Source organism: Dreissena polymorpha, chromosome 16 (genome assembly GCF_020536995.1).
Source record: "Dreissena polymorpha isolate Duluth1 chromosome 16, UMN_Dpol_1.0, whole genome shotgun sequence".
NCBI lineage: Eukaryota > Metazoa > Mollusca > Bivalvia > Myida > Dreissenidae > Dreissena > Dreissena polymorpha.
The window spans coordinates 14632717-14776895 of NC_068370.1; the positions used below are offsets into that span (position 1 = coordinate 14632717).

General features: G+C 35.7%; 3 protein-coding genes across 7 annotated transcripts in view; 1 reads left to right on the forward strand and 2 right to left on the reverse strand.

Annotated features, from left to right (window-relative positions):
• The first annotated feature begins 35571 nt into the window (after positions 1–35571).
• LOC127862246 (potassium voltage-gated channel protein Shab-like) lies at positions 35572–111554 on the forward strand. Of its 5 annotated transcripts, none has more exons than XM_052401291.1 (6): positions 35572–35763; positions 39713–40025; positions 87822–88647; positions 96299–97426; positions 99073–99838; positions 104391–111554. In XM_052401291.1, exons 2-6 carry the CDS (start codon positions 39958–39960, stop codon positions 105275–105277), a joined length of 3675 nt encoding a protein of 1224 aa, XP_052257251.1. In that variant the 5' UTR covers positions 35572–35763; positions 39713–39957; the 3' UTR covers positions 105278–111554. The 5 variants fall into 5 exon arrangements, with proteins under 5 accessions (XP_052257251.1, XP_052257250.1, XP_052257253.1 ...); XM_052401292.1 differs by lacking the exons at positions 35572–35763; positions 39713–40025 and adding exons at positions 62131–62298; positions 62770–63085; XM_052401290.1 differs by lacking the exons at positions 35572–35763; positions 39713–40025 and adding an exon at positions 47697–48064.
• A 5686-nt stretch (positions 111555–117240) lies between these two features.
• LOC127862211 (ubiquitin-conjugating enzyme E2 W-like) lies at positions 117241–132620 on the reverse strand. Its single transcript, XM_052401221.1, has 6 exons — positions 132599–132620; positions 130818–130909; positions 130142–130244; positions 126919–127074; positions 122821–122896; positions 117241–121212 (listed from the first exon to the last, which is right to left on the reverse strand). The coding sequence occupies exons 1-6, from the start codon at positions 132611–132613 to the stop codon at positions 121199–121201; spliced, it is 456 nt and encodes a 151-aa protein (XP_052257181.1). The 5' UTR covers positions 132614–132620; the 3' UTR covers positions 117241–121198.
• Positions 132621–142674: 10054 nt separating this feature from the next.
• The window catches only part of LOC127862481 (uncharacterized), a 25589-nt gene continuing 24084 nt past the window's right edge, over positions 142675–144179 (reverse strand). The window contains exon 23 of the mRNA XM_052401633.1: positions 142675–144179. This exon is cut by the window's right edge and continues 3435 nt beyond it. The gene's annotated coding sequence lies outside the window, so the exon portion shown is untranslated.

The following is a 144179-nucleotide window of genomic DNA, read 5'->3' on the forward strand; positions in this document are numbered from 1 at the left end:
AGTTTTAAGAATGTACTAAGTGCGCTTCGTGCTGTATTTAACGCACTATAACTTAGACCTTGTTTGAATAAAGATGTCAGAAAATTAATAACATGCTTTAGATTGGGTATAGGATTTAATCCATTCCTTAATATATCCGTCATATTGTCTCTTTTTAGTGTCTCTCCACGATCCGAGGATAATGTCTCTAGCTTGTTTTGAAATTCCTTTGTTTTTGAGCGATTTCCTGATAAGCGAAAAAGTCCTAGTCTCATTTTGGGAAGTGGATACGTTTTGTTTGGTTTGTGTGGAAGTGTCAGAATAGATTTCGGAAGTGAAAGTAGATGGCATGATCCGCTGATCAACTGTAATAGACTGGGCCACCATGGCTGTGATGGCCAAATTGGGCCCACTAGAACGGCTTCTGTCCTGTCTTCCACCACTTTCTGTAGCACCTTTGATATTAAACTGAAAGGAGGGAACATATAAAACACACATGATTTCCATTCGAAAGTAAACGCCTCTATTTGATGTGCTTTATGCTCTGGAAACCTTGAAACGTAAAGATCCAATTTGTTGTTGAGCTTAGAAGCAAACAGATCCACCTGCATGTTATTGTGAATATTCATGATTTTCTTGAATACATCATCATTCAATGACCATTCAGTATCATCATTAATTGTTCTAGATATCTCATCAGCTTGATGATTTTCCGTTCCAGGCACGTGTGCCACTGACAATGCAATTTCTTTTCTAAGCACCACAGCCATAACTTTCTTGCTAAGTTATGTAGTTCATCAGTTCGACCACCAAAACTTTTTAAGTATGCTACACTATTCGTGTTGTCCATGTAGAGTTTGAGATGTTTGTTCGTTTCATTTTTACAGAACGCCATTACCGTAAGTTGGCATGCCTTTAATTTTAAAATATTTATGTGCATACTTTGTTCCCCTGCGGACCATATGCCCCCTGTTTTTTGGCCGTTTGTTTTGTTATATCCACCCCAGCCTGTTTTTGAAGCGTCACTGTATATGATAATATCTGGTGGACCATGATAAATCTTTTTGTATGAGGATTCAATATTGTTCATCCACCATTGTAACGAAGGGTGTATTGATTTGGGAATGTTCATATAACTGTTGAAATTGCCATTGTGCTTCGAAAGCGCGTGTTCTTTTATTTTTTCGAATGGTCTGATAAATAGTGTTGCATATTCAAACCCCGGAGTGGCCGCCACTAATTTACCGATAAGCTTGGCAAACTCCCTTATTGTTGTCCTCTTTTTTGTTACCATGGCTTGACACATGTGTCGAAATTCTTCCTTACGGGGCGAGCGCTTTCGGTGTTCGAGCCGAGCAACATAAACTTCTCTGTATTCAACGCTAACCTAGTATTCTCTATGTGTGTTCGGTGATGTTGCGTGCGTAACCAACATAAACTGTTATGTCTGCATTTTATAACACCACTTTCGATTAAAGACCTTTGTAATTAAGTGTATTTCTTGATAGACAGCATTACGTGCGGGTTACATAAAATAGATTGAGGTATGTAAACGAGCGTGCTTATTAAATGTGTAGCTTTATTTATTGGATAAGGACTCATTTGAAATGTTTCAATCGTGTTTAGCGAATTCACATAACTTGAATTTACTTTAGTGTTTTGCTTTATTTTTCTTGCTTAGTTGACTTAATTTAGAATGCACAATCCAACAAATCATTGTTCTTATTTTCTGCAAACTATTAATCATGGGACAATATCACGAGAAAGACAATTATTTCAGTCCACGCGTTATATAACTTGCATTATAGAATTGTTTTATGATGAAGTTAATCTTTTTAGAGAAACAGATGTGACTTTTTTTAGTCTAGGTGACGGTGTATTTGTAATAGATCACACGTATTGCTATGTTCACCACAATAGCAAGAAGTTGTGATTGCTCATTTTTTTAAGAAATTAAAATTATCAAAATATGTGTTATTTTAAGAGAGCTTAACAAATAATTAAGGTCAACGAATCAAAGTCCCATATGTCTAACAGCAGTAGTAAACGAGAGCAACAGAGACACGAGAAACATTAAACCGAGTTATGCCTAGTGGACTCTCCCATCCTTCTAAATTGGATCGATTTATTTCCAAAATTAGGGATGTCGAGTATATTTTTTTTTCTATATTTAGAATATTTCTTACAGAAATTCCTTTAAGCAAACAGCGCAGACCCTGATGAGACTCCGCATCATGCGGCGTCTCCTCTGGGTCTACGTTGTTTGCCAAGGCCTTTTTTCTAGACGCTAGGCATTAATGGGTCAATGATTGCTAGTGTGCTGACACTTTATTTCGTATTGCTTCATATCGCCTAACCTCGCGAATTATAATATAAATATATAATAGAAACCATAATTTGCGAAATCTTTGTACCACACTTTTTGATTAGATGACATTTAGCATTTAGACAGTTTGTTTAGAACATTAAATGTCAGCAACATCACCATCTTCATAATCATCATAATCATAATCATCATCATCATCATAATAATCATCATCATCATAATCGTCGTCGTCGTCGTCGTCATCATCATCATCATCATCATCATCATCATCATCATCATCATCATCATCATCATCACCACAATCATCAGCATCATCATCACCACCACCATAACCACAATCATTAAAATAAATGAAATATAAATGGTATTGTTGACGACATTCCAGATACTTTATCGTAAGCATGTGTTTTTTTTGTTGTGTTGTCGAATATATGTTTTATAGGCCATTCGTGTTCGCCCTATATAAAAGAATTTTTTATTATGATGTGAGATTCCGTGCCGTAATCAGTTATGTAATGTTATAATTAATAATAATAATGGCTTCCCTGGCAAATTTTCCTTATAGAAAACCAACAGCTCTCTTCCAAAATCAACACGACATCGCATGCGTGAAGATCGATACGGCCGATATATGCAAATACTGCTCAAGCAATATATCAAGCATTAATGAAAGAGTACTATGAACCTGGTCACATTGAATGATGACGGCATGGTGTTCTGTATCTCGGTCTGTTAATAACTATACGACGACGTTAACAGGGATCATGTCTAATAAACTGAAAAGTGTAATGGGAGCTTCCAACCTTTTTAAAAATATTATGCACGGATATTTACCTTCATATTTTATTTTCTTTATTGATAAAGTATTCAAAATATTATATCGATAAATAAACGCATTGGCTAAAAAAACAATGGGTTTGTTTGCATGTTATGGTCAATGGTCTAAATGTTAATCATGACAACATAAAGAACATGTTTTATTGTTGGTCAAGTATGATAAAGAAAACTAGATCACCTGGTCAATTTTTCAACTATTGGTATCTGAAAACTAAGGTGATGACTTCCAGGCCATTACGGCCCTCTTGTATGTTAAGTTGTTATTGCATTTAGTGACCTGAATCGTACAGGCAAATGACCAAGTGCTTTAAAAGACAACGGTATACTAGATTTGTTATCCTCATCATTCATCCGGAATATTAGTATTCATGTATGTAAAAGTTATTTACATATGCGTAAAAGAGTACAGTTAATTTCATGAAACACTTAACATATGTCTGTTTCAACAACTTTACACATTTTGCAATCGTAGTGTAAAAAATGACAATATGTCCTTTGGTTGACTTAGTCTTTTTGAACATTGGTCTTAATGTTTATCTTAAAACTTTTAGACCATGTTTAAATATTTGCCATGTTAAATTAAAAAAATAGATCACCATGTCAACTCTTAAACAGTTGGTGTTTATCAAACAAGGCGATCGCTTACCTGGCCCTCTTGTATGTTTAGTGTTTTTTGTATTTAGTGTCCAGATTTGTACAGCTTAATGATGAAGTGCTAAGAAGAATATGGGTGACGAAATTTTCAGCACAATTGATTCGGTGTATTATTATTTCTGTATTTAGAAGTTATTAACATATTCATATTCGATTACAATCAATTGCATGACAAACTTGAAATAAGATTGTACCTTAACGTGATACATTAGAAGTCTAAGAAAATGGCAATATGTTCTTTTTCTACATTTTGAATAAGATAAGCCTTTACATATAAATGCAGACCGGTGTTTATCCTACAGCTTAATGATTTTATAGAACAAATACGACTCATAAAGAAAAGATCAGGTTTTCTCCACAGTTTTTTTTAGATCAGGTTTCATCCACACTTATTTTTAGAACATTACGTAAGGACTAGTTTTGTTTGGCCTTTCACCCCTGATTGCGTCATTTAGGTCATTGGGTACGCAGTCGTTTAACGAGTTAACGAGTGTGTGTGTGTTTACGATGGATTACTATAATATTATGAATGTGAAAAACACAGTGTTTGGATATAAAACTGGAATGAAACTGGTGAGACTGCATTTTCGATTTAGTTAAAATGTCGAATGTACTCGAATAACGCGATGTTTTGTTGAATAATTGATGGATTAAATTTAAGAAAAATGTCAGTGAATTGTTCTTTAATTTTTCGAAGGAAATCGATGTCGAATTAAAATGGTAATTTCTTTGATGGTTTAGTCGTTCCTTTGTCAGTCGATCAAAGAATGTCTATCCACAAAGAATTGCCTGCTTACATCCAGTGCTTTAAAATGGAAAAGAGGGATTGCGATGAAGAAATTTGTCTAGAATTTTAACTTGTCATGGAAGCAAATTAAAAATTACGAAAATAAACATGGACGTGGTTATTATACAACTTCGGTGAGTAGAACACTAATTTTATGTAAGTAAGTATAAAGTGTGTAAAAAGAAATATTGATTTGATTTTATTTGTTTAAAGACTAAAATTGACAATATCGGCGGAAATGAATGCTGAATCATGCTTCACGTAGCCACGGTATGTGTCTACACATTTTGTGAATTTCAAAATGGCGGAGCCATGTTTGTTTTTTTTGTTTTTTTTACAGTGGTGAAACAAGAATTGTAGTTTGAACACAACCGTCTGTGTTCTACTTGAGTGTGTTACATTTGGAACGCTGATTAAATTTGAATCGAGGCGTATAGCGATATTTTGTCTCGTTACTTTTCTTTTGCGTGGAATTCTTAATGACTATTTCGATTTCCGTAAACAGGTAAGATCACAATAAATATTACTACGCAATGTAAGATTCAGTTGATTTCATGTGTTTTTGCTTTTATTTTAGGAATAAATTAAATAAAACAATATTGTAGGATAAATAGAATACTATATTAGTGTGATTGTGTACTTAAATTTATCCCACTCGGCAAGCCTCGCCATGTAAACCTTTCTTTACTCGTGGGATAAATTTTAGTACACCATCACACTAACATAGTATTCTCTATAATCTTAAGTGTGTTCACAGTATGTGTCGAAAAATGCGAAATAAGCCAGATATTTAATTCTGCAATCGAAAATTTCTGTACAGTCGAATTCACCAGCATGTATATCATTCGTGTACGATATGAATCTAAATTTAGGTTTAGTGCAAATTCGTTCATACGACATAAAGACACAATTATGTTTTACGGACCATTTTTATTTCCTGCAAAGATATATATTCATACAAACACTAACTCCGATCCTAATAAAAAGACGAATGCTTCGGTTATTGTAGGAAAATATTAACGAACTATCTTCGTCACAATCGTCTCGGGGCGCTAATTTGTCTTTGGTGCATTTTATGAAATTCGTCTTCAATGCATAATTTTTCTTGCATATTTCGTGTTATTTTAACTTATTTTTATCAATATATTACAATATCACACAAAGAAAAATCGTATAATCTCGCTTTAAGCAATGCTATTTTTTACAGCGTTAGAAATACAGTTCTAATGACAACTATTTGGCTTTCACAATTTTAGTGTACGAGAGTGTCACACTCTTTGTGGCAACATATATCAGCTCTTAACAAACTGAATTTACCCATTTATGCCTAGTGGACTCTCCCATTCGTCTAAATTGGATCAATGTATTTCCACAATTAGGGATGTCTAGTATATTTATTTCAATTTTTAGAATGTTTCTTATAGAAATTTCTTTAAGCAAACAGCGTAGACCCTGAAGATGCGGCGTCTGATCTGGGTCTACGCTGTTTGCCAATGCTTTTTTGTAGAAACATGTCGGGTTGTGTGTGTTTGACGATGTTGCGTGCATAACCGCTATGAAACATTGATTCTAAATTTTATTACACCACTTTCGATTAAAGATGTGTACCATAATGTTGGTTTCTTGATGAATATCTTTAAACATTGATCTTCAACAAATAGCGTGCACCGTGTATACGTTTGTGCTTGTTACATGTATAAACTATACAGATAAAGTCAGTATTACTGAATTAGTTGTTAAGGTAGCGGAATGTAAATAATGTGGGTTTTTTCTTAATTAATTTGCTCTTTTGCTTTATAACAGTTTCTGTTTTCAGATTACTTTACATCAGTATTCTTAGTTTGTCTAACAATCTTGCATTTCTTTGCAAAGTGGTTGTTTTTCGGAAAGTTTAATATTTCAATGAGCACGTCATTCAACTATCATAATAGTATGCAAAAAGCTGAATTGATAACAATCAATTCAATTAAGATGCGATGCGATGTGCTTGCGTATTTACCTCATTATGTTTGATGGTAGCTGTTTCCGCGACATTGTTACCCAAGAGCAACTATCAATATATAGAAAATTCACACGCAAGATCACATATCCTTATTGTAACAAGATAAGTATTGATGCAAAGCATCGAAGGGCGTCGGGAATTTCTGATTAAAAAGGCACTCGATGAAGATACATGGAACGATTTAGAAAATAGAAAAAGATACTGGTATAACCATTATCTCTGATTTTGTGGTTATAACCCCCAAATAACCATTGTCTATGATGTTGTTTTATAACCCCCAAATAACCATTATCTATGAATTTGTACCGACAATATTTCATAGTCCATTTTATTGACATTGGTTTCCTTTTTTCAAAGACCTATAAAATACACAGATTGGAAACTTCGCGCCTTATCGGGCTATCTCTCGGCGGGGTCACGTGGTCGAGAAACTGATAAGAACACTTATGATCAGCAGACGATTTATTCCATAAATCAATCGGAGGAGTCCGAAGATAGCCGATGTATCACGATTGCGATAAGATAGCGACGTGTCCAGTAGCAACGGCTACGATTATCGAGCAAAATTAAGCTAAAATGTTACGGCGGCTGTAACTTGGTCCGATTTTTATAAAATAAAGTTTCATAGAAACATGAGTAATTATGCTTTTACAAAATCTCGATTTTATTAACCTAAAATAAGAATAATGCCGCGATCGTTGAAGTAATAGCGCTATAAGAATTTCCAAATCGCGGCGAGAATGCCGTTGAATAATTTATTTGAAAGGCTTTTGCTGATAAAATTTTCTTGTATACATTTTTAATTCAAACATTTAAAACCTTATAAAATAATATTATTTCAAAACGGATAGATATATGTGGACACATAAATCTAGGTCTCTGATAAAAACAACATTACAGTATAATAAATGCTATGATCGTTCGATCCAAAAACGGTTTCAGTTAGTCTTATTTCAATATTGATTCTGTGGATTTTTTCAATTTTTTAATTCCATATTGTTTATTTATTCGTGAGTTATAGGTTATTAAAGTTGTGTTTGTAGCCAAGTGTTTTTTTTATTGGTAATTAATAAAAGCTCTAAGTGTCATCGACTAGGATTTCGCGAAAAGAAAAAGACAAACATTTCACGCGCGTGTTAATTGTCGGATCAATTAGCGAACTGAAGAAGATGTTATGTTTGTATGAAAAAATGACAAATGTTTTCACAATGAACCAAAGCACGTTTGACGACAGGTGTGTACAATAGGGTATAAGAGCTAAAATTAGTACCAACTTTGTACAAGGCCAAAATTCTTTAAAATGAACATTTTCCTCCAGTTTGTTAAATTCAAACCTAGATAAACATATCACCAAGCATAAAAAATCTGACTTTATCTATTTGGGATGAAAAATGAAAAAGTTTATAAAAAAGAACAAAAACACGTTTGACAGCAATCGTGAACAACAGAGGAAAAGAGCTTAAAATTGTTCCAACATTGTATACGGCAAAATCCTTTAAATTGAACATTTTCTTCTACGTTTTTGTAATTTATACTTAGATTAACATCTCTCCTAGCATGAAAATCATACTTCAACGATTTGGGATGAGAAATAGAAAAGTTTTTCAAAAAGAAACAAACCACTTTGGCGACGGGTGTGAAAATGATTTAATGAAATAGCAGTATAAAATTGTACAAAGGCAAAATCCTTTAAAATGCCTTATTTTCGTCTACTTTTTATAAATCATACCTAGATTAACATATAACCTAGCATAACCATCTTACTTAATCAATCTGTGATGAGAAATGAAGAAGTTTAAAAAAAATCGTTTGGGCCTTTCAATTTTTCAAAAATTATCTAAAATGAACAAATCCATTGTTCTCTTTCAAATTCCGATAAATTAATAATACATAAGAACAATAACTACCAAAACCTGAAGCATTATCAACAAAGAAAATAAAAACTTATTTTTATTTACACAAACAAATATTGAATATGTCTGTTTGCGGCGACCGACTTTGCTTATAATTGATTGCTTTAAAACAAAATGGCCGACAGTAGCTGGAACAGAGAAGAATCTACTGGTACACCGGCATCTCCAAAATCAATGTCACGTAACTCGCGTCCGCCGTTAGATATTATCGCATATCGCTATAGCGAAGTAGACAGTGTCCAATCTGTGTATTCTATAGGTCTTTGCTTTTTTATACTGGCATCCGTGTGCAGTTTTCATTAATGGAACAGAACTGTGTAGGTTTTAAAAAATCTGCTTCATGTTGTAAGCGTAATTTCATATTTTTCTCAACTTCAAGGGGAGATGATTCTGAACTTTACGATAGGGGTTGAGTACTCATTGATATGAAAACACTGTAAAAGTTTTAATGTGTTTACGAACCCCCCAGCCTCTCACACATATATTTCATGGGCATAATAAAAACAAAAAATGGTTACAATGAAAAAACAGCATAGTTAGTTAAACTAAAATGTCTACATCGAAACAACAAGTTAACATAGAACATAAATAAAATAATTTGATTCTTCTGGGGCTCGAACCTTGGGCCTCTCACATGTGAAGCGAGCGTGTAACCACTACACTACGGAACCGCTAGAAAAATCACCTTCTAACTAAGATATTAATAAGCAATTAATAGTCGGTTTAAATGTAAACCCGGAAGTTTAAATGCTGGATAGCGAGCGGGGTTAAAGGCCCATACCAAAGGGTCCAAACCACTGGCAAGATAGGGTCAGGCCTGCGGCCCTTTATATGTGGTTCTTAAACAAAAAAAACCTGTAGGAGGACTTGGGTGCTGTGATGGTGCTCCTCATTGATAAGCGGCTGCTTCCTTTATCAAGGCTCATTATTACAATTAATAATACGTGTCGCGCTTCGCGCTCTATAGCGCCATTATTAGTAACTAGGTGGTTGCAAGGATAGTGGAACAAAGAAGTTTTGTTTTTATACAAAACCAAAAAGTTCCACCGGTTCGCGTATTTTCCCAGTCCCTGTGATCTTTTATTATTGCCAAATCCCAGTGTTATTAATTAAAACAATTAGCTTTGCATTATTGACAATGAATGTAGTAAATGTAATAGGCACAAATGTAGTACTTATTTACACTAATTTACACAAAACATCACCACTATGCAAGATATTCTGACAACAAAAATATATACATTGATATATAACATCGCATAACACCGTAAAATAACTTCTTCTCCCATAAGCGAAAAAAAAAGTATTACATACTAGTCGCCGCACTTAAGTGCGACGCCAAGTATAGTTATAAGACAGGTATAAGCAATCATTTCATTGCTTCAATGAGGCTGTCATAGTTTTGGCCTTATCGCCATAATTTGTTTTCCGAAAGATAGCTAGGAGCCAATAAAAGAGTCGGACAACGTTTATGAAAATTATCGGTTAGTAACAAAGTGTGTTATTAGGATGTTTACGAGGACTTGAGTATATGTCGATAATGTTATATTCAACAACTTCTAAAAACCATAGCCTTTCGAACGGAAAAAGAAACAATAACAACAAGAGATAATATCAAACACGCAGTTTGTAAAGGCTATGCATACATATTTATTAAATCAATTAAGAGTATTCTTGATTTTGATGAAACAGGCAAACATAAAGTTCATCATATTATTTCAGTTGAGATTAGTTTGCAAATAAAAGTTTATCTCAGCTTCCTTTAATAAAGTTTAAGAAAAAATACAATTGTTATTTCATTGCTTATCAAACATAATGAATTGGCCAAGATCGTCGTGGAGTGACACAGAACATTCCGAATTCGTCAAAGTCACAAACATGAAGCATCCAATAGCCTAGTAGATGGCAAGTGATAAAGTTCACAGTAACTAATATTGGTTTTCTTGTAATTAAATAATAAGTGTCATTGAAAGAATTGTATTGTGGCCTTTGACTAGTGGATACGTAACCGAATAATTGTATACTACACACATGTTATACAGTATATATACAGTAGGCGACATGTATGGATTGACAATCTTAGAGAGTGTTTCGCGCCATAAACCATGATAGACAACCACGTAATTTTTTGACATAAAACTTCACAACCTTGTGTCGATTGTTATGACTTAAAGACCACGACAGACAACCAAATTAAGTTATATGCCAGTTTGAATAACTGATAATAGCTGATATGTTATACAATTTCGTTGTTTTGTTTTGTTTTCAGTTTGCTGTAAATGCTCGTGCGAGTGTTGTGATGGCATGTCTATCTTGTAACGTGTAATGCAGTAACGATTCTTTAATACACCGAAGTATTTTTTAATTATCTACATACGAAACATAATGAGTGAAAGAAATAGTTTACAAAAATGAATCATGAAACGATGGTTAAGCAACAAATCAGTTTATATCCTCATGAGGAAAACAATCAAAGATAAAGAACATTTTACAATGTTCTGCAATTAATTTAATTCGCAGAATGATGTATTAAGAGTGTGCACTTATGTGAATGGAAATATAAAAGGAAGCGAAAACACGAATACGTTTAACAATTTCTAGCATGAACAACGGCCAGTTCGTGTCAGTTTGAGTGAATTTATGTCAGATTTATTGTCAGTGCAGTGCTTTCAGACTCATCTTTCTAAAACCAGTTTGTCTGGTCATATTCATTTACTTGGAGCATACTGTTTATTCTCTGTGACCATGGAAAATGCTTAGGACTATTAAACTTATTTAAGTATAACCGTCCGAATCCGAAATAATCTGTATATCGAAAACAAGCGATATTTAGATATTAAGTATACATATTATTATCACTTTGAAAAAAAAAATTGCTTTCTGACTGTTTACAATGACAATGCAAAATAAAACTAAAGACATTAATTGCTAGTAAAGGTTTAGCAAACATACATACTCTCATGAAACTTTTCCGTGTCTCTGGTATTATTTAATGATGTATAACCGTTTCAAAATCGCTTTCCTTCCTTTTGCAAATGTTACCTGTCATTCCGTAATGAACGTTTAGAATATGTTGTCCTAAAATATATTTTCAATGTATTATTGGTACTGAATGAACCTGGTTACATAAAGACTATCATGCATACATTTAAGTGATGGTGCAACTCAAGGGTCACTGTAAATAGCTATAAATAGGATGTTTATTATTGGTAACAAGGCAAACAAAATAGGGGTAAGCGGTGATCTAAGCACGGGAAGTCTAGGGTACATTTTATCGATTTAACATATTTTTCGTAAATATTGAAGGGTTTTTATAATACAATAAGTTTTGATATGGCTATCTATCTATCTATCTATCTATCTATCTATCTATATATATATATATATATATATATATATATATATATATATATATATATATATATATATATATATATAACTCAAAATTTGCTAAGGATCACTTTTTAAAGTATGTGTAATTTGAAGTTCGCCCCTAGTTAGATTCAGCCAGCGTCACGCATCAAATAAATAAATACATAAAAATAAAGTCAAAAACACACATTCCAATATCAAAATCTGCAAAATAATAATTTATATTAAATTAATTAAATTCAAGGTAATGTGAAAATAAAAAGTGATCCTTAGCAAATTTTGAGTAGTATATATATATCAACATAGACTTGCAAACATTCAAATGACATATGGAAGCTCCATTGGGCGTGGATGTTTATGTCTATATATGCAAAATAAATTATAATAACTTTTGTATGTGTAATATTGTTCACCTTAGACCTTGGTTTACACGTAGATCTTAATACTTAAATTGAAACATTTGTAAAAATGGTCACCACAACTGAATAATTTAGAGGATATTGCATGCCAAATACACATCCGTCGCAAGTCAAAGTTTTACGTCCATTACACATGCAAAAGGAGTTAACAGCGGGAATTGCGCTGTTAAGGTAAGGTTTATCACATACAATAGCAATAAAGCGCGTGTGAAAAGAACACAAACAAACGAACGGACGGAAGGACGGACGGAGAAGTGCAATCATAAGTACATCACACTCCATTGGGGCATGAACACGATAACGACACTGTATTTAAAATGAAATTCTTTTTCAGAATTTCTGATTGGTTCTAATTTTTCCAAAATAATGGTTTTTTGTTAGTAACCGGTCTTTATATAGAGATAATACGACTTCGCACGGCTTAAAACTGCCTCACATAAGCATTGCCTAGGCAATACATACTTACTGACAATAAAGAAAACGAGGAGGTTTGTGCAAGCATGCAATGCCGACTGTTAGCATCTGAAGCACGCAACGTACAATCAGAAAACAAAGGATTTCTACAAGTGTTTAATTACAATTTTATTGTAACGTATAATGTAAAATGGTCTTTTTGTAGTCTAAACAGTTCGCAAAAGAGCTGAATGCGTAACCTTCTGGGATACTTTAATTGCAATGGATCGTGTATTTGCCATTAGGACAATACTCATTTTCGTCGTAGCGATGTTGTGCGATGTTATGCGATGTTATGCGCAGGGTGGAAGCCTTTTTAGTTCAATATATATTCGAAATGATATGTATGTTAAAACTGAAATACAAACATTTTACGTTCTGTGTAAATAGAGAGAATCAATATAAATACGGGTATTGTTATCAATTGTAAAATCTTTAAAACCGATTTGATTAATGTCGGTCTACCTTGATTTTGGAAAAAAAAACGTGTATTTATTTTCAACACATATAATATCTAACATTGTATTTGATAAGTCATGTGTGTTTACCTTCACATTTGTTAAATGTTGCACATTTAAAGAAATGTGTAACCATACATCGGCGCTAAATAGAACACAATTATAGTATCCATTTATTGTTCAGGAATGTTACTGGTATTGTTGGAGGTGTGAGGCAATTATGGTTTCAGTACGGAATGCAATAAAATGACAAGCACTTTAATAACTGGTTCATCATTTGATAACAGTACACAGAGAAAACTTGAAAGGGCATGGTCAGTCCTAAAGTGAAAGCATCCTCATCAAAATAAATAATGCCTGTTATCACCTAGATCTATCGTTTAGCAGATTGGTATAGTTATTTTAAGAAAGTAACGAATGGTTTCGCACGATAAATTCTAGGGCACGTTCATTTATTTTCAGGGGTGGATGGCAGTTGGAACCCGACTGGCTTTCAATGCGTATGTCCAATATTGAGTATACTTCAATTTATATTTTATTCTAGAAGAAATAAAAACAAACAGCATCGCATATTATCAATTAAGCATAAACAAATCCGAAACTATACATAGATTTCCTTGTATTAATTAAGTAAACAGCATTTTACTTAAACTAACTTTAAATGAAGCACAACGCTTTTTTATTTCAGAATATTATTATTTGTTTTGGGTAATATTTTTACATTTTAATAAGTTTTTATAGCGTAACATTAATGAAGAAGTTTCGCTCTGAATATCTGGCATTTACATTGTCTGAGAATAACCCGCTTAAATTGTAAATCGACAGCGTGTTGTTTGCCGACCTATATACTTGTCCTTTTCCGTATAAATGTGGTTTTTGTTAAATTAGCGTATGCTTAATTAAGTAAAGCTCGCCGATTCCCTACCATTTTCCTGAACTGAAATGTATTCACAAAGTGTATTACGCACACTTGCTCTCAACCAACAAATGTATATTTTAGCGTTATAAATACTATTGCTATTAAATGTTTTCATAGTTTAAAATACGAGACATGTAATTGTATTTGACCTTTTATCCAATATTCATACTACGTCAGATGCTGTAACGGAAATCGCTCTATTAGACCTATAGATAGTTCACATGTGACATATACAACTTTTTATAAATAACTTATTTTGAATGGGAGAAAACCAGGTACAGGATCAGCGGACAATTAATTGCATAAATCGATTCTTTTTATCATTTAATGACATTTTCGACTCCTTCCAATATGACCGCGCCAATGGGCAATGATATTCAAATCGACACATGACAGAGATGATGTATAATTTCTTAGGAAACTTGATACATTAAGTGGCAAAAATGTAACTTGCGCAAAGCATAGAACGTTTAACATAATGCAGCGGCGTTTGATAGCGAAACAGTGTTATGTTGAGCTTTTTTCGAACTCATTGAACTTGTGAAAGTGAAATTATCAGTGGACATTGAAAATGAAAATATGTTATAGTTTGTCATCATGCCGAATTATCATCGGCGTAATTTCAGTACAACATCGCATTATGCATAATAGTGTTACCAGGATGCAGGGTCACTTGACTTTGTGGGGTTCCCCCTTTTAATTCCAATGGATGTATACACGACGGTTAGTGGTGCTTCATTTCAAATAGCTTTTTAAAATTATTTTTCTTAAGAATTTCAACTTGTGCACAAAAGACAGATTTTTAGCTGCTTAGGGCAATGTGCAATACATCAATCTTACTTTATTTAATAAGCTTGTGTTCTTGTTAAAAAAATTCGGTATCTGCTGAATTCATTGTACACGGTTATGCGTCACGCAACGTGAAATTTTGTCAACGATTTCAAACGTATTCAAGAATTTGTATAATTTGTATGCATTTAATATATGTTATTAAGACGTTTTGATATCTAATTAAACCATTTGCTGGTCCGAACCTTTTTTCACAATCCAATGTAACGGTGTCTATAAATTGTTGTTTCTCACTGAATAAGGTCTTTAAGTTGCCCTGAGTATTAGCCACATATCAGATATTATTGGGAAGAAGACCCGAAGCTCACCAGTCTTGCATAATGTAGTATACCTGTAAAAAGTGAACAAGCAACCAACATTTAGTCATCCCCGCTCGTATATTAAGAGTAATACACGCTTATTAGTTGAATGTGTTTAGATTTGCAAATGTTTATTCCTCGGGCAATATTTTATCATATAATGCAGAAATACTAACACTGTGATTAATACATTTCATTATAAAGCAGCAAAATGGGAACAATCGTTTAAATTAATGAATAAAAGAAGCATAATATAGCATACAATAAATATTTTTAATGATTTCAAAGTCAGTAATAGACATTCATAATAATCATCACAGTCATTTATTTCAATAAAACTATTTCCATATAATTATTTCCTATTATCTCTGATAATTTTAGCCAGAATTACAATCGGCAATGATTGCATATTGCATACATACTCTATTGTGTTCGGTCGATTATCTTTTTACACCGCGAAATGATATGAACCCAGTTCCAATTTCGGGTCGGATAATGTTTTCGGTATACCGTTAACTCATATAAGAGTGGAGTATAGTGTGATAAAATTATATTGGAAAGTAAATCGTTTTGATAACAGTTTAACCCATTTATGCCTAGCATCATGCGGCGTCTCATCAGGGTCTGCGCTGTTTGCTTAAAGGAATTTCTGTTAGAAATATTATAAAAATTGAAATAAATATAATATGTACATAATAAAAATAGCTAATGTAAATAAAATGAAAGCTATCCATAAATGTCGGTGTTAATTGCTACTCACAGCAAATGTTATTTTGCTAATATGCCTCCCGACAATATACAGTATAAAATCTGTGTTGTATTGCATTGCTCTGTGTATGTTAATTGTTTATTATGTATAGTGTACATATTATTCAAATATCGCAACTGTGGACTTTTCTCTCTCTCTCTCGAAAAATAAACTTAGGTTACACCTGACTACGACTACTAGTGATTGACATTAAATTAAATCTACTTATAAAGCCCAATACCTAAAAAAGACTTCCCATTTTCTGTTTTCATCATTGTCTGTCGGATTCGTCATCTCGATATATAACTATTGTATATATACATGTAAAGACATGTCCACTCCCCCCCCCCTCCCAACGAACTAGTTAAAATTGATTGTGTTTGAACACTCCATTTAATAGTTTCCCTTTGTATTGTGTATTATAGTATTGTATTATATGTTTACATTATGCATGCTATAGCTGATCAACTTGAACCGGATAATATTGTTAAAACCTGTTTTTGTCATGTTGCCCTTATTGTATACCTTGTATACTTGGGTGAAAATAAAGAGTTGTTCTGTTCTGTTCAATAGACATCCCTAATTTTGGAAATAAATTGATCCAATTTAGAAGGGTGAGAGAGTCCACAAGGCATTAATGGGTTAAAATGCAAACATGCTAATTTCATCGAAATGTTATAATAGATGTTTGCACTAGTACAACGCGCATCGTGTGCGGCCTCATAACAAGAGACAGATCACGCGTTTGGTGTCTCAAGCTAAGACGGCTCTTCATAGGCGCGATATATATCTTGCAGAGGATTCTGGGGATTGTCGATGTATCACGAATGTCCGACTAAGTGGGGTTTTCCCAGTCGTCCCATATAAATGTATCGAAGGGTTATTTTCTGTAGATATTTATGCTTATGAAATTATGAAATGTTTTCAATTATCAATTGTTTATCGTAAATCAATTGTGATGTGTATATTTAATAAAGTAATTTTAATCCCGTCATCTAAACCTTCTTGGAATAGTTAAGTTCTGCCGTGTTTCAGGTGATTAAATAATATATTTGCACACATACAAAGACATTTTCATAAAACGTATTAGCATGAGGTTGGATATAAGTATTTAAAGTGGCATTCGCAAAACTGTACGAGTATAATAAATTCTCAGCAATTATTGTATTGATTGCGATTGTCATATACTGGTAATTTATCGCTTCGCCGAACAAATATATATGTCTAAATAATGACTTTGGAGTTTTTTCTAAAGTAGTGTTTTTTTAACATGGCAGGGTAGTACTACATATTGCAGATGATTGGTTTAGTGCAAAAACGCTTAATATAAATGCAAATGCACACACCCTACCAACTCCACATTTCAATTATTTATATCGTGGTGCTTGGAATGTGTGGCACTTACCACGGGAATGCATTGCCACGAATCTGTTTGCATTAATGACGAACTTGAACTGTGTTACAAAAACATATAATACAGAGATTAATCAAATTAATATAATACTCAAAACAGCACTTAAAAATTGAGTTTGTCACAATATTAGCTGTTATAACAACGATGAATTATTAAAAACGAGGGTTTAGAACACATAATCAGCAAATTATATAGGCACTACACATAAAAATCTCATAGACGTGAAAGATATCTGTTAACCAAATTTTCCTACCACGACAATTCTTCGTGTATACTTATTTATCTATTTATTATTTACCATTGTAAGAGGAAGAGTTAGCTTAATCAAGCAATGATTTTGTCTTGCGAAAGTGAAATATTATGTGCGACGCGTCATACGTCGGTTTCCATCTCTTACAAATCGATTTGATATTTTCTGCGGGTTTTGAAAAATACATACATAGGGGCTCCTTTGAACTGAATCGTGTTTGTTAGCTGCGATCATGCAATGAAATATTGTGGCATCCGAATTTCATTAAAATCCTCAGGAGGTGTTAACAAAAATTAAGAGCTGGTTGCCTTGATAGCTCAACTCAAAATTAATCAGATGTATACACACCATTGGTATTATAATTTCTTACAGTAAAGTTTAGAGATGACAACTATGTCAAAGGCATAGAAATCAAGCAATGAATTTAATGATTGCATATATTGTAATCGGAACACCTTATTTAAAGACTTAATTTAGTACTTTTGGTGATATATAGTAAATTTGTAACATTGTTTAACAGGTTTTTGTGCATTGGCATGAGAAAATCCTTAATTCATTTACTCATTCTGCAAGAACAGTTTTTATAAATTATAAAACGTGCATAGAATGTTTAAAGTAAATTATGCGGATTTCATATTAAACGATGGGTAACGCGTTATTTAAAAATAGCTGAATGTATGGTACATATAACCTTGATCATATCAATATTTCATTCACAGCATACCTGTGTATATTGTCGCTAGTTAAGTAGCGAATGTGCAAGAGATGGTGATTTTTGTTGTATTCACTTTATTAAAGATCATACTTTAGAGTATACATGTACCAGTGATCATTGCTTTACACACGTGAAAACGAAATATTCAAGCATGACATGTTTCTTTCGCAGTATAAAAATAAATAAAAGTTTGTGAAACAAAATGAACCATCGTCAAATTTTCATGTGAATAAGAAAACAAAAAAATAAATATGTTCTGACTTGAAAGAGAATAGAAAATATTGAAAGAATTCGTTCAATTTAAAGAGAGCATAGAACAGTCTTTTTTCGACGTATCTTGATACCAGCCCCTTACAAACACGAGAATACATATCGTTTTACAAAAGTATTTCGTGTATTATCAAAACATATTATCTGATCTGCGTAGGAAGCAGCAAACCGTACTAAAGGGTACACAGTTTTTATAAGACATACAATGTTTACATGTATATGATCATTAAACCAAGTGATACTATGTAGCAGCAATAACGTCCAGACATATTATACAAGATATGCTAATATATCGTTTTTTGACATCGTTTTGTGGTTTTCTTTAGATTTAAAAATACGGGGTTAATATGTACTTTGTTTTGGTTGTTTGTGTTTTAAAAAAAAGAAAGAAAAGGGAAATACAACAGAATAGTTATGATTAAGGATGAGTTGCATAAAGAGGGTAGAAAGCATACTGGACTTGTTTATGAAAGTTTAATGTGTTTCCATTTTTGTTCAAATATATGAAGTGTATCATAGTTTAGGGCTATTTCTTTTTCAATTTGAATCTTCAGTTTTAAATAATTGATAAAACAGTTCATTGTAGGTATTTGTTTTCTGTATTTCATGCTGAATATAAAATATTTCATTAATATAATGATGTAATTCACAACGTTATTAACCTCTTGTATTTTGAAGGTATTTATCCCTAAACTGATGTCTACGAGAGATAGTCTAACATTTAATTGTTGTTTCTCTAGAAAGGTTGTCAGTTGATTCCATAGATATTGAATATGTTTACACTCCCAGAAAAGGTGTTCTATTGTTTCAATATGTTCACTACACTTATCGCATAGATTTGTGTTGGATAGGTTGTACTTGAAAAGATCTTTATTTGTAGCTATGATTCTCTGGATGTATTTATATTGAAAATTTTTTAGTGTGCAATTGATAGCTGATTTATATGGCATGACAAATATTTGTTTCCAATTAAATTATTTTTCTCCAAAAAGGTTTTGCCATTTAGTTTGAGCTTTAGAGATTTCGGTAGGGTTTTTAATCTGAAGTGTGTAAAATATTGTGTTCGTTTTGTTTTGTTTTGCAATTATGTTTTCTACGAATGCTTTTTTAGTACATGGTGTGTTATTTGTATTGGTGGCAACTTTATTATGTATTGGTATACTTTTGATCAATGTGTAGTAATAATTCATCTCGACGTATGTTATAGGCTCTTTGCAAGTGAATCCCAGTATCATTTCAGATTAAACCGATTGCATATAATCTTACACCTATGCAAATATTACATTTGTAGATTAACCTATATTTAATTTTTATTTAAGTTGTTATGTACAAATGATGCAACTAGACCTTCGATGTCCTGCGATTAAAACCAATTCGTGTTGTTGCAAATGTTACACAATTAAGACCATACACCACGTAGTGCTTACCTTACCGGTTTTAAGTACTATATGTATTGTTTTCATTCACTGAATGTTGTTGGGGGTTTTTCTTAAATAATTCAAATGGAATTGATTTAAACTTGTCCGTTCGTAAAGAAAATAAAAGGCACATAAAACAGAAGAACCATGGTGCATTACATTATTGAAGATATAAAACTGATCCACTAGAGCCACTAGCAGTCGTTGATATAATATGTAAATAGCTTACTTGTCGTCATGAATGTTCATTTAAATGATTATTGATAAACAGGATAGCCATTTTCTCAGCTTGAAGGTTTACTTTAAACATTTCTTGAAATTTATTTATTGCGTAATAACAATTACTATGGAAGAAAACGTCTGGCATTATAGTTCGTTATTCTTTTCTATTAATAATAAGGAAATATTTATAAAAAAATCGTTTGTTCATCGTTATTAATAACTACAGATTAACAATTTGTTTAAACAATATATAATGTATTTTAAATATGTAATCAAAGACGACGTGAATAAGTTTTGTATTATATTAATTGTTCAGAGATTCAGCTTGCGTGCATTTCCATGTTGCGTTCTCAGATACTACAAATTATTACGCCTTCGTTCAATAAGATCACCTTAAATGAGAGAATTCTGTAAATTGAGTAACATCAAAAAGATTGAAACATGATTGCGCCCATTTCATGTACACGACTTGGACAACGGAGTGGGAAATACATGGGTAACACTGTTTATCAAAATATATCAAAGTATTCTCATAATTACTACATGGCCATCCGTACTTAATCTTCAAATGAATGGAAACTTCATATACGCCACGTTATACTTGGTTCCATCAGATTAATCCAGAGATCATTTTTACGATGCATTGTTGTTGAGCGGAGTTCATTATTTCAATGGGCTGTCGATGCGGATACTGTTCTTGGAATGTGCGAATGATGCATGCATTACAACAGTTTATAACAACATTTGAGTATATATCATTTATTACCTGAGAGTGCAGAATCACCCTCTATAACGGCTACCGTATTTCTATATTGACATCATATACTTCATTTACGCGTTAAATAAAAGCGCATAAACTAGCTCCATGTTGTTATATAAATTCAATCTTAATATACCCAATTGATGACAATCAGATCTCACACACAGTTGTCAAAAGCATGTGCATGTTCAAAAAAGTCAAACGAAATACTGTATGAAACGTATGAAGTCCTTTCTAATAACCACACTCATCAGCAACAATTTGGATCAAATGTTTGAAGAAAACCAAATTGTCTCTACTAAATTAAGATCTTTAAAAATACAGTATTGCAAGCTTCATATATAAAAGCTTCTATACATCACACTATTTAGACTTCATATGACCAAATTAACTCCTTTGTAATGAGTGGGACTACATGTTGTCCGTCCACAAGTTGTGTTTTCAATAAACTGGCAGTAAACAGACAATTATATGTGAGGTAGGAAAAAACATTGTTTCTCTGAAGATATTTAATAAGACAATACTTTTAAAACTTTTGAAATAAACTAAAATAGAAACTGTATCAGTTATAATGAGAATAATTCAAGTCCACTTTTGATACGAAGCGCGTTTAGTTGAAAACTCTACGTAAATTCATTTGAGAGAAGTATTGTCCGGTATCAGCATGTAATACTACCTATTAACTACCTGCTTGAAGTGAAAACGTTACATTTAGCTTCGCAACAAAAACTATCATGGTTATCAACAGAGTGCCAGTTATTGTATGCAAAATCGTGTATTGACCTACTGTCTAACGAATAATCATGAATTTCGCTTTATTTCATGTTGCGTTCACTTACAAAGCCTACCATCTACTCTATGGCTAAGGCCAAAAGCTCCCAAGTTGACAACTAATACTGCTGGCGCCAAAACAAGAACAGTGAATCAACACAGAATAAAAATTATTCCTAATTTCCTGGCATTGTAAAAGAGATATTAACGGGCACTGTCCGAATGCCTTATCGTCAATCCATTAAATGTCATGAGCTTTATATGAATGGATATGACATATGCAGTGCCATTCAAACCGAACCAATTATCAGCATTGTATTGTAATGCAACACTTGATACTTGTAACCTCATATTCGACCAGATCATGTTTCAAGCTAAGAGACCGTACGTATGACGGTTTTTTTCTCTGTGGTAAAATTTTAGAAAAATGAAATCAACGAATCCTAACTTGCAGGCAATCGTTACCTTCTTCTCGTCTTAAGTACTTATAAAAAAAAGAAACGGCTGAATTCCTTCAACTTTTACTTGCATTTATTTCAGTAAATTTTGTATAACATATAATATATAATCAATTAAACCTAACTTAACTTGTTCCAATTTGTTATTGGATAAATGTATATATTGAAGTTTTTACTATTTTATTTAAAGCTTGAATTCGACTCAGAATTCTACATACGTGGGGATATTTATGTATATTTCGATGTTAAGTTATATTACATTACAATTTAATACATTAACATAAGATTAAAAGTGTATATATAGTAGCGAAATATCCATAAAAAGCAGCGTTGTACGCCGCATTAAAACGATTGAAGTTGTGTTTAATTAAGTATATGTGAATATGTTGCTACGTACACTTAATTTTGAGGCATTATTGTATGTTGTTCAACATACGTTTAGGAACGGAGAGTAAATAAGCTTGCGTAAATCTATACGCGTGGCATATTTGTGGCAAAATGGAAAAGTATACACTTAAGTACTGTTCTTTTTTAATATTGTATCTTTATTAATATTCTGGGGAAAGAGTTTAAAGAACAGGGAAAATAATCCTATTGGCCACAAAATAACTTACACTGCGAACCCAAACTATGTATGAACAACACTTAGCATGCAAGTTATCATTTACATGTTGTTTAGGTCAATATAGAATTAACGAATAGAGCGGAAACTTTGTGGAAACACCGTAACAACAATTATATCCATGTTAACATGTACATTAATATCAATGTATCACTTAATGCTACCATTGTTGACTTGGTGATATATACAATGCCTGTTGAACGGTCACATTACAGATACCAATATATGCGGTTACATATTGGCACTGTTCTCGTAACGTTTAATCATATCAGCATTATTTCCTAGGTAACCGCTCCGACTTGTATCAAATATCCATACCAGTATTTCCAGTAGAATTGATTTGCGGTTTCTACATGTTTTTCGAGTATATTTGATGTAAATATTTAGCGCACCACCTAGGTACTAGTTATTGATTGGATAGTTTTATCGGCATTGATACAAATCGGCATTTATCTGAATTCTTTAGATGTGTGACGATCTATTAATTTGCGTAAAAGCAATCATTAAAACGTTCATATTGCTGCTATAAGGATTGTACATCTTTAAATGGTATTACTGTTTTGATTAAACTGTTTCAAACTATGGAAACTATTTGGAAATTTAATTTGAATCTGTAATAACAGATGTCATACTGGCTACACTTCATTAATTATTTATACTCCTTTGAACATTACCAAAACATGTTTTTTTGTTTTATTTCAGGCATAACATTTCGAGAAACTCCAACCGTTTGATGATCGTTCTCATTTCAATTAGCAACATACTGGACTGCAGGAGATGGAAGTGGCGTCTAACAACTGAATAGCAATCACATCGACCTTTACGATTGCCAACTCATCTGGTGCAAAGAGATAGCATATAGTGATTAATGTTATATAAAATACGTAGAATAACACATTTGGTTTATATGCAGTTAGTAATGCGTTATTATAAGTAACATAAACAGAAAATAAATAATGTTACCGTTTGAAATCTTTAAACGCATACTTGCAAGAAGTGCAGAAATATTAAATATATGAATAAGTGGATCAGGACCATTTGAAGAGTCATAAAGTGTCTTGAACGTTAACGAGCTGTGAAAGTAGACAGACAAATACGAAATGGAGAATGGGTGTGAAAAGGGAGTCAATGAATGAATGGGACATAGCAGTATGCAACAGTGTACCGTATGTTTTCATATGTGCACAGATGCAAGGAATACATTCACTACGAATACATTAGGTTCAGTAGTCAATATGACGTGACCGACATAATGAAGTAACAATAACTCTGCTCGTATAATGAAGATTTATTTTAAGAATTTCAATTAAGTTGTTGTTAAGAAAAACGTCAAATTGTCGAAAGCAAAGTGTATTACCCTTCAAAAGTCAAAATCTGCAAGGTATTGGGACGTCTTTCTTAAAAAAAGATATACGAGTGAAATAATGTATAAGTGAATGCATTTGCAGACACATAGTGCGATGTTACAATTCAAGTTCAATCGAATTTGTAGCATGTTTCAATAATGTGTTTGTTATTATGAAACCTAGCTTGTTAGTAATTAATTCAAATTTGGTGAACTGTTTAGGATGCAGTAACACTCGAAGCACTATAAATACCACGCATTGTGATGGTGTGACATATAAGGATGAAACATCCAGATAAAGCACAAGCAATGCTGCTAGAAAACCTTAGGATTATCTCCGAACATCGTCAAAGGACCATGTTACTTGAGAGACAGAGGTAAAGCTTGCCAGATTTTGTTTTCATTTATAGTAAACCGTTAAGCGTATGTTTGAAAAATCAGCAACAAATACAAATTATTTGTCATATGGAATTGGTTATATGAGCAACGTTTTGAGAAAACTGGGCTTAATGCACAGGCTACCCAGGGACGACACTTTCGGCTTTTATTGTATTTTTAGTTACAATGAAGTATCTCCTTTCCGAAAATGAAATTAAGGCGGAAAGTGGCGTCCCTGATTAGCCAGTGCGGACTGCACAGGCTAATCTGGGATGACACTTTACGCAGATGCATTAAGCCCAGTTTTCTCAGAACGTGGCTCATATGATCTTATATTTGTTATCTTAAGATTTTTAGTTAAACACTATTTGCAATCAACATATAAATCAAATAACCGAGCGTCTCTATCGACATAAATAATTGTACTATAACTAATGAATGACTTTGACCGTGGAATATGAAATTGTAAAGATGAAACATGTGTGCACGTAAAGAGATTTATCGAACATACCAAGACCCCGCCGAACGTTCAACATGTGTGTATGATCACGAATTTCGTATGTATGCTTATCGCCGTTCATCTATTCAAACATAAATTAACACATCAAACATATTTTTATAAAACAAATATATATTTGATAGTGAAATTTTTTTTCACAAAAGTTAATTTTTCGTTATAATATGATTATTTATCATTCAAAATGATGTTTTCACTAATTAATATCATAGCCACACGCTAACCACCTGTGCATTACTATAATTGCACAGCCGTTGCATACAAGTACATCGAGCCATACAAAACTTGTACAAAATGAGCTAGTCTATCGTTACAGCGACACACAAGTTTTTCACGAAAGGATACAATATGGACATATTAATGCATATGTACACATGTGGTAATACATTTGGCCGTGCTCTGTGAAAAGGGGGTTTAATGCATGTGCGTTAAGGGTCGTTTAAGATTAGCCTGTGCAGTCCACACGGGCTAATCAGGGATGCCAATATCCGCCTTAACTAAATTTTTGCTGAGAGAAGACTTTCTTCAAACGAAAAATATCATAAGAGAAGAAAGTCTCGTCACTGATTAGCCTGTGTGGACTGCACACGCTTATCTGAGACGACACTTTACGCAAATTCATCAAACCCCCTTTGTACAGAGCGTGACTCAGATATTAATGGTAAATATTTTGCTGTTTTGCAGACGCGCCTCTAGGCCCGGTTTTGAAATGTCCAGCTCCAAATGCTCGTCTATGGACAATTCTAGTGGCCAAAAGTAAGTCTCATTAACTATGATTAGACATAAAAACGAGCTGCCTTACGAAAACAAAATTAATGAATGAAAAGTGACTTTGGTGGGTGTTGTAAGATGTACAAATCAATCAGTTAGATGTCTGTTTTGTTGTGATAAGTTCCCATAATTGTTGTCGCCAATCAATATTAAAAGAGGCAGCACAAAGCAGAAATAACTGCTTGGAGTGTCAACTGTGCAATACAGTTGGAAATAACAGTTTAATAAGTTTATGTGAACATGAACGCACAATATGCATAAAATGTATAACGGTTTTGTCGTGGAATTACTTATAGTAAGTGTATCCCTGTTATCGGCCCTCTTGATGAATATATAGAATTTTGGAAGTGAACAAATACAAACACATGTATGTGTTAGATATCAATCCATGGTTAAATGTGTATTCTTATACATAACAACGCAAACTTCATTAAAATCGGCAATATTTTGTCAAAATACTGGCTAGACCTAGCTCCCTAAAGTAATATGTATAATGTAAAATGGGTCATAGTATCGGCTCGTCTGATTGGTTGCTACGATTTGTTAATATGCGTATGTGCTTGTTCTAAAAAGAGTATCTTAAATGGAAAAACGATTCCCTTGCACATGTTGTGCTTAAAATATGTTTACTTTTTATTCAAAAATAAGCGGCATATAGAAAATTAAATAGAGCTACTATTAATCCATAAACATACTAACAAAATTGTGTGTTACGTAATTTAAAAATCATAGCATCACATTGAAATAAACATAACCTTCTTCCCAACGAACATCGGAAATCATGAGAATGATCGTCGTAATATGCATGGAAAGCCATCGAATAAATTACAATTGTAATAAAAAAATTACTTTCCAGCACTTCTTGAGGGTTTTTCGTTAAAGTCACGATACTATGAGGACGGCAAACACAATTAGAGTAAGGGATACTGATATTTTAAAGAAGAATTGTAAGGAATACAACGATGTTAAAACTAATTGATGAGTTTGCACATGGTACGCCCATCCAGTTTGAACAATATCTTGACCGTTAAATTTTTAATAATATTAAAAGGAAATGTCAAGCATTTGTTATTGACAGCTGAATACTATAACGGGTTTTTAAATAACACAGTAGTATGTACGACGTCTGTTCGCTGATCATAGTTGCTGTATATACGAATAGGAAATGTCAACGCTTTATGTGAAGTAGAATGAAGACGAAGAAGATGATATATGCTTGTCTGCACATGAGACGGATGAAAAACGATATTAGTGACGGGAAAGTGTTTTCATTTATGAAATGTCAGAATGCCGCTTGTTATATGGAATGACACTTTTGTGAATATAATTGCCCTGTTACTTGTGTACAAATCAAAGAAAGAACACGCATTAAACGTAAGCTAGACGAAAATACTAGAAATTACCATTCTCTTCATAAATAGACACGCAACTTAAGTAAATTAACTTTTTGTATTTAAAGTATATTACAATCATTTGAATCTCAGCGTATCGTAAATAGCGAAAGAAAATTTTACCAAATCTTTTCGACTTAAAGAGTAGAACACATTTACATGCTTTGTCAAAAGGGGTTTTTATGTATGTGCGTTAAGTGTCGTCCCAGATTAGCGTGTGCAGTCCGCACAGGCTAATCAGGGACGACATTTTCTGATTTTAAAATATATGTTTTACAAAGAAAGTCTTTTTAGCGAAAAAAAGCTTAAGCGGAAAGTGTCGTCACTAATTAGCCTGTGCTGTGATTGCACAGGCTAATCTTAGACGACACTTTACTCACATACATCAAACCCCATTTTTACAGGGCATGGCCCACTTAGATTGAGTTTATACTTGACTTAATTCACTTATTGTTACGTACTGGCTCATTCCTTCACTTTCATAATTTAAGGGACTCGCAGTGTTTTTTTATCATCATACTCAGCTAATTAAAAGAATGACACATCAATGATAAATGTGTTTTCTTATTAAGATATTCATCAACAATTGTAAATCAACTATATGAGTCGCGTTCTGAGAAAAACTGGACATAATGCGTGTGAGTAAAGTGTCGTCCCAGATTAATTTGTACAGTCGCACAGGCTAATCAGTGACGACACTTTCCGCTTAAACTTGATTTTTGATAAAGACGGACTTCCTTGAAACTAAAAATACCATAAAAACGGAAAGTGTTTCCTGGTTAGCCTGTGCGGACTGCACAGGCTAATCTGGGATGACACTTTACGCACATGCTTTAAGCCCAGTTTTCTCAGAACGCGGCTAATATATTTGAGTCCGAACATTGTGTGTGCATGTGTTTGTTATCATTGTAACGCTCTATTATGTCCAAAGGGAGGCTACTTGCATGGTGTTTTTGATCTTGCACCTTTTATTATTTCCCATTATCGACAACGTACTTGCTTCAGGGAAATAAAAGTCAATAAAAATCACTCAAAGTAGGATAAACTCTCAAAATCAACGAATGCTTCACAAAATATTCCGTAAAAAAAAGTTTACCCATAAATAATCAGTGTTCCTTATAGCAATAGCCAAAATGTCAACGTTAGATGTGGTATGGTAACAGAGATTTAACGAGTTAACAGCGTCGGAAGAACGACGTATCCATGCACACGTCTGGATTTAGAAGCTGCCCGATGCCAATGTCGCGTTTTGTTCGTAAATGTTCGAATATCGTAGCCGGAAATTCATATGGAATATATTATGACAAAAACACACCCAAAAACGAGCATTTTGTATCGCCTTAAATCTATGTTACCAAACCACACCTAGCGTCGAAATTGTGGTTTCTGCTAAAGCTATTTCTATTGGGAACATTTTTTATGTTTTAGCTTTTTATTTTAAATACTGCATGAAATATTCTTTGTGTTTGAGTGCTCATGCGCTTTTCATACATAACATACATATGGTAAGGAGTATGATCTTGTTCCAAATAGCTATTTTGTAAGCTCACAATTTTTCTCCTAATGTATTTTTTTTCAAAGGGAGAGTATTTTTTATACTGATGTTTACTAGGTCTATGCATCTGAGATTGTACTGTTTAAAAATTAAGTGATCATTGTTAGACATCTGTATGCATATATGTACAACTTAAGGCCGTTAAATTAAGTTAAAAACGTAAAACTTATATTAATAAATATAAATTCACTTATATTTGAAATATTGATAACATTTTTTTTTTTTGCTAAAGAAGTTATTGACATGCTGTAGTTTACAGTACATTGTAGAAGTTATTGACATGCTGTAGTTTACAGTACATGACATGCTGTAGTTTACAGTACATTGTACAATCATAAAGTTTTCAATATATAACTTGTCATCAAGCTATAAAGAGATCGACTCTGCTTTGAATATAACATTCGAATCAGAGAATATTTCTACAATGTTATTATTAAGAAATTTCAGATGTTGTTCTTAAGAAAGTACGAGGCAATGTTATAAATTTGTCTAGAGGACGTTTGGCTATTTTCTCATTTTGTCATTGACGTGTTTGAGATAAAATAATTCACGTGGTTGCAAATTTACAATGTTAACATATATTCGAGCATAATTGTATATTGTAAGGAAAGTGTTCATAACTCTTTCATTGAAATGTCTGATAATATTTGCGCTATACACTTCGATTTAGCAAACACATTAATCATATAACATTCATAAAAATGAGATTATTTTGCATGGTTAATGAATGATTTCTTTGATGTTCTGGAAATTTCATCTTGTTTTATTTCTGTATTCCCTGTGTTTATTTTGTTTTATTTTGTTTATGGAATCAATCTAACGTTACTCTCGTTGGGGAATATACCGAAGAAATGATTTCTTACAAACATGACATAGCTTTTAACAAGGTTGAAATATCAATACATCTCTACAAGCGGTCGATGGCAAATATTTGGCAGGGTTGTCTTCACAATCATAGACAAACATATGAGCCGCGCTCTGTGAAAAGCGGGTTTAGTGCGTGTGCGTAAAGTGTTGTACCATATTAGCCTGTGCAGTCCGCATTCCGCACAGGCTATTCAGGGACGATACTTTCGGCCTAAACTTAATCATTGCTGAGAAGGGACTTTCTTTAAACAAAAAAACACATAAAAGCGTTAAGCCGACCCTGATTAGCCTCTGCAGAAAATAAATAATTAATATATATGATTAACAGAATAAAATTATATTAAACTATTGTGAATAAAACTGGTGTCATCCTAGCTGGTAAATGTGTACGCTTAAATGATTATATTCAAGGTGTGGGATATGTCGACCTTATAGCTTGCCATGATATGCGATAGAAATTTAAAGCTGATTCAATTTATATAGAAGCTAAATACATTTCACCAACCACCAATAATCGCAAAATAACAAACATTAAAACAGGTAAAATATATAATTGGCATGTTTAAACCGTTTATTCGAGCATGAAATGAGCTTTATTTTATATTACGCTAACAGAAGATGTGTTTATTTTATATCAACATGCAACATACCACAGTTGCCTGTTACATAGTTTAACGCTCTTATGTACATCAATCCTCTTATAATCGGACTAAAGGTCGATGGCATTTATTTAATTAGTACATAAATGGCAAATTATATTAACAATGACCCTACACACGCTATACAAAACGCAACGGCTCGTTAATGAAAGTACGTTTTTATTTCGAAAATGTCGACAAGAACTATTGATTTAAAAGTATATACGAGTCGCGTTCTGAGAAAACTGGGCAAAATGCATGTGCGTAAAGTGTTGTCCCGGTTTAGCCTTTGCAGTCCGCAAAGGCTAATCAGGGACGTTTACCGTTTAAATGAAGTCTCTTCTGAGCAAAAAATCCAATTTAGGCGGAAAGAGTCGTCCCTGAATAGCCTGTGCGGACTGCACAGGCTAATCTGGGACGGCACTTTACGCACATGCATTATGCCCAGTTTTCTCAGAACACGACTCAATCATCACCATTCACACCGTTACGAAAGCATAGTCAATTTATTTGTGGATTTTGCTTCGAAGCAAATTCTCACGTAACCCATCTTTATGAAGGATACTTTGTCAGTTATATTCCTGTTAATTATTAAGACCAACAGATATATATCCTAGCCGCATTGACGTTCGTTGACACTAAGAAGTACTTTGCTCTTAGCGTTATTTCTACGTATTCTTCAAGCATGTCACATTTATTTCGATATAAAAAACTGGAACTAATATTACAACAAGAACGGAAGAACACTGGTAACGTTATTTAAATATAATACAGGTAATTGCGTTAATCATTAACCCATTAAGAAAACGCACTGCAGCTACAAATACAAAAAGGAATTTTATTGTTTTACTTAACCTCTAAAATTATGTTTGTGTAAAATTGCCCAATAACATGGAAGCTTGCGTTGCTCAGTTTAGACCCCATTTTGCGAGAGTAGTATACATGCAATTCGACTGGGCCAGTAAGCTTGAAGGATCTGTTGTAAATAGCACTATATCATCCGCAAAAAATAACATATGTAAAGAAAGTCTATCTATATATTGAGAGTGAGCTTCTTAAAAATCTTACCCATCAGTTGTATCATGTATAAACAGAATAAATAGAAAGAGGGTCCCTTGATTAACCCCTAATGAAATATCAAATAATTTGGAGAATGAATTGTGGGTTGTTGTTTTTTCAAATCTTTAATGCAGGATTCGACACTTTGATTGAGATTCTTAAGAATGTTTAGTATCTTACAACTTAGATCCGACAAGTACTTTTTCGTAATCTGTAAATGCGCAATAATAGAGATTTATATTATTTGCGAAGACGTTTTGGATTATTGAGTGTAGCATAAAAAGGCAATCAAACGTACCAGGGTTATCTCAGAATCCAAATTCATATTTATTAGGCATTTTTTTACGTTCACAACACTTATTAACTTATTACTTAGGCCTTTAATACCAAAGTATTTTTCCCAATCAAACAGGCTTTAATTAAATGAAACCATAGATTGTCAACTTCATCTTCCTGTGCCACCTCCGTGTCGCCATAAATACGAATACATACTGTTTTTAACAGCTAAGCTACCTATTCACGAAGTTCTTAACCCATTTATGCCTAGCGTCTAGAAAAATGCCTTGGCAAACAGCGTAGACCCAGACCTCATCAGGGTCTGCGCTGTTTGCTTTAAGGAATTTCTGTAAGAAATATTCTAAATACAGAAATAAATATACAAGACATCCCTAATTTTGCAAATAATTGATCCAATTTAGAAGGATGGGAAAGTCCAGTAGGCATAAATGGGTTAAAGTTCACCGATGGGACATCGCATCAGAAATAACCCGCGTTCTGCGTTAGGGCTATATCTCGTAATCAACTTTTTTTTCTTGCTGTTGTTATAAGTAACGACTATGTAAAAAAAATGCATATTTGAATGAAAACACGTTCCTTTAATGTGAGAAGCGGGCTATGCATGTAGTAGTTTTATTTGTGAGTAATTTCCGCTTCTCAACTCTTATGTATGACATTATTTGTTAATTAAACAGGCAGACATCATAATATTGACAGGAACGAAAGAATATGCCCCATGTGTAATTGTAAGGATATCGAAGATGAGTACCATTTCATTTTAATATGTCCGCAATACCTAGAAAAAAAGAATCAAATATAGTCCAGAGTTCCATTACAAGTATTGCCTTTAAAGTAAAATAAAATCAGAAACAAACACGGCGGCAACGTTAACGGAATATAAAAATAAATAAAAATGTTAATCTTATTAAAAAATAAATAAAAGTTTGAAGGTTACTTTAAGCATATGTTGGGGAAAATTGTTATAAAGCGTATACTCTCACCGCCATGTTTCTGGTGAAATATACTCAATATGCCGGAATGTTTTTTTTTCTAGAATTTCCTTTTGGATCATTTATATTCAAACATTTCAGACCCGTGAAAGCACTGTCCATAGACATTCCGATTTGTTTTGCTTTCTTGATATTTCTCGAAGTAAGAAATGAGTTAATCGATTGTTGTGTCTATTTGATCAAATGTTCGCAAGAAAGCATATATGTTCTTCTATCACGCAAGTATGAAACTAGATTATATTTATATTGGAGAACACGGTCTGTCAATACAGAACATGACTTGTAAGCTGTTTATCGACTTGAAGGTTTCTGATCAAACATAGGACAAATACATCCCTGAACTATTTCCATTTCATATTTCTCTCATTGTTGAAGTCTACATTAAACATACTTAAACAAAATAATGTAGAAATATTGGCTGACATACATTTTTCAAACAATCAATAAATGATAAAACCCCGCGGCAAATGAGGATATCTACCTGGGGTGGTATTCCAGAAACATCTTAAGTCATTTCTTAAATAATTTCACTTCAGTTCAAAATTACAATAATTTGTGTTTCTTGACTAAATAAGGAAACACATGTTTTTGGGTATTCTTAAAATAACATTGGCATGATGATGTTATTTAAATGTATATAGTGATGCCAATCTATTGCAATATGAAACGAAACACTTACGAAAATTCCCAATTTAAGGATAAGAATAAAATTTAACTTAAGATTCTTCTGGAATACGAACCCAGTAATTGAAAAAGTCGTCATTGTGTTGGGTATAAATTTTAGCCCCACGTTTGACATTAAACAAGACCCGTCGACTTATCTTGATGATCAATAGTATTAACGAATAACTCACATTTACTGCCGATGGCACCTCCCCTGTCTTTGTCGATCGGAATTACAATCACCTTTATTGCACATGCTCTCTTATAAGTCAATACTTATCGTTTAACCAAGCAATAACTCACGACTTTTAAAGCATTCGGTAGTGGACTCGTTTCAGAGAGCTTTTGATAAATTGGTAATTTAATTTTTCTGATTGTCTCATGTTTATTCAATGAGAAACTGGAATCGATATTATCTGAATAATGGCGTAGTTTCTTACAGGGTAGTACAATGGAGCAACGTGGTACTAACACTTCGCTCTATTCGCGCACGGCTATAATTGGGAACTTGTATAAGCGCATCGAAAATTATTTGACAAACAACTATTTAAACAAACCGTTTTGTTCGCCTACAAGGCACTCATTGTACACATTTAGGAATCGACGGTATGGTTATATTGACAAACTACTCCAAAGGTATGCACTCACTGGATCAAACTTAATTCAGTTCGAATCACGATAATAGAGTGTTTTTTTTACAAACCATTTAAGATTGTGTTTTGTCTATTACTTGGAGATACAGCAAACCAAGGCACTCATTGTTTCGATTCTGGGATCGACATTGCCACTCATATTATTGGCAGTTCGCAAGTTTTCATGAGACCACCGTGTTGCCATGGTAAATTGTGCCTGATTGGTATCAGTTAACAATATGATAACTATCGATCTTTACCAGTGCATACGTCATGTCCATTGCGAAAAACAACGCGACATTTTGAGTGCATATCATTGATAATGATAAAACTGACACATTACATTGTAACTTTGTGTGACACGATTTCCATTCAGTTAAATACGTTTCTACTCTGAATCGATGGCAAACGTTATCTTTGAACAATCACAGTTTTCAATCTATGTTCTTGCACGGCCTGTGCGATAATTGCAAGTGATGTGCAAGCTTTATTTAACCCATTTATGCCTAATGGACTCTCCCATCCTTCTAAATTGGATCAATTTATTTCTAAAATTAGGAATGTCAAGTTTATTTTTTAATATTTTTAGAATATTTCTTACAGAAATTCCTTTAAGCAAACAGCGCAGACTCTGATGAGACGCCGCATCATGCGGCGTCTCATCTGGGTCTACGCTGTTTGCCAAGGCCTTTTTTCTACGCTAGGCATAAATGGGTTAAATACGTTTCTACTCTGAAACAATTGCCAACGTTATCTTTGGAAAATCACAGTTTTCACTATATGAGTCGTGTTCTGAGAAAACTGGGCATAATGCATGTGCGTTAAGTGTCGTCCCAGATTAGCCTGTGCAGTCCGCACAGGCTAATCAGAGACGACACTTTCCGCCTTAATTTGATTTTTGCTAAGAAGAGACTTCATTTAAACGAAAAAGGTCATAAAAGCGGAAAGTGTCGTCCCAGAGTAGCCTGTGCGGACTGCACAGGCTAATCTGGGACGACACTTTACGCACATGCATTATGCCCAGTTTTCTCAAAACACGACTCATATGTTCTCACACGGCCTGGGCGATAATTGCAAGCTTTATTCACGATTGTTGTCGAACGCCTTGAAGTTTTCTAACCACATGATGTGCTATTTTACATTGGATCTGGGAGATTCCGCTTGTATATTAGTTCTGGTCATAGACAAGTGTTACTCCCTAATACATGTGCACACTGCGCTTCCTTTAAATGATGTGATTTGAAGTGTCTTTTAACATTTAAGAATGGGATTGTAAATTTTTATTTATTATGTGCGCATTTTCTAGGGAACTTACTTTTGTTCAATTCGTTTAAGTGACGAACATTTTCAAAACGTCACGTCCGCAAAAGTTACTGCCGGTAAACGTTCATGCTAACAGTAAATACTAAATAATGCATTTGAGTCGTTTCACATATTATTTATGGAGTGAGGACAGAGGGATAAATAACACTGCGAGTACACAGCGTTTTGTGATCGATAATCGATAGTGAATCTTTACACTGAGCTCCTGTATACATGAGTGTGTCACATGCTACAGACGCTTTAGAAAAAGCTTTGACACAGTGACGTTTTACCGATTTAAAAAAAAAATCAGTTAATACTGTGATAAATATTTAGATTTTGCATTTGGAAACTTAAGACACTTGTTAGAAATAATGTGTGGCGTGCGCCGTTGATTCTATGGCTTATAACGGATACTAGTTCTGCGAGTTTATTTCTTGGCAGGTTTGTGTGATTTGTTTAGGGACTAAACGTTATTTTACACATATGCGTATTGGTTGCGTGCATTTTTGTCGAATAATACAACATATTTCAGAGTTACAAAATGACTAAATATCAGGAGCCGTTTTGTTAACATAGAGTTGAATCCATTATGTTACAAGAGAAACTTTGCTATCAGTATGTTAACCATTCTCGTAATGTTATGATTATCGTTTTACAGATTACGTTTGATCTTATATGTTTTAAAGTCAGAAGTAAAATCGCTATTTGTTGCTGCTTATATAATTTTAACGGCTACAGCGGGACATATACAGTAAAGCGCATGTAAAGACACCATACGAGCCATCTTGATTATATGCAAACACTTAATACACACTACGCGTCATCAGTCTAGTTTAAAGCATCTTTACTTTATGAATACGTTTGTATGACTTAGATATGAAACAAATTAAATAAACATACAATTATTTGAACATTGTGCTCCCACTAACTACATCTTTAAATTGTAAATGCTTGTTCTGTTTTCAAAAACTATTAAAGTTAACTACATGACCGGAATACATGAGCAATCTCTCCTTTCCACTTTAATGTATTCTAAAGATCGGATTGGAAGACAATATTGAACTGTAAACGAGAGCTCCGTGCTTGCCTGAGAATAATTGACGAGTGTATATTACGGTACCCCGGTCTCTGAGTTTTATGTCTGCCACACATGCGCATTCTCCGTGGAAATATCTAAGGACACGCAACGGTTTACTTAACAAATTAAAGATCGCACAATTAGTAATTCCCTCTAGTCTTCCGACATTATGCAGTGAACTGTCTGAGAGTTAAAGAAGCTTGTAATTGTGGTTGTCCTTAGGGTATACATTCTCCTTCATAGAATAATACGTTACCGCATATGCACGCACGCTTGTGTTCACTGTATTGTTCAAATATTTGTTCACGAATAAACGAGCGTTAAAGTGTTTTATTAACTTTCTGAACATGTCAATAATCGTTTAAATCTTACGGAATCTGCGATGGTAATATTTTCCACTGAACATTCTCTAAGAACTTCATGAGCAGTTGGCAGAATTCACTGCTTTAACCTCCGTTTAAACGTAAAGTATATTATATCGTAACGTAAATGAAATCGTAACGTAAACGCTTTATCGCTGGCGTTTGGTACACGTTCATACTAAGGATACGCGTGTATCGATTTGCAAATGGCATCGACTGACTGTTTGGCTTCTATTAAGCCCTTCATTCGATCGATTTAGAGATTGATACCGCACTGGTCTGATGTCTTATTAGTTTTAACGTATTGATTCTGGCAAATTGAAAAGGGAACAGATCGTACTTTGGATAGAACGTCAGTAATTACAGAACTAGTACCAATTTATTATTGTATTGTATTTACATACATTTCCAGTTTGTGGTATGTTTTGCCATTGCAGTGGTTAATCTGACGTACAGAAATGTCGTTTGCATCTCTCACCATATATCTCTGTAGAGACACTCTTGACAATAACGGTTAAATCAAATGAACGTTTTTTTTAAATTAGGATGGCCATAAATAATCATAAAAGAATTGAAATCAAAATTTGATTTCTTGGCATATTTATTGTTTACATTCCCGTAGATGATCGATGAATTTCGCGACTTTACAAAAAAAAACGAAACGTGACACGAGAGGAGTTTAATGTTCGTTGTGGTTTTACTATTTTGCTTTTTACTACAACCATGTGCGATTGAACTGTTTTCTGCGCAAGCTGTGTGAAGGCAAGATAGTTAAATCAGATAAATGTCGCTGTTAAGTTTCTGAACCAGCTACTGAAATGAATATATGGTTGGAACTAAACTTCAAGATAGTATGTAAAAACGTTTTAACATTAAGCTCTATATATTATTTCCTCACGACATGTCAATGTCACTTAATGTCGTTTTTATTAGCACGATTGTACGTCAAATGTGAGGGAAATTTCTGGTTGTTGGCCGTGGTATTTGGCATGCCTTATCCAAAAAATTGTTCTTTACTCAGAAACTACAATTCTAAATTGCATATTGTTTTTAACCCATTTATGCCTACCGTCTAGAAAAAGGCCTTGGCAAACAGCGAAGACCAAGATGAGACGCCGCATTATGCCAGGGTCTGCGCTGTTTTTGATTAACGGAATTTCTGAAAGAAATATTCTAAATATAGAAATACATATACTAGACATCCCTAATTTTGGAAATGAATTAATCCAATTTAGAAGGATGGGAGTGTCCATTAATGTTCGACACGGTACTATATTATTCCAGACCTCTCTTAGGACTAGTTATATTTCTTGAAATCGTGCATTACTTGTTCACATAATATAATTTGATACAATTTTAATCGCGCTCAAAAAGTACTTTTTCCACAATATGTGATGATAGTGTTTATGATTATGCTCCGTCCTATAGAATGTGTATAACCTTATATATATTTATTAAAAAAAAGATAACATTTTAATTCCCAAAAGTATGCATCAATTTTCGATGGGAATTAACCACTTTACCGGTAAGACAAGTAATGTATTGTGTCGCGTTCTGAGAAGACTGGAATTAAGCATATGCGTAAAGTGTCGTCCCAGATTAACCTGTGCAGTCCGCACAGGCTAATCAGGGACGACACTTTCCGCTTAAACTTGATTTTCGGTAAGGAGGGACTTCCTTTAAACGAAAAATACCATAAAAGCGTAAAGTGTCGTCCCTGATTAGCCTGTGCAGACTGCACAGGCTAATCTGGGTTAACACTTTACGCACATGCATTAAGCCCAGTTTTCTCAGAACGCGACTCAATTGATTAGATGTTATTCGTATCTAGAATTCTCGAATTTTAACATGAACAGATTTTTCTTATAATACATTCAGTTTTCTAGGAACAGAAAGTTGTTCATTAGAACATGTGTCAATGTATATCAAAATTATTTATTATAAGGAATATTGCGTACACATACACATTAAACTGCGATATAATTTACCTCGCCTTGTTCAAGGCTGGATGAAACATGATCAGATTGCACTGCCATCTGCGTTATCAATGACTTACAACACATAGAGCCGGCTGAAACAAATGCTGTATCGATCTGCGCTTCATTCTGTTTAATTTATTTAGTTTTAAGGTCCGTTATCCGCATTTAAATAAAACTTTGTATTTCTATAAAGATAAGAGTATAATTACAAAATCAAAGTATTGAATTATTTGTTTGGTTTGAAGATATAATTTATATTAATATTAACCAATTGATTAAAAGGGTTCTTTTACTGTTCCGTGTATCAAATATTGTACAAAATTACAATTGAAAATATGCACTCAGTGCAGCAGTTTATTTATGAATTTAAGGTCGCCGTGGTGTAATGGATATGGTGTCCGCCTTGCGACCGGGAGGTCACGGGTTCGATCCCCACCGTGGGAGCGTTCTTTAGATCTCCCCCAAAGACACAAAGTACTGGTTCTAGGCCCAGGAAACGGACTCGAGAGCGTTTATATAAGCCTAAGGCTTTCGACGCAATCGAGCTAAAATAAATAGGTTTAAACTAAATACGACGTGACGCGTTTTCTATGTTTCTGAATTAATAATGCAAATAGACTGTTTTGAGAGTCTATCAAAATGTTGTCATATCCAATTTAATGGACCGACTCCGTTTTTTTTCTGTTACTGAATCGATTTCGCTTGTACACTTACGAGGCAAAGCGAATTTGACATTCGTGTCGTACGGAATAAACGTCAGACAAAAACTAACCAAATCAATTTCGTTGCGACTTCTTGGTAAACATTTTCATGATGCTGTTAATCGAACATAAAAGAAAATGACGCGGGATGATGGGTACTATACTCTCCTATTTGATCAATTCAAAACAGTTCCTCTTTTACAATATCAGACAATATGCACACAACCAATGTTATCATCACAATAAATATATATCATATTTTGAAAACAGTAGTTTACAAATCTATGGATATTATTAACCAAAATCTTTCATCGGACAAAACAACGCGATGAAAAGCAATCAAAAGAAAAAAAGACATGCGTGAATCATTTAATAAATCAAGACACTTTTGTTCTTCGTTTGGAATAGAGGATGTCATCATAGTGCAATCACTGCGAGTTCTGGACGGCGAAAACTAGCATATTATCATTCATTAACTACAATATATATTTCCCGAGTGTTTCCATGGTGCCCTCATGGTGCGCAAACGGATGAAACTCTGTCGGCGGGGCTCGTCGTCCTCAATGTCGTCGCTTGCAAGCAGGTATGTCCAATAGTCGTTAAATATTATTGAGTCTGGCTCTGGGAAACGGAGTATGTGTGTGAAGTGTTCTCACAGATTAGCCTGTGTAGTTCACACAGGCTAATCAGGGACGACACCCACGGCTGTTATGGTATTTTTTGTTCAAACGAAGTTTTTTTTGGCAAAAAATACAACAACAGTTTTCATACAGCTCGACTAAATTATGATACACTGAATGAGTTATTTTATTAAAATGAACAGTTTTCCCATGTGAAACATAAATTAAATACGCATAGTTTTTTTTTATACATTATTAGACATTATTGTACATGCAACTTGTAATGTTAACTTTGGTTTAAACGCGCTTGTGTTTCTTGTTATGTCTATATTTGCAGTTAAAAAAAGGTTGGAGGTTCTTCTGTCAGATTATAAAGCTCTTACGACAGTGGTGTTGGTAGTTGATTAAAAATCAGAAAGAGGATCGGAAGATTTATTCAGTTCAGTACCTTTAATTAGAACAATCATCATAGACTGATTGACAAATATAATGGTTGTATCGTGTACACATCATGTTCAATATTATTTATTTTATTTATATATTTATATAAAAGTATTAAATATTATCATGTGATATACGTCGGGTGTGTTTGAAATAGAATTTCTCCTGTGCATATCCCAACTAATATTGTGTATAGCTTATAAAAATAATGGATATTTGGTCTGCCGTATTCAGAATTGAAAGTCATTTAACCGCCCAGCAAATCTTCACCACAATCACATATACAACAAAATCGATGTCGTCTTTCAGAATTTCACATTTAAAAAGAGATTCAATTTTGGTAATCGTTGTCTAGACGAAGCCTCGAATATAACTTATTTAACTTAGGCTTCGAGCTATTTTAACAAACAATACACATTTTGAGAAATTCCCCGCCAGCAGTCCCGAATACTACTGCATTGACTAAATTAAAACGTATACGGATAAAGCATTGCGTTTTGTAACGATACTAGCCGAAAGCATTGAATATTTCTCATTTGTACTTACCGCGGCATGTTTTTATGCTCCCGGTAGGGTGACATATAGCAGTTGAACTGTCCGTCAGTCCGTCCGTCCGTTCGTCCGAAAACATTAACATTGTCCATAACTTTTGCAAGATTGAAGATAGCAACTTGATATTCGGCATGCATGTGTATCTCATGGAGCTACACATTTTGAGTGGTGAAAGGTCAAGGTTATCCTTCAAGGTCAAAGGTGAAATATATTGCTTTAAAGCGGCGCAGTAGGGGGCATTGTGTTTCTGACAAACACATCTCTTGTTTTCTTTGTTGTGTATTATAAATTACATGTTGTACTACCTACTGTCACATGTCATGATGTGCTAGCGTAACATAAGCCTGACAAGTTTTGGTATACAAATACAGTTTTGTTCGGGCAACAGATTGTCCATACTGACATTTAAGGAATATCTGTACCCGGGATAAGTTTTGGGGATACACATACCGAGGATAATTATTTCATACTTTCTCACCAATGAGCCGATTATTTCCGTATACAATTTACACATTCGTTCACATTGGAAATGTATCACATTAGGACACATACGATTCTTTTATGTGCCGGTTGAAACTGGTCGCAACTCGACTTTAAAGTTTTTCTGCAGTAGTCAAGTTGCTATTTTGCATGCGTTGCTTTATTTGTGTGTGTTGAGCGGGAAATAGCGCCAACTAGTGGTGCACACAAACCAACCAATACCACATGTACTCTTCTCAATTAATGTAAATTACTAATAATCTTCGTGGGGACTTTGATTCACTGAGTAATTATATCAGTCATAGTGGACTATTGCAATATAATTAACTAATAGAATATATTATGAAATAGCGTTATTGCCAAGTAATTCAATTATATCAATTGTGTCACACCCATAAGGCATCACTGTACTTTAAACGACAACGTTAGACCGGCGCATGCGCCAACACTAGATGTCATTCCCATTGCCTCTAATAAGACATGTTTTTATTATGTCATATGCATTAAGTACTTTATAGTTAAAAAAATAAATGAATGGGGTTTCTTTATACGTGTGTTCAATTTTCTAGTGAGAAATTTAATCATTCAGGTTTAATCATACTTTATCATGTACGTTTTTGTATTTACTGTATATACAGCAAATAAAATGGAAGCGCTTACCTCAATGTCTAAAAGCGTATAACTTTAAAACAATGGCAATGTGTGTATTCTAGTATTACGATTTTCATTTTCTTGAAAAGTTCTACTTCTTATTGAGGCCATGTATAGGGCTGTGAATAAAGCTTTTGTAAAGCATTTGAATTTGAAATACAATGTATATCATTTATTCAACATTATGCACATTGGAAATCACGTGATTAATTCAAGCCAAATATAATGGAGCTTGCGAAGAAAAAATATGTTGATAATTATATATGTTTGTACCAACGAGTTTAAACATTCGGGCCATGCAATGTGAAATAAAGGGGTTAAACTCATGTGCTTAAAGTGTCGTCCCAGATTAGCCTGTGTAGTACAAAGTGTCGTCCCAGATTAGCCTGTGTAGTACAAAAGGGCTCATCAGGAACGACTTCTCCGCTTTTATGATATTTTTGTTTAAAGAAAGTCTCTTCTTAGCAAAAAATGCAGTTCAGGCGGAAAGTGTCGTCCATGATTTGCCTGTGCGGACTGCACACAAAAAAGTGTGCAAACTTCAATCTTTCATTGCGACTGTCAAATACGGCTTGTATTCTATATAATTGTAGATGTAAGTTTACGGCAATCGTCAAGGTTAAATGCATGTACATTCATACATAAGTACATATTCATAGTGTTTGGATATATAATAAGTGCTAGTATTGTCATGCCAAAGTTATATTGTTTCTGTTCAGAAAGTGTTTTTTAAATATGAAACCAATGTACTGTAAACTACGAAATAAGTATACATGAAAAATGTTTGCTTCATGTTGCGCATGATTTCCCCTAAATGTATGCGTCCATTTTTATTATATGAAAAGAAGAACGCTCACTTAATTAATTGACAATCTAAAGAGAACTGCTGATGTCTTCTCCCATATTTATGTAGAGACAGTCGTTGATTAACGGAGGCTGATTATTTATGACAATCATAAAATGAACGAATCCCGGCACCGTGTATTGCCACTATTTTGTAACGCTTGATAGAAGCTAGAAATTAATAATTCCGTGATATATCTAAGACCACGTGTCAATATATTGAGTAAAACCATCTGATGGATTCAGATAAGAGGCTTTCGCGAAGATGTGATTGATGGAGTGTACTAAGTAGAGTTATTGAGTTGTTATCTATTACAGACATTTTTATTATTATACAGAACGGTTTGAATGGTCTTACATGTATATCGCCGACGGAATTGAATTTCATGAAACTGCTTGTGCTTTTAATATACACTTTTTTTTAAATATGCAGAAAAGTTTGGGGGTCCTGTTTGCAATTATCGCATAGTGGGTCGTATATGCCAGAAAATGGAAACTTTTTGAGTTTACAAGTAAATTGTATAGCCTTAAAACTGTCTTTATATAGCGGTTAGTCACACAGGTGGTTAGCGTGTACAATATCGATATATATATATATATATATATATATATATATATATATATATATATATATATATATATATATATATATATATATATATATATATATATAAATATACAAAAATATATATATATATATATATATATATATATATATATATATATATATATATGTATATATATATTTATATATGGAAATATATATTTAAATATACAAATAAATATGTATATATATATATATATATATATATATATATATATATATATATATATATATATATATAATGTGTGTGTGTTATTGTACCTCATCATTGTACATGCATAGATGAGCTGTGCGAAACCGCTCGTCATAATTTAATACAGTTTTTCTTTTGCCCATGCGACGTTTGTTTACTATTCAATATATTGATATCTTAGTTCGGATTCACTTTACATTTTTTACATGTATATATAAAAGTAATCGCTGTTCAAAGCGATGCACTCTTTTTTCGATTTATGTTGAGTTGAATACCTTGTTGTATATATTCGATAGTGACTTTTTTTCAGAGAAGTTGATTTTTCGTTATAGTTTGATTATTTTTCATTCCAAATGATGTCTTTACTAATTATTATCATAGCCACACGCTAACCACCTGTGATTCGTCAAGTACGGTTGATGCTTTACAGGCCGAATATTATATAATATATACTATGTAACATGATTTAAATTTCTGAAATGTATACGACTAATCGATAAATACAATATGTATTGATTCTTTAAAATGAGATGAAACCGTTGTCATTACTTTAAGTTACATGTTAATATGGCAAATACATTAATGTAATGGCAATCCTGTTGATATTATAATATACCTAACAGTGACACAGACTTGTCAGTGTATGAGATATTAAGACCCCTGGAATACCCCTGGAATATTCCTGGTATGTTATACAATTGACACATTATTGCGCGTTCGATGTTCAGCAATATCGTGTGGTGAATTTTAATATGTATTAGATCCACTCCATACAAACGCATCGATCTCCGCTTACATTAATTAATAAGCTTCAGAATTCACGGGATAATACAGTGACGTGAAATCGTCTTGAAAAACTGCGTAATCTTTATAAAATCAAGACTTCGTTACAAGGACGGAAAGCAATAATTAAGTGCCACTAAAAATCGATTGTTTGCCACAGTGGACAGATTTATCAGCTAACTATAGGATTTGTAATGTAGCAAGAACATTGTACATGCAACGTCGTTAGGTGTAACGGATGCGTGACCTAACGTCATTAAATGTAAAGACGTAATGATTCAGTTCGTGCGGAAATAAACAACGCATAGCAGGCCTTGTGTGATGTGAGAAAAAAAAACAATGTAGGGCCGCCGTGGATTGTTGCAATCAAATTACGGGAATGCCAAGTCCGCATGACTATCAAATATTTAGAGTATGGATTGCCTTTATGTATATTTTGGACAAACGGTAAAGCTTTATCAAGTCAAACGTATGCAACTCTGGTGGAGTGTTAAGACTTGTTTTAAAAAGGACTAAGTCAGTAACAAAGATGATGTGTAAGGCAATATGGAGTAAAAAAAAACACACTGAGCATAAATAGAGAACAATTCGTTTGTAGTTTAAAACGAATATGGTCAGTGTGTTTAAAAAAGGTTGATAGATGATAATGTTTGGAAAACCTAACAATTTAGAGAATCGCCGGAAAATACGTCTTTATGAAATAAATGCTTTATTTCGAAGTTTTTTGGTTTAGCATCGGGATAAATTAATAATTCCGGTTTAGTGTTTTTACCTTACGGAATATTGTTTTCTTATTTACCACGTGATTCAAGTATATATTATGATATTCTTTCGATGAAAAAGTAGAAAATACCATACATATTTGTGTTCGATGAATAAAATACACCATCCATTTTTTAAGATGTTTACACGTTGACGTGTTCGTTAAATGCCACAAATTACAAAACAGGAATCAATGATTTTCGGTTAAAAATCCTATCAACAAACTCTCCTTGAAAAGCAGACTTTGCAAAAACCAACTTAGATAGTGTTTTCCATGAAACCGTTTATTAAATCAAGAGTCAAGTCTAGAAATACCGAATTAACCGTAAACAGAACCTAACAATCACGTTTTCTTCATTGACATTTTAAGAGAACGATCGATATAAACTGCGGACTAACCTGCTTAGGTTGGTAAAATAACTGCGGAATAACCTGCTTAGGTTGGTAAAATTAGATGTCAGGATAATAAGGCATGCGTTAGAAAAGAATCTGGCTTATAAATGAGTCGTGTTCTGAGAAAACTGGGCATAATGCATGTGCGTAAAGTGTCGTCCCAGATTAGCCTGTGCAGTCCGCACAGGCTAATCAGGGACGACACTTTGCGCTTTTATGACATTTTTCGTTTAAATGAAGTCTCTTCTAAGCAAAAATCCAATTTAGGCGGAAAGTGTCGTCCCTTTGCACTTGCTAATCTGGGACGACACTTTACGCACAGGCATTATGCCCAGTTTTCTCAGAACGCGACACAAATGATTTCCGTAAAGGCAAAACATAGATGTTAGCAATGTGTTCTGAAACTATGTAATTGACGGCGGAATAATGTAAATATTGGAACAAGCGACACGTTGTTGAACCCAAAACATATAACGTCAATCTCTTGCCAAAGCTCATCAGAAAATATATCACTCGACATAGTTGTCATTGATTCTCTAAAGCTGGTTTAGCTAGCTTATTTTTCCGTGAATGGATTGTTTTGTGTAAGCCTGAGGTCTGACCTAGCTGACATGATTGGCCCGTATTCACAAAGATCACAAAGGCAAAAATAATGAATTTCTTAACCCACTAAAAATAATTATGTATATGCCTCTGTCTTGTTTATTCATTTTTGCATATGCAATTTAACCCATTTATGCCTAGTGGACTCTCCCATCCTTCTAGATTGGATCAATTTATATCCAAAACTCGGGATGTCAAGAATATTTATTTCTATATTTAGAATATTTCTTACATAAATTCCTTTAAGCAAACAGCGCAGACCCTGATGAGACACCGCATCATGCGGCGTCTCATCTGGGTCTACGCTGTTTGCCAAGGCATTTTTTCTAGACGCTAAGCATAAATGGGTTAAAATTAAAAAAAAAATATTGCATATTTTTTATACTTTTGCAAGCAGAAACCATCGCATAACAGAAAAGTGTATCTGCATTCTTATCTAAGCGTGACTTAACTTAAGAATTCCATTACGAGTTTTGTGAATACCAGACCAGATACTCAAATATATTAAGCCTGTTTCATGAGGATTGACTTGAAATCATTTTTGATATATCAAAAACGTGAATAATTCAATTTAAGATGAACATTAAATATTTACAAAGAAACCTAAAAACTATATCGTATGACCCTACTTATGAAACATCGTGTTAAACTTCAGTTAGATCTGATCTCAAACGGAACTTAGTGCACATAGTGGAAAAGTGCCTAATGTAATTGTTGTTGTTGTGTATTATGGTTGCCTTTATATACAGAACGTTTATCATATGTATACGGGCCATTTTAAAGACAGTATTTGCTTAACCGTTAAAAGATTGATTCATAATTACAAATAAGATATTGAGGTGCATTCGTTGAGAAATATGTATCGTTATTCATATTACTCTTTTGAGACAAGTCGCGCTCGAGATGTGTTCAAATCTTTTTACGGAAAAACAAAATAGTTGTCGCGCTTACGGTCTAAAAGCTTTTGCATAAATATTTAACGAATGTTTTGAGCGAATTTCTAATCAATGCGGAATCCGCTATTGTGTACAGGCGCATTATCTAGAGTGCACTATAAATACCATAATGTGGATCATGTTCAAAGATGCACCATGTATACTTGAATATGTGTTCCGACCGTATCTTCTAAAATAACTGTCTTCTGACATGTCATGTGAGCGCATCGACGTTCTACCATCAGACTGTTATTGGTAAAAAGTCTATCTTTATTGGAAAGTAATCAACGTGGAAAAATGTATACTGTTCACTCGGTTTATCACGAAATGGTAAGGGAAAAGGAATTGAAAATCAAAGTAGTGAACATTCTTATAGCTTTTAAAGGACATCTTCATTCGTTATTGATAATAGGTGAATTACTACTTGACATATCGCCGAGGGAATTGTATGTAGTACTATTGTTGTTTTTTTGGTTTATGAGATCAGAACTTTTAAGGAGACGATGGCGATGCTTTTCAATATCAATACATTTAAGTTGCTTATTCGTTCACGTGAAATGAATGTAAACCAGTAGCAAGTGTCTGGCTGATATCGATACACACTACGGCGTCAGATGGGGCTTCTATAATGGATAAACTCTTGCGAGCAACAATCTATAGAAAGGTACCAAACTCGACTTCAGAAGTGGAATTGTTGGAGTCGACGCATTCCGTGCCGACGATACAAATTGACGACTCTTCTTCTGAATCGACGCTTTTCTGGTATGTTAACTTTTTGCTCTTATGTTCTTTTAGACGCAAACGGTATTTAGTTTGGTAAAGGTAAAGTTTGAAGTGTCGTTTGAAGTCGAGCTATTTGATTTACTAAATGTTCTTCGCTAGATATGTTGAGTATATGTTTGAATACATATTTAGTTTAACTTGTTTTATGGAAATTGTCTATATCGATTTGCTCTCTTACTTTGTGAAAGGATATTGTCTTTATCGATTTGTTCTCTTACTTTGTAAAAAAATAAGTTTGAATGACCGTTTCTGTGCTTTCATCTCATATTAATAATATTCCAAGTGTAAACTCGTTGGAGATAACATGCAATCGTATCATTATATTGATCTGGTATTGTTCTGAATTATTTAGATTCATGTGTGTTTCAAGTCTAAGTGTTGTTACGAACTTATTTAGTGAAAGTTCGCTTTATTTCGTAAATGATTTGAATCGTCAAGTATATGCGTAAAAATTACAAAACTCTATATAAAGATAGTGATCCAATTACAGGGTTATAAAGCGATCCATTACCCTCTGCGTTATCTATAAATGGAGCACAAAACAAGAAAGAAAACCAACCGTAAAAGATTAATGTTCCGCGCTAGGAACATAAGAATCATTAAAGGACCGCGAATGAAAGAAAACTGTTTGTACAGTTTGAACCGCTAATGTTTACATTATTGAAAAGTTTGTCTATATACTTAATAGAATCGTTTTATTTCTGTTCAGTTCACTGCGTACTGTGATTGCTACTTTTTCTAACTAAAGGTCACAGATGTTGTTTTAAGTTTTTAAAATTACGAATGTTAAAATTTTACCGATACAAGCACTCTCTTTGTTACTTCAATTTATTTGGTTCTCGTCTATTGTCCGATTAATCGCAAGATTTAGTTAAAAGAATCCCTTCTGGTCTGTGTATATGCCAAATAAACATACTGTTTGTTCCACTATGATTTGAATACAGAATATAGTTTCAGATATTTAAAAATATGCTTGAAAAATTAAAAAAAGTATGTATGAAAAATTTGTCATTATGAACAATTTTCGAGTAGGTGAGCAAATGAACCAATTCGGACCTTTTTGCCTTCGTTAACATAAGAAATCAGATTTGTTACATGTTAATCATACTTTCGGAGTTTATGTTAGTGGTATTCGGATTGCGATAAGTTTAATAAGTTCATGCAACATCAAAATCTCACAACTGGTTGTATAGCAAATCATATTTGTTTGTGGCAAACGTGGGTATAAGTGCAAGTTAAGACGAAACCTTTATAGTTTACGGTGAATCTAAAGTATTTGCAAAGAATGGTGTGGTGACATGGTGTTAAACTGACCTTGATATCACAGGGCAATGACGCATGAAACATCGACTGTGTCTGTTATAACCTAATTAATGTTTCCAGCTCTAAAAACTTTATACATGTGTTATTAAGTTGCAAAGTTTAGTGCTTGATCTATTAAAAGGATTCAGTTGACTGACTTTTGTTTCATTCTTATCTTGATTCAGTGTGTATTTCTGGATAAAAGAAGTCATAACAAATAACATGGATTGGCTGATCATATAATTGGGACTATATCTTTGCAAACAATTGTTATAAATACAAGCAGCTTTAATGTCTTTGACTAAGCATATAGTTTGATTCGAAGATAGAAACGTCATTCTAACCGCATAGACACCTTATTCAAAAGTTTTCTACTTGTTAATTAGGTATGGTGTTTTGAAATTATTGTAACTTTATGCGACCAACTAATCACGCATGTGGGCGTGTGCAAAATGTCGCAATAACAATCAATGTCTATTTTTATTTGTTGCAATCAAATAACACACACCATAGTGGAAATAAAAATCCCCAGGGAATGATGTTATAAAATTTGCATGTGATATTCTTTTTTCGGATACGGAAATGTCCAATTACGGTGCCTCATCTACATTTGAGTTGTAGTTGAATAGTAATAGAAAAATAGGTTCTGGCACGAGTTGCCATAGCATACCATATTTGATTAAACTCGTCCAGGGTTAGTAAGCTCGCCATGGTATGAAATGACAACGAGTGTCAGATCTTTTTTTTTCACATGATTTAAAATGAGAAAATTAAATAAACATTTACGCAAACATAATGATTAAGCCCAAATGTTGTTTGTCTTTCGTGACGTCATTTGACGTTGCAAGGTCATTTCAGCAAAATAACAAAATGCGATTGGTCAATCGAACGAAAACTAAGCCAATGAAAACGCTTAAAAATATATTTCACATGTTTTATATAAAAATATTCGTAATGATTATATTACATGACAAACAGGTTATGGCACGTGATTAAAAGGTTTTCGTCACTTCTCATGCGTACCGTGTATATTTTCTAAATTCTAGCTGATACATGTTGATATATAAACTATGATAACAATATCCTATAGAACTTCATCTTCGTCGTCGTCCACGTCGTCGGAATTGATAAGGAAGTTATTATAACATTTAACTGTATAGATCATTTTCTTTTTTCCCTTGTATGTTCATATGCATGTTTCAAAATATATACTTGTGTTATGTAACTGAAGACCACATTGTAAAAAAGAAAATATTTCTTAATGTGAATTCTTCATGAGATAAAGTTATAATTATTATTATTATATTATTATTAACTGAAACGCTCTCTCCAATAAGGAAACTCTTTCATCCTGGTTATGCGAAAAGGTCAGAGGCTGTGTTCAAACATTTCGCTACTATGTACACGAAGGAATAAAAAAAGTTTGATTTTGTTTTCGGAAACAATTAACATATCACAAATAATTATGAATAAAAACAAATTATTAACATTCACGTAAAAAATAGCGAACGTAAGGTTGACGGTTATATTCCAAATGTGGGAGATTTATTTAGATATCTCCTCAATACACCTTGTACTGGTTGTAGAGAATTTTTTAAGATTTTGTGTGGACCGTGAGTTCTTTTTAACGATTGGATAATATTTTGTAACAAAGACATACTATTGCTTCAATGAGAATGTAGTAAGAAATTACCATACGAATTGTTAGCGAGTATTTGTGTTCCGCTCTTGTTAAATATCACTTATTGGCGACTCGATCCTAGTCTTGGTTTCTGTGTAATATCGTTTTGCAACTTTGTGTGAAATAAGTAGGGATGATTTAAGCACACCAACAACAGAAACAACAAAAGCTTATATTAGTGTTGCTACTTCTTCAACTACTACAGCATCGTCTGCTGCGATTGCTACTGCTAGAACTATAACTATTATTTCTATTACAATATAACTTCTAGAACGACTTCTGGTACAAGAACAACAACACCAAACACACTACTACTAATACAACTAATACTACTTGCTCTACTACTATTTCTTCCTCTTCCTATACTATAAGAACTACTACGGCAATTGGTACTGTTGCTTCTGCTACTGCTACTAGTACTACAACAGATTATACTACATGTACTACTACTACTACTACTACTACTACTACTACTACTACTACTACTACTACTACTACTACTACTACTACTACTGCTACAACTACTACTACTTCTACTATTTGTACTATTACTTCTACTACTACTACTACTACTACTGCTGCTACTACTACTACTATTACTACTACTACTACTACTATTACTTCTACTACTACTACTACTACTACTACTACTACTACTACTATAACTTCTGTTACTAATACTACTACGACTAGCATGTCTATCCGTTGTATCGGACCTCTTGATGAAAACATTGGAATTTTGGAAGTGAACGAATACAAAAACAAACATGTGTTATATGTCAATATACAGTTAAATGTGTATTCTTGGACATAAAAACGAAAACTACATTTAAATTGGTAATGTTTAAACAAAATACTTGCTTGACTTAGCTCCCTTTAGTAACCTGTTTCATTTACCGACCCTCTCATAGTATCGACCCTTCTAATAGGTTGTTAAGATTTTTTACAATGCGCACGTACTTGTTCTAAAATTAGTAACTTAATGGAAAAACGAAACATCTCGCTCATTTTGTTTTTAACATATTTTTACATTTTATTGAAAAATAAGCGCCAAATAACACATTTGATCAAGCTACTACTTATCTTTTAACAAAGTACTTACGTGTGTGTTACGCAACAGTTGTTAAAATGTTTAAGTTGTTTAAAATTACGAATGTTAAATTTGTACCGATACCCGTACCCTCTATGTTACTTCAATTTATTTGGTACTTGTCCCCTGTCCTATTTTAAAATCGCAAGATTTAGTTGAAGAATTCCTCCCTGGTCTGTGTATATGCCATATAAACATACTGTTTGTTCCACTTTGATTTGAATACACACTTTAGTTTCAGTTATTAAAAAAAAATGTTAACAAAACAATTATGTATGGAACGTATGTCGTTATGAACTATTATTGAGTTGGTGAGCAAATAAACACTTTCGGACCGCCGTGTCGCCTTCGTTAACATATGATATCCGATTTGTTATAATTATGTAAATCATTATTTCGGAGTTTATGTTAGTGGTATTCGGAATGCGATACGTTAAATAAGTACATGCAACATACAAATCTCACAACTTGTTGCATAGCAAATCATATTTGTTTGTGGCAAACGTGGGTGTTAGTGCTAGTAAAGACGAATCCTGTATAGTTCACTGTGAATCTAGATAGAGTATTTGCAAAGAATGGTGTGGTTGCATGATGTTAAACTGACCTTTATATCACAGGGTAATGACGCATGAAACATCGATTGTATCATTTAATATTTCCAGCTTTAAATAGCTTTATACATGTGTTATTCAGAGCAAAGTTTAGTGCTTGATATATCAACAGGATTCAATTGACTGACTTCTGTTTCATTCTTATCTTGATTCAGTTTGTATTTCTGGATAAAAGAAGTCATACAAAAGTAATTTGGAGTGGATGATCATGTTATAGTTGGTGCTATATCTATGAAAACACTTGTTATAAATACAAGCAGCTTAAATGTATTTGACTACGCACATAGTTTGATTCGAAGATAGAAACGTTATTCTCACCACGTACACAACTTATTCGAAAGTTTGCTGCTTGTTAAAGGGGCCTTTTCACAGATTTTGGCATTTTTTTAACTTATTCATTAAATGCTTTATATTGATAAATGTAAACATTGGATCGTAAAAGCTCCAGTAAAAAAATAAGAAAAAAAATAAAAAAAGGAAAAGAACATTGCTCGGAGCAGGTTTCGAACCAGTGACCCCTGGAGTCCTGCCAGAGTCCTGAAGTAAAAACGCTTTACCCTACTGAGCTATTCCGCCGAATACACATTCGTGACGTATTTTATACCTTATATAAGCAATCTTCGTAGTTTCACAAAATTTAACGACAAAAACAGAACTCTCCAAATTATTCAATCGTTTCGCGTTGCAACGCTTTATAATTTTTAGGTTTTAAAATCGTCAAAAGATGCATATAATGGCTATATTAGAGCATGGTTAATGTTCAGTATTACTGTTTCCTCACACATATCATAACTAAAACGAAAACTTACGAATCTGAAACAACTTTTTTCAATTTTGTCAATTTACCAAAGCGTGAAAAGATCCCTTTAATTATGTATGATGTTTTGAAATTATTGTAACTTTATGCTACCAACTAATCATTCATGTGGGCGTGTGCAAAATGCCGCAGTAACAATCAATGTCTATTTTTATTTGTTGCAATTAAGGCAGCGCACCCGTAATGGGCACTTATCCAAATATAATCTTATCTACTACTACTACTACTACTACTACTACTACTACTACTACTACTACTACTACTACTACTAATACTTTTACTACTACTACTACAACTACAACTACTACTACTGCTACTACTACTGCTGCTGCTACAACTACTGCTACTGCTACTTCTACTACTACTACCACTACTACTACTACTACTACTACTACTACTACTACTACTACTACTACTACTACTACTACTACTACTACTACTACTACTACTTCTACTTCTACTACTACTACTACTACTACTACTTCTACTACCACCACCACTACTATTACTACTACTACTACTGCAACTACAGCAACTAATAATAATACTGCTTCTTTTTCTGCTAATGCTACTCATACTGCTTCCACTACTTCTACTACTACTTCTTCTGCTGCCACTTCTACTTCTACAAGTACATACTACAACAAAGCATTTGCGGTAATGCTTACGTGGTTATCTAGATATAACCACTACCGATTAGGTTATTATTCTCATTCATGTATGTCATTGCATCCACATAAACATCTGAGAATTATCGCACATATTTTCATTATTTTCTCATTTAATATGCCATACACGTCATGTTATCTAGAGAATTCAGCGTAACATGTTGGAATAACTTTTAATTTCGTGGAAAGATATTATCTTATGCACATTTTACATCGGCAGATACACAATTGTATCATTAATAATTAAACGCAAAATACCACACCAATATTGTTTAGAAAGTCGAAAAATAGACTTAATCAAAGTATGTGTCCTATTATTACCAGCCATGATATGTCTGAATTCTCTGGTTAGTGAATTATTACCAGCCATGATATGTCTGAATTCTCTGGTTAGTGAATTATTACCAGCCATGATATGTCTGAATTCTCTGGTTAGTGAATTATTACCAGCCATGATGTCTGAATTCTCTGGTTAGTGAATTATTACCAGCCATGATATGTCTGAATTCTCTGGTTAGTGAATTATTACCAGCCATGATATGTCTGAATTCTCTGGTTAGTGAATTATTACCAGCCATGATATGTCTGAATTCTCTGGTTAGTGAATTATTACCAGCCATGATATGTCTGAATTCTCTGGTTAGTGAATTATTACCAGCCATGATGTGTCTGAATTCTCTGGTTAGTGAATTATTACCAGCCATGATGTGTCTGAATTCTCTGGTTAGTGAATTATTACCAGCCATGATGTGTCTGAATTCTCTCGTTAGTGAATTATTACCAGCCATGATGTGTCTGAATTCTCTGGTTAGTGAATTATTACCAGCCATGATGTGTCTGAATTCTCTCGTTAGTGAATTATTACCAGCCATGATGTGTCTGAATTCTCTGGTTAGTGAATTATTACCAGCCATGATGTGTCTGAATTCTCTCGTTAGTGAATTATTACCAGCCATGATGTGTCTGAATTCTCTGGTTAGTGAATTATTACCAGCCATGATGTGTCTGAATTCTCTCGTTAGTGAATTATTACCAGCCATGATGTGTCTGAATTCTCTGGTTAGTGAATTATTACCAGCCATGATGTGTCTGAATTCTCTGGTTAGTGTCCTATTATTACCAGCCATGATGTGTCTGAATTCTCTGGTTAGTGTCCTATTATTACCAGCCATGATGTGTCTGAATTCTCTGGTTAGTGTCCTATTATTACCAGCCATGATGTGTCTGAATTCTCTGGTTAGTGTCCTATTATTACCAGCCATGATGTGTCTGAATTCTCTGGTTAGTGTCCTATTATTACCAGCCATGATGTGTCTGAATTCTCTGGTTAGTGTCCTATTATTACCAGCCATGATGTGTCTGAATTCTCTGGTTAGTGTCCTATTATTACCAGCCATGATGTGTCTGAATTCTCTGGTTAGTGTCCTATTATTACCAGCCATGATGTGTCTGAATTCTCTGGTTAGTGTCCTATTATTACCAGCCATGATGTGTCTGAATTCTCTGGTTAGTGTCCTATTATTACCAGCCATGATGTGTCTGAATTCTCTGGTTAGTGTCCTATTATTACCAGCCATGATGTGTCTGAATTCTCTGGTTAGTGTCCTATTATTACCAGCCATGATGTGTCTGAATTCTCTGGTTAGTGTCCTATTATTACCAGCCATGATGTGTCTGAATTCTCTGGTTAGTGAATTATTTTATTGTCAAACACTCAGTACGTGATTAAGCTCGTGTGTGATTTGTTGATTGTCGTCTATGCAAGCATATGTAATTATATGGATCAGTGAATGTACAGTATTTATCTTGACCACGGCGGCTTTCGTGTGCAAACCAATTATCTTCGATAATTCGCATCGTTTGCTCGTATATTAAAGAGTAAAGAATGCCTTAACTTAGGTTAGGTACAGAACAGAACAGAACAGAATAGTTTATTTTTGACTTAAGCATGTGAAGCTCATCGTCATTAACATAAATATTGTAAAGAATAAATAATCTAAATAAACACGAAATAAACATAGTTCGTGAACATATTTCGTGAGAATGGTACATGGATGGGTTTTATACACAGTGGTCACACAATGTTATGCATATAGGTTTACAAATATAGGTATAATTACATAATTCTTACCTTATTTTTTTGTAAAAATGTATTTCTATTTAACACTACATATATATATGACATTTTCTCTTATTTTAAAGCATGTTAAACAATACATGGCTAGCTTTCTTAATACAGTTTTGTTTGAGCTATTAAGTATTTTAATAAACTTGAACATATTTGGCCGGAATCTATAATATTTCGGAATTAATGCATTCCTAACATCATTATAATAAGGACATTTAAGAACAAAGTGAAATTCATCCTCGATGTCATTAAGGTTACATAATATACATTTGCGTTGATCTCTGTCAATATTCTGGTGTCTGCCCGTTTCTATGGATAATTTGTGAGAGGACAAACGTAATTTTGCAATAATGTTCCTATGTTTTTTGTTGTCAACAATATCAAGATACGATGATCTTTCAAAAACCGGTTTGAGTTCCTTATATAGGATCATTGAGTTACACGACGTCACACCGACATCCCAGTTGGTAATATACTAGTCTCGTAATCTGTTTTTGAATAACGGGATAAAGTGATCATTGTTAACAGATTCGGGGAAAAGCCATACATCGGTGAAACCGGTTTTGTTAAGAATGTCCCGTATTTTCGATGACCAATTGTTAGCATTATTTTAACGTTCAATTTCTAATCTTTGTAAAACTACAACTTGTTTACGAATACAATTTTCCTGTTTCACAGTATGTAATTTCAAAAAATATTTAACCATCCTGACATATCTGTCGATATGCAAGGGAAATCGACCAACTTCGGCATATAGCGATAGTGAATTTGTTGACATTTTTACGTCCAATAGTCTTTTACAGAATTTACGGTGAACGCGTTCAATATTTTCCGCTTTGATCGATCCTCAAACTTTGCAGTTATGGTTTAAAATGGATGATACATATGCGTCAAATAAATTAAACATGATATTTATGGGTACGTTCATATCTTTCGTTAGGTTGAACAAAGAATGCATCGCTTTTAATGCTTTGCCATAAAGTGTATTTGTTGCGGGCACGAACGATCCGCCACTTGACATCACAATTCCAAGGTAATTAAAATTGTTCACAATTTCTAGTTCTTGACCTTTATAAGTCCATTTGAATGCTTTACTTATTGAACCCCCTTTTCGGAATACCATGACCTTTGTTTTTTCAATGTTAACTGTCAAATTCCATTTATCGCAGTAGGCTTCTAAATTGTATAATGACTCTTGAAAACCCTCTTGTGTTTCAGAAAATAAAACCGCGTCGTCTGCGAATAATAAGAGATAGATAGATATTTGTTCTAATGTCATGCCGGCGTTTATTCCATTCTGCAGACTTAATTCGATGTCATTAATAAAGAGTGAAAACAATATGGGCGAGGTTATCTCCCCCTGAAATAGACCAATGTTACTATTGAATATGTCTGACAGTGAACCCATGTGTTTAACCTGTAATTTGACTTCATTGTACATGGATCGAATAAGGGTCAAGAGTTTACCGTCGATGCCCATATTAATCATTTTACTCCATAATTGACCGCGATTGATGACGTCATATGATTTCCGGTAGTCAATATAGCAACAAAATAGTTTTTCTTTATTCTGCAACTGTCTTTCTATGAGCGCATTAAGAATAAATATTGCATCTATTGTGCTACAGTTTGGTTTAAAGCCGAATTGCGCATCCGTTAAAATGTCATTAGTTTCCGCCCATTGTTTAAGACGTTCATTAAGTATACTTGTAAACAGTTTGGCAAAACAACTAATTAACGTAAATACCCGATAGTTATTTGGGTCTGTAATGTCGCCACGTTTATGTATTGGTATGATAACTCCGGACGCCCAGCTGCGTGGAAAACACTTTTTATCCATTATGTAATTAAATAATATTTCAAGCGGCTTTGAAATCACATGTATTGTTTCAGTAAAATATTCATATATTATATTGTCCTGCGCATGCGCTTTATTGTGTTTCAATCGTTTTGTTGCCTTTATTATTTCTTCTATCGATATGGGGTTATCTAGTTCGGGGTACGACGGGTTTGTGTTTTGCCTATTGTCAAATTCATTTAAGAAAGTTTCGGCGTCAAAAGAATTTTGATTTACACTGCTTTCGTTGGCTAATTTACTGAAATAATCACTAAATTCGCTTAACGGTATCGTGTCTGAGATTTGTGATGAAGGTTTTCGCTTGAACAGTTTCCAAAATTCACGAGGTGATTTTCCGTCTCATATTATTCATTCGCTTGCTTTGGTCACTGTTATATTTTAATTTCGTTTTCCTACATGCATACTTGTAATAGTACCTTGTTAGGTAGTGTCCGTTAGTTTAGATGATACATTTATTGCATTGTTTGATAACAATAATTTAACAAGTGTTAACATTTTAATTATTATCGCACTCATAGAAATACTTTATAAATTGGCGACTGGTGTTTTACATATTAAACTTATTGAATTGTTACAACAAGGTCGATGTACACAAGGCCGTGCTCATTATTGACGATGGTCTTTAGCAAAACCATACTCTGTGTTGATAAAGTACACATCAAACTTTGATCGGCATACTCAAAATAATATTTGTATCACATGTGAATTAAACAGAGACCGTTGAGACTAAACCATACGTATGGCAGTTTTTTAGAATAACGATGGCCTCGATACGCAAAACCACGTATTTTATATACAGTGGTGACCGCTATACACCAAACCTCTCTCCATGGCTCTATTTCTTTGAACGGTGGCGATTTTCTTCGTACAGATGCTTGTTGACTAGTATACGATTCAGCATACGGACATGTGTGTTTACGGCGAATACTTTTTTTTGTATACCAGCTGAAAAACTGGGAGAAATGTGTTTATATGTTGTCAAGGCAACGGTTTCTTGAATAACAAACATCACCGAAATCCCAATATTTACTACGAGAAATTCACTTACATTGGCCATGATTATTTCTTGTTTTCAAAACTCAGGCAACAGCAGAATGGTCAGTTTTTCTAAGGATTTTTCCCGAATTTCCCGATTTATTTATATATTCATGCTATTTCCGATACAATCATAGACGTGCGAACAGCGCACAAAAGTGTATGTCTTAATTTTGTTAGGATAATTAAAAACTGCCCAAACTCGCGCTTATGCTATTTTTCTTTACCGTTTCAAAATCGGGTTCAGGGCGAAATGGAAACTACGAGCCATATTAACAATATTATTGTTTTATATACTTAAATGAACGATTTATTGGTGCGGCAAATCCGACGATCATCTTTCAATTTGTTTAAGAAATAATTCGTGTACGTTATAGTTTGTTGTCGAATAACCCACGGCCGGAAGTTTAGATGCGTAGGGATTAAATCACGAGTGCGAAGCACGAGTGATTTGAAACCACGCATCTAAACGACAACAAACTATAACGTACACGAATTATTTCGATTCTTACACGATATTCACGAAAGATTTATAGAATGTATCTTATTTTTCTTGCATACTTTTTTATGTGAAGCTCCGCCCATAAAAAATAGCTTTCGGCTGTTCTGTCGATCAGATCTCCGCCCTCAATAACAGCCAAACTGGATGGAAAAAACCCATTTCATTTCTCACGTTTGTTTAAATAAGAACAACAACAACTTGCGTAAACTAACATGTTTTCATTGTACACTTTAAATTAACGCAAGAGTGTTACATCTACAAGAAAATCCGCGATAAGAGCACATTGCTCCGATTCGAACTTCAGCCATTTTAGCAGGAGACGAACACCGTGGGAAATTGGGTCAATTTTACGCATTTCTGTTCATAGCATAGTATTTTGTCACGTGACTTTCATTCATAAAATACCGGATTATTACGCTGGTGAAAAATGTATCGGCATGTTTTGTCTTGCTACAGCGCGTGCTTTCAGTGTATAAGCTCCGCCCATAAGTTATTGCAGAATAACCCTCGCTTGATTTCCTTCTTTGTCTATAGAAAACAAGTCACGTGCCGTGTTAGAATATGAGTTAATTCATGTATAAAGCAGTGAATTCCAGAATTAGCATACTTTTGTTCATGATTATGAAATTATGTTTCATCATTCATTATTTGGCGCACTTTTATTGCGAGTCTCAAAACACTACATCTACGACGAGATGTTCCCTTATAAAGAATGGTTACTCCATACGTTGCGCAGTTGTGATTTCGTTATCACGTTTTGCCTTACAATAGCTTTACAAGACGTTTTTTTACCGATATATATCAATTAAAATCGGGGGAAAACTATCAAATGCAGTTTAAAATATTATTGTTTAAAGTTTAAACCATGACATGATAATTTCTATTTTATTTTAAAGATGATTGTATAACTATTCTTCATTAAGATACATACAGCATTATCCGAAAACTTTAAACTTGCGACTTACCGGTATACGATGTTTACAACGTTATATTCAACTTATTTTCGTAAGCTTGAACACAAATACTAATTTAGACAAAATGACTGTGTAATAATAGTTATTAGTTATTTTTATATTAAAGAATACTCGAAGTCGAATAAATTTTTCTCCGGACTGTAAATTCTCTTGAGAAAAACGACAAATTACTAATATATAATGATACACATTTAATAGTAATGTTCGTTAATGTATGCAACATGCGTATATAACATGTTTTGCACTTAAATGTTTTACTAGCTATTTCACAAACATAAATTTCAAAGAAAATTTTCAAAATAGAATGTCTAGCTGATTGCATGCTCATGAATAAAATAGGGTTTTGATTGTGATGGCGATTCTGACAACCAATTGTCTATGTTATTTATGGCCACATCGATTGTCTGCAAGGCAAGCATTGAAAAACTATCGTTATTTACGCCGTAACGAGCTAGACCTGCCTCTGCTGGTATTAGTCTTGTTAAGTGAAAATTGGGCAAAATGCATTTGCGTAAAGCGTCGTCCCAGATTAGCCTGTGCAGTCCGCACAGGCTATTCAGGGACGAAACTTTCCGCTTTTATGTAATTTTTCGTTTAAAGGAAGTCTCTCTCTTCTACACGAAAATCCAATTAATGCGGAAAGTGTCGTCCCTGATTAGCCTGTGCGGACTGCACAGGCTAATCTGGGACAACACTTTACGCACATGCATTAAGCCCAGTTTTCTCAGAACGCGACTTATATAATCTTAAGTTTGAAAATTGATATTCGCATGTATTGTATTATTTTTTATGGTTAAAATTTAATGACAAGGTATAAGGTAAGATTATCAAGAGCAAAAATATGAAATTTGTTTGGAACGGAAGATTGCCTGTGCAATTGTGCAGTAACTCTGGAATTAAATGCATGAAGAAATTTAACGTTGTGGGGCAAATTTGTTTTAAATATGTGTACAACCGAGGCAAAAACGTACATCCTTTACTAGCGCAAAGTTGTAATAGATATCTACTCACACCGCTTTATGTGATTCAAGTATTATTTATAGAATAATAATCTGATTAAAGAAAGATCACATACATGTTTGTGTATAAACATGTGTATCAAAGTATGTTTTAACAAAACAGGCAAGCTCTAGTCAGAGTCATCTGTTGTGGTATGTATTGTAATCGTTTCAATATTTTTACTGCCTTGTTGTCCGATCTATTTCAATAAGCTAATGTAAAGAGAAACAATGGTGAACAAACAGATAATGCTACGTTCAGGGATTAAAAACTTATTTTAAAAGATAATAACGGGAATTAAAACCTTCCTGCATGATATATTCTAGGCGAAATAAGAATTCAACAAAATGTTCAATGCAGCCCATATTTTATAACAGTATATTTTATTCTTAGCTCAACTGGCACCTTGAGCGCAGAAAAAATGACAATGCAATGAGCATGTGGAACCGAGTAATAGTTTGAAGAAAAGTTATCGTCATCGTTCCTAGTTATCAGCATTCTAAATTGTTATGTTTTGGATAATTCATTTTTATCATCCTTCTTGGTCGGTATGTATTTGGATGATAGTCCAGGCAACAAATGCACCCCTCTTTTATGAAGCATCCCTTTTAAACTTAAATACATGTATCTCAGTTACGTTGAATGATTTTCGGAATAAAATTGCACATTTGGTCAACTTATTTCTCTCTGTGCAATCTCAAAACAAACTAATGTATGATTGAATATCGGACGCTTTCGCACGTGTGGAATGTATGATTAAATCGTTTAGCACAAGAAAATTGTTAAACGTCTTAATAACATACCTGCCTGCAACATGTTTATTTTATGCTTGCGCTCCTGAATATTAATACAAGCCATCTTGTTGTGTGTTTTTTTTTAATTTAATTTAATGATGTCCTGTTGAAATAATTTACATAGAGTGATGAGATTGAAATGAAATGAGAATGATACCGCTTTTTACCATGTCCATGTGCAAAAAGATGAAACTAGTTGCATTAGAAAAGTCTCTCTTGTTTAAGGACTTTCTGTGTATGATCATGAAGTTATGGCCCTAAAATATAATGATCCTCATACATCCACCCTGGAACTGCTGGTATTGTTTATAACGCTTTCAAAATCACATACCACATCGACTGTTATTATTTGAGTGACTGTTATTATTGTTTGATAAATTGGGTCAGGATTATTTTCTCCGGATAAAAGGTGTTTTCCCCACGTATACCGTTATCTGGAATAAAAAAATCGACATAGAGTGTGTTTACATTTTGTGTTATTGTGGTACGTGAAATAACATAGGAAATAAAATATGGATTTATGTATACACGCGCTTATAAGGTTTGTTTGATCTGTATTGATATATGCATAACATCTTTAAAATTGTATTCGATGTAACATGTAAAAGTCGATTATATACTCAATTCCTATAATGGTATATATGGTCCTGTCGTGTTGATGATTACTGAAATCGACTGCTTTATATAAATCGTGTTCTGAGAAAACTGGGCATAATGCTTGTGCGTAAAGTGTCGTCCCAGATTAGCCTGTTCACTTCGCACAGGCTAATCAGGAACGACACTTTCCGCATAAATTGGATTTTTTCTAAGAAGAGACTTCATATTAACGAAAAATGTCATTAAAGCGGAAAGTGTCGTCCCTGATTTGCCTGTGCGGACTGCACAGGCTTATCTGGGACGACACTTTACGCACATGCATAATGCCCAGTTTTCTCAGACACGACTCATTTGGAGATTTAGTGTATACATAAGTACTGAATTTAAGTATCTGCATGCTTTATTGTACATCAAAGCAACAATTGCAAAATCTTTTATATGTGTAACATTATTGAAAATTTAGTAATGATCTGCTGTCTTAGTCGGCATTTTGAAAGTAAACTTGATAACTAGAACATTAAAATCTAATTGTCAACAAAGACATACTTGAAGACACTTGGTTTAATGTTAACCTTGCGTTCGGCCATATTGTTTGCAGCGTCGCCCGCATATCGTATTCACAGACATCATAAACATGAAAAAAAAACAGAAATACAAAAGTGACCCTCCCCCTCGGGCAATTACCCGTCCCACCACCCGACCCCAACCTAGTCTTATTTATAAGACGCGCAAAGAGTTAAGAGATACTTTTTATATGGGCTAAATTCTTTGGATCTTACCGATATAAAAAGAGCATAATATTTGAGAGCGTCAACAAGTTGGACTAACCCCAACCCAGCCCCACAAGAATGGTTGGTTTCAGTTTATACCTGTTTGTTCAATGTTATATGGTGATATTCACAAGCCAATTGATGGTATATATCGCTGCCGGTTGCTGTTTTATTAACAAAACGGCACGAACAGAATGAATTAATATAGTATACTTTATATTTTGCTTTGACTAAAATACCGTTATTTAGGTCTACTAATTAGAATTATAGTACGGCGTAAACAAGTATTTATGACATCATAAAATATGCACCGTTCTTGTTAATAATGCCACATCGAATCACATGACATGAGAATCAAGTAACCAATACCAAAGTGTCCATTTTCAGTTTATTAAATGTTCTCTGCATTTCGCCTGTGCAACACTTACTGATTTTTTAAGAATAAGGATACAGTGGAAATACGAGCGATGATAACAAATGATTACAAACAAAACAAGACCTGTTCATGAAATTCAAAACCACTATAACGCTTTGAATCCGCACTACAGCTTTTTAGAGAAAATTGCCCAAAGCCAATAACTTCGCCAAAACTCAATGGACCGGAGCGAAACGCACGCTTCGTCTTTAAATCGCGTAATCAGACTAAAATAACAAAAATATCAGAAAGCTTTTCGTAAAACAACGTCCGGGAAACGGTTATTATATAGAACGATTTAAACCAAAAACTGATTTACCGGAAAGAAACTCACACTTTAATTGTATGCCATGCATGAAGACTCGCATACCAAAAAATCTGCTTAATATCTGAATGCGTTGCGTAAAAAACGTCCGGAATACGGTTATAATAGTGATAAGTCCATTGCCCATAACTTAGCCAAAAATCAATTGACTGGAACGAATTTCACACTTCGTCTGTTAGTCATTTAGACTCACGTTCAAAAATCAGCTCAATATTTGAAAGCGTTGCGTTAAAACCCTCCGAAAAACGTTTATTATAGAGAAATAGTCTAAGTCCGATGCCAATAACATCGCAAAAAATTAATGGACCGGAACGAAACTCAAACTCCATCTGTAGGGCGTGTAGGTAGACACACCAACCAAATATCAGCTTAACCCATTTATGCCTAGTGGACTCTCTCATCCTTCTAAATTGGATGTCTAGTATATTTATGCGGCGTCTCATCTGGGTCTACGCTGTTTGCCTAGGCCTTTTTTATAGACGCTAGGCATAAATGTGTTAATATCTGAAAGCGCCTAAAAAAGAAAATCCGGATTGACCTAAGGACTGACGAAGAGATGGTGCGACCCTACCGGTGGCATAAAAATAGGCTATAAGATGTAAATAAGGTTATCTGTATTATCGTATGCGTTGAAAGCTCGGTATGCAACCACTTTATTTGGTTCCATGTAATGACCTCTTGTTCCATTCGTGCCTCCGTCGACGCTAAATATTGAAAGGGACATAAACATGTGGTTAGCAATAAAATACTAATAGAGTTGTTTCCCTTGCCAACCGATGTTGCGGTGTTTCTTCAACTGACTTATACGGGTTTTAGAATAATATGCCATTTATTGTCAAACACTAACTTTGCTAGGAGATCTGATGATGGCTCAAATGTTGAGGAAGGAGGCTATCTACTTTAACAATGTTTCCATAACAAAGGTACGTGACTTATAACTGTAAAACGGTTGGGAACAATATAGCAATTCGGATACACCATAAACGTTCGGTTTCTATGTGCAAGTAAAAGAAAAGTAGTCAAGCACCTCAAAAGTAGCTTCGATCAAAGTTAAACCGCAACGCGCAATACAATTAAAACAGGGTAGTTATGTTACACTCGAAGTATTGCTTGTTTAATTGCTAAATACACACACAAATTGGAATTCTGCTAATACGGACTAATCCGATTTATACTTTTATCATACGTAAATGGGTTATTGATTCGGTGTTTGTTACTTAAATCCAAACACAAAAGTACTGTCGAATGCATTCATTGAATTGGTACGTACATTTTTACGAATATTTTATATATGAAATATATTTCAATATGACGTTTATTTAATCTATTTGAAAATTTGTTTTTACCCAGCCATGATAACTGTGAACGTGTATGTATTGTAACCCCTGTCCGGATGTGTGCTATCCTGTGTTTGTTTGTGTCGGACACATTGTGCCCTGCGCATCATTTATAATATACTTTTATATTGTGGAATGTGGAAATAAGCTAGCAGACATGATTATATAATGAAGCCAGCATGTCGCTTTTACCAGCCATGTCGTTCGCGAAAATGTCACAGTGTAAAGTCGCCCCTACCAGCCATGTCGCTTACGCAAATGTCACAGCAAGCAGTCGCCGGTTACAGCAATGTCGCTCACGGTAATGTCACAGTGTACATTCGCCTCTAACAGCAATGTCGCTCGTGTCAATGTCACAGTGTATAGTCGCCTCTACCAGCCATGTCTCTCGTGTCAATGTCACAGTGTACAGTCGCCTCTATCAGCAATGCCGCTCCCGTCATTGTCACAGTGTACAGTCGCTCCTACCAGCAATGACGCTCGCGTCAATATCACATTATACAGTCTCCCCCACCAGCCATGTCACTCGCGTCAATGTCACATTGTACGGTCGGCTCTACCAGCCATGTCGCTCTTTTCAATGTCAAAGTGAACAGTCGGCTCCACCAGCCATGTCGCTCGGGCCAATGTCACATTGTACAGTCAGCTCTACCAGCCATGTCGCTCGCGTCAATGTCGCAGAGTACAATCGGCTCTACCAGACATGTCGCTCGTGTCAATATCACAGTGTACAGTCGCCGCTAAGAGCCATGTCGCTCGTGTCAATGTCATAGTGCAATGTCGCCTATACCAGGCCAGTCGCTTTTGTCAATGTCACAGTGTACAGTCGCCCCTACCAGCTATGTCAATGGTGGAAATGCCACAGTGTACAGACGGCTCTACCAGCCATATCGCTCGCGTCAATTTCACAGTGTACAGTCGCCGCTAAGAGCCATGTCGCTCGTGTCAATGTCATAGTGCAAAGTCGCCTCTACCAGGCATGTCGCTTTTGTCATGTAACAGTGTACAGTCGCCCCTACAGCCATGTCAATCCTGTAAATGTCACAATGTACAGACGACTCTACCAGCCATATCGCTCGCGTCAATTTCACAGTGTACAGTCGCCTGTTCCAGTCATGTCGCTCATGTCAATGCCACAGTGTACAGTCGCCTCTACCAGCTATGTCACTCGCGTCGATGTCACAGTGTACAGTCGGCTCTACCAGCCATGTCGCTAGTGTCAATGTCACGGTGTACAGTCGGCTCTACCAGCTATGTCACTCGCGTCAATGTCACAGTGTACAGACGACTCTATCAGCCATGCGCTCGCGTCAATGTCACAGCGTACAGTCGGCTCTTTCAGCCAGGTTGCTCGCGTCAATGTCACAGTGTACAGTCGCCTCGACCAGCCATTTCGCTCGCGTCAATGTCACAGTGAACAGTCGGCTCTTCCAGCCATGTTGCTCGCGTCAATGCCACAGTGTACAGTCGCCTCTACCAGCCATTTCGCTCGCGTCAATGTCACAATGTACAGTCGCCACTACCAGCCATGTCGCTCGCGTCAATGTCACAGTGTACAGTCGGCTCTTCCAGACATGTTGCTCGCGTCAATGTCACAGTGTACAGTCGCCTCTACCAGCCATATCGCTTGCGTCCAGGTAACAGTGTACAGTCGCCTCTACCAGCCATTTTGCTCGTGTCAATGTCACAGTGTACAGTCGCCTCTACCAGCCATGTCGCTCGCGTCAATGTCACAGAGTACAGTCGGCTCTTCCAGCCATGTTGCTCACGTCAATATCACAGTGCACAGTCGCCCCAAACAGACATGTCACTCCTTTCAATGTCACAGTTTACAGTCGCCTCTACATATGTTTTTCAATGTTGCTTGAAATGAGCTTTCTTTTCATACCAAAGTCGTACATCCGAATGATTATACATGAAACGAAGGCAACTCGATCCATTCATCTACTTAAAGAAACATTTCTGAGCAGTTCCTTCCTTCTTTAGGTTTTATCTTAATTTTCTGCTTTTGCGAGCTATTGTCTTCGCGGTCCATGGTCAATATTTGAGAAAATATGTGCGATAAATCGATGCAAACGTTGGAACCGCCAGTGTTGCGACCGCTTCACAATGTCTGCGGGAGGTAATACATAACCACGTGATACGTCACATGACATGGCGCCTCGTTTCCGATACTAGTCAGGCCAGTAGATAGGTCGCAGGTGGTAGTCAGAAAAAATATCGAAATGGGTAAGAGTGAAACTGGTGTATGCTGCTGAATTTAAATGTCAGAGATACAGTGTTTTTTTCGCTAAAAAGTCGATTGACTGGCGATCGATTAGCACCGTGATAAGCAGCAATTAAATCGCAGCTGCCCTAGTTACCACTTTAATTTACAGCTTGGTTACCGCTTAACGATATATATACTGCCTATCCCACATTATTGATCAACAAACAATTACGAAGCGATGTTTTGTGCCGATGACTATACACGTACCACGCGAGTTACTTTATACGTATTCAGCATTTCCGCAATGGTTTTGATGTCGTAAATGGGTTACGTAATCAAAAATACTGAGCGATATGATATTGTCTTTGCCGCATAAATATTGTTTACATTTGCAATGTATAGTATATTGTTCTGATCATGAACAACGTGAAAATATATTGTGTTGTAAAGACACACTTACTTCAAGGTTTAATAAGAATGCACAGCTCTTCATTTGTTTGTTTAAGGGGCCTTTTCACAGATTTCGGCATGTATTGAAGTTTGTCATTAAATGCTTTATATTGATTAATGAAAACATTGGATCTAAAAAGCTACATAAAAAAACAAGAATAAAATTAAGGAAAGAAAAAAGTAACCCTCAACTGGGCTCGAACCACTGACTCCTGGAGTAAAAGTCTATCGCTTAGACCACTTGGCCATCGGTGCTCATACAAAGAGTAATGGATATTATACTTCATATAATCAATAATTGTAGTATCACAAAATATAACTACAACAAGAGAACTTTCAAAATTATTCAATCGTTTCGTGTTGCAACGCTTTATAATTCTCAGGTTTTTAAATCGTCTAAAGATGCATAATTAAAATGGATATTTTAGAGCATGGTAAATGTTCAGTATTTCTGTTTCCTAACAAATATCAACGACAATTTGCGATTCTGAAACATTGTTTTAATTATGTCAATTTACCAAATCGTGAAAAGGCCCCTTTAAACAAACACGACACATATTTTACGATTCAAACAAAGTTCATTTTGGTTTTCTTAATTTATTTGTGTCCTTAATCCGTCCAGATCCCAATCAGTTATGATTGTGCAAGCTAAATGGAATTTTCAGAACACAAATTAACCAATTTATACCTAGCGTCTAGAAAAAAATGCATTGGCAAACAGCGTAGATGCGGCGTCTCATCAGGGTCTGTGCTGTTTGCTTAAAGGAATTTCTGCAAGAAATATTCTGAATATAGAAATAAATATACTTGACATCCCTAATTTTGGAAATAAATTGATCCAACTTATAAGGATGGGAGAGTCCACCAGGCATAAATGGGTTAAAATATGTAATTTATTTCGCTGAATAAGGTCATGAACATTATTGCACAAATGGGCCTGCCAGGTCAAATTGAATTCCGACATCCATCAACAAGTTACGGTCGTCTTCCAGACGTATAAAAGCATTTAATATTAAATTACTTGCTCGAGGTTGTTACTCAAAGAATCAGAATATTCAATTATTGGTGAAGAATGTACGGCGATCCCTCAGAATGGCACAAATATTTCCGCGATTGCACTTTATACATATGTTCAATACAAATAATGAACACGTTCTCGCTAAATTTGTTTAAAAAAAAATAATGTGGATTATTTAATGCCTACTATCGATGAATTTAAACTTCGGTACATGGATTATGCAGTCAAGGTCCATGTTCGTATAGTATACATATAATTGTTCTATGATGAAGCATAACGGTCCCAGTTTAATTCATATTGCTTTATTTAATTACTTTGTATATGAGCCTCGCTCTGAAAAAGATAATCTAAATGCATGTCCGTAAAGTGTCGTCCCATATAAAGCCTGTCCTTAAAGTGTCGTCCCAGATAATGCATGTCCGTAAAGTGTCGTCCCAGATAATGCATTTCCGTTAAGTGTCGTCCCAGATAATGCATGTCCGTAAAGTGTCGTCCCAGATAATGCATGTCCGTAAAGTGTCGTCCCAGATAATGCATGTCCGGAAAGTGTCGTCCCAGATAATGCATGTCCGTAAAGTGTCGTCCCAGATAATGCATGTCCGTAAAGTGTCGTCCCAGATAATGCATGTCCGGAAAGTGTCGTCCCAGATAATGCATGTTCGTAAAGTGTCGTCCCAGATAATGCATGACCGTAAAGTGTCGTCCCAGATAATGCATGTCCGTAAAGTGTCGTCCCAGATACTGCATATCCGTAAAGTGTCGTCCCAGACAGTGCATGTCCGTAAAGTGTCGTATCAGATAATGCATGTCCGTAAAGTGTCGTCACATATAAAGCCTGTCCTTAAAGTATCGTTCCAGATAATGCATGTCCTTAAAGTGTAGTCCCAGATACTGCATGTCCGTTACATGTCGTCCGAGATAATGCATGTCCTTAAAGTGTAGTCCCAGATAATGCATGTCCGTAACGTGTCGTCCGAGATAATGCATGCCCGTAAAGTGTCGAACCAGAAAATCAGGGACGGCATTTTCCGCCTGAACTCGACTTTCGTTAAGAAAATACATCTTTCAAAAGAAAAGTACAATACACGCGGTAATTGTCGTCCCTGATTGGGACGACGCTCTACGTACATGCCTTTTCCCACAGCGGGGTTTATATATTATATAGGGTAGCCAAAGAGAAACAAATACGACATGTGTGTCTTCAAACGAATACATTCATATCATTTTGATACCATATGTTATAGGTGAATAGCTTGCTTTATGTCGCTGTTTGTGTCATTTTTATGTAATTTATTTGCTGATACAGAGCTTCTTTGTCTGCTATACTGAGATTTCATTACTTTCAGTTTAATTAAGTCGGTACTACGATGGGAATTAAGTAACAGCAAGATGTTTAATTCGTTGTTTTTCCCTTCAATATTGTGTTTGTGAGGAAATCTAGTCGATAAATAATGGACGTTAAGCACCACAATAATCCGTGAACTTGTCGACCTAAAAAATGCGTACATGTAAGTAAATGTTATATGTTTTGCGGCGTCTTGATTACTTCACGTTTGATTTTAATTTTTTTGGTGACTATGAAGCCCGTATGTATATATCATTGTCAAATATTCGGTGTTTGTATGAAAACTATCTCTTATAAGTTTGGTTTTGTTTCTTTTAGATAATAATATTCAAAATTGATGTCTTACAAGGTCAAGCGATATAGCGCATGAATGATAAATGGGGAATATTGCAGGACGGCGGTGTTTGATTGGTTTCTATCGCACAAGTTGATTGTGTGACGTTGTTTATAACGAGCCTGCAATACGAGTTTCGTACAATCAACAAGTGCGATACAAACCATCGGAACAACTTATCAATGAAATATTCCATTATATATTTTTTGTATTATAGGAAAGCAGCATTACATGTCACTAAGGAAACGCATGATGCATACATTCTGAACATATTTTACAAGAACAATATTTAGATTACGTCATCCGTCATTATAATTTTACATTAATTGTGTTAAGCATAAGTTCGGTTATTCCAACCGTTTGATTGGAACCAAATGGTTTACTGTTTAAAACTGAATTTCACTCTTCTGTATTTGATACAAAAGCCATTTATGCCTATCGTCTAGAAAAAGGGCTTTGGAAAACAGCGTAGACACAGATGAGACGCCGCATGATGCGCTGTTTGCTTAAAGGAATTTCTGTAAGAAATATTCTTAATATAGAAATAACTATACTAGACATCCCGAATTTAGGGAATAAATTGATCCAATATAGAAGGATGGGAGAGTCCACTTTGCATAAATGGGCTAAATGCATAAAAGTTTAGTCAGATTATCTATGTAGATTGATATCATTAATTTGTATCCATGTATGGTCATATCTTTTGTAGGAAAAATACGAATGTACAAATATAGTGACGTGATAGGCACCTGTTACTAGTAACAGCAGTGTAGTGTATAATAACACGTATACATTTAAACGGTCAGGGTTGGTAACAAACAATACACATGTAATCATATGAGTCGTGTTCTGAGAAAACTGGGCATAATGCATGTGCGTAAAGTGTCGTCCCTGATTAGCCTGTGCAGTCCGCACAGGCTAATCAGGGAAGACACTTTCCGCTTTTTTGACATTTTTCGTTTAAATGAAGTATCTTCTTAGCAAAAGTCTAATCAATGCGGAAAGTATCGTCCCTGATTAGCCTGTGCGGACTGCACAGGCTTATCAGGGACGACACTTTACGCACATGCATTAAGCCCAGTTTTCTCAGAACGCGGCTCAAATAGGAACGCATAACAAACTTTGCGAATAACAAAGCTGTTTGTTTGCTTAAATAAACAACACACATATATGCATTGATACTGGCATCCTTTTGCACATTTTTCCATATGTTTGGTGTACATCACGTACGTATTTCTGTTAAGTATCAGATGTATTGCAACTGATATAATATTATTGCTGGCGTTTCTATGTGTTATTTCTACTCGTGAGTTGTTGGTATTCGTGTACATTAATCTCCTAAGTGTGGGTTCAGTCATGGGGTAGGAATGTAAGACTAATAAATGTCATGATGCTGCTTAAAATCGGATTTAATTGACATAACGACTGATACAGGGTGCTTATTGTCATTTTGCTGTGTTGTTTTTCTCCATTTTCATATGTCTATTCGACATATTGCGTGTGGACTGTATCCCATGGGAGGAAACGCTCGTCATTTGGCTTGTGTACAGTCCCATAAAATCTAGATTGCCTTCCGAGAAAGCTGTAAATTTTCCTGGATTTATGACAATGTTATTGATGCGTTTTCACTGAATCAAATGACCCCTTACCAAGGTCATAATTCCAGCAACGTTTTTACAGGGCTTGTTAGCCATGTAGCAATTTGTATAAGTCAAGGGTACAACTCAAAACACATGTTGCGTGTTTTTGTTGTTGGTCTTTCCGTATCGTTGCATTGTTAATAATAATGAACGAATTTTTATTCCAAAATTTCACATTCGCGTTCAAAAGGAAAACAACGTGGCATACAAGTAACATGGAAAAAACATAAACGATTGTATGCGAAATTAAACATCGTTTTTAAAGTAAGAAGATTCGACATCGAATTAATAGCCAAAACATTTCGCCATTTTAAGCACAGTCTGAATTAATCAAAGGAACAGTTATCAATTTATTAAAAACGAGTCGAGGCATCGGATCAGCTATTTATTGCACGATTTGAGCATGTGTACGCTTGCAAATTGGACGCGCTCTTGGAAAACCGGACTTAATGCATGTGAATGAAGTATCTCTCAAATCAGTCCGCATATAGAGGCTATTCAGGGATGACATCAGTCCGCATATATAGGCTATTCAGGGATGACATCAGTCCGCATATATAGGCTATTCAGGGATGACACCGTCAGTCCGCATATATAGGCTATTCAGGGATGACATCAGTCCGCATATATAGGCTATTCAGGGATGACACCGTCAGTCCGCATATATAGGCTATTCAGGGATGACACCGTCAGTCCGCATATATAGGCTATTCAGGGATGACACCGTCAGTCCGCATATATAGGCTATTCAGGGATGACATCAGTCCGCATATATAGGCTATTCAGGGATGACACCGTCAGTCCGCATATAGAGGCTATTCAGGGATGACACCGTCAGTCCGCATATATAGGCTATTCAGGGATGACATCAGTCCGCATATATAGGCTATTCAGGGATGACACCGTCAGTCCGCATATATAGGCTATTCAGGGATGACATCAGTCCGCATATATAGGCTATTCAGGGATGACATCAGTCCGCATATATAGGCTATTCAGGGATGACATCAGTCCGCATATATAGGCTATTCAGGGATGACACCGTCAGTCCGCATATATAGGCTATTCAGGGATGACATCAGTCCGCATATATAGGCTATTCAGGGATGACACCGTCAGTCCGCATATATAGGCTATTCAGGGATGACATCAGTCCGCATATATAGGCTATTCAGGGATGACATCAGTCCGCATATATAGGCTATTCAGGGATGACACCGTCAGTCCGCATATATAGGCTATTCAGGGATGACACCGTCAGTCCGCATATATAGGCTATTCAGGGATGACACCGTCAGTCCGCATATATAGGCTATTCAGGGATGACACCGTCAGTCCGCATATAGAGGCTATTCAGGGATGACACCGTCCGCATATATAGGCTATTCAGGGATGACACCGTCAGTCCGCATATATAGGCTATTCAGGGATGACACCGTCAGTCCGCATATAGAGGCTATTCAGGGATGACACCGTCCGCATATATAGGCTATTCAGGGATGACAGTCCGCATATATAGGCTATTCAGGGATGACACCGTCAGTCCGCATATATAGGCTATTCAGGGATGACAGTCCGCATATATAGGCTATTCAGGGATGACACCGTCCGCTTTTGTTGATTTGTTTCGTTTCAAGGCAGTCCGGTTTAAGCCCGGTTTTTCCAAAGCGCTATTCCAATATTATTCCTCAAGTAAATTATGTAATGGTGTACTATTGAACGGAACCTCGGGCTAGGTTTTGTAAACATGAACACTACAATTCTTCTCTGCTGATTATGCTTTAAGCAATGCGCCAATAACTGTTCTTTCGGTGCTATTTACTGTTCACCTATTATCCTCGAGCATATCAATCAAGTCAGCGGTAAATGCAGCAATGAGACCAACCTTACCAGTTAAGCTCACCTGAGCACAATGTGATCGCCTTTTGTCCGTCTTGCCTCGTTCGTCGTCAATATTTGCCTTGTTAACACACTAGAAGCAACATTTCTTGTTCGATCTTTATTAAACTGTGTCAGAAGATTTGTCATAATGACATCTTGGGTGAGTTTAAAAATGGTTCCGGTTGGTTTAAAAACATGGCCGCCAGGGGGCGAGGCACTTTTCCGTATATGGCTAAAAAAACACATTGTTAACACTCTAGAGCCCACATTTATTGTCCGATCTTTATGAAACTTGGTTAGAACATTTGTTCTTATGATATCTTGGATGATTTGAAAATTGTTCCGGTTGGTTGAAAAACATGGCCGCCTCTTTAAATTTTCTGCCTTACCCTTGACGTTCTAAACGTAGAATGCCAAGACAAATGCTCCGTTTTATGGCCATCCTTTTCATCCTTATTGAGCTTAGAATGATAGCGTCTGCGAGACAGTAATAGCGAGATATAAATTGTGTCTTCCGAAATTCAACTACGCATCCAGTGTTTGCATAGCTTTCGTAAATTTCGTCTAAGAGTGAAGTACGGCCGCCCGGAAATTTGGTTAGTGCCACTTTGCTCGCTCCCTAGTTTGCATACAAGCCATATAGAAGTCAAATATTTGTACAAGAAGAGAATCTTATGTCAAGTCTGGCTTTTATCATGATTGGATTTTATTGTTTCTTTTTAAATACTCTGCAACTCATTGCAAACTGATTTTGAGAATACATACTTTTAGGGTCGGGACTATTTCAAGATTCATTTACATGAATTTGCCTTTACATTTTTATTGTTGAAAAGCGCGTGCTTACTTGTAAACGGCTTTCACGTTTTAAACAGTGTATCAGTGTGCATTGTATATGTGGTTGTCCAAATCATGGCAAAAACGTAGCTTTTTCACTAAGCATTTGTTCTCTTTATCTTAGATTATGTATGGTTTTTGTCAGTTGCGGTAAACCGATTCGTGATTGTGAAAGTTATACCCTGTCAGTTGCGGTAAACCGATTCGTGATTGTGAAAGTTATACGTTTTTATAAAGCACCACATATTCATCTATTCTTGAAAATTGGATATTTGCAAACATTCCAAAAAAGTCTACCAAGTGTGGTTAACCTTTTTATTAAAACCTTCGAGTTTTCAATTAAATCCCGAGCGATTTCTAAGAAATTTCTTTCTTAGCTGAACTAGTGACACTCTGGGGAGAAAAAACATCATAAGCTTGTCTCGGATGAATATACGGTCTTTTCGTGCGTAAAGATTGATCATTTATTTGATAGAAATTATTTCGCAGAGAATCAAATCATGTTTCTGGATTATCCGGGGATCGATAACACTGACGCGGAAGTTTGTTTTACTCGGTTACACATTTGATTGTGCCAGCAAGTGTTGCAGTTATGCTACAAACAAGCGAGTACGTTTTATGATCACAAGCTTTGTCTTTTATACACAGTAATATGCCGAAATGACGTTGTAATCTAGAAATAATAATATTGCACAAAGCACCAAAAATACACATTAAATCATTACACTTTTATCATTGTCTTGAGTATGCAATCGGATTCCTGAGCTGGGTCAGTAGCAAATATAGTTAACATGTAGACAGCCATGGGAGCAGATTACTCCGCCGTTTCAATTCTTTTACTGATTCAACATACATGCGAAGAAAGTGTAAAGTGTCTAAATAACTCTTCTTGACTTTGAACGCAAAGTATACTTAAGTACACAAGGATTTTTGCGATCTTTCATGATGCCATAGTAACTATGAGTCGTGTTCTGAGAAAACTGGGCATAATGCATGTGCGTTAAGTGTCGTCCCAGATTAGCCTGTGCAGTCCGCACAAATTTTTCGTTTAAATGAAGTCTCTTCTTATCACAAATCCAATAAAGGCGGAAAGTGTCGTCCCTGATTAGCCTGTGCGGACTGCACAGGCTAATTTGGGACGACACTATACGCACATGCATTAGGCTCAGTTTTCTCAGAACGCGACTTATATATAAGTCGGGAGCATCTTTCCACGAGTTTGAATGGCTCGCCAAACAAAGGCCGTCGCATTATATATTTTACTTTAGGTGCCGTAGAATTGGTTTCAGTGCCAGGTTTACCAATCCATTCCAGCCTTTCATGTTATAATCACAGACTGAACTGGGAGACAGCCTTATTCGCGACGCTAATCGATCGAAACACAGATATAGTGGAGATTAGGCCAATGCTTTATGTTTACGTTGGAAGAAAGCCTCAATATGGCTACATATCGGAAAAGTTAAAAAAAAAGATCCACACATAAAAATCCGGCGGAGACAAATGGTTGGATGTATTGAAAGCATTGAATGTGGCGGTCGATAAAGCTGTGTTAAATTTCAGTTAATTGTACGGAATCGCGCAAATTCAGTGGCTTAATGCATTCATTGACAACAAGATTTGGAATTTATGAAGTTCAGTTTTAAATAATATTTTCATCGTTATTTTCATTGTGTTATTTTTCGATCGTTTTGTGTTATTGTGGTTATTTTAGCACACTCATGCTTAAATCATCTTTCGAATGAATTTTACACGTCAACCGATGTTTCTTTTCCTTGTAAATTAATGCCAAGAGAGGTGACACCGGCGCGAAATAAGGGTTTTTACCAATACAATAACCGTTGTTGCTGGGGAAATGTCTAAGTACTTTGTATTCGGAAAAGTGTATTTTTCGGGGAGCCGTTGTGATATGTTGAAGACAATGTAGGGACAGGTATCTAGGACTTCGTGCAATTTCCACTAAAAAGGTGGTTTCGTGGTGTGTCGACAGGGTCCTGTAGTTTGTTGGTTTTCGTTTATAGTCATATATAGGGATGTGTTCGCTCTTTGCGTTTTTCCAAAAAGAATCTTAATTGGATCTGAATGAAATATGCAGTTCGAAATGATGAAATAATGGTTCTGGAGGCACGTATGAACGCGCCGCGGCGCTGGCTATGGTTCAACACCCACGTTTCGGACTCCCCGGAAAGGCAAGCTGAACAAACTTTGTCACTTACTACCTCTGCGATCCCTTCTCGCTTGACATATCGTTGTGATCGGTGTAAACGCTACTAGGATCCGACCGTCTGTCGTTGCTACGTGTGCTTGGGGTTTTCTGACGTTTGCTTTGTTGTCATATGCCTGAAACTTTTAGTTCTTGTTTTTTGTTTTTGTTTGGGGGCATAATATGAAACATGGTTATGGATAATCTGTTTTGCAATTTACCTATAAAACGTCTGGTAACGAAAGTTCGCAATAGAGGTTAAATTGTAATTCAAACTTGTATTGTACTGAACAACGATGAAAATAGTTCTTTCGAGAGTAAGTGAACACATTATAATCCAGACCGCCGACGTTGACGGTGACTCAATGACGAACTAAATGTTACACGTGGGTACCCTGGCCAGTGCCAACGAATGGTATGTGTTCAAGTAAGCTAACAATATGCTTGCATTTATTAACATATAAAAATATCATAATGTACTGCTGTATTACTTTTGATTATAATTGTCATACTGTGCATGTTTTCTTATAATAGACCTTGCGTTGTACATTGAGTCTGATGTATAGCTTGAACGTTTAATTCCATTTTATAAAAAAAAACATGTACGGATTGAATGTGCATGGCTCTTGGTTGAGATTGAAATTCAAGCATATAATTGTACATTTTGAGTTTTGTTTTTCAAAATGCTTCATTTGCATGAATTTTAAACTGTAAACAATATCAATTGGCGCTTTTTTGTAGTATACCGTAGTGAATTATTACGGTGTCTTATGTTCATAAACAACATGAAAACATTATGTTCGTGTTATTTAAGAATATTCAATTGCTATTGTGTTTATTTTCGCACAGCAATATATTAAATGTCTCATTATATGAATGTATTTGCAGACGCGATTACTGTTAGATGTTATAATGTTGAAATAAAACACAAAGTATACAAACATAAACATATATATGTACGGAAACACAATTCCAAATGTCCCCTATTTAAAATGAACAAATAGGCACACATCACCACTTAATAAATGATAGTTAAAATTTGAGTCGCGTTCTGAGAAAACTGGGCTTAATGCATGTGCGTAAAGTGTCGTCCCAGATTAGCCTGTGCAGTCCGCACAGGCTAATCAGGGACGACACTTTCCGCTTGTATGGTATTTTTAGTTTCAATGAAGTCCCTCCTTACCGAAAATCAAGTTTAGGCGGAAAGTGTCGTCCCTGATTAGCCTGTGCGGACTGCACAGGCTAATCTGGGACGACACTTTACGCAAATGCATTATGCCCAGTTTTATCAGAACGCGACTCATTTGTATTAATTATGTATGTCCTCGCATACTAAACACTTAAATGTGGATTTAAATATTAATAATAAAGATCGCCGTGGCGTAGTGGATATGGTGCCCGCCTAGCGACCGGGAGGTCACGGGTTCGATCCCCACTGTGGGAGCGTTCTTTAGATCTCCCCCATAGACACCAAGGACACGGACTCGAGAGCGTTTCATATAAGCTTAGGCTTGTTACGCAATCGAGCTTAAATAAATAGGTTTTAAAAAAATATTAATAATTGTAACTATTTGTTTAAATGTTTAAAATATAGCTTGTAAAATATATGTAGCGCATGTATTAATGATATTTATGAACGTGTACTGATTTTACAACTTTTTATATTTCGATTATAGGCATATGTTCTTGTATTTTCGTTTAACACTCTTTCTCGGAGCTGTCCGTTTTAATACAAATTGTCTTGTTTATCCAGTACTTCATAATAGATACTAAAAAATATCCAAACGGACGATAAATCGAGACAAAATCAATAAATATCTTTTTAAAATAATTAGGTTCCATCAGATTAAAGCGGGCTTGCAAGCATAGATTTGTAGCGAGTAGCGTAAAAAGTCCGTTACGCCTTATTAATGTAACATGCGAAACACATTAGATAGATTGCATGTATTAAAAGAAGAGCGATCGATGTATAATGATTCAGGAATTAAAGACGAAACTATCGGAATAGATGAATACTGATGAAAACCAGTATTAATGGAAGTGAATGGAACCATTGAGTAGTAACAAATGATCGATTTACACTTGATTCCTGTGCATGTAATTCAAACACACGCACACACATTGCTAATGAATTAAATGCGCCGTGCTCTGTGAAAAGGGGGTGTACTGCATGTACGTTAAGTGTCATCCAAAATAACCCTGTGTAGTCCGTACAGGCTAATCAGGGACCACACTTTCCGGTTTTATGATATTTTTCGTTTCAAGAAAGTCTCTTCATAGAAGAATCAAGTTAAGACATACAGTATTGACTCTGATTAGCCCATTCGCACTGCACAGGCTAATCTGGGACGACACTTTACGCACATGCTGTAAACCCCCTTTTCCCGGAACGACGCTCAAATGTAATGTCGGTGCCGTCGTTTTGTCAATTTAGTTTACATCTTTTACATTATGATTGTATTTTGTAGGAGTATAACCGTGTAAGCATGTTAATGAGTGGCACCCACATAATAGGCAAACATTTTCGTGACTACTGCAACTTGTGCTAAGTAACATCAGTATTCAAAACGTTTCGTTCTTTATATGTCTGAAATGGCAATACATTTATATGAAAGAGAAAAAGAACTCTTGTATATGGTGTTGGTTTGGATTTTAAAAAAACATCAACAAAAACATGTCACTATCAATGTGTACAGCTGTGTTGCTTATGCAATTGCACAATAGCTGATTGTCATCGGCTCGTGTTGCCTCTATGTTTGTTTAACGTTTATGTTATGTACATAAATTATGTATGGCAGTGCTTTTGGTGCACTTATGCATTCATCCAGAATGTGTACACCCAGTTGTACTTGTGTATCGGAGCGTTTATGGACCGAAGGGACGCGGACAAGTTTTGTAGGATTAGCAAACTGCGAATATGTACGTTTATGACCGTCCGTCGTAACTTCATGTTTTATCATATGTAAAACATATCGACTTTATACTATATAATTGAAATCACAGATATATTGCTTGGTAAAACACACTCATAAACATGATTAATGTTGAACATGACGAAAACAACAAAAACACACAAATCATTTATGATTACAACTGCACATCCATATGATCACCTTATAAGCATTCACACAAAAATATTTGTATATTGAGTGGATGGGCATGGTATACTGGTTGTAGGAACATGGACAGTGGGCAATTTAACATCGTATCGATTAAAAACGTGTTACTTATGTGCTTTTCTCTTATGGTAATGCATTTTGCGTGCTTTTCGGACCGAATGTATGTCTTTTTCGCTTCTGATTTCGCGATATCCCACTAGAACGTGTTCATTTTATTATAAATGTAAACAACCAACATGTCTGGATCTTTTTTCAGAGATTAAAAAATAATGTCCTTCTCAGTCAAGAACATATTTAAAAAATAGTGTCTAGTATTTTTAATTCGTTCAAAATAAAAAAAAATCGTCGTGCTTATCAAATTATAAAAAAACATGTTTGTAAATAGCAATTATATTTAACCATCGAATTATCTTCAGGGCGCCTAAAATTCCAGGAACTTATGGATAATTTATACTATACAGTTTTCCTTTTGCTTGGATACATTGGTACATCATATTGCGAATTATGTGGTCATCTTATGAAAGCCCAAGTCAGACTTGCGGTTTGAAATTAAAACGAAACAGCAGAAGCCTGATTTAACCCATAATTCAACCCATAGCTGTTACAAAGATCCACAAGCGATAACTTAAAAAAATAATATAAATATATTATGAATCTATAGGTCCTTAGGACACGGTTGTGTCTACATCGTGCTGGCATAAAGACTGGAAGCGTCGGAAGGCAATGAAACAGCATAAGTAGGTGCATACTGTCACATGATATTTGCTACTATTAGTTATTTACCTCTAAGATACGTAATTTGACGCATTTGTAGTCCCAAAGAAAATTAAATTGTATAAGATACCTAGGTGTTTTTATTAATAAATTCAAGTTTTAAGGAATCATCTCCAAACCTTAGATACTGATGAGCAGCAAACAGCAATAAAACCTGAACAGACTGCGAGTTACTCGCAGGCTTATCTGGTTTTATGCTGTTTGCACATAGCTAATTTCACTTTGCTTCTAAGAGGGAAAGTGTTAACCTATACTTGCACCGCGTTCTGGGAAAAAGTGTGCGTTAAGTGTCGTTACTCAAGCAGTAGCACGCGTTGCACGCGACGTTATATACGTAAATGTTTGCCAAACTAAGGCCTTAATTAGACGATGTCGAAAAAATCACCATGTGAACAAGTTCAAATAAAGGTAAATTTGTATATTGGTAATCATTGATTGCTATATATGCTTATCTCTGGAAGTGAGGGGATGCCAATTGTCCTCGATCTGCCATACATCAACAGTTTCACTTAATAAACACATCGCAACAGAGAAGCTTTTTTTCCACAGTCTTAAGTTTTCATTGATAATGAAAAGATACATCTTAATTGGTACCATATTCATAAAAGTTAACATTTATATACATGGAGGTAAATATATATTAATATCATAAATATGTAATAACTTGTTTATTCTTAGTGCATGTTAAGTCTCTGTTACAGTCTTATATAACTTATATATATCAATGATATCAGATTGGCACTTCCGCAAAAACACTCACTTAAGCAACAGGTTTTTGACCATAGGAAAATGGTCGCGGCAGTAAACATTTGAAACACTTTTCTTTATACGGTGCATTTAATCATAACCAATGTTTTCATGTCCTTAACTCTTTTCTTCTGAAGCAGCGTTAGCTGTAATGAAAAGTAAACTAGTAATCGTAAAAAATGTAGCAAAATGTAGATGGTAAATTATAATTTGCAATAGACTGTTTTTTTCTGTTTTTCTCTTAGAGAAAATCAAAAACCAGCGTAGGCGCACTCAAACACGTAAATACATATGAAGATGCTTTATTTCTACGTTGTCGTGAATAATTATAAAGTATGTACCTGGAATACATACACCACCACAGACGTCAAATATATTGAAGAGTAAGATATATGTATCATTGTATATGTTTGAATAGCATTGCTATGGCCCGATGTTTGCAATCTTGTGCTCCAACACTGAAGACATAAAACACTATTACATAGCTTTCGTGGTTTCTGTTATTTTGTGGATGAATTATGAGCTGTCTGGCGCGGTTATTACAGCGCAGCATTGTCTGATAAAACGGGATGGGTCTTGATTGCACAAACTCTCTTCATCTGTAAGCAAAAGCGTACAGATCTGTTGTTCCGAGCCGAACGACAATTGTAATAGATGAGAGTCTTTACATATATTACATAATACGTGATATCAGTCATATGTCATACAGAGTACGTGTGCATACTTAAGATATACAATGCTAACAAAATGTTCATTTCGAATACTCGTAAATGATGGTTACATATAGTATATATACATGTAGTGCTGTCTTCTTGCAACAAGCACTGAATATAATGCTTTTTATTAAAACAAATAATCTTTCGTAAAAAATATTACATCGTTATGTTTATTGGATGGGATCTGAAAGCCATCGCATTATTTACCCAATGAGATACTTAAAATAGAATAAACAAAGTTAAAGTAAAGGTCTTAAAAACAGGTGAGCAATATACGCAAATATAACCATACATGTTCAGTTCACTTACATAATGTCCGGCGACTTTGGTCGCTTTGCATATCTTTTGATTTTCTAGCTCCGCATTGACTCCGGGGAGGTCTATTACGCTGCCTATGCGGCAAAATGATCGCTAAATACGATTGATCCTTTCGTAGATTGTACGGACACGTTGCATTACAGGATATGGCGTCTGGGTAATTTAATCAATTACTTATTAGGCCGGATTCAGAACATATAACCTTGTAGTAAGAAATATTCCAGAAAAAAATCCTGTTCGGGGTTTCGAGTCAAGAAATAGTTTAAAAGTGTTTTTATTCCCACGCTTTTTGAAAAGCGTGGGGATATTGTGGTTATTTCCGCCATCCGTCCGTCTGTCCGTCCGTCCTGGCCACTATCTCCTCCTACACTATAAGCACTAGAACCTTGAAACTTACTCACATGGTAGCTTTGAGCATATGTGCGACCCTGCACTATTTGGATTTTTGATCTGACCACTGGGTCAAAAGTTATGGGGGTTGGGGTGGAGCCGGGTCAGAGATTTTCACTTTTTTTATTTTTTATTTTATGTACTTTAACAATGGCCATAACTTTTGCAATATTGAAGATAGCTACTTGATATTTGGCATGCACGTGTTTCTCATGGAGCTGCACATTTTTAGTGGTGAAAGGTCAAGGTCATCCTTCAATGCCAAATGATTTTTTTAATAAATCAAAGCGGCGCAGTAGGGGACATTGTGTTTCTGACAAACACATCTCTTGTTTTATGTTATTTTACATTAACCTCTTTATTTCTACACCGATTTACTACCAATTGATACTGAACATCTCTTATGACAATACGGTCAATCTCAACAATGCATGGCCCCATTACCAACCCTGGGGCGCCCCCTGGAAAAAACACATCGAAGACATTTATTTGTTTGATGACCTCCATTGTTATTGCAATGTACATATGATTTGCAACGTGCGTTTGCAGCAATGCTCTGTGTCGTATTCAGTGTGCATAGTAAATGTCTTGGTTTGGTTCGTTGTAAACGTTTTACTCTTAAGTTTAAATAACTCGCGTCCTGCGAAAATGGATCTCATCGCATATCCGAACAATGTAGCTGCGTATAAGCCTCTGAATCCGCTAATGAGACCGGGAGACCGTTCAATAAACATCGTTATGCACATTTACGATACGATACATTTTTCGAAGATGCATAATTGCTAAAGTCCATATCATATGTTTATAAATTTTCAGTACTTAATTACTTACACTGGCATCTCTAGCGCCATATATATATTTGACGAGCATAGCGAGCTAGTTCGTCTACTTATTAAGATTACAACATTCTCTCGTAAGTTAACATTGTCGTACGATCGTTTATGAAACGGCACCAGGGTGTTGACACCTTGCGTGACTTAATAGCAAACATGGTAGCTCGGACAAGCTCCTGACTAGACTGCGCGAATGGGAAAGCTGGTCTGAATCTACGACAGCCGCATATTCCATAAAACAGTTTTATGCATGACGCGGTCAAAATGGTTTCTTCTTCTGGCAGGTTAGTTTGTAATAATCCCTTAGTACCGCGAATGTTGTTCTTTTTTCTTCACGGGGAAAGTTTTCGATTTGCTTGCGGCTGTATCTGTTATTAGAGTTTCTTACTGATATCTCTTTATCGTTTGATTTATAGTTGGATCTAATTGTGGTGCTTTCTAGAGTACGTTTTAAAAGTGTGCATCTTTAAATAGAAATAGCCGTAGTTATGAATATAACTTTCTATTACAGGAAACCATGTACGGAAATAGCAAGTTATGTCACAAGCTAACGGTTTATTATTTCACAAGAAAACATTTAAAATAAACATTATTTTATTAGAAGCAAAAGCGTGTCCTGAATGTAGCGCATGTCTTACTTTTCTTCGGTACGTATTTAATTTTTGTACTCGATGAGTAAATCTGCATTTAGAAATCTAACGACGTCAAACTAGAATGCAATTATTATCGTTTCAAGCAAAATATTCACATCCGTTCGAAATAGAGCCAGTGGCATCGTTTATGGCCATATTTGCGACTTAAATCAATACAACAAAAACTGGAAATTCTCTCCAACTTGCCCACGCGTTCACTTTATGAAAGTGACAAGCTGTAGCTATGTGTTGTCAAGAGAAATCTCGGCATTTCTCAGGAGATCTGAGTGCGCTCTTGTTGACTAGCTCACTCCTGTAGGCTTTAAATGGGAAAGCTTGTTAGCTCGTTTTGCGAATACCAAGACGATAGAAGTTGAATAGAACGAGTGTCTTTATAGCAATTAAAGGGACCTTTTCACAGATTTTGGCATGTATTTAAGTTTGCCATAAAATGCTTTTTATTTATAAATGTTAACATTGGAGCTAAAATATCTCCAGTAAAAAAAGAATAAAAAGAATTAAAAAAAGTAACACTCAATTGGGCTCGAACCACTGACCCCTGTAGCAAAAATCTAACGCTTAGGCCACTCGGCCATCCGTGCTTATAAAATTAGTGATGTATTTTATACTTTATATAAGCAATCCTCGTAGTGCCACAAAAAATAAAGACAACAACATAACTCTCCAAATTATTCAATCGTTATGCGTTGCAACGCTTTATAATTTTCAGGTTTTTAAATCGTCTAAAGATGCATAATTATAATGGATATTTTAGAGAATGGTAAATGTGCAGTATTACTTTTGTCCTCACATATATCATTACTTCAACGAAAATTTGCGAATCTAAAACAATTACGTTTTAATTTTGTCAATTTAGCAAAACGTGAAAAGGTCCCTTTTAGGCATTCGGAACTTGCAGATATGCAAGTTGTCAGACTTTCAGACTGAAGACTATCAAGCAGTTCATTTTTCTAGTTTAACTTCAGTGATAAACAGTGAGTTGGCCGTAAAGTAAAATGAACTGAACTTCTGAAGGAAAATGATTTAATGTTAGTTTCTGCTCAGCATGAATATTATATTTTAAGATCTGTAATATTCGTAGGACATTATTTATTCATTAATTGAGTGGGTAGACCGATCAAGGAATCAACTTTCGGATATGTTGTGACTTACGTTGAAGTTAACTTAGAAAATGGGCCGTGCTCTGTGAAAATGGGGTTTAGTGCACGTGCGTAAAGTGTCGTCCCAGATTAGCCTGTGCGGTCCGCAAGGCTAATCAGGGAGGTTACTTTCCGCCTAAAATGGATTTTTGCTAAGAAGAGACTTTCTTTAAACAGAAAATATTATAAAAGCGGAAAGTGTCGTCCTTGGTCAGCCTGTTCGGACTGCACAGGCTAATCTGGGACGACATTTAACGCACATGCATTAAACGCCCTTTTCACAGAGCACGGCTAAAATGTACATATTTGCTAACTCAACCGAGAAAAGATAAATCACAGTATTAGCCCAAAAGTAAACAAATATCGTCTATTTATCATTTCATTTTATATACACCTTATTAATGTTCCTTTGATTCTGTTTTCTGTGTATTTGCAACTTTTTGTCTGTATTTCTATACCTCAGTCAGTACATGCTTTGCTGTATTAAAGTAGGTGTATTGGTCAAATTACCGAGAATTTAGATTTGTATGTTGCTTTATTTGTTTTGTATAACAACTCAAAATTATAATCAACTGGTGTATCTGGTTTGTTTACTTGTGTTCGCGTTTTGTAGCAATCGATTTTCGTCGTAATAGTTCAAGGACTAAAACGAACTGTTAGGAATATGTAAATGTAATGTTGTTGGAATGCTTTAGCAAGTAATCTGTTGTGCTACACAGTTGATGTATTTTTGTCCTGCCTGCAGTACCTGTATGACGGAACAATCAAACCGTAAAAGTTATGATTTGATCATTGAATGTTAAAATGAAGATAGACAGACAGTAAAAACTAGCAACTAGCAACATATGTAAATACTCTCTATCTCAGATGCAGCTATTGTATTAAAAGCCAGTGTTGTATCGATCAATTAGGTCAATTATTCTAATAAATGCAAATACATCCGTCCGGTAATTATCCCCAATGTATAGTGACATCCCGCTTCAACCCCCGCTTGTGGAACATGTGTCAATGTGCATCAATACTTTAGTCAAAAGTAGTGACTCCTATCGCATGCTTTGTTTCGTACTTCATAAAATGTTTGTTTGACAGCTAACAAAAACATTAACACACTGACGAACTCAAGTTAAATCAGAAACATGTGCACGGAAAGTGTTAATATAGGTTAAATTTGCGAATCAATTACTGTACTTCTTTGCGTGTATATACAGCGTTTGTTATCATGTTTTTCCATAGCTCAAGTTCGGGGCAAGGACGTAACGCGGAACTTTCGAGCAACATTTCCGGACCCCGCATCCGGCGCCACCGGGAATCCAGCTGCGGTTTTCCTGCTCTCCCTTCCACGGACTCTGGCGGGCGCAATCACAGGGAGTCCTGGGATAACACTGACAGTGCGAAGTTAGCGATTACACCGATCGTTTCTTCTAGCGCGCCGGTAGCTATACCTGAGAATGCTCAACACATTTCGGGTTACACTTCATCAACAATGACTGCCGATGTCAGTCAGGCTCCGGCGCGGTTTTATCCCTCTGCGGAGGGACATATACCGGATACAGATGCCATTATAAGGGCCAAGGAATTATCGAAACGTGTGATATTAAACGTTGGTGGCACTAAACATGAGGTCATGTGGCGAACTTTGGATAGAATGCCACATACGAGACTAGGAAAGTTAAGATTCTGTAATACCCACGAAAGTTTGATGGAATTATGTGATGATTACAGTTTGGCGGACCAAGAGTTCTTCTTTGACCGCCATCCGCGCTCATTTGCCTCAATTTTGAATTTCTACAGAGCAGGTAAATTGCACATAGTGGAAGACATGTGCGTGTTGTCATTTAGCGAAGACTTGGAATACTGGGGGATTGATGAGCTGTATCTGGAGTCATGCTGTCAACACAAGTACCACCAGAAAAAGGAGCACGTCTTCGAGGAAATCAGAAAGGAGGCAGAAAGTCTCCGTCAACGAGAAACGGAAGATTTTGGGACTGGGCCGTGCGCAAAATGGCGGGAAAAGGTTTGGGACCTTTTGGAGAAACCAACGACATCCATGGCTGCAAGGGTATGTTGCATTTTTGCATTTTTTTCTTTTTTTCAGTTGTATACACTAGTTAGCCTTAATTGCACTTTTTTCGTTCATAGATCTATATTATTGTGAAAACTTAAAACGGAATTCGACATACCGGTACATTTCAAGTTTTCGTTCTATCTATTTCGAACATGTGTAATATTCGTTTGAATAATTTCTTATTTACAAATTAAATCCCACTGATATGCGATTACTATAATAATCTGAACTATACGATTCTACTTCATTCAATGAACGCGAGTTTACGCACCATGTTTACACATATAAAGATTGAAGCTGATATGTATTCATAGATAAAACCAGGTGCATTTGAAGTGTGGTGATAGTAAATCACTTTCCCCACAGCCGTGTATATCAGATATACTTCACCTAGTCAAAATCATACGAGATTCCAGACCCCCACCCGCATCCCATCCATACACATGAGACTCCAGATTGTTAAATACCTTAATTCGTTTCCCAGGTAACTCGGGATTTATTGGTTAAGTGAAAATACGAGCACGGTGTGTTTTGAAGGCGTTTTATTTATGAGCGCAGTTGCTGAATGCTTTGACAAGATATTTGTTCTGCAAAGAATATGAAGCTTGCTTAAAGCGGGTATATACGATCTTGTCAAATATTTATTTATTAATATAAAATGTGTAAAAACTTATTATACATATATTTCAATATAAACTAAAATAAAAGTTAAGAAGAACATGTGTCGAAAAATGCTAAATAAGCCAGATATTTAATTCTGAAATCGAAAAAGGCTGTACAGCCGAATTCGCCAGCATGTATATCATGCATGTACGATGTGAATCTAAATTTAGTCTAACGGTTCATTTGAAATTCCTGCAGCGATATCGATTCATACGACACACGAACACTTACTAAAAAGACGAATGCATCGGTTATTGTAGGAAAATAATTACGAATTATCTTCGTCACAATCGGCTCGGGGCGCTAATTTGTATTTGCTGTATTTTATGAAATTCGTCTTAAATGTATCATTTTTCTTGCATATTGTGTGTTATTATAACATATTTGTATTAATATTTTACAATTCAGCACATATAAAAATCGTATATACCCGCTTTAAGCATCGCTTATTTCTCCATACTGCAATCAATATTCAGAAATTCACGTATATTTTTCTTTTCACATACACATGTCACTCGTATGCTAATTTTAAAGTTACTATTTAATTTTACAACCCAATGATATTAATATTAAAATAGCGTCTAATATTGATAACTTTCGGGCGATTTAACTAGTAGTTTGAGAGCTGTGGTTGTTAAATATTAGTGAAACATGATATTCTGCTCAGTTATTCGCAATCGGAAAAAATGAATACAAGAATTTCAAGTCAATCCTTCATTATATTTTCACGATAAATAATGTCTACGAGATCATTTTGCATGCAACAACATAACATATTAAAATATTGCGAGGAAAACACGCAAGCTGTTATGACGAACAATAACACTCATGGTAGACCGTTGGGATACAATTACACTGTACATCTGTTATGCTTTGATACAAATTACTGTACAATAATGATAATGAATCAATACGTACATGTGTAGCATTCCATTGATTACACACCGCTGATCATGGCTTTGTTGGTATGCAGCTGTGGCCACATTGCCATATCATGATAGTTAATTGGATAGTACTTTACCGCGATTTATTAAGTATCGCATGTAGTGGTATGAAATTCATGCAAAAAGAAATACATAAATGAATAAATTACAATATGTTGTCAATGTTTTATATATTACTGTACCGGCTATAACTGCTGCTATGCCACAACAATCAGGGTTGTGATGGTAATGAAAAAAGTCTTCGGCAATAGGAGGTTTTTGTGTGACGTCACAAGAGGGGTTTTCTGTTACTAAAAATAGATTGGCCGTCAACTTCTCGATCGCGGCCTATTACATTGTATCAGAGTGAAGGTAGTCGGAAGACTTAATACTTACAATTTCACAAAACAAAACTATAAATACCCGTATTCTTTTTTAAGTAAGACTTTAATAAATGATATTTCAAAAATTATAAAACATATTAATTTGAATATAATTATAAGTGATAGTGTTATTTTTCATCAGAGATTGAAATTTAGTGTAAGGAGTGTATCGAATCAGTTATAAAACAAAGCCCTTGAATAGCTCAATACATTTGATTTTTCAATCTTGAAATGTAGTTTTAATTTTCTTTTACATTGAATGAATTTTCGTTTCGTTTACATTGAATGAAAATATTAATAATTTAAGCATTCAAGAAAATTACACCTGCATTTTTTGCAAATTGAACTGTCTTTGCATGTACATGTATATTGAAAACTCTTCTCTAGTGATAATGAGCGATACAAATCTAGCATTTTATGATACCATAAATCTATACATTTAATTTATTTTACGCGTATTTTATAGCCCTACTATGATCAAACCTGATTGCTTGTTTTCATGATGATGTTTCGAACACCGCAGTAACGCACGATCTTTACACGTTATAGCAGAGTTTACATTTGCAGGTGCCCGTTATCGTTAAATACGTTAAGTGTGTAGCACTAAATTAGTACAATATTTTAAATTTATAGTTCTTAAACACTTTATTGTTATGCTTAAACTGGCTAATATATATACCCTGTACAGTTCCTGTTAATCCATTTATGACAAATGTATATTGTTTTAATATGTTCAAATACTTTATGTACGCAACTGTTAAGTATTTGACTTAAATGACTGCTCAATATGCCAAGAGATGACCTGGATGTATCATAAATTGTGTTTAATGACCAGACACGTGTGGTTTATTCAGGGTATATGTCCTCGGGTTTATGACACTCTGTTTTCTTAGTAATTGTCTGGACAGTACCCGATTATAACGAGATAATCGGTTTGTGATGAACAAAGGTGCAAGTAAACACTGGGGTATAAATGCTGTAACAAAGAGTATCCAAATTGGTGTGAACAATTAAATAAAAACAGTTACATTTATCAAGAGGATTTAGTTAATCTTTAACAAGGTAAGTTTTTACAGGCATATAGGTTCAAATCAGTTTCTATATGATGTTTACATTAAATCAACCTATTGTTGTTTATTTTCGTCCTTATTTGTGTTCGTTCATTGAACTGAATACATTCTGAAAGAATTTCAATTTCTGAGTATTTTGTTGTTCTTAAAAAGGGTCGCAAATATGTGTCAAGTAGAGATTGTTATGATAATCTAATCACGATACGGTTCATCCAATGCAAACAATAGCGAAATGGCCGCAGTGTTGACGGCCAAAACTCGAGCATGCGCAAACGTGACGTCATTATCGGAATCCCCAAAACCTCCTATTGTTCCTGCAGCTTCTACATGTTCATGAACTTCTGCATTATTAATAAAAATAATTCACTATTTCTTAAGCGCTTTTAAAGGTGTACTAACAAATTAACGTGTACATTGAAGCGCATAATACACACTCCTATCGTTTGTTTTGTGTAAATACGCAACTGCTAGCTCTGGCATTGGGTCTAGCGCGCACTAATTAAAAAGGTATAACATAGCCCGACTGTTAATCAGCTCTTTCAGTATTGCGGGGGTGAGTGCATGTAAGCGTCTGCCATTATCCCTCCCCCTCCCCAAACACATCTCGTCTGCGCTCAAACAGTTCGAAGGTAAATGTTATTGATAACCAGAAATACAACCATCTGGCATACGCATGTAATGAGTTCATAATACTGTAACGAGTATACCGCCTCACATACTCTGTCAGGATAACTCGCGTTGGTAGTATACCGTTGGTACGTATCGGTACTGAGGTTCCCTCTGATTATAGTTGACCCCGATCTTGAGTTTCTTTTCATCGGGTTCATCAACAACGAAGCCAAATAAAATGTTAAACCATTTAATAATGTGTTATATATATATATATATATATATATATATATATATATATATATATATATATATATATATATATATATATATATATATATATATATATATATTTGATAGTGAATTTTGTTTTCATAGAAGTTGATTTTTCATTATAATTCGATTATTTTTCATTCAAAATGATGTTTTTACTAGTTAATATCATAGCCATACGCTAACCACATGTGCCGCGCTCTCTGAAATCATGACTGAATGCATGTAAAGTGTCGTCTCAGATATACCTGTGCAGTCCTCGCAAGCTTATCAGGGACGACACTTTCCGATTTAGGTCACACCAAACATGAAAACAGTTTACGCTTTTAAGGAATTTATCGTTTAAAGAAGTCTTTTCTTAGCGAAAATCAAGTCTAGGCGGAAAGTGTCGTCCCAGATTTATGATCGTTTTCACTTAAAATATGCAACATTCTTTAACGTCGCGATAGGAAGAGGAGATGTACCAAATTTTGGATAACGTCAGTACGTTCTCACATGTAGTTTTTTATTACTGATGTTATGTCATTGTATTGCCATGCCCCATGCCCATTTGTGAAGCACCGATGGTGCACCTGGTTTGATCGAAAAATAGTATTGCTGAGTTTGTAGTTTGGAATTAACCCATTTATGCCTAGTGGACTCGCCCATCCTTCTTAATTGGATCAATTTATTTCCAAAATTAGGGATGTCTAGTATATTTATTTCTATATTTAGAATATTTCTTACAGAAATTTCTTTAAGCAAACAGCGCAGACCCTGATGAGACGCCGCATCATGCGGCGTCTCATCTGGGTCAATACTGTTTGCCAATGTCTTTTTTTCTAGACGCTAGGAATAAATGGGTTTAAGTAATATATAATAAATTATGTAATTGTTTAGCTGTAAATCTTTAACATTTCAGATGTACCTGTATAGTTTATTGTAAAGGATTTGTTACAGATACATTTAATGTGCAATTAATAACGTGAAATAAAAGCATGAAGCAATTCTATTATGAAATCTTCAAACAATATTTAAACAGTTCGCAATCGAACTGGTTGATTATGTGACATGAATTGCTCTGATTTTATTCAGTGACACAATTGCCCATTTAAAACATTTTAGATTTGCAATATCTCCTTCACATTTTATGATTTTAAAACATACATGGTTATTTATATGAATATATGCATATGCACTGCTTTATTTTTTACACATAACCTGTTTAATTTATTGACATGAGGTAATATTATAATTTTGAAATATTAGTTTATTCACTAGTGGTAGCTTTTAGAAAAACACTTGCAGTCAGAAATTTGAATGTCTTCGCACTTTTAATGATGACAGCATCTGCGTAGTAGGTCTTACCGATTATGCTATAAGCGTAGCTATATTGTTTTTGTCAGAGCTTTTGCAAAAGAGAGTTTGACTTATGACTGTTAAATAAGAAGCTGTAAACAAAGATGTATAAATAAAACATACATTAATTCGTTTATATTTAATGAACATCTGCACATGTTTAAAAATGCCTTCTATTATACAAAATGTGAAATTAAAGCGACCTTATGTCTCATCCCCAGTTAATATTGGTACGCGAAACGCCGCCATTAGTTCAGTAAACAATTAAATACATTTGTTCTTTATATATATCTTGACTTTGATATTTTACCATAGAGGCACGGCATGTGTTTTCTTTTCCTGTGAGAACAAGCATGTTGTGGTTGAACATTTCCAGTTGTAAATGATTTATTTCAGTTTGTAGATTGTCGCAAACGGTAAAGAGGGCTTGACGGCACATTTTCCTCGTTGTCTTAAAAATTTCAGATCCCGCAATCTAGACAAAAAAAAACGAAGAAACTAAAATCCGCATAACTTTGTTTGAATATGTTATCCAGCGTTTTTTTTCAATCTGTACTCCTTTCCCGGAAGAATTTGTATTTATTGCACGACAAGATGTCAATTGTTTCACCGGATCTTTAGCGGTCATCCGTTCCTGTATTTTTATCCTAAAACACTTAAAGTCTCTATAACGCTCAAAATCAACGAACATTTCGTAAAGTATTTCGTAAAATAAAGTTAACACCTTTACAATCAGTGTTCCTTATAGCAATAGCCACACTTTCAACGCTAGATGTGGTATGATTACATAGATTTTTTGTAGATACAAAATGCTCGTTTTTATTTATTTGTGACACAATTAATTCCATTTCAATTTCCCGCGAATATATCTATTCATACAACACACGAACGCCATGTTAGTGTTATGTGTCGTATGAATAGATATCGTTGCGGGAAATTAGAATGGAAAAACAACGAGCATTTTGTATCTACAAACATCTATTTTACCAGACCACATCTGGCGTTGAAATTTCGGCAATTGCCATAAGGAACACCGATTTTAATTGGTTTAGTTTATTTTTACGAAATATTTTGCGAAATTTTCGTTGATTTTGAGTAGTAATGTTACTTTAAAACCGTTCAGTTGATATATCACTGATGTTTTTTTCAAACGCACACGGATAGTGTTTACCGGCTAGCACATGTATGATTTCGCTTCTTCAGTTTTATTTTAACGCCGGAAAAGGATACAGTTTGATTTGAAAATGTCTGGAAATGTATTCACCAAGAAGGGAACACGCTGTAGATTCTCCATTTTACATCGTGGCATATACAACACACAATTACTTACTGTATTGTTTACGAGTTACAAAACTCCGGTCCGGTATGTATGCTTGATCAACAGTGTTCTCCGTGGAAAAATGTATTCCGTGTAAACACCAGTTGTCAAACGTGTAAACTGTGTTCTCCGTGTAAACACGAGTGACTAATGAACGATGATTTGTGTTTGTAAGATCGGTTGAACATTGTAAGATCGGTTTAGCATGTATTTTCTTGAAAAAAAAAGCAAATTAAGAATAAAGTTAACATAAATGTCAGTACTTCCAAAGTTGGAAAAGCTGTATATGTATTTCACGAAAAGCGATGGAGTGATGAAACAAAAACAGTAACATATATATTATAAACAGGTTTGAATCTTTTCTCCAATAAAATAAACATATGAGGATTAATCGAACTTTGTTTGGGAAACAGTATACCAGTATATCTACATCGAATTTCTGACTATTCGTGCATGTGTTTTCCTGTAAGCATCACGATTTGCTGTAAATTTTATGAAATGTCTTATATTGCTCTTCTTCAACTTTTTTGTAAGACCATGTCCTATTTCAAATGCTTGAACTCATAATTACGCAAAAATCAGCAGGGATAACTAACACCTATGGCGTATACTCTCACTCTCGTATACTTCGTGAGTTTTTTGCATGTTTCCAATCGTTCCGCGCAATAAAGTCCGAATTTCCCCACAATGTTTATAATTTAAACCGATTCTTATGTCAATATATTAAGAAGGTTATATGCATTGATTGCATCGCTATGAACTCAGTATAATATGAAACTTTCGCGAACATGAAAAGATGAATGCTAATCAGTATGTTCTATTTGGCTATTTGGTAAGAGGACAACGACAACGAGCGAGGCATGGTATTGTTATGCGCATGTGGGGGTTAGAGGGTTAGGGTAAGAGGTAGGATTAGGGTTCGGGTTAGGGTTAGCCTTAACCCTAACCTTAACCCTAACCCTAACCATTGCCCAGGGTTATCCCCACATACCATGCCTCGCTCATTGTTGCTGTCCGCTTCCCGTTCTATTTCAGTGGTGAAAATTCGTTTGCCATCGTGTTTTTCAGGTGTTAGCAATAGTGTCAATTCTCTTTATCGTTCTCTCGACAATTGCGCTCACGCTTAACACCATGCCTCAATTTCAAGAATCAAAGTACGTTGCACATACTGACGCCGATGGGGCTAGTATTCCGGGTAAACAGGAAGCTGTAAAGGACACGTCTTACGAAAATCCTGATCTTGCAATTGTTGAAGGTGTCTGCATTGGGTGGTTCACACTCGAATACCTTGCGCGCTTTTGGGCCTCGCCAAATAAATGGAAGTTTTTTAAGGCCCCTCTAAATGTCATTGACTTGCTAGCCATATTACCGTACTATATTTCTCTCGGCCTAACCGAGACGAACGAAAACACTACTGCTCAGTTTCAACATGTGAGAAAGATTGTGCAAATATTTAGGATCCTGCGGATTTTACGAATCTTAAAGTTGGCAAGACACTCGACCGGGTTGCAGTCTTTAGGGTACACACTGCAGCGCAGTTATAAAGAGCTAGGTTTACTTTTAATGTTCCTTGCTATTACAATTCTGCTGTTTTCAAGTCTTGCCTACTTTGCGGAAAAAGACGTGGCTGACACAAAGTTCACCAGTATTCCTGAAACGTTTTGGTGGGCGGCAATTACTATGACCACTGTTGGATACGGTGATATATATCCGACGACAGTTTTGGGCAAAATAGTAGGTAGCGTGTGTTGTGTATGCGGAGTTTTAGTTATTGCTTTACCGATTCCAATTATTGTTAACAATTTTGCCGAGTTTTATAAGGATCAGATGAGGCGGGAAAAGGCTCTTAAACGCAGGGACGCACTCGAAAGAGCGAAACGGACCGGTAGCATCGTTTCATTTCATTCCATTAATTTGCGAGATGCGTTTGCACGAAGCGTTGACCTTATGGAGGTCAGCGTTGACGCGGAACGCAGAGCGGACGGGGAAAGCATTGATAGCAAAAATGCCAGTCCGCCTATGTATGTGGCGAAACAGAGCAACGACGGTACGAATAGTTTCTCTGGCAATGAGAGCACGGACTACAAGCGTCTTCCGGGAGCTGCCAATCCCAGCAAGACGAACCTGATGGACGCCGACGAGGAGTCCATTCAGCGGATGACGTCGTCACAACCAGAGCTCAATGCAAGTATACAGGTAAGCATCATCACCGCATGAGCTGTTTTTGGAATTTAACAAATTTATGCCTAGTGGACTCTCCCATCCTTCTAAATTGGATCAATTTATTTTCAAAATTAGGGATGTCTAGTATATTAATTTCTATATTAAGACTATTTCTTACAGAAATTCCTTTAAGCAAACAGCGCAGATCCCGATGAGACGCCGCATCATGAGGCGTCTCATCTGGGTCTAGGCTGTTTGCCAAGGCCTTTTTTCTAGACGCTATGCATAAATGGGTTAATTATACATGTATAGTATTATTATTAGTAATCTTTAGCACATTATCAAATATACAGGTACAGAACAGCACAGCATGAGTTGTTTTGGACAATAGTATACATTTATAGTATCATTATTATAAGTTATCTTGAGCACATTATCAATCATAGTTGTTTATAATTAACTTGAAGCATGTGCTACTTTTAACCCATTAATGCCTAGCATCATGAAAAAAGGCCATGGCAAACAGCGTAGATCCAGATGAGACGCCGCATAATGCGGCGTCTTATCAGGGTCTATGCTGTTTGCTTAAAGGAATTTCTGTAAGAAATATTCTAAATATAGAAATAAATATACTAAACATCCCTAATTTTGAAAATAAATTGATCCAATTTAGAAGGATGGGAGAGTCCACTTGGCTTAAATGGATTAATTTTGTATGCGTTTGGGCTGCACATTGGCATTGTTCACTGCATCAATTTGTGTTCCCTGCATATTTTCTCTTTGCTTTCCCGCTGTGGGTAGTGTTATGAATATTTATATAACATTGCCAAACACATTTTCTTCATAGACGTCAGAGTAGCTTTCTTTAAACCACGTAGATTGCATGTGGTTCTGTCTTTGTATTAGCCCCGTTTTGGGAAAACTGGGCTTAATATTTGTACTTTAAGTTTCAATCTAATCTCGGACAACACTTACCGCCTGAACTGGATTTTCCCTTCTTTAAGAAAATACGATAAAAGCAAAATATGTCTTCCCTGGTTAGCCTGTGCGAATTGCACACGGTGATCTTGGACGAAACACTACGCACCTGCATCAAGCCCCGTTTTCACATATATAGGGCGTGTCTTCCCTATAACTAACTCATAACTATAACTATACTGCTATTAAAAACTAGTAAACAAAACGAAACAGTATAAACACCTATTAAAAACGCTCATGACCGTTCGCTTCAAGGTTAAAAATACTTCAAAATAAATGTCACGTTTATGATCAGAAGTCTTTGCATATATAAAATACCTTTTATGGGCCTAAAAAGCTATCTTTAAATGGGCATTTGCTTAATAGCCTTCGCGATCAAAATAAAACTAAGAATAATGCGATACAACGGTTGATACAATTTTTAATTCCAGGTAAACAATGAAGGAGAACTCTGACTACGTCAATACATTTCCAGTTTTCGCGTGTGTTATATAACTGTATACACTACCCATAGCCAACGGGAACTATCAGAGCTAAATTATGCACACGTTTTAGTTCTTTTCGTCGAGTGTTCATGATGATTAAAGTCATGATTTCTAACCTGCTAGGACAGTCGGTTTAGCTAGTAACACGAACGGTTAGAAGCATGCTTTGTTCGAAGCACTTGTACAAACTATAAACACTGTATATCACCACCACAGGGCACTGGGACGAGGCAGACCTCATCCATAGACCAGAGTGTTGTCTTGAAACCTTGCATTGAGCTTCGGACACTTGCACGCCAATATAGCACCGCCAGCAGTAGTGACACTTACACGTCTTGCATGACTCAACAGCCGACCAGCCCGTGTATTAAAGGGCGCCAGTTGAATAATAACAATAATAATAACATGTATCACAGTATGGATTATCACTATAGAAACAATATCTATATTAATCCGATGGGCGAGTGTCATAGTTTCACCGTTTTGCCAACATGTAATATAGCCAATACTCAGAGCGCTTCCAAACCAACGCACTATAATAAGTTTGATTTCAAAACCAATTCATTAGACCGTAATGATAAATGTGATACTGAGAATACATGCATAGAGCGCGATGATAAGTTTGTTGACTCCAGTGAAAGACGAGCTAAATGGCAGCGCGTTCACTCTCAACCTCCGTTGCAGGGTGGAGGCCGTTACCCTAGCAACGGATCAAGTGATCTGGCCTGCAAAACGGGTGAACGTCCTCAGGGCGGTAGCCTTAAACGTCACAGGTCAGAAAACTCCAACGAACGCCATCTCCATTTCGGGGATGTCATAGAACGCACATTCTCCTCCACGGATAATATACGCGATATGCAAGCATTACCGAAAACAAAACTGAAATTCCGAAAAGCCGTTTCCCTGGCGAGCAAACTGCATGGAAGTCCATCGACTGGGCGAAAGCTTGCTAATTACCATCTAATCGCTAACCCTAAATCAGGTATGTTAACATCATGGTTAATGTTGTGGTTTTGTTTAACTAATATTCATATAATCGTTAATATCTTATTTATGTTGTGCGTTTGTAATTTGAAGAGCTATGCATGCAGTTAACGGATGCACGGAAAGCAATAAAATAAACGAATTCACAGTTCTATGTTTTAATATAATAAGGGAATGTATTTATTATAGTGTGTATTAACTATGGAATTGTGAGTACAGATGATTAAGTGAATGATAAAGAAAGTGGGAAAAAGTAATCGCATCGCTGATTGCCCGTTTGCATAGCTCTTTGATTCACGCACATTTGAACCTTGCTATGAACACGGGGTTTAATGCATGTGCGTAAAGTGTCATCCAATGTAAGCCAGTGCAGGCCGCACAGGCTTATCAAACACGACACGTTCTGGCCAACTTTTCGCTTTGAAGAGACTGCCTATAAACGAAAAATACCATATAATCGAAAAGTGTCGCCCCTTATTAGACAGGACGCACGTGCATTAAGTCCATTTTTCCACGTCTTGGCTCATTTTGTATTTTGTGCATCACGTCTGTGCATTTGAAAATGCTTTAATGAAATACGTGTTTACGTTATGGTTGGATCGAAATGTTATGCACGTTATAAACGTTTTGAAATACCCTATCATGGGCCATTTGTTCTCTTGTATAATATAACTTTCTTGGCATGTACATTTTACTATACTTTATGGCAAACGACAACAGTTTGCTTTCTAATTGTGGGAATGCCGATATTTTGAGAGACATAATGCACCTCGGCGACTATATGTAATCGATTTCATTGTCTGTATATCTTTCCACAATGGCGCCTACTAGTCCACCTATAAATGTCAGCAATTTATCACGCAAATATTCTCTCCTGGATCAATAAATATCCCGTATTAATCTCGGTAGTCTACAAGTGAGTTTTAGACACTATAATTTACTGGAAATGTATGCTTTTCGTGATTTACAATTGCATTGTAGTGTATTGCAGCGTTTGACTTACGCTGTTCACAGTCACGTATGTTCGAAAGAGAACATGAACATAAGCGTTTCATGATTAATTATCGTTCATTCAATTTCAAAGTATTCAAAGTATATTTATTTAAAGAATAAGCTCATAATTAGTTACAGTTACGTTTAACGATAAAAATAGAGATTAAAAAAAGGTTAAAAACATCACATATTGAAATCACATGGTTACGCCAACTAGTGTTGACCACACGTTACAAGACATTACGTCATGCGAAAATGGGTTTTATGCCATGGACTGCCTGCATAGCACCAGACCAGCCTGCTCGATCGCGCAGTCTGGTCAGGGCTACTCAGTCCGTCATGCAAGAGGGCGTGGGTTTCATTAGCGGACAGGGTAGCTCCGGACCAGACTGTGTAAATGCAGACAGGGACGCTCCGGACCTGACTGTGTAAATGCCGCATGTGGCATAAGCCCTATGTACGCATGTTCGGATAAATCTCGTCTTGACCATTCCATTTCATTGAGATCTACCTGATTAATTAATTAATTAGTTGATGACAGTTGATATTGTTAATAAACACAATTTAAGACATGTATGCCTAGCGTCTAGAAACAAGGCCTTCGTCTGCGCTGTTTGCTTTGAGGAATTTCTGTAAAAAAAAGATTATAAATATAGAAATAAATATACTAGACATCCCTAATTTTGGAAATAAATTGATCCAATTTAGAAGGATGGGGGAGTCCACTAGACATAAATGGGACAATAGAAAGGGTTTGTCATACTGACGCTAAACAGTGTTCATGAAACGGCAACTCGTTGAAAAACGTTGGAGAGATGCAGTAAAAATATTTTAATATGTGTTTTTTGAAAGTACATTTTCCCTTAAAGTATGTACAACGTTATTTACAACACTATCTTATTCGATTGTTTGATTGAAATTGAAGTGTTTTGTTGCTGTAGTTTCTATTTCATATTTGAGCAAACACGAAATTAAAGCAATATACTATTATGTTACATTTTTTCTTTCCTCAAATTAAGTTATGTCGGAATATGTAACTTTCTTTCCCTTCAAAGTTGGAATGCGTTGCTGACTATATTGCGCGGAGGTCTGAAAGCCTAGTCTTGCTTATAATGACGATATTTTGTTTATTACGACGTCTGGTATACAATATTCATAACTGTGAGCACTGTGAATCAAATATGGAATTGAGCCGCGTTCTGAGAAAACAGGGCTAAATGCATGTGCTTAAAGTTTCGTCCCAGATTAGCCTGTGCAGTCCGCACGAAAATCAAGTTAAGGCGGAAAGTGTCGTCCCTGATTAGCCTGTCCGGACCGCACAGGCTAATCTGGGATGAAACTTTACACACATGCATTAAGCCCAGTTTTCTCAGAATCGCGACTTTATGATTGTTTTGTTAACAACAGAAAACGTAGTACATGTACTTAGTTCTCTCGTTCATCCTCGCATTCACATACCAGTAAGCGTTCAGATTATTTACTTCAAATTTATTTAAGGCGATATCTTGCAAAATTGGGCTTGATTTATGTGCGAAATGCATCGTCCAAGATTAAACTGTGCAGTCCGCACAGGTTAAACAGAGAAGACAATTTCCGCTTAGACTGGATTTTCGTTTAAAAGAGACCTCCTTTTAACGAAAAATTCCATAAAAACCGGTAATTGCCGTCCATAAATAGTCAGTGTACAGGTTAATCTGGGACTATACGCGCAAGAATTAAGCCAGGTTTTCCCAGATATCGGCTTATTTTAATCGGTTCAACCGGGAGCACGAAGCGCCGCACGGGTAATTGGGTTAAATTGGACACACATTTATATCTAGTGTGCTTCTTTTTACAGATGAACGTTTTTTGCTGAACTGATGGAGCGAACCTGTTTTTGTTGATAACTTGGAAATCACCACAGGTTAATAAGTCGATGGTGTGACCTTATATGGGATGCGAATGCTTAAGTTATGGCTATGTTACGATAATCGTCACAGTATTCGTGTGTTTAACCATGAAAACTGAGATTTTCGAAAACCCACTGAAATATGGTTATTATCACTGGAAATCAAAATTATCAATATTCTCATTTAATAGTTGTGGCATTTTATTATAAACAGCATACGTAAAGATAAATGTTATGCTATTATCAATTGCATATGCCATAAATGCAGCAACTTCGCACCGATAATCCCGCCCTTACATTTGCTGCCAACATCATAGTGTTTGAATAAATGATAAAAGTATGTAATATGGATAATTCGTTTCCTAAAACTAAGTGCTTGTGCACTATACATGTAATTATCAAGTAAAGCAGCAAGTTAAGGGTTATGTGTCATTTACTGTCTGTTCCCAGCTTCTTGTAGGCTTGCCCTAATTTGCTTTTTACATTAACAACCGTATACATGTGCAAAGCCCGCGGGTTCCAACCTTTTTGCACTCCGGCTTATTTGTAATTGGTGGCGTCTTTTGGCTCCAGTGTAGCCAAACAATCCAGATCCCCAAAATTCCTCTGTGTCATATACTGTTGTGAAGGAAAAGAAGACGGCATAAATGTATTGCAGTTGATGTAGTTTATGCGGTTATGCAGCCATGTGTTTTGTGGCTTAACTTGTTTTATGTTCTCTGCCATGAATGTGGTCACACCAGCAAACTTATATCCTGTGTGCTCTGTCTATCCAGTAGCTATATCGGACTAGGTCCTCCTAACGCGGCAAGTTATTGCCATATTGTTTGTGTGCCAGTCTTGTCCACCAAGATAATGGGCATATTTCCAATTATTGAATTGCATTTTTTATTTATATTCGCCCTTTTAAAAGTGTTCAATCCAATTCATGCATAATATAAGAACTATAGAAATATGAACGTGCATGTATTATGTCTGTGTAATCAATACAATTATTCAGCGTGTAAATAAATAAACACTGTTTCGAGTATTTCAAGTGCATGCAATAATTTAAACACAAAATAAGTTAAAGGTGCCATATATAGTGGCATACAAATAATGCTGAAAAAGCTCAGTGTTTCGCAGTTTAAATTGGATTCTAATAACGAACTGTTGTATACGCAACTAGGCTGTTATTTGGTTTATATTTATATGAGTTGATGGATTTTCAAAGGATTAAAATACACACTCAGTGTATATTCGTCATGTCTGTATATTATTTTACATTAAATCACTATATATAGAATGTATATGAGTCGTGTTCTGAGAAAACTGGGCATAACGTATGTGCGTACAGTGTCGTCCCAGATTAGCCTGTGCAGACCGCACAGGCTAATCAGGGAAGACACTTTCCGCCTAAATTGCATTTTTGCTAAGAAAAGACTTCATTTAAACGAAAAATGTCACAACAGCTAAAAGTGTCGTCCCTGATTGCTAATCTGGGACGACACTTGACGCACATGCATTTTACCCAGTTTTTCTCAGAACACGACTCATATATTAATACGCGTATATGTTAAACGGGGATAATTTTAATGAAGCGCCTGAAGGATAACATATGCAAAGTCCAACGCTGATAAGTTTTTCATTTTTCTTAGAATTTAATAAATTCTCCTGTGCATATTTTCAGGGTCCGGTTACGTGACCCACTACCTAGTTCCTGTAGACCAGTCTAACACACCTATGCATCGTTCGACGCCTTCTCTAATGGACATTCAGCCGCCACCACGAAAATCAATCCTTAAAAAAGAAACCTCAATAAAAAACGAAACAGACAGTCTCTTGGAAGCCAAAGAAAAAGTTGTAAAGTATAATACAAACAACTGGAACTGTGATATGAAATCACCTCAAAATATTCCGCAAAATACGTCAGCCAAATCTGTAAAGTCGTTTGATGAATTGGTTAAAACCAGTAACACGTCTGAACATCAAAGGTCAAACAGTTCCCATTGGAACAATAACATGTTTAGCGAAACGACTGATAAGACTAAGTTAGACAATTTAACGAATGAACCAAAACAGCCACCGCCACAGCAACCAACAAAACAACAATCGTCAGACTCCTGTACTGATGACAGTCAGCTAAATACGTTTGACAAATCCGAGGACGATATCATGTTTAGTGACAGCATGGCAATAAACGCGTTCAATACGGGCAAGCAAAATATATGGCAAAACGCCGACGTTCACGGGATAATTTCTTGGCAAACAGACACCAGTCCTTCCGATAATCTGGAAAATGATGACTTCTTTTGCTCGTTTTCATTAGACGCTACTCCTTCAGAAGAAAACGAGAAGTCGTTCAACACCTCCGCTTCGTTCCCGCTCTTTGACGTCGACTCCGCAAATGACGTGAATGGAGACCCAATGAACACAAGACTTATTGACCTCGGAACTGCGTCTAGTTTCCCCAACGAGGAGAAACAAAACATTAAGGGACCTCCTCTGGAACAGCGACCCCAGCGAATTCAGCGGACACCTTCGAGCGAGTCTTCTTCTCTCGGCGCAAGCGGATAGCTGAGCATGCCCAGTGCGGACATGGTTAAGTCATCTATGACTGGAGCTCAGCCTCGGTTTGTTTGTTAACGGATAAACTCTTCATTATGCTATTAAATAAGACGTATAAAATGCAATCTAGTTTATTTTTTATGTAATATTCTAGGTTAGAAATAAGCATCAAGTTATTTGGTAATTTATCACATGACTTAAATAATTTAAGGATAAAATCAACTACGATTTGTATTTATCGAATATTTGATCTTAGGCAACTATTTACAGTGTTTTATACTTAATTGTATTTGTTTGTTCATGTAATTGTTAAAGAAAACGATTGATATATTACTTGGTTTTTATGATGTAATGCTCGTGATATGATTTTTTACAAGTACAAGTTAGTTATAATAGCGCGTGTGTACTATTCGATTTGAAAATATTAGTTAAGCGATTTTAAAATTACAACTACTGTGTACATGAATGTAGTTATGTTCTGAGATACTTACTTGTAGTATTTTTATGTACGTCTGTATTTTGGTGCGTTAAAGCGTATAGTGCATGATATATTAAGATGATTATATATCAATACATAATTTTAAGCTATGTTTTAATTTACTCTATTAAATAACGATTTTGTGCGTGGTGTAAATATTAAATGTATGCTCCAGAATTGAAATAAAAATGATTAGATGTCAGTAAGTGTCCCAGTTTAGAAAAGTATAACAAAAAATAACGTGCCAGTATTAGCGATTATTAATGCATAGCCCATTTTTTGTTAATTTAATATTCCTGTCTATATACTGGTATGTTTAATAAATGTCAAGTTTTGTGCTTGTCTAGACTATAAGAATATTAAGCTCTTGAAATAGGCTTAAATTTGGTTTTAAATGTAAATTCATACTTACGTTTAACGAAATGTTCAAATTGGTGAATATATACAAAATGCAAGTACACATCAAATGCAAATGTATTTTTTTTTATTTATAATTTAGAAAAAAAGTTCCGTTTTTCGTAAACACAATCCTGGAAATTGCCATTTAATGTAAACTAATTGGAAAACCGTGTTTTTTGGAATGATATGTAACTGTTTGGTATTGGCTTAAATGAAAATGGAACAACAACCATGAATTCAGCGCAACGCTTTTAAATAGATATATTGTTACAAATAATTTTATTCCAAATGTTTTGTGGAAATGAACCGATAACTATTGCATCTGAAATTTAAGCTTATTTGCACATTGTTCACCTCCTTAAAACTTACTTATTTTTCAAAGGGAGTTTTGTAAACGTTTGTTTTGTGAACCAGACAAAGGGATACTAGAATTTGATTTACATCGTTTTTTTTATATCGATTGGCATCAACTCTTAAGCAGCCTCTGGGAATCTCTCACAGAATTCTGGTTCCAGCGATTAGATTTCTCAGACGACACTGCGACATATTTGGTTAACCCGCCACCGAAATTACATACCATATACTTACTTGGGGAGAGGGGGGGGGGAGTTGGAATTAACGCTCCCTTGCATTGTCGCTAGTAACGACGAAACTGTCTTGCCCTACGGTATCGATTTTAATATATATCGCCATAGCAACCAGCGGTTCGAGCATTAAGGATTATAATGACAGTCTTTGAAAACAGAAGCTAGGAATGGGAGGCGTGTGAGCCACTTTGGGACGAAAGCGAAATAAAAAAGCATGCATAAAAATAGGCGACAGTAAGCTTGATGCGCCAAGATTAATGCGCCGGGAAATGTGGCGCATGTTAAGCTTTCTTCAGCTGTTCGAATAATCTGGTAATCTGCGGAAAAATTGTGTATTGTTGATTTTTTTTAATTAAATGCATTCAACAGTCACTTCAACAATATAATGCTATCAGTAAAGGATTGATTTGACTAATTATGAGCTATTATTTTCGTTAATTATGAGTAAATTTTTTCGTTAATGGTTTACGGTTGCACAAAATCCAGTCATGATTTAAACAAATCAAATTGCCACCACAGTTTATCGAAGCATACGTATTAATATTACATACAGCATTCGGCACATCATATTAGTGACTAAACATATGAGACGCGTTCTGAGAAAACGGTGCTGAATGCATGTGCGGAAAGTGTCATCTTAGATTAGCCTGTGCAGTTCGCACAGGCCAATCAGGGACGACACTTTCCGCCTAAATTGGATTTTTGCTAAGAAGAGACTTCATTTAAACGAAAAATGTCATAAAAACGGAAAGTGTCGTCCGTGATTGGCCTGTGGGGACTGCACAGGCTAATCTGGGATGACACTTTAATTACATGCGTTCAGACCAGTTTTCTCAGAACGCGACTCATATAAATGCGTGTACAGCGTTTACAGCAGTATATCATAGCATATGTAAGACGAGTTACACGGTTTAAGTACCAAATCATGGGAATATTTGTCTGTTTGTAGAAATGCTACATCATTTATTGTATCAATTAACATCTAGCGCTAGAATAAATAAATTGTTCATTCTTTGTATAGCATACATATTATTCCATGTATTTATGTATATAGCTGCGGAATGCAATAGTTCAGTTTGTACACCATATCCTGCTCATTGGCTCACATATTTGCGGACATGTTTGTTTATCCTGTACGCTGCGGTAAGTAAGGATCTGACAGCTTGCTTGCACCATTGTTACGGTTGCTATGGTAACCCTTATATCGTCATGTATGTTTACAGCAAAAAACAAAAGGAAACATGAAACACAAGTTATCATTATACCCCCCACAAACGAAGTTTAGGGGGTACATAGGAGTGACCTTGTCGGTCGGTTGGTCGGTTGGTCGGTCGGTCGGTCGGTCGGTCTGTCGGTCGGTCCGTATTAAGTGTCCGCTCTTTAATTCAAGTAGTTTTCATCCGATCTTCACCAAACTTAGTCAGAAGTTGTATCTACATGATGTCTAGGCCAAGTTCGAACATGGGCCTTGCCAGGTCAAAAACTAGGTCACGGGGTCACTTAGTGCGTTTTAAACATTCAGCATGTTGTCCGCTCTCTAATTCAAGTAGTTTTCATCCGATCTTCACCAATCTTGGTCAGAAGTTGTATCTAGATGCTGTCTAGGCCAAGTTCGAACATGGGCCTTGCCGGGTCAAAAACTAGGTCACGGGGTCACTTAGTGCGTTTTAAACATTCAGCATGTTTTCCGCTCTCTAATTCAAGTTGTTTTTAACCGATCTTCACCAAACTTGGTCAGAAGTTGTATCTACATGATGTCTATGCCAAGTTCGAACACGGGCCTTGCCGGGTCAAAAACTAGGTCACGGGGTCACTTAGTGCGTTTTAAACATTCAGCATGTTGTCCGCTCCCTAATTCAAGTAGTTTTCATCCGATCTTCACCAAACTTGGTCAGAAGTTGTATCTACATGATGTCTATGCCAAGTTCGAACACGGGCCTTGCCGGGTCAAAAACTAGTTCACGGGGTCACTTAGTGCGTTTTAAACATTCAGCATGTTGTCCGCTCTCTAATTCAAGTAGTATAAATCCGATCTTCACCAAACTTGGTCAGAATTTGTATCTACATGATGTCTAGGCCAAGTTCGAACATGGGCCTTGCCGGGTCAAAAACTAGGTCACGGGGTCACTTAGTGCGTTTTAAACATTCAGCATGTTGTCCGCTCTCTAATTCAAGTAGTTTTCATCCGATCTTCACCAAAGTTGGTCAGAAGTTGTATCTAAATGATCTTAACGCCAAGTTTGACTATGGGCCTTGCCGGGTCAAAAACTAGGTCACGGGGTCACTTTGTGCGTTTTTAACATTCAGCATGGTGTCCTCTCTCTTATTCAAAAAGTTTTCATCCGATCTTCAACAAACTTGGTCAGAAGTTTTATCTAGATGACCTGAAGGCCAAGTTCGAACATGGGCCATGCCAGGTCAAAAACTAGGTCACAGGGTCACTTTGTACGTTTTACACATTCAGCATGGTGTCCGCTCTCTAATTCAAGTAGTTTAAATCCGATCTTCACCAATCTTGGTCAGAAGTTGTAACTAGATGATGTGTAGGTCAAGTTCGAACATGGGCCATGCCGGGTCAAAACCTAGGTCACGGGGTCACTTAGTGTGTTTTAAACCTCACCATGTTGTCCGCTCTCTAATTCAAGTAGTTTTTATCCAATCTTCAACAAAATTGGTCAGAAGTTGTATCTTGATAATGTCTAGGACAAGTTTGAATATGGGTCATGCCGGGTCAAAAACAAGGTCACGGGGTCACTTAGTGCGTTTTAATCATCACAATGTTGTCCGCTCTCTAATTCAAGTAGTTTTCATCCAATCTTCACCAAACTTGGTCAGAAGTTGTATCTAGATGATGTCTAGGTCAAGTTTGAATATGGGTCATGCCGGGTCAAAAACTAGGTCACTGGGTATCTTAGTGCGTTTTAAAGCTCACCATGTTGTCCGCTCTCTAATTCAAGTAGTTTTCATCTAATCAACACCAAAATTGGTCACAAGTTTTATCTTAATGATCTCTAGGACAAGTTTGAACATGGGCCATTCCGGGCCTAAAACTAGGTCACGGGGTCACTTAGTGATTTTTTTAACATTCAGCATGGTGTCCGCTCTCTATTTCAAGTAGTTTACATCCGATCTTCACCAAACTTGGTCAGAAGTTTTATGGAGATGACCTTAAGGCCAAGTTCGAACATGGGCCTTTCTGTGTCAAAAACTAGGTCAAGGGGTCACTAAGTGCGTTTTAAAAATTGAGCATGGTGTCCGCTGTTTTTTTGTGAAGACGACATGCAAAATATTATGTGTCAATGCGGCATGTGGGGGTATTCGTCACGTCTGTGACAAAGCTCTAGTTTGTTAGAACAATACTCGTGGGTATACGGACACGTTTTATAGAAAGTCTAATGTTATATTGTCATACTTCGTTCGATGCAGGGTAATCCTTTATAAATGGGCCGTGCTCTGTATAAAAAGTGTTCAATGCATGTGCGCAAAATGTCGTCCGAGATAAGCCTGTACAGTCCGCACAGGCTCATCAGGGTCGACACTTTACGTTTTTATATTATTAGCTCATCTATTTTTTGAAAAAAAATGAGCTATTGTCATCACCTTGGCGTCGGCGTAGGCGTCGCGTCCGGTTAAGTTTTGCGTTTAGGTCCACTTTTCTCAGAAAGTATCAACGCTATTGCATTCAAACTTGGTACACTTACTTACTATCATGAGAGGACTGGGCAGGCAAAGTTAGATAACTCTGGCGTGCATTTTGACAGAATTATGTGCCCTTTTTATACTTAGAAAAGTGAAAATTTTGGTTAAGTTTTGCGTTTAGGTCCACTTTTCTCAGAAAGTATCAATGCTATTGCATTCAAACTTGGTACACTTACTTACTATCATGAGGGGACTGGGCAGGCAAAGTAAGATAACTCTGGCGTGCATTTTGACAGAATTATGTGCCCTTTTTATACTTAGAAAATTGATAATTTTGGTAAAGTTTTGTGTTTAGGTCCATTTTATTCCATAAGAATCAAAGCTATTGCTTTCATACTTGCAACACTTACTAACTATCATAAGGGGACTGTGCAGGCAAAGTAATGTAACTCTGACTGGCATTTTGACAGAATAATGTGCCCTTTTTATACTTAAAAAATTGAAAATTGAAAATTTGGTTTTGTGTTTAGGTCCACTTTATTCCTACAGTATCAAAGCTATTGCTTTCATAATTGCAACACTCATTAACTATCATAAGGGGACTGTGCAGGCAAAGTTATGTAACTCTGACTGGCATTTCGACGGAATTATGTGCCCTTTTTTTCCTAAGAAATTGAAAATTTGGTTTAGTTTTGTGTTTTGGTCCACTTTACCCCTAAAGTAGCATAGATATTGCTTTCATACCTGGAACACTCGCAAACTATCATAAGGGTACAGTAAAAGGACAAGTTGCATAACTCTAATTGTCATTTTTACGGAATTATGGCCTAGTTTTGACTTATATGAATATATGGTTAAATGTTGTGTTTCGATCCACTAATTTACTTCTTAAGTATCAAGGCTATTGCTTTCAAACTTCAAATACTTTCATGCTATCATGAGGTTACTGTGCCTGGCAAGTTGAATGTTACCTTGACCTTTGAATGACCTTGACTCTCAAGGTCAACTTATTAAATTTTGCTAAAATTGCCATAACTTCTTTATTTATGATTATATTTGATTAATACTTTGACAAAACTACTCTTACCTGAAATACCACAATAGACTCCACCCAAACCATCCCCTGTGCCCTCCCCCCCCCCCCGAATCCCCCCTATTTTTTTTTAAGATCATCTCACGAATGACCACCACACCCTCACACTTTACCCCCCCCCCCCCCCCACCCCCCCCCCATTTTTTTTTGAAACGGTTAAAAAACACAAATATTTATTTTTATTATTTTATGTTAGAAATACCTTCCAACCATCGCACCCAAGAATCCCCACCCACCCCACCCTCCCCCCACCCGAATCCCCCCTCCTAAATTTTTTTTTTTTTTTTAAGATCATCTCACATATGACCACCACACCCTCACACTATACCCACCCCACCCCACCCCATCCCCCCCATATTTTTCTTTGAAACAGTTAAAAAACACAAATATTTATTTTTATTATTTTATGTTTGAAATACTGTCCAACCATCGTACCCAAGAACCCCCCCCCAATATTTTTTTTTTCGCATTTTTTTTTCGCATTTTTGGAAAATAATGTTAAAAATGTCCACACCCCCACACTATACACCCCTGTTCACCCCACCCCTCCCTCCTTTGTGATTGAAAATGAGAGTCCCTTCACCTTTAAAAAGAAAATAGATGAGCGGTCTGCACCCGCAAGGCGGTGCTCTTGTTTTACGATTACACTAAGTCTCTTTTTAGAAAAAATCCAGTTGAGGCGGAAAGTGTAGTCCCTGATTAGCACAGGCTAATCTGGGACGAAACTTTACGCGCAATCATTTAACCCCTTTTCACTGAGCACAGCTCAAATAAAAACATGATAATAACACGACAAGAGAAGCGTTTTATGAGACAAAGAAGAACAATTTCCGTTGATAAATTGCCATTCGGCTTGAGAAAAATAACGCCGAGGCGGTATAATACAGTTCATGTGTTTGTTTCCACATGTGATCTCTTAATACAATAATTTAAAAGAAATACTAATTAAGTATTACGGATAGTCAACTTCAAATATGTATTTTCGTCATGATGTCAAGTGACTGACAGAAATCGTACATAATTCAACCAAAGTGGAAGAAAAGGCGAGCGCGGTACAGCTCTTGTTTTTTTGTATCGTACCAGTTTTGTTTCATTCCTACGCATCCAAACGTAAAAATCCGAATACGCAGCTCAATTTGTTAATGTTGATGACTGAATCTTCTTTTAGTAAAAAAACATCATTTAGTTTCCTCGTTATGTTACAATAAAGCTTTTTATGGCGGTTATTCAATCATGGCAATGGTGAACGGCTGTCCGGTCTTAACTCCCGACTGGACATCTGCACAATGACGAATGTTTTTTGTTATATGCGCATATATTTAATATTTGCATATGCGTTATTTGGGTTATTTGTTACGTGTTTATGTCTTTTTCACAATTTACATTGTTATATTCAGATTTTTATCCTCGTTCCACTTGTAAATATACACAAGTATACAATAGTTTAATGTTTAATTTCCTTTCAATCAAAATTGCATATATGAATGTATGCAATAAATATAATTTGTTTACACTAATGAGTTGGAACTCTGCGTTTCTTCCATAAATTAAACGTGATATATTGAAAACAAGTATAGTGGGTTCATTCTGTTCTAGTCGCAATGTATGTGCATGTTTATTTAAACATTCATATTTACAGAACATTTCGCTACCCAACTGGTATGATAATCATAACATTTTCAGCATAATATTACTGTTGTAAAGAGAATGAGAGTTTCCATAATAATTAGAAATAAAGTAAATCAATATCAGAACGGGCTCATTTGAGTGTGAATGAAATTGTGTCTTGTTCTGTGAAAATTAGGCAAAATACATGTGCGTAAAATGTCGTCCCATATTAGCTTGTGCAGTCCGCACAGGCTAATCAGGGACGACACTATCCGCCTAAACTTGATTTTCGGTAAGGAGGGACTTCCTTGAAACTAAAAATACCATAAAAGCGGAAAGTGTCGTTCCTGTCTGGGACGACATTTTACGCACATGCATTAATCCCAATTTTCTCAGAACAAGACACAATTGAACTTCAGCAATGACATTTCAACACAAATCGATCTACTCATTGTGTCACCCCAAATGTTCATCTCTGACGTTCAGTCGATTTTTATCATTATACATGTTAAGTCTCTTTATCTCGAAGTTTTAAGGATTTTTCGCGCCTGAGGCCTCATTATGCGAGGTCCAGGAGTTGCAGAACTCTCACATTAGTGTATCTTGTTCTGTGAAAATTGGGCAAAATGCACGTGCGTAAAGTGTCGTCCCAGATTAGCATGTGCAGTCCGCACAGGCTGATCGAAACGACACTTTCCGCTTTAATAGAATTATTCGTTTAAGTCCCTTTTTACCTAAAATCTAGTGTAAGCGGAAAGTGTCGTCCCTGATTATCTTGTGCGGATTGCACAGGCTAATCTGTGACGACACTTGACGCACATGCATTACGCCCAGTTTTCTCAGAAAGTTTCCAAACGTTATCAAGAGATGGTATCGAAAACCTTTCAAATCATCTCCTTTAATAAAGCACGGTTTTCTTGGCATAATCGGCTTCTTTTGACATTGCACATGTTAAAATCGACTGGAACACACAAATTATCCTTGTTGTCTTCATGAACACTAAACATAACTTCAATAAAGGCGTAGCATCTTCACAGCTGTGAGTAGGCTTAACAATTCCTATTTTTTGCTGTCTTTTCACTAACATTTGAGTCGTTGATAAATGTGCCTCTTTTTCTATAGTTCCACCAATTTAAATAACACGCACATTCTACTTCGACGAATGTTTATACGAATATTTCTGCATAATATATGGTAAAACGTAGGTCGGTCGCATAGTCGATGTTCTGTCTTCGTAAGTGTTGCATTTCATTATGTGGATTCGTACACATGGGTCTGTATTTATAATGTTCCCTATGGAAAATATTCAATTTCATTTCATTGCGTGTTTATCAAATTGTCTTAAGTCCACAGCAGTTTCCTATCCAATAAATCTGCCACTTAACATCAAACCGTTTCAAACGAGAAGATATGTTTTTTATGTATCACATTGAACCATAGCGTGATCTTGATCATCAAATGTCTCGTTTACAATAATTTAAACTACAACTGTACTTACTACTTGAAAAAATGAGGAGTACATATTCATAAGTTGGCATGTGAAATCAGTAATGATATTTAAAATAATTTACATTATACATTTATACACAATATGCCGGATATGCGCTATTTCAGGCAGCTACTGGTCAATTCACATCCGAAAAGACAGACACACGAAACGTTTTAACCCATTTATGCCTAGTGCATTCTCCCATCCTTCTAAATTGGATCAATTTATTTCCAAAATTAGGGACGTCTAGTATATTAATTTCTATATTTAGAATATTTCTTACAGATTTTCCTTTAAGCAAACAGCGCAGACCCAGATGAGACGCCGCATCATCCTCTTATCCATATATATACTCATACCAAGTTTCAATGCAATCCGCCAAAGCACTTCCAAGATATGGCTCCGGACGGACGGAAAGACGGACGAATGGAAAGACGGAAGGACGGACGGACGGACGGACAACGCCAAAACAATATCCCTCCGCCTATGGCGGGGGATAAAAAACAAGAACACAACGACGGGGACTATAGGACCTACTTTTGGACAGGTTTGAAGTGATTGCTCTGGCGTATTTTACACTTTCATTTGGGAACTCTTTTAGCCAGATTAATCAAGATTGTTAAGCAAACCACCTGGGCAATAATTACATGTCTGACTGATTCTGTCTGGTGCGCTGGAAGGATTGTGTGTTATTGGTGGTGGAAGATCCGATACCTACCAAATAGTTTGAGTGTGTATTTGATGTTTTTCGTTTCTTTTTAACCCATTTATGCCTTGTGGACTCTCCCATCCTTCTAAATTGGATCAAATAATTTTCAAAACTAGGGATTTCTAGTATACTAATTTTTATATTTAGAATATTTCTTACAGAAATTCCTTTAAGCAAACAGCACAGGCCTAGATGAGACGCCACATCATGCGGCGTTTCATCTGGGTCTACGCTGTTTGCCAATGCCTTTTTTCTGGACGCTAGGCATAAATGGGTTTATTGCCGGTTTAATTGAGTAATATTGCATTCGAGCGTCTAAGCAACTCGTCATTTTAAATAAAGTATGTGCATAAAATTGGTTGAATTTGGTCAATAATGTGTCGAACAAGGTTAATATGTCGATAGTACTTTTAGTTAAAGTAAACAAGATTTCCACGGTTCAGTGCTAATACAATATCCGCTCGTTTAATAGCCTCAATATATTAAGTATTAAGGCGAACGTAAATGGTGGAATAAACATTAAAACGTGTCATGTGTTCTGTCTTTTCTTTCGGATGTGCATTGACCAGCAGCTGCTTTAACCCTGCATGTATGCCAAGCGTCTAGAAAAAAGGCCTTGGCAAACAGCGTAGACCCAGATGAGATGCCGCATGATGCGGCGTCTCATCAGCGTCCGTGCTGCTTGCTTTAAGGAATTTCTGTAAGAAATATTCTAAATATAGAAATAAATATACTAGACATACCTTATTTTGGAAATAAATTGATCCAATTTAGAAGGATAGGAGAGTCTACAAGGCATAAATGGGTTAAATTGCGCATATGCGGCATATTGTGTATAAATGTATAATGTAAACTATTTTAAATATCATTACTGAATTTACAAACCAACTAATGAATATGTGCTCCTCCTTTTCTCAAGAAATTAGTATTTTGAATTATTGTAAACGTGATATTTGATAATCATGATCACGCTATGGTACAATGTGATACATACAAAACATATCTTCTCGTTTGAAACTGTTTGATGTTAAGTGACAGGTTTATTGCACAGGAAACTGCCGTGGACTTAAGGGAATTTCATAAACACGCAACGAAATGAACTTATTTTCCATATATTATATTTATATAATATTTTCCATAGGGAACATTATAAATACAGACCCATGTGTACGAATCCACTCAATGAAATGCAAACCTAACGGAGACAGAACATCGACTATGTGACCGACCTACGTTTTACCATACATCATGCAGATATAGTCGTATAAACATTCGTCGAAGTAGAATGTGCGTTTTATTTAAATTGGTGGAACTAAAGAAAGCGAGGCACATTTATCAACGACTAATATGTTACTGAAAAGACAGCAAAAAATAAGAATCGTTAAGCCTACTCGCAGCTGTGAAGATGCAATGCCTTTATTGAAGTTATGTTTTGTGTTCATGAAGACAACAAAGATAAGTTGCGTGTGCCAGTCGATTTTAACATGTGCAATGTGAACAGAAGACGATTATGCCAAAAAAACTGCTTTATTAAAGAAGATGATTTGAACGGTATCACGACATCATCTCTTGATTACGTTGAGGAAATATAAGGAAGTTTATGAGCAAGATTTAAAAACGACACATGATAGCGCGTTAATTGAAACCAGATTGGAATGTGTTTGTTTTCCATTCAGGTTATACCGGTATTTATTTATCGAGTTACACGTGTAAAGAGAGAGAGAGAGAGAGAGCGCGCCATTCCGTATATTACGAACTCACTAATATCGCAGTCACCATATCCTATTTGTCCTTAGAATACTTGAAACCAACGTCATATTTACCGGGCACATTTACAAACAAAGAATTGTTTATAAAGACCCCTGTACTCACCGATGGCCCAACTCGGCGGCACTTACAGAAGTTTACATCAGTCTGTTTCAATTAACAAGCGTGTTTTACATGAGGAATTAACATTAAATGACGCACTCTTTAGCGTATTTCAAGTGTTTATTGTGTCCACAATGTTCATAACTATCATTTTAACAACACTTCTAATAAACATGCACATTGTCAAACAGGCAACCTGGGAAAGATTTAATTACAAATATTTTTAGTGCAATCAATCCATAACAATTTTTATTTTGAAACATTGTGTCTTTCTAAAACAGAAAATATTCATAAAAAAATGTAGCACATAAATGCAAGCGGAAATTTAAAACGAACTTAAATATAACAATAAATGCTGAAAACCTACTGAAAACCCTTCAATCACAATAACCGCTTAACCCTTTCAGCGCTGGAACCGAATTTTTAAGGCTTTTGCAAACAGTCTGGATCAAGATGAGACGCCACAGAACGTGGCGTCTGATCAGGATCCAAACTGTTTGCTATTCTGATAGTCTTTGAAAAAAAAATCGAAGAAAATGCTAATTTTAGAAATTCAGCAGACGACATTTTAGCAGACAACAAATTTCCCAGCATGCAAAGGGTTCATAAACCCTCAGTACAAGATCATACTTATAAAAGTGTCTGAATTATTCAGAATGAAAGACAAATATAAAGACAAAAATGGTTTATAGTCTAAAAACGCATGTTTTCGCTGTGATCTAGTTTACCAATACTTTCGCTAAATACAGGAAATCCAAACAAAGACAAGCACATATCAAACACTGTGGAAATATCTCTGAACTGACAAATACATCATTATTTTAATCAAATAACTATTCAAATATTCCAACAATAAAAGACTAGCATGCTTAACACAGTTTTGTATTTAAATATCATTTATAAAATTCTACTTCTATCAAAACATGTATCACGCAGATTTGATCTAATTTGAATGCTTTACTTACCAAACACAAAGTATCGCCTAGAATCCTCCCTTGTTAAAATTTAGTAATTAAATGATGATGACTAATTGTAGGGTAATTTCTCCTCCAAAATCATCTTATTTAAAGAATCATACATAAAAATTAAATATAGATTGAAATAATCTTATTAAAATTATCTTGTAAGAAAAATAAGTTTAAGGTAAACGGTATGAAGTGCCATAAGATGACTCAAAAACGCCATAATATGTGCCTTGTTGTGTGAAAACTGGGCATAATGCATGTGCGGAAAGTGTCGTCCCAGATTAGCCTGTGCAATTCACACAGGCTAATCAGGGACGACACTTTCCGCTTTAATGGTATTTTTCATTATTTTTCGTCCATTTTTACCGAAAATCTAGCGGACTGCACAGGCTAATCTGGGATGACACTTTACACACATGCATTATGCCCAGTTTTCTCAGAACAAGACACATATACATTAGCTACACTCTGGGGAATCCAATGTAATGCATGTGCATAAAATATGGTCCCAAATTGGCCTCAGCAGTCAGTAAGGCTAATCAGGGACCACACTTTCCACTTTTATGGAATTTTTGTTTAAAGGATGTCCTTCTATACAAATAACCAGTCTAGGCGGTAAGTGGACAAGAATAGCTGGGAGGATACTTTACAATTATGTTCAAATAACCCTGTTTTACCAGAGACTGACTCAAATGTATATATTTCCGAATCAATTATACTTTTCAAATTTGAAATATTTTATTTTACAATATTAGCATTTGACTTCATTGGCCTATTGAAGTACCTGGAAACCATTCTGCAAGCAATTTATACTAAAGCTTTAATAGTCCATTTTAATAAATTTTAATAAATTAAAAAACTGTGCAGACAAAAAGTGCAATGTACAAGTTTACCTCAACATATAGGTCATAACGCTTGTAGTGTTATTTTGTAATTAAATATTTTTGTATACATTTTATTGTTGCGATTTCTGTCCTATAAACTTTCCTACTATTCATTAACTGCTATATATGAGTCGCGTTCTGAGAAAACTGGGCATAAAGCATATGCGTGAAGTGTCGACCCAGATTAGCCAGTGCAGTCTGCACAGGCTAATCAGGGACGACACTTCTGCCTTAATTGAATTTTTGTGTAGAAGAGACTTCCTTTAAACAAAAAATACTATTAAAGCGGAAAGTGTCGTCCCTGACTAGCCTGTGCGGACTGCACATGTTAATCTGGGACGACACTTTACGCACATGCATTATGCCCAGTTTTCACAGATCGCGACTCATATTTGAATAAAAACTTGAACATACAAACATGAGAAACTTAACACATTCATCACAGACATATTCTTGACATGATTGCTGCCAAGTTACCATGATAAAAACAAAAATTCAAGGAAAACAATAAGAGACAGAACATATAAACAATATGGACATACCGGTATCGATAAATTAAGAAATTATCAGTTGAACATATGAAGTTTGTTATGAAAAAATATGTCATATTTTCCATTGTTTCTGCTGTTTTTATTACATATTGTTGAGATATTGGTTTTTTTACCTAGTTGAGGGGATTTTATTGTTTAAATCTTTGAAGTTGTGTAATTTTCCAAATTATGAAGTAAATGTTTTACCAACCCTTTATTTTTGTATTGATTGAATGATTGATTTATTTCTTCAGACTGGTGGTAATCCATAAACAAAACAATATTTATATTGTTTTTAGTAACAAGCATTATTTACCTTGTTCGAACAAATGTTTTGTTTTTTTGTAGGACTTTTTCATATCTGTCCTTTTAAAAACTGAAACAAGAGGGTCTAAAAGGCCCAAAGTCGCTCACTTGAGATATAAAGGAACTGACCTGTTCTTTGCAGCCCAAGATGTAATTAGAGCAAATATTCTGACAAACTTTCATGAAGAGTGAACAATAAATGTAACTTTAAGATTGCTTACAAGGTTTTACAATAGCCTTAATTAAAGGATAAATGCCCTGCCCCTGGTGGCAATGTTTTCCAACCAACCTGAACCATTTTCAAACTCGTCCAATATACCATTGGGACATATCTCCTTACTAAGTTTCATGAAGATGGGAAATTAAATGTGGCCTCTAGAGTGTTAGCAAGGTTTTACTAAAGCCCTTTAGAGCCATATAAGGAAAAATGCCCCGCCCCTTGGCGGCCATGTTTTTCAACCAACTGTAACAATTTTCTAACTCATCCAAGATATAATTGGGACAAAATAATCAAACCAAGTTTCATTAAGTTCGGACAATAAATGTGGACTCTCGAGTGTCAACAAGGTTTTACTTTGGCCATATAAGAAAAAAATGCCCCGCCCCCTAGCAGCAATGTTTTTTAACAGACCAGAACCATTTTTTAACTCGTTGAAGATATCGGTAGAAAAATGTTCTGACCAAGTTTCATGAAGATTGAACTATAAATGTGACTTTTAGAGAGTTAACAAAGTTTTACAATAGCCATATAAGGAAAAATGCCTCGCCCCATGGCGGCCATGTTTTTCAACCAACTGGAACCACAATAAATGTTGCCTCTAGACTGTTAGGACGGCAAATGTTGACGCCGCACAAGGCACGACAGACAAAAGGGGATCACAAAAGCTAACCATGAGCACATTGTGCTCAGGTGAGCTAAAAACAATCACAAAGGTCCATGAAAGGCCTTATAATAAATATAACATAGAAAGGAGTCAAACAGAGAGAGCATTAGCATAATTTGCATTGCAATTAGAACAGATAGCTTTCAGATTTGTGAGTCATTCATTGAACAATATACATTGTTCCTCCAAAATTATGTCAATTTTCGGAAAACAAATTTTGCATATTGGTAAATAACAATAATTAATATCAAAGGATTTCTTGAACCACAATATACAACACAAATTTAAAGCTGCAAAATAAAATGAGTTTATAAATTTGTGGTCCAAAAAGGTCAACTCAACGTTCGTAACACACTGAATGAGATACTACATGAAGTGATAAGCTACCGCCAATGTTATTGTTATTGTTGTTCAAAGCCTTTGACCAGCTATCTGAGTCCCAATGGGAGACAACTTCTTCAATCACACCAGATCTAGCAAGCTGGACTTGTCAAACTTCATCGTCTGAAAAACGCAGCACAAGACATGGTTTAAAGAAATATAAAATACATGTCTTACCAAAGTTGGTTAAGAGGATATTCATAAGTACTGAAATAATTATTATTTAATAATTATAAATGAAAATTTATTACTAACAATTCAAGTTTTGGCCTCTTCATTTTCTATGTTCGTGTGGTACACAGTTTGTTTTACAATAAAAATGATAGCTCACCAAACTTTTCATTTACTTTCAGTTTGTTTGTGCCAAAAAAGACACCAATACAACAAATATAGTAGAGATTATGTTATATCTCACCTCCAACAGAAATGACCTAATCCTATTGGCTTAGAGCAGTGCCCATGGAGTATTTTGCATACACCACGAGTAATTTCCATGCTACCCGAGTATTCGCTTCGCTCTTGTATGGTATAAAATTACTGAGGGTGTATATCCAATACACTGTCAGTTACTAACAGTGTAACTAACAAGAGCACCGCATTAAGTGTGCCAACGCTCAGCTGCGGGTGCAGTTTTGAATAAATGAAAGCTTGTCAGATTTTTTTTTTAGAGGTCACAGTGACCTTGACCTTTGACCTAGTGACTCAAAAATGGGTGTGGCGTGTAGAACTCATCAAGGTGCATGATTACATATGAAGTTTCAAAGATGAAGGTGGAAGCACTTTGATTTTTTGGAGACAAATATCAAGGTTTTAGCACGACGCGGACGGCGGACGACAAGCTGGCTATGACCAATTCCTTGGAATTCCTCCGAAAAAAGCTGAGCTAATAATACACTGGGATATCATTATATTACCCCATTAATGCGAAAAATGGGTCTTATGCCATATGTGCAGACTAGTCAAGAGCTACCCTATCTGCCAATGAGAACACTGAATCTTGCGTGATTTTATAGCCAATGCGCAGGCTGGTCTGGAGTTAGTTTAAACCTATTTATTTTAGCTCGATTGCATCGAAAGCCTAAGGCTTATATAAACGCTCTCGAGTCCGTTTCCTGGGCCTAGAACCAGTACTTGGTGTCTTTGGGGGAGATCTAAAGAACGCTCCCACGGTGGGGATCGAACCCGTGACCTCCCGGTCGCTAGGCGGACACCATATCCATTACACCACGGCGACCTTAAGGTCTGGAGTTACGCTGGGTGCATATGGAATTTGACCCATTTTTGCGTGTCATATGGTCTGTTAAATGTCTCATGAAGAATTGTCAAGAAAGCAGTGTTTTCTACCCAGCTTCAATGAATCGCCCAGACCATTAAGAACTCACTTTGTATAATTTAAACAGACTCTGTTTCCAATTGTCCGTTGAAATGATTTATAAGCTTATATAAAATACAGGTAACAGCAGTTTGATTCAAACGTATAGAATTAGCCCATTTCTTTCACTTTTACATGTATCAAAATAAAAAAAATGGAAAGAAACATTTACATGTGTATAAATGTATAAACACTAAGTGCCAGGCAAATAATTTGTATCATAAATAATATTGTACTTAATCTATTATATTCTAAAAACAGAAGAGTAATTAATAATATTTCCAAGGATCATACATTATGACAGACATCTAGATTACTGTTAACAGGAGTAAATGCAGCAGGGACATGTGATTTCATACCATGATAGAACCATCTCGTCTTCTTGGGATTTTTGCTGCAGGTTTTCACATAAAGCGCATTGTCTGGTGGTCTTTTCTGAATTTTAAAAAGATGATTACTAATTTCAACTACATGTATACTATGAAACAATACATAGTAGTAAATTGAGCTTATTAAAACATACTGATTTCAAATATTTGAACTAAAAAGACACAACAAACATTCAACTACCATAAAAAAGACCAAGAGTGCAATGAGCCGTAAGGTGCTAGCCATAAGAAAAAATGTTCTGACCAAGTTTAAGGAGATTTAGACAAAACGTGCATATGCGACTTATAGAATTATGTAAGATGTAATTAGAACAAATGATCTTACAAAATATGATGAAGATTGGACTTAATAGTGGTCATGTTTAAGAACATCAGCTCAGCTATCATTTCCAGAAATGTTCTGACAGAATTTTATGAAGATTTTACTTAAAATGTGATTTCTAGAGTGTTAACAAGATTTCACTATAGTAATATTTTTAAAACTGCCTTGCGCCCTGGCAGCCATGTTTTTAGATGGAATGGAATCATTTTCGAACTAAATCAGACATTATTAGAACAAAAGTCCTTACCAAATTTAAGGAAAATTCAAATATTAATGACTCTTCAAGATAATTAAGAAAATTGTATTAACTTTGTCATGATGACCTAGTTTTTGACCTAATGGGACCCAGTTTGTAACACAGCAAATGTATTATGGGGACAAATGTTCTTACCAAGTTTCATGAAGATTGGAAATAAATGTGGCCATTAAAGTAATCATAAGTAAATGTTGAAGATGGACAACAGGCATAAGGCGATCACAAAAGCTCATCATAAGTGCTTTGTGCTCAAGTGAAATAGAAGCCACATAAAAGTTGACAATAAGCTGATTAGCTCAGATAAATTATTTAAGTAATTATGTTTTTTTTATTTTTTTTTATTTTGTATAATCAAAGAAATAGTTTAGACAAACGGAAATTATAATATGTGCATGACCCTTTCAAAACAAAACCTGTATTATTTACATAAATAAATAAAACAAAGCAACTTATTAACCCAGTTTCATTTGTTCATCGCTTCATTAAACTTCAAATTAAGAGCCCGTTTTATTAAACATTTAAGGGCATACATGTATCAAGTTGACGATTATTTTATAAGTTTCACAATTGTGCCATTGTTATGGAAAGTTGCACTACACTTAAAGGCACTTCAAACACAGAACATTCATTGTTCATAATTTCTCTATAATTGTTAAATAGAATTCTTCAAAATTTGGTAAAAAAACAAACATATTAAATAAACAAGAGCTGTGTTCGTGAAACACAATGCCCCCTACTGGGCCGCTTTGAAGCCATATATTTGACCTTTGACCTTGAAGGATGACCTTTACCTTTCACCACTTAAAATGTGCAGCTCCATGAGATGCGCATGCATGCCAAATATGTAGTTGCTATCTTCAATATTGCAAAATTTGACCTTTGACCTTGACATTGAAGGATGACCTTGACCTTTTTTACCCCTTAAAATTTGCAGCTCCATGAGATGCACATGCATGCCAAATATTGAGTTGCTATCTTCGATATTGCAAAATTTGACCTTGACCTTGAAGGATGACCTTGACCTTTCACCATTCAAAATGTGCAGCTCCATGAGATACACATGCATGCCAAATATCAAGTTGCTATCTTCAATATTGCAAAATTTGACATTTGACATGACTTTGAAGGATGACCTTGAGCTTTTACCACTCAAAATGTGCAGCTCAATTAGATACACATGCGTGCCAAATATCCAGTTGCTATCTTCAATATTGCAAAATTAGACCTTTGACCTTGACCTTTCACCACTCAAAATGTGCAGCTCCATGAGATACACATGCATGCCAAATATCAAGTTGCTATCATCAATATTGCAAAATTTGACCTTTGACCTTGACCTTTTACCACTTAAAATGTGTAGCTCCACGAGATACACATGCATGCCAAATATCTAATTGCTATCTTCAATATTGCAAAAGTTATAGGCAATGTTAATGTTTTCGGATGGACGGACTGGCAGACAGGCGAACTGACAAACAGACAGACGGACGGACTGACGGACAGTTTAAAAACTATATGCCACCCTTCGGGGGTATAAAAAAGTTATGGTGAATGTTAAAGTTTTCGGATAGACAGACAGATGCCATATATTTGACCTTTGACCTTGAAGGATGACCTTGACCTTTCACCATTCAAAATTTGCAGCTCCATGAGATACACATGCATGCCAAATATCAAGTTGCTATCTTCAATATTGAAAAAGTGATGGCCAATGTTAAAGTTTTCGGACGGACGGAATATTTGACATTTGATCTTAAAAAGATGACCTTGACCTTCACCTTTCACCACTCAAAATGTTCAGCTCCAGGAGATACACATGCATGCCAAATATCAAGTTGATATCTTCAATAGTGAAAAAGTTATGGCCAATGTTAAAGTTTTCGGACGGATGGAAAGACGCCATATATTAGACATTTGACCTTGAAGTATGACCTTGACCTTCACCTTTCACCACTCAATGTGTGCAGCTTCTTGAGATGCACATGCATGCCAAATATCAAGTTGCTATGTTAAATATTGAAAAAGTTATGACCATTAAAGTTTTCGGACGGACGGACGGACTGACATACTGACTGACGAACAGTTCATCTGCTATATGCCACCCTACCGGGGGCATTAAAATGTGCAATGTTTATACTTTTTTGTAAGCATATAAAATGCGGATGAATAAAACAAACTAGAATTAAAGGTAGTAAAATAGTAACAGAATGTAAAACTTAAGTAGTGTTTTATTCAATTGCACATAACTTTCTGAAGTACAGCAGAAAACTAAATCCTTTACACAAGACTTGAACACTGATAGGAAAACCAAATTAATCTGTGCAGATTGATTGATACCAAACATAGACACACTTTTGGGTCAGCAGCAAAAACTAATTGAGCCACTTTGTGAAAAGGTGATTTAATGCATGTGCGTAAAGTGTCGTCACAGATTATCCTGTGTATTCCGCACAGGCTACCGTAATCAGGGACAACACTTTCTGCTTTTTTTTATATTTTTCGTTTAAAAAAATCTCTTCTTAGCAAAAATAAAGTTTAAGCTGAAAGTGTGGTTCCGATTAGCCTGTGCGGACTGCAAAGGCTAATATGAGGCAACACTTTACGCACATGCATTAATCATCCTTTTCACAGGTTGCAGCTAAATTTAGGCATAAACCAGTAGGTTATGAATTCCATGAAACTTTAAAATCTGCACAGATAAATGGGGTTTCCCCTATTTTGAGATGTCATTTGCAATTGGACCAAAAAATGTGACTTACAGAGTAATCATATGGTTTAACTATAGCCAAAAAAGGAAAACTGCCCCACCTACTGGCTGCCATATTTTTTCCAGACAGAAAAAACTTTTGAACTAAGCCAAAATATCATTAGAACAAATCTTAATCAAATGATTGGGGAAAAAAATGTGACTTCTAGAGATTTCATTGGGTATGATATGGCCATAAATGGAAAACTGCCCCACACCTTGGCAGCCATGTTTTCAACTTTTGCTGGGATTACATTAATCAAATGTTTTATGCAAGTTTTATGAAGATTGTTGAACAAAATTTGACTTTTGTGCACAATATTTTGTAATAGCTTCAAAAAACCTCACCCCACCCCTGGCAGCCATGTTTTTCAACAGACTAGAACCATGTTCAAACATGGCTGAGATATTACGAAAATAAATGTTCTGAGAAAGTTCCATGATGATTGAGCAACAGATGTGAGTTTTAGAGTGTTTACAAGTTTTTTGATGATACGACCAAGATTTTTACCCAACGCAACCAAACTTTAATGTTGATGAACAACACTTAACCAACAAAAAGGTGATCACAAAAGCTCAAATGCTGTTCAAAGTGAGCTTAAAACTATACTTTTTTGCCATATCATGATTCCTTAATATCACTGTATTTATTATTTCTTCCCCTAAGAACAGCTAAAACTTACAACTGCTGTAAAACCTCAAAGCTCTTCAAACATCTGTAAAGAATTTACTGGTGAATGGTACCTTTTCTGTGCAGCTGGAGAGCATGCTTACAATGCTGAGACAGACTGACGTGACTGAGAGAGCCGGGGACCAGTCATCTGTGAGGATGGACAAGCAGATGTGACCGTTGCTGTACACGTGAGGATGAACTGGAATGTTGTTGCCAATAAACATAACCTGCAATGTGTGAAAAGAAGCAATCAATAATTATCAATAGAAAGACAAGAGGGCCTGAAAGGCCCAAAGTCGCTCACCTGAGATAACAAGATATTATTGGGACAAATGTTCTGACCAAGATTCATGAAGATTGGAAAATAAATGTGGCCTCTGGAGTATTAACAAGGTTTTACTATTGCCATATAAGGAAAAATGCCCGCCCCCTGGCAGCAATGTTTTTCAACCAACCGGCATCATTTTTGAACTCGTCCAAGATATTATTGGGGTGAATCTTCTGACCAAGTTTCATGAAGATTGGACAGTAAATGTGGCCTCTAGAGTGTTAACAAGATTTTACTATAGCCATATAAGGAAAAATGCCCCACCCTTTGACAGCCATGTTTTTCAAGCAAACATAATTATTTTCAAACTCATCCAATATATCATTGAGACCAATCTCCTGACCAAATTTCATGAAGATTGGACAATGAATGTGGCATCGAGAGTGTTAACAAGGTTTTACTATAGCCATATACAGCCATATAAGGAAAAATGCCCCGCCCCTGGTGGCCATGTTTTTAAATCAACCAACACCATTTTCGAACTCATCCAAGATATCATTGGGACAAATCTCCTGAACAAGTTTTATGATGATCGGAAAATAAATGTGACCTCTAGAGTGTTAACAAGATTTTACTATAGCCATATACAACCATCCGGCATCATTTTTTAACTCGTCCAAGATATTATTGGGATGAATCTTCTGACCGAGTTTCATGAAGATGGACTATAAATTTGGCCTCTAGAGTGTTAACAAGATTTTACTATAGCCATATATAGCCATATAAGGAAAAATGCCCCGCCCCTTGGCAGCCATGTTTTTCAAGCAAACGTAATCATTTTTGAACTCATCCAAGATGTCAATAAGACAAATCTTCTGACCATATTTCATGAAGATTGGACAATAAATGTGGCCTCTAGAGTGTTAACAAGGTTTTACAAAAGCCATACATGTGTATATACTATATAGCCTTATAAAGAAAAATGCCCCGCCCCCTGGTGGCCATGTTTTTAAAGAAACCAAAACAATTTTCAAACTCATCCAAGATATCATTTGGACAAATCTTCTGACCAAGTTTCATGAAGATTGGAAAATAAATGTGGCCTATAGAGTGTTAACAAGGTTTTACTATAGCCATATAAGGAGAAATGCCCCTCCCCCTGGCGGCCATGTTTTTCAACCAACCGGCATTATTTTAAAACGCTTCCAAGATATTATTGGGATGAATCTTCTGACCAAGTTTCATGAAGATTGGACAATAAATGTGGCCTCTAGAGTGTTAACAAGATTTTACTTTAGCTATATATAGCCAAAAATTAGCCATATAAGGAAAAATGTCCCGCCCCTTAGCAGCCACATTTTTCAAGCAAAGGTTACCATTTTTGAACTCATCTAAGAAATCATTTGGACAAATCTTCTGAGCAAGTTTCATGAAGATCAGAAAATAAATGTGGCCTCTAGAGTGTTTACAAGGTTTAACTAGAGCCATATAAGGAAAAATGCCCCGCCCCCTGGGGGCCATGTTTTTCAACCAACCGGCATAATTTTCGAACTCATCCAAGATATTATTGGGATGAATCTTCTGACCAAGGTCCATAAAGATCAGACAATAAATGTGGCCTTTAGAGTGTTAACAAGATTTTACTATAGCCATATAAAGCCATATAAGGAAAAATGCCCCGCCCCTTGGCAGCCATGTTTTTCAAGCAAACGTAACCATTTTCGAACTCATCCAAAATATCATTGAGACCAATCTTCTGACCAAATTTCATGAAGATTGGACAATAAATGTGGCATCTAGAAAGTTAACAAGGCAAATGTTGATCCCGCACAACAGACAACGCACGACGGACAAAAGGCGATCACAAAAGCTCACCATGAGCAAGTAGTGCCCAGGTGAGCTAAAAAAAGTGGTTTGAAGATTATGTCAAATAATATTTGGTGTAACATGAAATAAAATTTCACTTTATATCATATTTTTATTCATCTAAAAAATGTCACAGTTTCAACAGTATACATGTAATAGCAATATCACAGCAGTTCGGGAACCCTTTAAAACTTTTTCTAAACAAATATAGCTGATCTAAGTGGCTTTACAGTTCTCAGAAATGAAGAGCTCATTCAATATTTCACTACATGACGAACTGCCTTACTTGAAAAAGGAAGAGCAGTCAAGAGGATGGCTATAGAAATTATTTCCTGATCAAACCCCATACAAATTATGTGGCTGCTTATGGCAGTGTACACACTTGAATCGGATTTGAAGTCTGTACTGTACCTACTGAAGATGTCAGTCCAAAGGAGAGTTTCTTCCCCAAGTCAATCTTTTTGAACTTAAAGTGGTAACTTTAAGGAGTAATGACAGTCTTATGCATACTTTAGATTCTTTTTATAAAAATGTGAGGCATGTTTCATGTAAATTCTTCACATGTCAACCAAGATATAGAACAGGCATGAAAATACATGCTCTAACATTCAACTTTCAAGTGTGATCTTGACCTTGAGTTGAAAGGACTGGCTACTTTCCCTTAAGCTTACATGTACTAAAAAGGCCAATATCACTTGCACAGCATCTGAGTGACTTAAACATTCGAGCCAAGTTTCGTGAAAATGCTTTAAAATGTATGAACATGTAGATTATCTGAAGCGAAAGTTCAAAACTGATTTAATTGCAAATAAAGCTATAATAATCTACATGAGTTTTTTGTATTGACAGGTTATGTTATCACTCTCTATGAAAACAACTTTATTGCAATTTTGGCATTTTTATTTCAATAACAGGTTATTGTATTGTCAGGGGGGTGTATTTAAAATACCCTAACCATCAATTGACTTAGTTGAACAGAATGAATTCGGCTATAAAGAGGAAAAATCATGCCCCTGATTTTCTTGTTTAAGTTTATTTTAATACATTTATCAGTGGTTTTTTTTCAGTACTGGTACATTGGATTAAAAGTCTCTAAGAAATTTTACAACTAATTTAAAGATCATCGCTTAATACTTGAGAGTATTATCACCTGCCTTTACCTGAGGTGAATCAAATGGGTATCTGTCACCAAATTTAAATAACAGCTGAAACTTCTCCCCTCTGTACAGAGATTCCTGTGCACCTTCAAGATCTACGATCCATCTGAATATACAATCAAATCATTCAAAATCAATATAAACATTACATTGGTTAATATTTTATTATTGTGAATGCAAAATGTGTCTATTACTAGCAAATCGGAAGTATTGTGGCTGTCCTGTAAGTGCAGTGGTGAGTACATTTGCTTTTCACTACAAGGAACATAGTTCAACCCACGCTCCAGACATACATGTATGAGTGATTGGTTGGTGGTCACAATACCTGGCATGCAAGCTTTCATTCTGGTACTCCAACATTCATCCATAGCACAATACTACACACAAATTGAACGCCAACAGACAAAGTCACATCAAGCAAACCATGTAAGTAGCGCTCTGGGGAAAAAAAGGGCTTAACGCATGTGTGTAAAATGTTGTCCCAGATTAGCCTGTGCAGTCTGTTAATCTTGGCCGATACTTTCAGCACAGACTGAATTTTCATTTTTATAAGAGACTTCCTGTAAACAAAAGTTTCATAAAAGCAGATACTGTTGTCCCCAGATTAGCCTGCGCTGAGTCAGAGGCTAATCTGAGATGACACTTTACGCACATGAATTATGACTGGTCTCATATTTACTCTGTTAAATTCCTGTGAATACTCTCCACATCAATTTTTACCCCATGAGGTGGCTCTTTTTGCAGAAGTTGAAGTTCTTTGTGCAATCGTTTCTGAAAAAAAAACATGTGACAGGATAATGGCATGCTAACAACCTTCCCTAGGCTCACATAGCCATATTTAAAGATTATACCAGTAAGATAATACAAAAGTACTGTTTACAAAGATTTTGTGTGCAGATAAAAGTTATTTCAATGACACATTTTTTACTATTCACCTATTTAAACATAAATATTCAATGCACTATTTGCAGTTTAGTATAAAAAACACATAATTGCTGGCCCATTTAGCAGTGTCTTCATGTGTATCCATACTGTGTGTAACATATTCATATAAGAAACAGGAAACACAGTTATGTGCAGAAAGCACCAGTTAAAATTCTGTGTAAGTAGGCCAGAACTTCATTAGTCCATGAACAGACTGTACTGTGAGAAGTTTAACCCTTTCCCTGATAGACTTCTTATCTGATCTGCCACTCCAGGCCAATACCAGTCCTGCTGTTCTGATAACAGTGACTCCATATACAGCTGATAAGCCTGACTACACAATCTCAATAGGGTTATGAAAGTACAATAATTGTTGCAATATTTATAACTAAAAGATGATAATGATACAGTGTTTTTGACTTTTATTTTAATCAGGGAAATGTCAAAATCATTTGCAAGATACCCCCGATACTTAAATGGAAATTCAATACGAAGCTTTTATGTCGTTGTCTGTGCTACGCAGTTTTTGTGTATAAGTAAATACACCCTGCCTATTTTCGCACGCTTTTTGTCCAAACAAAGACTTGACACGAAAATATCATAGGCATATACATGTATTTATTTCTGGCTACAATTTTTAACTTAACATTAACTGTACACGATGCGTGCACACCACATTAAGTTATTTACGCGTGTTTGAATACCCTTGTCCCGATTGGACACCTATTTCATCAAATCTTTAAATACTAGAAACATATGCCAAAATTCATTTAATACTCCAGAAAAATGTCTGATGTTTGTGTTTATGAATTTTCTTGAGCACTTTTGTCGTCAATATCGATCAGAATTTGCATTTCAAAATGGACATTGGGAATATTCGGGATTATCGGATAATGGATAGAGACGGAAAAATTTGCATGTATGCAGTAATCGATAGAGACGGTAATAAACGTTTGTATCGGGTAATCGATAGACTCGGGAATATACACATCTATCAGGGAAAGGATTAATAATGGCATTAATGTTTTTTGTTGTCAGACTGACTTATATATATATGAACAAAGTATCAATGTAAAAGTCTGAAAGCTCACATAATTTTGTAACTTTAACTATTTCAGAATAAATGCAATATTTCAATTAGAAACTTTACAATAAGACACAAATAATGAGTCTCTTAAGAGAGGTACAAAATGGTCGTTTTATCAATGACACAATGCCTCAATAGGTTAAGTTTATAACATTAATTATTTGTCAGCGAGTCAAATGATGCCACAAGACACTTGAGAACGAGTAAAATATGATATTCTTTAGATTTTGCCATCCCTGATTTATATGCCATATGTCAATCTATCAGTTAAACTTTACAATTTGTCGTACACAGGGACCTATACAAACATTGTATAGGCCCGTGTCATACATGAAAATAGCTTGAATTGAAGCTACACCTTTAGGAAAAGTGATTTTCAAAAACAAACACATAATGTAAAAGTTTAAGTCGAATAATGTCAATAAACTTTCGAAATAACAATCTGTCACCTCCATTGAAGTCATGTTTACTTCCTGTATTTATATAAAGTTTCGAATACTATTTTTTGTACATGTATTAGATTATGGTGGACTCAAACACATCAATTGTGTATATTTATTAGTATTTTAATATATACGCAAAATAATAATCATATACTTATTCAGAATTATTCATTTATTTTAATTCGAATATTCTTCATGTTATTGCGACTCATTGACTGGTTTCTTGATCAAAACAATCGACTCTCAAGCGCTTATTAAAATGATATGTAAATATTGGCCTGACAAAAGGCAATCGGGTGTCATTGTATCCAATATAGATATGACACCAATAACGGTACCAATAGATATTACACGTCAATCAAATGAGGATTGATACAATAAATATTGTTTACAAAGATATTGTATACGGATGAAGGATTCTTAGTAGAAATCAGATATTATGATAAAATTAGTTACCATATGTATGCGTTTAAAAATTTAAATCTCAAGTTTTTAATCTATTACGGGAACTATTTTGCGTTTGCTTCAAACATGAGTCGAGAAGGCCACAGGTACAAACGGTCTATGGACGCTTAATTACCGGTTAACGTTAGCAGAAGGATATGATTTCCGTTAGCGAATTTGTAAAAATATAAAATAAATGTGTAATAATTATACTCAGACTTTAAACGTTTTTTTTCCGAGCGAGTATCATACGTTGTCAAGTATAAGGCGTGTGGATGAGTGCAACGATACACTACGGAGCATGAAACAAATATGTGGTGCTATATAATTCGATAGCGCGCAATATTATTGTGAATAAATTCTACTGAGATATGCAACATTATCTTTCTTTGAGCGAGAATCAACCTTTGCCAAGTTAAAGGTATGTGAAAAAGCTGTATAATGCGCTTCAGAGCAAAAACAACACATGCGCCATGTCTATTTGGAGTTATATGTGCCGAAACCATGAATCGTGCACTTTTTGGAAATAATTGAACAGCGTTTATGGCAATATATGTGTATAAATTATACTAAAACGCGCAACGTTGTCTGTCCCCGAGCGGGTATAATCCATTGTCAAGTCTGAGGCATGTGATTGAGTGCAACAATACACAACGGGGCATTAGCAAAATATGTGAAACATCTTTTGGTGTTATATTTTCAGATAGCGCAATGTGCAATATCTAGTTGGAGTTACATGACCAACGATGTGCAACGATGTCTTGCTCTCTGCCAGTATTTACCATTGTAAAGTTAAAGGCTTGTAAATAACTCACACAACACGCCTCGATGCAAAAACAACGCACGTGTTATATCTATTTGGAGTACTATTTTCAATTGCACGGGTGAATGGCACATAATGTGCATAATATAGTTGGGATTTCCTGACCAGGGTGTATCGGACATATGCTAGGCGTGTGATTCCGTAAAATATTTCATTTCGGACCATTCACATCACCTGTGCTCTATCGGACTGGACTTGATTTTTTCCATAGTACAGAAAGTGCTATATCTGTTTTGAGTTCTATTTATCCTCACCCCAAACGCGCAACGGTGTCTGTCCACGAGCGGGTATAAACCATCATGCATTCTGAGGCATGTGAATGAGTGCAACAACACGCTGCGGGGCCATTAACAGAATATGGGCAACCTCTTTTTGGTGTTATATGTTGCGGTATATGTATAGCGCACAATGTGCAATATCTAGTTATATCTATTTGGAGTACTATTTTCAATTGCACGGGTGAATGGCACATAATGTGCATAATATAGTTGGGATTTCCTGACCAGGGTGTATCGGACATATGCTAGGCGTGTGATTCCGTAAAATATTTCATTTCGGACCATTCACATCACCTGTGCTCTATCGGACTGGACTTGATTTTTTCCATAGTACAGAAAGTGCTATATCTGTTTTGAGTTCTATTTATCCTCAAACGCGCAACGGTGTCTGTCCACGAGCGGGTATAAACCATCATGCATTCTGAGGCATGTGAATGAGTGCAACAACACGCTGCGGGGCCATTAACAGAATATGGGCAACCTCTTTTTGGTGTTATATGTTGCGGTATATGTATAGCGCACAATGTGCAATATCTAGTTATATCTATTTGGAGTACTATTTTCAATTGCACGGGTGAATGGCACATAATGTGCATAATATAGTTGGGATTTCCTGACCAGGGTGTATCGGACATATGCTAGGCGTGTGATTCCGTAAAATATTTCATTTCGGACCATTCACATCACCTGTGCTCTATCGGACTGGACTTGATTTTTTCCATAGTACAGAAAGTGCTATATCTGTTTTGAGTTCTATTTATCCTCAAACGCGCAACGGTGTCTGTCCACGAGCGGGTATAAACCATCATGCATTCTGAGGCATGTGAATGAGTGCAACAACACGCTGCGGGGCCATTAACAGAATATGGGCAACCTCTTTTTGGTGTTATATGTTGCGGTATATGTATAGCGCACAATGTGCAATATCTAGTTATATCTATTTGGAGTACTATTTTCAATTGCACGGGTGAATGGCACATAATGTGCATAATATAGTTGGGATTTCCTGACCAGGGTGTATCGGACATATGCTAGGCGTGTGATTCCGTAAAATATTTCATTTCGGACCATTCACATCACCTGTGCTCTATCGGACTGGACTTGATTTTTTCCATAGTACAGAAAGTGCTATATCTGTTTTGAGTTCTATTTATCCTCAAACGCGCAACGGTGTCTGTCCACGAGCGGGTATAAACCATCATGCATTCTGAGGCATGTAAATGAGTGCAACAACACGCTGCGGGGCCATTAACAGAATATGGGCAACCTCTTTTTGGTGTTATATGTTGCGGTATATGTATAGCGCACAATGTGCAATATCTAGTTATATCTATTTGGAGTACTATTTTCAATTGCACGGGTGAATGGCACATAATGTGCATAATATAGTTGGGATTTCCTGACCAGGGTGTATCGGACATATGCTAGGCGTGTGATTCCGTAAAATATTTCATTTCGGACCATTCACATCACCTGTGCTCTATCGGACTGGACTTGACTTTTTTCCATAGTACAGAAAGTGCTATATCTGTTTTGAGTTCTATTTATCCTCAAACGCGCAACGGTGTCTGTCCACGAGCGGGTATAAACCATCATGCATTCTGAGGCATGTGAATGAGTGCAACAACACGCTGCGGGGCCATTAACAGAATATGGGCAACCTCTTTTTGGTGTTATATGTTGCGGTATATGTATAGCGCACAATGTGCAATATCTAGTTATATCTATTTGGAGTACTATTTTCAATTGCACGGGTGAATGGCACATAATGTGCATAATATAGTTGGGATTTCCTGACCAGGGTGTATCGGACATATGCTAGGCGTGTGATTCCGTAAAATATTTCATTTCGGACCATTCACATCACCTGTGCTCTATCGGACTGGACTTGACTTTTTCCATAGTACAGAAAGTGCTATATCTGTTTTGAGTTCTATTTATCCTCAAACGCGCAACGGTGTCTGTCCACGAGCGGGTATAAACCATCATGCATTCTGAGGCATGTGAATGAGTGCAACAACACGCTGCGGGGCCATTAACAGAATATGGGCAACCTCTTTTTGGTGTTATATGTTGCGGTATATGTATAGCGCACAATGTGCAATATCTAGTTATATCTATTTGGAGTACTATTTTCAATTGCACGGGTGAATGGCACATAATGTGCATAATATAGTTGGGATTTCCTGACCAGGGTGTATCGGACATATGCTAGGCGTGTGATTCCGTAAAATATTTCATTTCGGACCATTCACATCACCTGTGCTCTATCGGACTGGACTTGACTTTTTCCATAGTACAGAAAGTGCTATATCTGTTTTGAGTTCTATTTATCCTCAAACGCGCAACGGTGTCTGTCCACGAGCGGGTATAAACCATCATGCATTCTGAGGCATGTGAATGAGTGCAACAACACGCTGCGGGGCCATTAACAGAATATGGGCAACCTCTTTTTGGTGTTATATGTTGCGGTATATGTATAGCGCACAATGTGCAATATCTAGTTATATCTATTTGGAGTACTATTTTCAATTGCACGGGTGAATGGCACATAATGTGCATAATATAGTTGGGATTTCCTGACCAGGGTGTATCGGACATATGCTAGGCGTGTGATTCCGTAAAATATTTCATTTCGGACCATTCACATCACCTGTGCTCTATCGGACTGGACTTGACTTTTTCCATAGTACAGAAAGTGCTATATCTGTTTTGAGTTCTATTTATCCTCAAACGCGCAACGGTGTCTGTCCACGAGCGGGTATAAACCATCATGCATTCTGAGGCATGTGAATGAGTGCAACAACACGCTGCGGGGCCATTAACAGAATATGGGCAACCTCTTTTTGGTGTTATATGTTGCGGTATATGTATAGCGCACAATGTGCAATATCTAGTTATATCTATTTGGAGTACTATTTTCAATTGCACGGGTGAATGGCACATAATGTGCATAATATAGTTGGGATTTCCTGACCAGGGTGTATCGGACATATGCTAGGCGTGTGATTCCGTAAAATATTTCATTTCGGACCATTCACATCACCTGTGCTCTATCGGACTGGACTTGACTTTTTCCATAGTACAGAAAGTGCTATATCTGTTTTGAGTTCTATTTATCCTCAAACGCGCAACGGTGTCTGTCCACGAGCGGGTATAAACCATCATGCATTCTGAGGCATGTGAATGAGTGCAACAACACGCTGCGGGGCCATTAACAGAATATGGGCAACCTCTTTTTGGTGTTATATGTTGCGGTATATGTATAGCGCACAATGTGCAATATCTAGTTATATCTATTTGGAGTACTATTTTCAATTGCACGGGTGAATGGCACATAATGTGCATAATATAGTTGGGATTTCCTGACCAGGGTGTATCGGACATATGCTAGGCGTGTGATTCCGTAAAATATTTCATTTCGGACCATTCACATCACCTGTGCTCTATCGGACTGGACTTGACTTTTTCCATAGTACAGAAAGTGCTATATCTGTTTTGAGTTCTATTTATCCTCAAACGCGCAACGGTGTCTGTCCACGAGCGGGTATAAACCATCATGCATTCTGAGGCATGTGAATGAGTGCAACAACACGCTGCGGGGCCATTAACAGAATATGGGCAACCTCTTTTTGGTGTTATATGTTGCGGTATATGTATAGCGCACAATGTGCAATATCTAGTTATATCTATTTGGAGTACTATTTTCAATTGCACGGGTGAATGGCACATAATGTGCATAATATAGTTGGGATTTCCTGACCAGGGTGTATCGGACATATGCTAGGCGTGTGATTCCGTAAAATATTTCATTTCGGACCATTCACATCACCTGTGCTCTATCGGACTGGACTTGACTTTTTCCATAGTACAGAAAGTGCTATATCTGTTTTGAGTTCTATTTATCCTCAAACGCGCAACGGTGTCTGTCCACGAGCGGGTATAAACCATCATGCATTCTGAGGCATGTGAATGAGTGCAACAACACGCTGCGGGGCCATTAACAGAATATGGGCAACCTCTTTTTGGTGTTATATGTTGCGGTATATGTATAGCGCACAATGTGCAATATCTAGTTATATCTATTTGGAGTACTATTTTCAATTGCACGGGTGAATGGCACATAATGTGCATAATATAGTTGGGATTTCCTGACCAGGGTGTATCGGACATATGCTAGGCGTGTGATTCCGTAAAATATTTCATTTCGGACCATTCACATCACCTGTGCTCTATCGGACTGGACTTGACTTTTTCCATAGTACAGAAAGTGCTATATCTGTTTTGAGTTCTATTTATCCTCAAACGCGCAACGGTGTCTGTCCACGAGCGGGTATAAACCATCATGCATTCTGAGGCATGTGAATGAGTGCAACAACACGCTGCGGGGCCATTAACAGAATATGGGCAACCTCTTTTTGGTGTTATATGTTGCGGTATATGTATAGCGCACAATGTGCAATATCTAGTTATATCTATTTGGAGTACTATTTTCAATTGCACGGGTGAATGGCACATAATGTGCATAATATAGTTGGGATTTCCTGACCAGGGTGTATCGGACATATGCTAGGCGTGTGATTCCGTAAAATATTTCATTTCGGACCATTCACATCACCTGTGCTCTATCGGACTGGACTTGATTTTTTCCATAGTACAGAAAGTGCTATATCTGTTTTGAGTTCTATTTATCCTCAAACGCGCAACGGTGTCTGTCCACGAGCGGGTATAAACCATCATGCATTCTGAGGCATGTGAATGAGTGCAACAACACGCTGCGGGGCCATTAACAGAATATGGGCAACCTCTTTTTGGTGTTATATGTTGCGGTATATATAGCGCGCAACGTGCAATATCTAGTTGGAATTATATGACCATGGTGCAAAGGCAATGCATATGTACACATTTTGCTTCGATGTCCGACGATGTCTTGCTCTCTGCCAGTATTTGCCACTGTAAAGTTAAAGGCTTGTAAATAACTCGCACAACACGCCTCAACATTCATGACCAACGATATGTCATAAGAAGAATAGTTATTTGGCCATGTTTCAAACAATAAAATAATTATAAAATTTACGAATATAGTTTACAAAGTCGTCATCACTAAGTTAAATATTTGTAAGTTCTTGAACGTTCAAAAAGAGAAATTTTATTTTAGCCTCCGGAAGCCCCTACTTGCTGCTACCGCTGCTGTTATTCGTTGTTGCGCTGTCAGGCCGCACCGGAACACCGTCTATGTACAGTGTGTCATAGCTGAGACAAGAATCTCTTGCCATCCGCGCGAGCTTTCCGGAAGGCAGGCATCAAGCTTCTGCGTCGGTCGGCAACGTCCTTTGGAAACTGTTCACTCACATAGTAATTGGTTTCCCTAAGGTTCCGGCTAGAGTTTCGCACGTTTTCTCGGTCATTGACTAGTGAGAGTTTGGCGCCAATTGAACGTGGATGTGATCGGTTCCTGCCAATACGATGTACTCGCTCAAAACCAGGTATGTATATATACTAATATACATACCTGCTCAAATAATTTTCTTAGGTTTTCAGTCATAAAAGAACGAAGTATTCGTTTAGTATCGTCGGGTGTTTCAGACGGACTTATGCCGATGATTATTAAATTGTTCCGCATTGATGCGCCTGCATGTAATTTTAAGGACTGCGTTAATTCTGATTTATGTTGTTATTTTGGAATGACGCTCTGTGATTCTGCTACTGCGAGTTCAAGCAACGAAACGTTGTCCGCGATCTTATGCAGCTTTTCAGTCAGAATTGTGTTGGCGTCTTGTACAACATTCCAAAGTTTGCACAGATCTGACTCTACACCATTTACTTTTTTCTCAAGTTTCTCTAATGTTTCTTACTTTTTGTTTATGACCGAAAATTTATTGTTCATCTCCTTTTCCATGGATACTATGAAACTCTTATTGCAGAGTTGGTGGGTTGGCTGTGATATGATGCATCTCTCGGTTCCATTTCCGGCCTCTCCTGCACTTGGTGCGAACACCGAGTTATCCATGACAGGGTCACTGAATAACACGGAATGAGCACCATGGATAGCGTCACTCACTCTGCAATTAACACTGCCTATTTCCCTCAGTACACTCTTTGTTTACTCATTCGACCCACCAGAAATACCCTTGTTTTTTGCAGCTATCTTCTGTTCATTTTTAGTTGGTCGCGTTAGCGGCCGAATGAATTTACAGACAATGTTTTGCAATCAGTATGTGCTTGGAAGCCTAAGCTGCGCTAACGCTAAGAAGCGCAACTCACTATGCTAGGAACGATTACAGCTGCCTATCTGCACTGCAGACGACGAATGCTAAGGAGCGTCTGTTCTACTACACTGCAGGGACTGTATTTACCAGCTTGTAAGATGTAATTTGCCAGTCTAGTGGTTATCATTGAAATCTGTACATATCGGCTGCTTTCAGGGAATACGGTGCTTAATGCATGTAAAACAAGATTAGCCTGTGCACACTGATTAGCCTGTGAAATGCGCACAAGCTTATCAAGGACGACAACAGCAAACTATTTCAGTGCCTTCGGCGCTTTGATTTGGTCCGTCGCTACTACTAGAGTTGTAACTACTGTTTTTACGTTTTTGTGCTTTTCCCATGGACTGTTCCGTAAATTAAGCTGATATTTGAAATACGCTTGTTTGAATCTAGAAGTGTAAAATTTATACGCAATGTGCGACGTTGCCTCTCACAGGGCGAAACGATTATTCGTGAATGAGTGCGATCAGAAAATACAACATATCACAATTAATTACATTAAGATGAAAAAAAAAGATACACGGATGCCTGGCACCGCAACATAAGTAATTTGAAAATCAAGTTAAGAATGACGATATCATTGCGCGAACCAAAAAAATTGTAATAAGTTTTTTTCATTCAATTGTCAAAGTTATAAAAATACTTTTTTATCTTGATATCAGCACCTCGATTATCACATGCTACACATAATACTACTGTGGTTGTTATTTATATCAAGGAGCATTAAAATACGACCATGTATAGCGACGCTATATGGTGGACAAAAACCACTTTGATGATAACATTTAATTTTACATCGATTTTTGTCAAAGTTCAGAAGCAACGTTTGACTGTATCATCATGCGTCTTTCACGAGACATATTATTCACTTGTGGGTATTACTCTCGCCAAGTATTATTAAAATCCCGACCATGTATGGTGTTGTTATTTTGCGGACATGAACCCCGGTGTTGATTCGGACTTATTAGTTATGTTTGTCACAGTGCAAAAACACCATTGGACCTTGATCTTCAGGACTTGGCAGAACAGAACAGTTTAGTGAGTAAATCAAGGCCTCCGTCCCATAATACATAGCATAATGGCATAATGCAATACAATTTAAGTTGTGCCCATGATATATAACACAATAACATCAAAATTAATTGTACAGTTTCCAAAGGTGGTGTAATTTTACATTTCATAAGTCGGATGGCAGGCTTGTCGGATCTCCTAAGACATAAGACCCGTTTTCGCAATACGTGGCTCAGTTAGTTTTAAAAGCACGTCCAATAACATGACGAAAGTATTGGCATAAATAAAAAAAGGCTTGATAACAATTACAAAGATTATGAAATTAAGAGAACAAGTTGGAACTCGGAACTCCCAAGACATAAGACCCGTTTTCGCAAAACTTGGCTCAGTTTTAAAAGCACGTCCAATAACATGACAACAGTATTGGTATAAATGAAAAAGAAAATGTCTTGATAACAATTACAAAGATTATGAAAAATAAGAGAACAAGTTGGAACTCGGAACTCCTAGACATAAGACCCGTTTTCACAATACTTGGCTCAGTTTTAAAAGCACGTCCAATAACATGACAACAGTATTGGTCTAAATGAAAAAGAAATGTCTTGATAACAATTACAAAGATTATGAAATAAAAGAAGACATCAGCATTACGAGTCTTTTACGCGACACATATTTATATTGTGTATAGTGAAGTTATTTAGCGTTCACGAACAACTGAAAAACTTAGTATTTTATATTTTTTTTGTGAAAGTTCAATAGCACCGTTTGAGCTTCACATCAGCATCTTGAGCCTTTTGCGCATCACATCATACTTGTGGCTATAAGTTATGAAAAGTATTATAAAAATCCAAACATGTTTAGCGAAGTTATTTAGTGGAAACAAAACACTGTGATGATCACAGTGTTACATTTTTTTTTTTTGTCAAAGTTCCAAAGAACCTTTTTACCTTGACCTTGACATCAGCATCTCGAGTCTTTCACGTGACATATCAAACGACATGTATTGTGTTTTTTTCTTATGCCAATTATCATTAAAATGGACCATGCACGGCAAAATTATTTTTTGGACACCAAACACTGTCATAATTAGGTATTTACATTGATTATTGTCAAATTTATATAGCACCGTTTGACCTTGACATCTGGCTGTTGAGTATTTCACATATACTCTTGTGGTTAATACTCATGCCAAGTAATATTTTAATCCGACCATACATAGCAAAATAATTGAGCGGACACGAAACCTTTGCATTTTTTAGAACATAGTTTATTAAACAATCCATCCAGAAGGCCAAAAGCCCAAGTGGACAAATCAAGCATACATGATACAGTGTTTACACAATACACAGTTTATGATTATACAAAATAAAGTCATGAAAAGAAATAAAATCGTTTGGTTACAACGGTGCATACATGATTTATTATACATTATGAGTTATTATACATTACACTAGAACATAAATAATTATCGAAAGTATACATGTAATTAAATATATCCTAAGTGCGTCAGAGTGTATGAGGCTAATAAACTCAATTTAATGCAATATACAAAATATAATGTAATTTACATTTATTAGGTCTCCATAAGCAAGATGTACTAATAAAAACACTTTGTACTAATCAGAATTAACATAGTCGGTTTTATTATGAATATTTGTATGTTACTAGTACATTTATATATACATCATATGTTTAAGGTTAGTAGAACAGTTTGTGATAGTAACAGGCTTGTTAAAGACTTGTTGACAGATCTTCTAAAATAAAAGTCAATTAAAACACATGCATGTAATAATCGCATAAACGTCGGCCCGTACAGTCTACCTGTACGAAACGGAAATATAGGCTCTGGAAACAATGAACTTTGTTAAATGGATGTTATAAATCAGTTCAATTATCTAAATAAACAAACACAACAAAATGCACTGAAAAGACAACGTTTGATATTAATTTATATTTAATATCATTGTATAAACCCTGTACAGGTCACCTACGAAATTAACATATACATGGTCCAAAAGTCATGTTGAATGCTATATAAACAATAGTATTTATCAGTACGTTTGATATGTCTTACATATTGTTTATTGTTTATTAAACAACACATCCAGAAAGCCAAAAGCCCAAGTGGACTAAGTAAGCATACAGTGTTTACAACATAAATAATACATGAATTTACAAAAAAGAAAAAGAAAAAAAATATGTTGCATTGCAACAATTCATACATGTTTAATTAACAAGGGCTGTTTGTAAAACATGCATGCCCCCCATATGGGCTCTACGTTGTAATGACAGCCATTGTGTGAATATGTTTTTTGTCACTGTGACCTTGACCTTTGACCTAGTGACCTGAAAATCTATAGGGGTCATCTGCAAGTCCTGATCAATTTACCTATCAAGTTTCATGATCCTAGGCTTAAGCGTTCTTCAGTTATCATCCCGAAACCATGTTACTATTTCGGGTCACCTTGACCTTTGACCTAGTGACCTGAAAATCAATAGGGGTCATCTGCGAGTCATGATCAAAGTACCTATGAAGTTTCATGATCCTAGGCATAAGCGTTCTTTAGATATCATCCGGAAACCATTTTACTATTTCGGGTCACCATGACCTTGACCTTTGACCTAATGACCTCAAAATCAATAGGGTTCATCTGCGAGTCATGATCAATGTTTCTATGAAGTTTCATGATCCTAGGCCCAAGCGTTCTTGAGTTATCATCCGGAAACCACATGGTGGACGGACCGACCGACAGAACGACCGA

Coding starts and splice junctions, on each gene's coding strand:
- LOC127862246 (XM_052401290.1), top strand. CDS start 47,931: ATGGATAAACTCTTGCGAGCAACAATCTATAGAAAGGTACCAAACTCG. Junction 88,648..96,298: donor CGACATCCATGGCTGCAAGG/GTATGTTGCATT, acceptor CGTGTTTTTCAG/GTGTTAGCAATAGTGTCAAT. Junction 97,427..99,072: donor AGCTCAATGCAAGTATACAG/GTAAGCATCATC, acceptor TCACCACCACAG/GGCACTGGGACGAGGCAGAC.
- LOC127862211 (XM_052401221.1), bottom strand. Junction 130,245..130,817: donor ATTCACAGGAATTTAACAGA/GTAAATATGAGA, acceptor TTGTATATTCAG/ATGGATCGTAGATCTTGAAG. Junction 127,075..130,141: donor ACCCATTTGATTCACCTCAG/GTAAAGGCAGGT, acceptor CACACATTGCAG/GTTATGTTTATTGGCAACAA.